The sequence below is a fragment of the Cyprinus carpio genome, chromosome A25 (assembly GCF_018340385.1).
Source record: "Cyprinus carpio isolate SPL01 chromosome A25, ASM1834038v1, whole genome shotgun sequence".
NCBI lineage: Eukaryota > Metazoa > Chordata > Actinopteri > Cypriniformes > Cyprinidae > Cyprinus > Cyprinus carpio.
In genome coordinates, this window is record NC_056596.1 from 20920064 (window position 1) to 21064242 (window position 144179).

Genomic DNA, 144179 nt, shown 5'->3' on the forward strand with positions numbered 1-144179 from the left:
ACAAAGTGCTGACAGGGCTCTTTATTATGACTAACCGAACAATGCTTCATTTGTTATTTTGTGCATTGTACATCATGGATGACAGGGATGTTTTTCATTATTTGGACTGCACATGTACATATTTGTGGTCTTTATCCTCATTTACAGTGACATATATACTTTTTTAATGATTGTCTGTGTTTTGGATTGGCTTTCCTTTGTCAGTGGTCAGACGATCAATAGATTACTTGGAATCCTATGAAGTGATTATGGCGGGCCACCCCCTGCAAACTAATGACATACTATCTATATTTAGGGGAAAGGGATGGGGGTTTTAGTCAAAGTAAATGTGTAACCTTTTGTTCAAATAATTTATTATTTATAACTTTTTACTATTAAGTTTATCAGGGTACACAACGTTTCAAATCACTCACTTAGATAAAATCTTTGCTGTGTACACTACGATTCAGTTCAACGTCTTGATTGACGAATCGTTCACGAGTTCTGTGCTGATTCTTATTTGTTTCCCGGGTTATTTATTTATTTTTTTTTGGTTATTCTAGGGTTCAAAAATCTCCACTGGGCCATCACCCTTTCAGAGCAAATCAATGCAATGGCATCAAATATATTCAGGAGGTCTGCGCTATTACAAAAGGTAAATATAAACTAAAATTACGGGTTTAAAATGTAAAAAATTGTTCCAGAAAAAGCAAAATCTGCTAAATACAGTTCTCTCTGTTTTGTCTGTCAGAAACTCAAAGACATGTTGTGAGCCTATCATCAGAATAGAGGATGTGGATGGAGCAACGGATTAGTGCTGCCGACTTGGTCAGAAGGAAATCGAAAGACTGCTTGGCAGGCAAGATGAGTCTGTGAAGGTCATTTGTAAAGTGCTCCTTTTTTATATTGTCTAGATCAGTACGGATTTTTTAGTCTGTGGGTTTTTGAGTTACTGGGGTTATTTTATTAGGGACTCTTTGGTTTTAACTTATAAAATGAATCAAAATAATGCTGTTTCGCTTTGTCTTCAGAGGGCTCGCTGACACAGCTGAAGACCGCTGACGTTATCATGATTATAATGCATCTTTTACAGGTAACAACAATGGAATTTGGTATTAAAACCTGTTTTGTAAACAATTATGCACTAAATGTCATGTTTTAAGTGAGTTAAATTTAAACAAATAGTTAATTGAAAATAATATTACATTACATATATTTGTATTAATAGATTAAATTCTGTAATGCATGAGTCTTTGTTTATACTAATTTTGCTGTCAGTTTGGACTTACTTTAATGCTTATTCGGTCAATACGTATGGACGAATGAGGGCGACATTGTCATTGAACGTTGGAGGCGAATTTCAATTGGAGGAGAATGAACATTTCAACCAGCTTTTCGGTGAACATTTAAATGAGTTACAGCCATAGTTCCAACTCATGTCTACACCAAAGGTATGATAGCAATATAAATCAGCAGATCTCCACGGGCTTGGATTGATTTAAACAGTATGTTTAATCAAGGCAAAAATACACTTGATAAATCAGATACAACTGCCAGACTCAACAACTCAAATTCCAGTCTTCATTAGTCAGATATATTATACTCTTCATGTGATGACGATTATTTGATTTATTGCTTAATAAATGAGGGTTGCATTGTCAAGGGTGTGAATTAAATAACATCTTAAAAAAATTAAAACAAAAAAATGCAACACCATGCACTTTCAAAAATATACTTTTAATCCCCATTTTGTGCAAATGCAACATTTAAAAATGTCAAAAATAATAATCAGGCTTCTTTATTTGGCAGATCCAAAACATTCTTAATGGAGTTGTACATGTCAGAAGCATGGAATGATATCTTCATCAATAACTTCCAGAAGGATCCCACGCTCAATTGGCAATATTTTGGCAGCTCATCTGGCTTCTTCAGACTCTATCCAGGTTTGTTTCAATTCTGTTTCACAAAAACATGTTTAGTATTGCTCAGTCCTACAACTTGAAAGACTCTAAAACTGGACTGTACAGTCTTAAATCTGCTTCCTTGATGTAAATGAGGTATTATTTTTGCTTGACTTTGTACTTTTCAGGAATTAAATGGACCCTGATGCTAATGGCGGAGTTTCTTTTGACCTGCAGAAACCGAAACTGGTGAGACAAAATAAAAAGTATCTGCCCTAAAACATAAAATGTTGTATCCAGTGCTTGGCAAATGTAGTGAGGTTGATTCATTCATATGAAATAAATTTTATGCCAGTTGAAACTTGGATTCAGCAAGGGTCTTTTCTGACCAGTGTGCAATGCAGGAATTATCTGTGTGGATGCCACACCGCAAATGTCTGCTTGTGTCTATGTTAGCACAGCCAGTTAGGCCCTGATCCCACCGAAAGACTTTAATCTCATTCTTAAGTGGTTAGCAGCTCAACGGCCAGGTTAGTAGGACTGACATAGGCTCCATATGTGACTGTTTATGCAGAAGCAAGTGATTGCAGTGAATCGGAATAAAAACACTGTCATTTTGAAACAAGACAGGATTAGATTTACATCACTGGTGTTACGTTTTTTACTTTTGTAGACCACCTAGCCTAAATAGGTGTCTGCAGAAAATGATACCGTATTGCCTTTTTGCCATATTTTCAATATACCCATACAATTGGATGTTTATGTGTTCACACTGAAATGGTCTTAAAATTGTGATTTTGAAAACAAAAATTTAGAAAAAGGATTTCAACTAAGCCATTTTACCAGAGGGATGTTATAAAGTTTAATGTCAAGACCAAAAAAAAAAAAAGTTTTCATATGTAAAAAATGTACTGCTTTAAACATGTACAAAATATATTTTTTAGTTAAAACATAAGATGTTTTTAGTTAACTTAAATTAAGATTCGGAGTGTTGACTAAAAAAATTAAAATCTAGTTAAAACTAATAAGACTAATAAGAAAATAGTTTTTTTTTCACTAAATGAACACAAGATTAAAATTATATGAAGATGTATTTAAAACAATTATTTAATTAATTATTTTGTTTTTATAATCTTTATTAATGATTATATATGTTATCAAAATTATTATTAAACCAGCAATATTTACCAACATATATTTTTACTGAAATATGGAGTGGTGTGACATGCCCATGTAAGAATCTATTAACTTGGTAGAGATTATTTACTTCTCTCACCAATGATTTAGAGTTTTGAATCAGTGAACTGATCCACTGACCCTGATTCAAACGTTACCCTCTCATCGCAAATATTAATTGTAACCGTGAATAGAAAAAAAAAACACTTAAGAATCACTGCACAGTCCACATTGTTGACAGGACAAAGTCTCACAAATATATTGTGACTGTTTGAGATAATGCCCAGTCCTAGACCTTAAATTGGTTACTTTTATAATTAATAAGCATTTTAGCATTGCCCCTCCATACCCTGATCTTAGAAGTGTCTGGGCCCTTCTAAGAAAATCCTCTCTCTCTGTTAGGTATAGCCAAGCTGCCACATCCTAAGGACATTGTCATTGTAGTTGATGTCAGCGGCTAGATGAAGGGTCTGAAAAGACCATGCCAAAACACACCATTAACACATCCTGGACACGCCTGGGGAAAGATGATCTTTGTCCTATGCTACTATTGCAGTAGAGCACATTTGTTTTCCATTTAGCATCACTTTAGTCTTTGTTCAGCATGGTTAAAATTATGTTTTTGCATGTCCTTTCCTAGTACACGGATTATGTCCGCTACGTGGAGCCATGTTTTAAGAAGGGGACGTTGGTACAGGCAGCACTTGGACAACGCGCGAGGTAATATCGCTTATCCACTTCACTTGAAGCCTGAGAAACTAAAGCCAATGACTCCAATCAGCACGGGCAGGATACCGGCTCTCTACCATTCCCTCATATGCACTCGCATATGCCTCGTACGTGCATGTATATGAGTGCGTGGGTTTTCTTTTCATGTTTCTTTTTTCATTTTTAAAATTTACATGAAGACTTTATTTATTATCTTTTTTATTTTTGTTTGTGTTTTTTACATGTCTCTAAATTATTCCATTATTATTTAGGTCTGCAAATTTATTTTTAATTGTTTACTGTTTTTATTCCCTGTGACTTGATTTATTTAATTGTATTTATTTATTTATTTAATTGATTATATAGGTTTAGTGGGTTTTTACCAATATATTGTAAAAACTTATGACGATTTCAAACTATTTTTCTGAAACACTTTTTCCATCTGCCTATGGATGGAAAAACAGGTAGTCCCAAACTCACCCATTTAAAACAATAAGAATTATAAAGAAAATAAATAAAAAGTATGAAAATATAACAAAATAAAAATTTAATATTATAACAAATTTAAAAATAGAATTAAAAAATAATCAATCAATAAATAAATAAATAATCACACTACTTCTTGAGCCAAGTTACAAAGTCGGACTGTTTTGATTGAACCCACAGAGCCACGACTTTTTTGTGAAAATCACACATGTGAATGTTATAGTTGGTTATACAGAGGAAAGATACATTAAAGATAATAATAAATAATAAAATATAATATAATATATATATATATATAATTCTATATATGATATATATCATATATATATATATATATATTATATATATATATATATATTATAAGGTGTGTGTGTGTGTGTGTAATAAAAACATTGTAAAATATTAAAACATATAACAAATTTAGAAATATAAAACTTTCATTTAAAAATTATCTTAAAATCATACACTTCTTGAGCCAATGTTGTAATGCCGACTGGTTTTGATGGAACCAGAGTTAAAAAAAATTGACTTTTTTGGAAAATCAACATTTGAAAGATTAACTTATGAGTTGGGTATAGTCTTAGTTTAGAGAAAAATATAAATGAACGAATTAAATTAATAATTAAATAGAAGAAAAAATAAATAACCACACACATTTATCATAGAGAGTATATATATTATATATATTTATTTTTTCTTATATTTAATTTATTATATATATAATAAATAAAATGAAAACACATCTAACAAATTTTGAAATACAATAAAGGTCATCTAAAAAATCACACACATTCTCCTAAGTAAATGTTCTGCGTCAGACTGATGAGCTGTGAAACTAGGCAAGGGCATTAGGCCCATCCACATTCTGCTGTTTGCTTTTTAGTCATTGTGATAGACTAGCGGCTGGGTGATTTGATCTAATGTGCAGCTTTTTTGCTTAGTTATTATCCGAGAGCAAGTAGGGACGTACCTCTAATCTCTGGAATACAGTCAGATACAAATTATAGAGCCATCAGAGAGTGAAGGCAGCACGTTCCATCTTTCATGTCACTCTCATAATACTGTTTTGTTAGTTAAATAAAATTTCAGACAGTTTTATACATGTAATAGGAGTAAGGCCAACATATTTACATTATTTAAATATCGTGAATGGATTCAAATGTATTTTGATTGAATTAATTACATGATATAGCTGATTAATTAATAAAATCAATCACAATTATGCATACATATATCAATGTTTGCTGAGAAAAAATTAAGATTTTTTTTTTACATAATCATTTAAATACCACCTTTCTGCCAACATTGTTTTCTTTATAATACAACTTTAACATAATCCAATAATGCAACTACTATGTACATCGTCTAAATGTCTACAACAAATATACGGATGACATAAAAACATATAGGACACTTGGACGAGGTCCTGCGCACTCACAGACTGGTACTTACTACGGGTGAGGGGGTCAGCAGAGCTTGTAATGATAATACAGGTCTAAGTCACTCAGCATCTGCTCACTGTGCTGACACAGATCCTCTAAGAAATACTCAGAAAGACAGCAGCACCATGACATCTCTGCCCCGCCTGCTCAGATGGTCAACTTGATCCAGAATTTTGTCCCATTTTTGTTCAGCGTGTAATTGCACTTAAAAAAAGCGTTACTTGAGAATGATGTCTTCGTAAGTATGAACCTATGTATTGTCACTGCTCAGATAATAAAAGACATGTAAAGTTTGTAAAGATTATGTATTGATATAGGGATTTCAAGCGGTAAAATTTGATACATTTAAGTAAATCACGTGAATAAACTATAATAATAAAGAAATCTTTTCAAATTTTTTTTGTTTATATTATTTTAGGAAAATCTCCTTTTTCTTCTCCTGTTTTATACCATGGATGGCCAGTGTTATTTTGACAGTGGATTAGAAATTTTTTTTATCCAATATTTATTTTTCAGCTTCATTTCAAATAATGACATTATTAAAGAGACATTTTTTGTGATTTTCCTTTGCTAGTGAAAGAAGTAAAAACGTCATTAAATTTTCTATTGTTTCGCGTCAGTCCCATCTCTCCTTTTCAGCATTTCAAGATGCTTATTGAAGAACTCCATGGGAAGGGAGAGGCTTAAAGTAAAAAAAAGCCATGGAAGGCGTAGTTCCCGTATCATCGCTGACGTCAGTATCATTGCACACAAATGTAACAAAACTATAAATACGGTGCCAAGCCTCTGCACGTCCTCCATCTTCCTCTCTCCCTATCCCATAGCAAATAGCAAGGGCAGCCTATGCAACCAAGCAATTATGGATGTGATCACAGACTGAGCCATGGGAAGCTTTTCCCAATCCGTGTGTGAGGAGTTCAACTGGCCCTGGACACAGAAGGTCACACACAATTCTGCTCGCCTCTACAGGGAACGGAGGGTGTAAACCATATGAATTACTATAAAAATTGCATACTGCTCTGATAAATTGGTGGAGGAACCTTCTTTGAAACTATCCTGTTCATTGAACTTTTTTCCTTCATAAAAAGATTAAGACAATGAGACTTGATTGAATGTGAATGTATGGATATATTTCCTTCCTCAGGAGCAATGATCGAAGTACAGTAACAAAAATGTAATGGTTTCAGGTTCGGGTTTTCACTTACCTTATTGGCAGAGATATGACCTTCTCAGAAAACGTCAAATGGATTGCCTGCAACAATAAGGGTATGCAGTCAGACAATAATAAACACTAAATCATTTACTCTCCCTCATGTGCTTCCTAACCCGTATTAATTCCTGATTCATTTTCTAAGGTGAAGACTTTCAGTGAGTAATGGCTTAAATTGTGCTCTGCGTCTCATGACATGGAATATAGTAAATAAAGTAATATGGACCACTTTTTTATATTGTGCGTTGTGTCGTTTTTGGAAGCTTGAAAGATACGTATTAGAGATTACCCCCCGTTTATAACAATAACCGGTAAAATATGCCGAAAAGCTTATACTCGTACTTTGATCCTATTACTAGGTTAGTATACTTCACCATCTCTACAATGGCTGGACGTACAGGCTGAATGTCATGGAGTATCTTCATGTTCTTTGAGTCGACGATGGTCATCAATCTATGACCATGACATAATCTGGACCGAGGCGTATATGGACAGTGTGGTGAGTGTATGACTTTTCAGAAGAATTGAAATGCAGATTCCACATTTCATAAATTTAATTTTCAACTGTGCTTGTCTCATTTCAATGTATTTTGATGTGATTTTGTTGTGCTGTTTACTCATATATATATTTCACTGTTACTGTACTAATGTGATTATTTTTCCATTCATAGCCGTGTATTTTTCTCATCAACAAAGCTTCCTAATACTAAGGATGGGGTAACGCTAGAAACAGTAAAACACACACCACACGGTACTGTAGCGTGTACAAATAGAAGACTTTAGATATTTAGCCTATTCTCAGAGTATAATGTAGTTGTTATCCTGGGTCTAGCATATAGGAACTTCTTGGTTTAGGGCTCCCCCTGCTGTTTATCATCATTTATCTCATTTGTGCTGGACATGATGTGATGACCTGGAGCTTTCACTAATAAAATCAATATGAAATGTAGCTTTCAACCCATTTTGCTGCCATAATTTGAGGGAATTCTGAAAAAATGTTGAGGACAAATTTATTTTATTCATCTGGAATTGTTTTGATCATGAAAAGTGGGCATGATGAGACCGGGAACGTGCATTGAGAAACGTAAAATAGGGTTCATTTTCATTTCATGTTGATTTTAACTGTGTTGCTTTTAGCGGTCTGAATTGTTCGGTCCATCAAAGTGTAAAAATGCAAAATTCCTCAAATCTCTCCCGTAGCTGTTCAAAAGCAAAGCTCACAGTCTTCTGCTCATGACGTCAGTGGCATGCCAGTGTTCAGTAAGAAGAACGAAAACACTTTTCCCCATGGCATTTCTGCTAGGAGTGGTGGGAACGACGTCCCCATGCTGGAGGTCATGAAACTTGCCCCCGCGATATAAGGTACAAAAAGAATACACTAATAGGGTTGCCAATGTCAGTTTGAAGCTTTACATCATTTTTCAGAATTTTTTCTTTATATCATAGACAAACTTTGTATTAATCTAAATTATATAAATATGGAATATATCCATGCATAGTTCGTGCCAAAATAAAAATTTGAATGTGTATGTGTGTGTGTATATATATATATATATTATATATATATATATGGTGGTGTGTGTGTGTGTGTGTTGTGTGTGTTTATGGCAATAAAATATTTTAGAATTTTATAATAAATGTATTTTTTAGTTTGCATTATTTTCATGACAATTAAATAGATTTACATTCCAAATTCTTATTAGTATTTATTATCTCTGCTTATGATTTTTAAAAAAAAATACTGCAATATATATTTTTTAATTAAATCAGCTTAAAGGAAAAGGCAAATGCTACCATGAACTATAATATTTTGAACAATTTAAATATATTAATATGATATTTGATATATATTCAAACATTATTACACATCACTTTAGCTTCTTTCTTAGTCAATTATTTATAAATAAAATAAATATTCCAATACAAAAATATTTCAAGACATTTTAATGAACATAGCTACAAATGCTGTGAAAATGTCAACAAAAATATGAAATGATGAATGCTAATGGTTTCATCTTTTAGCTTGGAGCACATGGGTATGCCTTCCTCATCACAAACAATGGATACATCCTGGCACATCCTGATTTAAGACCACTGGTGAGTCCATCTGAATTGTCTCAATCACTCAAGCATCTGCTCCTCTAGACAGATTTGAAATATAATGGACTGATATTGATTTGTCATCCCTCTTGCTGGTTTTTCTCGATTTTTGTAACAGTACAGTGATGGGAAGAAGTTGAAGCCCAAGCCCAACTACAACAGTGTGGATCTGTCAGAAGCTGAGTGGGAGGACACTGAGGACAGTGTGAGTTGTCCACATTCCTGTAAGCATCACCAGCACTGTTTTACGGCTCAGAAAAAATCATAATGATGTCCTGGCCCTGTCTGTGCAGTTGAGAACAGCCATGGTGAAGGGAGAAAACTGGCACTCTGAGTTTAGAGATGTGAGAGCAGCTGGTGGATAAAGGGGTGAGTGTGTTTGCAATCAGCCATATTTTATGTTATAACGTTAAATTTACTTGAACTACTCCTTTTGGGTGAATTGAACAAGCCCTGACAAGAATGTGTCCATTTAAGCACATTTCCCCTCATATTCTCATTACATGCAGAATTAATAAAATGTTTAATTTTTGCCTAATAGCAGACACACACTTCATTATTATGGTATATTTTTATCAGTAAATGTGACCTGGACATGGTTCTTGATAGGTTTTGTGAGATTCATTCTTTTAATAACACGTGTAACCTAAAGTGATAACAAATTAAGTTTTATGTAATTGTTATATTGGGCAAACAACCTATAATAAATCGGTCTTTGTGACTGCATATTTTATTTTATTCCCCAGAAAAGGCCATTGTTTCTCAAAAAATGAATATTTCTACACAACCATCAATGAAACTCCATTTATGATATACATGCTACTAACATTCTTAAAATATTCCCTTCATACTTACATGTTGAAATTAATTAAAAAGCACATTTTATTGTGAAGTATTTTACCCTTCAGTTGACCATCATATGATGTGCTTTCAGCTTTGGGATGGTGCTCACAAGAGGTCATGGACAGTACATGTTCTTTGGGAATGTTTCCGTGGAGGAGGGTGAGTTTTACGTATGATTAATAGCTCATGTGATATACAGGTGGTGAAAATGATACAGTACCCTTCAAAAGTCTGAGTACAAGATGATTTTAAAAAAAAGGAAATGAATGCTTTTATTCACCAAGGACTTATTCAGCTGTTTAAAAGAGACAGTAAAACATTTATAATGTTACACAAAAATTCTATTTTAAATAAATGCTGTTCTTTTGAAATTTCTATTCAATAAAGCATCAATCTATCAAGGTTTTCACAAAAATATGCAGAACAATTATTTTCAACATTAATAATAATAATAACAATAATGTTTTTGGAGCAGCATATTAGAATTATTTATGAAGGATCATGTGACACTGAAGACTGGAGTGATGAAAACAGATCTTTTAAGTTGTAATAATATTTCACAATTTTACTGCATTTTTGATCAAACAAATGCATTCTTAGTGAGCGTAAGAGACCTCTTTTAAAAACATCAAAAAATCTTACTGACCCCATATATGTAAAGCAGCATCTAAAAATGTATATAAAATTGATATCATTTTCTATTATTATAAATACCGATATTTTTTCACTTTTTGTTTAGATAACCATAGATCACAAATTTAGTCATTCATATTTTTATGATGGATTTTTTTTCTGTTTAAGACCAAAAGTCTGGGTCTGCGACCAGGGTAAAACAATGATATTTATTTATAAAAGGCATTTGAAAAGAAGCCAAAATGAATGCTTTTACGGAGATTTTAAAAAGTTTCCTTCATATACCAAAAAGAAAAATGGTTTAATAAACCTCAACCCCTGGGAAATAAAAGTGCCTGAAGCTGAAGGAACACCCATTAAGAAATTGTCAACACACACAGTGAAAAGAATGTATTGTTATTATAGAACGAGGTACCTCATAGCTACTGATCTTTTTCTCCTTTCTTTAGGTCTTCATGACCTTCAGCAGCCAGACCTCTCTATAGCAGATGAATGGTAAGTACTGTCGATTTGAGGTGAGAATATGAAAATCGAAAAAGCCTGACACTTTCTTCTGAACACAGTCAGGACAACAGGTTCTTTAAAGGGGTCATATGAGGCTGATTTCAAGTTTTCCTTTCTCTTTGGAGTGTTACAAGCTCTTGGTGCATAAAGAAGATCTGTGAAGTTGCAAAGACTAAAGTCTCAAATCCAAAGAGATATTCTTTATAAAAGTTAAGACTCGTCCACGCCCAGTATGTGGGAAGATTTGCATAACGCCGCACAAATGTTCACACAAAGAAAGAAGGCATAACCTATGATTCTCGCTGAGCTTTGTAAAAAAACGACAAGTTTTAGAAAGGTGGGGCATAGAGGAGATACAATAATGTACAGTATGTTCAAAATAATGTGTTTTTTGAACCTTAAACTGCAGAAAAATATTACATTACACCAAATACACAAAATAACATTCTTTTTAGCAAGATAATATGACCCCTTTAAAAACTTTCAAACTTAGTTCTACAATCTTGATAAGGGTTAGCTATTGTCTTTGGTTTACCCACTCAGGACGTATTGTGAGACAGATATTGACCCACACCACCGTAAGCTCACTCAGCTCCAGGCTGTGGTCCGATACCTGACTGGGAAAGAGCCGGACTTGGAGTGTAAGTGTGTAACTGTCTGTTTGACATTTTCTGTAGTATTTTCTATGTAGATGAAAAAACCTTTAAACAGGAAATTTTGCTCATTCTGATTTTAAAATTTGTATTATACTGTGGCTAATTTGCTGAATGTTTTCAACTAACAATAAGAGTGTACTTTCAACTCTGTTTAACACATTTTATCATCTTCAGTAACAGTAACCATATGCTATTCTTAAAGTAAAGGTTTTATTTTTGCATCAGGTGATGAGATACTTTCTTCAGCAAGTTCTTTTCGATTGCAGTGGTAACAGCACCACTGGAGGGGCCTACTGGACAGCACTTACGCTAACCGCCCCAGGGTAAGAGGCTTTATTTAATCTTTGTATGTTGTGCTTTTTTGTGTGTCTCTTTTTTATTTTGAAGAACTTTTTGGGAAAAAAAACAAGGAGTCAGTGTTTATAGTCATTCTTTTTTGCTTTTATCTCTGTATAGCGTAGATGAAGGCATGGAGTCGGCTTTCCTGGGAACCCGCTCTGGGCTCATGCGTGTGATCAGATATGCAGGAAGTGAGAAACGTGTTGGAAAGTGAGTGAACGATTTTAAAAAACAAACAGCATGTATAGAAATTGTATATTTTTTAATTATCATGTATTATCATTTGTACCACCTAAAATACATTTTTAAAGTGTTTTGAGATAAAGAGAAAAGATTTGATACCATTGTCAGATTTAATTTCTCATTTGAAATATGTTATTGAAACAATAAAAAAACGGAGAGATTTTGGTCTTTCCCCAAATTTCCTAATACTTTGACCTCACAGGAAGTTCTTGACCCCTGTGGACAAAGAGAACCTCTTCACAGTGGACCACTTTCCCATTTTGGTATCGCATGGCAGCTGAGAACAAACCTGGTCAATTCTTCTTCTATGTCCCGCACGATGATATAAACAAAGGTGCTTATGTGACAGTTCATCAGCTATAGTAAACTACTGTGACGGTTACTTAACATAAAAGAACATCAATTAATGGATGACCTCTGTCCAACAGGGAAGAACACTTTTGTGGCGGTAACATCTGTGACGGTTACTGAAGGGAAAAGAACAGCTATTGCTGGAGGTAAGATATCTGTCTGTCATTGTTTGCTCAAATCTGATTTTACATTCAACATATCATTTTGTGATCATTCAGCACATTATTAGTTATACAAAATGAAGTAGGTTCCAAAAGTTTGAGACCATATTAGAATTTTTTGGGCTGATATTAAATATTTAATTGTTCATGCTCATTTCCCCTATTTATACATTTATAATACCTTTGTCACCATCTAATGCTCACAGTTAGTCTTTTGTGTTTGAATAAGCTAATTAATAACACTGTTAAATATAATATAATCTTTTGCACATATGAAAATAAATATCCATTTTTCATTCTGTACATTATAAATGTCTTGTTGCATTTAAAATGATTGATTTTAGTTGTTAGTGTATTATTTTTCTTTTATTTTGACCAAATAATATAGAATTTTAATAACATGAAAATAATAATCCCTAATGTAGACATACGTTACTTAAATATTGAACATACATATATATTTAAAATATTATTCTGTTTTTCAATTTTAGAAAAGTGTACTATTTAATATGCTAATTAACAACTGATTGATTGCAACTACAAGAAACACAGAGCTGGTTTCTTAGGAGAATTTCATAGGAAAATATAGAAGTTTTACATGAAATCATATTCAGTATATTCTTAAACATACTTAACAGCTAACAGTTTATTATATTTGGCTTTTTGAGTCTTTTTGAACCAGTTTGTATGAGCCGTAATTGCTCCTAATCTATGTTGGGTCATTTGCTCTCCATCTCTTGCTCCCAAACATACATTTATAAATATATGTTCATCAATGATAAACTGTAGCTTCCAGTAGGTTCCTCATGTGCTTTAAACACACACTTCTGGAGGAAACGCCATCCACCTACACACTCTGTGGCTACTGCTCCCTTTCGGATAGTTGACATCAGATCCTCCTTTTCATCCTGCTCTGGTTCCTTAGCCACCATCAGCGGCTGTTGCTGCTGGCTGTTTCCCTCTGTCAACTGCTGCTGTTCGTGAGCCATCAGAATTGCGTAGATGCAGCCGTAGGTGGCTGCTATCACCATCATCACACACACCATGCCACACACCACCCCAGCTACCACCACTGTGGCAGTCGCTCGACGCACGCTCACCGGTAGACGCTGGCGCATGCAGCCGCTGGCGCATGCAGTCTCCGGCCGACCCGGCTGGTACCTGGTGGCCCTCAGCAGCAGACGGGCTCCTGGTCTCCAAGATAGAGGGGGGTAACAGTGTCTAAACATCTCCATAGGGATACTGCGAAGATCCTTACCATGCAAATTAGCAGGAAAGGAGCAGTTGACAGAATCTACATTGCCACCTATGGAATGATAAAAGAGAAAGACAAATGTTTTATGGAGATTGAGAATTAATTTAAAATATGAATTAAAAATGTAAAAAGTTAAATGTATGGTATATGTTAAATATGTATATAGAGTATATTTAAATTTATAGATTAATAGATTTATTAAATATATGAAAATTCTGACAAATAGGCAGATATAAGCCTATATTCCAATACCAATAAGCCTATAATTTTGTGTTTTGGCTGTTAACAGATAAATAGTCAGTAAATAATTTTGATAATATTTGGTCTTAAAAATTAAATAAAATAAATATGAATTTCTATAATATTCATTCATAATTTATTATTTTATGATTCATTTATATATACAAAAACATACACACACACACACACACATATATATATATATATATATATATATATATATATATATATATATATATACATATATATTTGCATATTATTTGGCATATTATATATTAATTTATGATGTATTTTATCTTAGTCAATGAACATGGATGGGTGGAGCAGCTAAAAAAACTACAAGTGAATTTAGACATCACAACATTATAATTATCACATCGCGGCATTATAATATATACTATGAAAAATGGGTATTCATTTTGGGTTTTGCTAAAGATTGCAGTTAACAGTGTCATTGAATTATTGGTGTTTTTGTGAGAGTTAAATGATGACAAAGGTAATCTAAATGTAAAAATAGACTAAATGAGCTTGCAAGATTCAGCATTAACATACTTCTGTCTTGTGATGTTTGTCACATTTATCCAATCATTTAGTTTGTTAAACTCTGTCCTTTTTTACAATCAAATGCAACTCGCATTCATCTCCACCTCCTTTCAATCAATAACCAATGCATAGAAACCACATCCCACCATACATTTTTTAAATAATTAATTTCACTCAGATTTACATCACAACAAGGATAAGATCTGTCACTACTTTTTTTACACTGTGACTTTAAATCTCTGAAATCTCTCTAAATCGGCATATAATCTATATAATGTTGATATATTGTACATCACTAACTCCCAGCAGTGATAAATAACTTCTCTCACCTGTATAAATAATCCATTCCAGCCAATGCTTGAGTGGAATTAAATTGCAGTTGCAATTCCATACTTTTCCCTCAAGCAAAAGGTGCTGTAGAGCAGTTGCTTGCTCAAGTGAAGTCTGCTGCAGAGTTCTCAGCCTGTTACCCATAAGCGAGAGCCACACTAGGTTCTGGAGCCCATCTAATAGGTGTGTGGGCACAGAGCTGAGACTGTTCAAGGAAAGATCTAGACGCCTAAGCTCAGTCAGGCCTTTGAACTGATCTGGATTCAGTTCCTTAAGCCTGTTGTCTCTTAGAGCCAGTTCTGTTAGGCTGCCGAGGTCAGAGAACAAGTTAACGGGGAGCCTCACAAGGAGGTTTTCAGAGAGATCCAGGACTTCCAGGTTATTCAAGTGGGAGAAAAGCTTGAAGGGAAAAGGCTGGAGATAAGGTTTCTGGAGAGGTCTAGATGAAGCAGTCTGCTGAGATTGGAAAAACACCCAGGGTTGATGCTGGAGAGAAGGTTTCTGGAGAGGTCTAGATGTAGCAGCCCATTAAAATTGGAAAAACAACAACTCCCAGGTTCCACAAATGGTGGAGTTGTTATTTGAGAGGTTGAGGTAGCTTGTGTCAAAAGGAAGCTGGTCCAGGATGGAGTCCAAGGAAGCCAGTTGGTTAAGGTCACTGCAGTCTGTGTGGTTGACATTGCAGGAACAGCCTGATGGACAACTTTTAGATGCTCCACAAAGGCTCAGAAGAGTCACTAAGAGACCTGAGGAAACTACAAGAAAATGGAGAGAGTTAGGAAACTGTGAGAGTTGAGAAGGTTGAGGATGCCGTAATAAGTTGAGGATCTTACTTATAATGTTTCAACCTGGTCTGCATTGTCCACCAAACCCTGTTTGTAAACAGTTTCTGAGCAAACGGGGCATCCACTGGTCTAGGCCAAATAAATGGCTTCCTTCTCCATCATGATGAATCCACCAGGAAATTGGTTAAATTCACCTGGAATTGCTGAGATAATGGTAACAAAGCAAGCAAACACTATTAGACGAATGAGTGAAGAATGAATGAAGAAAGACGACTCCTCTAAGATCCATGTTCTGCTGGTGCAGATTATGCTTGACATTACTATTAAGTTGACTGTAATTAAAATGAATTATTAAATTAAATGAATGCCCTGTGAAGGCTGAACATATATTACATCATGAGGTCTAAAAAAAAACAATGCAGACCTGAAATGGATTTGTGTCTTCAGAAGGCAAAGAAAGAGTGAAAGAGAGTACTTTGTATAAAAGCTGCCCAGAGGCCAATTGTTTGTTGTGAGAGAAAAAAGCCAAGTAAAAAACTAAAGGCGCTATGAGGAAAAGTATATTTCCAGCTACTCCACACTATACTCATATATGTTTTTGAGCATTTTATTAATTTAAATTATTAGGTTAAAAAGATAATTTGCTATGCATGTACTTGTGTGTATAAAATACACAATATATAATCTTTCTCCTTTTATTCTGTCACATTTGTTGCATTAAACTATCAAGGATTAAACTGTCCACACCATTAGATAATAAATCAGAGCTGAGAACACAACATCCGCTTTATCAGTGAAAAGAGGATCAAATTTTGCATGCTGGAATGTGCACTTTTGCATAATACGTAAAATTGAATTAAATCTGTAAAAAAAAAGAGATATTTTTATATCTGGTTATACATGTTTGTTCTATAGATCTAGAATAGAAATAAAAGCCTAAAGGAAATTTATCAAAAGCACCCCGATTTAAGAATTAAATGGTAATGAACTAAAAACTGTTGTAAAGAAAGCAAATATTCTGTCTAACGAAAGTCCTAAATATTGAATGAGCCCAAAATAACGACCATTGATTTTATTTAACCCTAATCAGTGAGATATGATTGCACTAAAAGCAAATCAGACCTGCACATACCTTCCAGTAGTCCTCATCTATGGTTCCTCATGATTACTCCTCTCAAGCTCTCAAGACAGAGTGAGCGAAACAACAAAAAATGAAAGAAAACAAGAGGAGCTGGCAGTTGTTCACAGCTTGAAAAGTCCAGAGGTGTATGAGTGCGGATCTCACATCAGTAAGTGGGACTAACATTAGAACAGTCTGTGCCTGCCTGCTCGGCCAGAGAGAGAGAGAGAGATGGATGGACTGAGGAGGGGGCAGAGGAGATAAAACATCAGCTGATACAGCTTAGAAAATGGTAGCTTCTTTTTCATGGCTCTTTGCTGTAGCTTATGATTTTGAACATATGAGGATTAATCGTGTGATATACAGCGTCAACAGATGTTGTCAAGCAAAACATTAATACAGGGTTGTTTTGCTCATGGAAAACCTGGAAATATCAGGGAATTTTAAAATGAAGATTTCCATAGCTTGAAAAATCTTGAAACTTTATAATAATAATAATAATAATAATAATAATAATAATTATTATTATTATTATTATTATTATTATTATTAATATATTATTCATGTAAATTGTTAACTAAATATTAATTTATCTTGTTATGATCTGCTCTAAAATATTGAATTGACTGGAAAACTGTTGAGAAAAGTATTTTAAAGATCCTGGCAATAATATTTTTTGTTTGTTTTTACCAAATATTGTAAATATTTATTAAGTTTTTTTATTCTATATATATTATATATATATATATATATATATATATATATATATATATCATATATCTATATATATATATATATATATAAACAAAAAAAACAAAGTGACGTGACATTCAGCCAAGTATGGTGACCCATACTCAGAATTCGTGCTCTGCATTTAAACCCATCCGAAGTGCACACACACAGAGAAGTGAACACACACACACACTGTGAACACACACCCGGAGCAGTGGGCAGCCATTTTTATGCTGCGGCGCCCGGGGAGCAGTTGGAGGTTCGATGCCTTGCTCAAGGGCACCTAAGTCATGGTATTGAAGGTGGAGAGAGAACTGTACATGCACTCCCCCCACCCACAATTCCTGCCGGCCCCCGAGACTTGAACTCACAACCCTTCGATTGGGAGTCCGACTCTCTAACCATTAGGCCACGACTTCCCCATATACATATATATATTTGTAATCCTCAGCAGAAATCTAGAAATAAGAATGCAACCTCTATAAAATGATCTGAAAATTTTCTGATTTTATTATTATTATTTTCTTCCATGTGCAGCTATTGGAATGCAGGCATCCGCTGGTCCTGCTGGAGAGAGTGTTCATGTCTATTGCCAAACAAGTGAGTTCGACCTTTAAAAAATATTCATATTAGATATTTGTATTATTAGTATGTATATATGTTAAATATTTCAATACATATAATTAATTAATTAAATATATATATATTATATTATATAATTAACAAATATATAATGTATAATTAACAAATACTAAATTATACATGTTAAAATGTTAATATGAAAAGTGAATACAGGTGTGAATCTGTCACTGTATGTAAAAAACAAAACAAACAAAAAAAAACAGATAATGTCCTGCAAGAAAATTTTTACATTTTCTGTTAAATGATGGACATTATCTTCAACCCAAAAACAATTCACAATGCTATGTGTTTAAAATACGCAAACAACTGTAAAAAATCTATTCGGAAAATTCCTTCATATTAACACAGCACACTGAGCCGTATTTCTTGAGTGTGTGTAGTGTAGAGGCAGACTGCAAATGGCAACAATCTAGTAATATTAAGTGTTGCGGTCCTGAAGGTCTTCGATTAATGGTGTGTATCTGTTCCTGTCCACCTCACACTGACGAATGAGCAAATAGTATTTGTCACTGGAGATTTCTAAGGGTATACATGTACATGCTCCACGTCTGCAGGCCTCCAAGCAATTCATCAAGATGCTTGCAACTTACCAAACACTTTATTCAATGCAATTTGCCACAATGACTTATGGTCCCTTCTGGGGTTTAACACAAACAAACACAAGGGCTCTTTTCTTGTTGTTTTTGCAATCTAGTGCAACACACACACAAACAACTATCTAAAACATTTAACCATTTTTCTAATTTTCTTCTTCTTCTTCCTCTATTTCCTGCTGTCAGCCAAACACCACAGATGTAAGTAATGCATTTTTATTTCTAAGGCACATTTGATTTATGTGGTACTACACTTTGGTGTCCCATTACTTTTTTTTTATTTACACACAACCCCCACAAATTTAAACATGCACCAAATATTAGAAACAGAGTTGCAAAAGACTCTTTTTAGGCCCCATTCATAGAAAGTGCCGTAATGTAATCTCTATACATTTAATTTAGCAATTTCACCACTGTAGTGTTTACTCAATATAATGCATTTGATAAAATGTTCTTGTCCATTTACTAAAGCCTTTGCGGTTGTCTTCTTACTCTTTGCAGTGCAGTGATGTGGACGGTATTTGTCCTCTCAGCTGTGATAGCATTGTGAGTGAAGCTAATTGACTCTTCTTTGTGTTTATCTTTATGTAATCCCGTGAATCGTTGTTCATTTTACACAAACCGATTAACTATAATGAATTTTTGATCCAGTTTCAACAAGGGGATTCAATTCTAATCCAACTGTTTTTTCACAGGATGTGAAACTGTTATCTTGTTGACAATAATGGCTTCATAATGGTCTCAAAGGAAAAAGGAGATGTGAGTACTTCATACACTTTGTTGAACACACATTGACCTTTTTGACAACATGCCTCAACAGCATTTTTGTCACAGAAGAGAAGCGCATAAAATGAAAAAGGGTGAGCTGTGTTAGGTGACCCTGTTTTAGCTGCATGTTTGTCCTTGCCCAGGAGGTTTGATGTGAAGGGCAGGTGACGAGATAAGCGGATATTCTCCCGTTAGGACTAGATAATATACCACAAGTTTGTCCTTGAAGCAAATAGATGGAGTCTCAAATAAGACAGTGATTGAGAGAATGAAAATGGACTTGGTAAAATTGGATAAGCTTGGAAAGGTCACCAAATCTTTTTTAATTTTAGCGCTTGGGCTTTTATTTATAGGAGAGTAGAGTGCATACAGGAAATAGGATCATCGTAATAGAGAAGAAGCACTTTATGCAAATGAATATGGTGCTTGCATACAATAATTTTTTTTTGCTGTGACAAAAATATCCTTTAAATTGACAATATTCATGCCGTTGACCAAAAGAAAGCTGCTTGATCTAAAAGTGAATTCTGTGTGAGTTGTGTACTATTACACTATTGACAATACACAGTGGACTATAAAAATGTTTTATTTCAATTGTTGTGATTATTATTTTCATCATGTATGAAAATGTAAATACTGTGTATTTCAGGCGTCTCCAACCCTGCTCCTGGAGAGCTACTGTCCTGCAGATTTCAGTTCCCAACCCTAATCAAACACACCTGAACCAGCTAATCAAGGTGTTTAGGGCTACTTGACAGACAGGTGTGTTGGAGCAGGGTTGGAACTGAAGTCTTCAGGATGGTAGCTCTCCAGGAGCAGGGTTGGAGATCCTGGTGTATTTTGTTACATATCCATTTCTTTATGATCACAATGGTTTCATACCATAACCGCAGCTGTTTTATAGCCAACACATGTACTGTAGCTATGTGAGCAGTAGCCAGGAGATTAAATGCTTATGGAGTCGAATCCCAGATTGCCGTGGGGCAGACAGGGCAGATTCAGGCATCTGTTTGCATCATCTGTCTATGAGTGCGCAGGTGGTGTGTGTGTTTATATGTGTGTTTATTCATCATGGGATTCAGACCATGATTTCATAGTGTGTCATACTGTATAGCTAAACTCTGTATAGAGTAATCCTTCACTGTATGATTTATTCTCCGTGACTCTGTTTTGTTTTTCACACAGGTTGGTAAATTCTTTGGGGAAATAGATGGATCTGTCATGGCCCAGTTACTAAAATCTGGGTTGTTTAAAAGGTAACTGGACTCCTCAGATACTGTTTTTTATTCATATAATAAATGAATAGAATAGAATAGAATAAATTTAATTATTTGGTGAATTATTACTTTAAAATTTGGTGGTACTTTGAAAATTTGAACATGAAGTAATGCTACTGTATATTGTTCTGCAGGGTGACGCTGTATGACTACCAGGCCATGTGTAAGAACGCCCATCATCACACTAGTGGAGCGCGACCACTGCTCAGCGTACGTACACAACTTAGCATCTATTAAAGAGAAACCTATCTTTTTAATGCATAATGCAGTCCTATATTGTGCTGACACCATTGACAATCTACCTCTGTTCATCTCACAGCCTTTTCTACGGTCTGCTGGCAATAATAAAATGGTTCTTTCTCACATTTTGTGATGTAAGTGCTGTTTGAGGTTGTGAAACCAGGGGGAACAGTAAAATATGTTATTCATTTAAAATGTAAATATGATTTGCCCCAGTAAAATGTATCCTTATTTTTGAAACTTACAGGTTTCTGTTGGAGAGTTCAACATCTGTGGACTTTGGCATAATGACTATGTAGTGGATGGTAAGTTATGAAAGTAACAGTAACAGTAAAACTGTTGAGACTGGACTGAACTGCACAATATAATAAAAAGAGGCCGTTGCAGTTTGTCATGATGTGCTTTTAGTTCACACACACTTTCAAACTTAAGAAATCCTCAAACAACCAAGCATGTAATCTTAATCTCCGTAATATTTGTGTATCATTTAATGTGTCATCACATGTAGTGTCTGCCTCGCTTCATTTTCTTTCTTCATTCTCCATTTCCATTGTTGTTCATTATTTTGCTGTGATTGTTTGTCATTGACATTGTTCAGCTAAAGCTGGGTTTCATGCAAGTAAGTATCCACATGTGTATTTGAACACGTCCTTCATCTCTAGTTTGTGCCTTTCTTTAGCCAGGATCCAACTAGAGCCTGAGATGGTCATTTGTAGCTAATGAAATGCCTTAGTCATCTGTAGTGCCTTTAGCATGGAAATAGGTTTTTATAGACACAATATTAGTCTAGTCTGAAAGTTTAGAAATTCCCTGATTTATTGCGGCAATGGGAAAGTAAGCATTTCAAATAGTGACATTCGATACATAGTGCTCATTATTAATCAGAGATTATTAAACAGTTGTGCTAATACACTGTATTGCTAACTGCTTTACTGACCTAGACATTTTAATGTATGAAAGGCCTCTAAAGTTTGTATAAACATATTAAGGCAGATCAATATATTCCGCATATATAACGAAATAGCCATTAATTGAATCCATTATCTATTGGTTTATAAAAGAAAACATCTTGTTTTCTCCAGCTCACAGACACAGAAGAAAGTGGAACTAATGCCGCCTTGGTAAAACACAGAGTATCCTGGCTTCATGTATGACACATCCATCAGAGAGACCAACAGAGATCATCAAATGTGGCCGTTGTCAGAAGTAAGTCCATCAGTCAGATTGTCCTCAGATTGGTGGGTTTGTGCCAGTAACAATTTGTCAGTTTCTCTCTCCCTTTCCTCTGTCATGTTTCAGGATGTTTGTCCTACAGCAGGTTCCTAACAGTAAACCTGGTCATGCTGGTTGGGTCCAGGCCGACTGCGACTGCTCCCCGACAGTACGCCCCCATTACACTCGCGCCCAGAGAGGTCAAATATATCCTTCCATGATGATGAGTTTTTTCTTTTGTTTTTGAAATGTGGTTTTAGTTAAGCTTTGTGGGAAACTGAGGTCTTCTTAACTCCTTTGAACATAACGCCACAGTTTTTAAGTGCAACAGGATGAAAATCTCAGAAGATTCGCAGACGACCGGAATCATGTCACGCATACCATCCTCATGTAAGCCACCACAATCATTCAGTGCATGAAACGACTCAGAAATATATATATATATATATATGTACAAATGACTGTTTTGTTGTATATTGTTCTTACAGGAAAAATGCCAAGGATTTGTGGTGGAGCATGTGGGATAGCCGTGTGTCGGACTCTCACACTCTACTTCATATGTTTGGGACACTTCATTGGCTCTCCGCTGATTAATAATATGTCCTTTTGCCATGACCGCTGTCCCTGACAGTGGGCCAAATGACCACAAAACAGTACACTTGTGAGGGTAAACTGTGGATCTTTAGCATCAGAATTCAACCAAAACAGGTTTTATACTACATGTTTTAAAGGGGATAGTTTTTTCCCCCAAATGTGAAAGTTCCTATACCAAATTTGGAATGACAAAGGTGGTGGAGTACATGATGACAGAATTCATTATTTTTGGTGAACTGTCCCTTTAATTTGCATCATACATTGTTGGGGGGAATTCGATTCTGCCCCTACCGGACTTAATATGGACACTGCACAGGTGATATTTTTTCTCAGTGGAGAGCTACAGTGATAAGATATATCATCTTAGATTGTTCCCCCTCGTTTGTGTGGGACTTGATGTTATACATCAGATTTGCTATTCTCTTAATTTTTTTATATGTTTAGGATTATGATGAATGTTTTAAAGCAATTAACATAGCAGTGGCAGCTAAACTGCTCTTTCTTTTCATGATGGTTACTACTTAATGTTTTTTCATTGAGCCACATTTTCCCTCCCGAAAATCCACTCTGTAATGAAAAACATTTCCCATATGTTGTGTAAGATGGATAGTTTAATAATTTTTAAACTTATATGTGTTTTAGTAGTTACCTGTATGCTTATTGATCCACGACCAAATAGTCTTTAAATATGGCCGTGACAGTGTGTTGACAAATGTTTTACAGGAGTACAGAAAATAGTGAATGATGATAAATTACTTGGTGTTTATGATTAAAAGTGCAGAAAGTGTGAACTAACTTTATTTGTACATTTTGTTGAAATTTTCATTATTTACACAAATGCCAACTTATAACTATGGATTACTAGGATTAATAGAATTAGAACTATAAGCCCAGTTGTTTTTATTTTAAAATCTTTATTATTTTTAATTTTCTATAAATTATATGTATTGTCGACTTTTGTTTAATATTATTATATAAATACATAGACTTATATTTTGTGTTATATTATCTAAATATATAGAATTTATTAAACTATTTGTGTGTGTGTGTGTAAATAGAACACTTTGAAAAAAAACACAAAGAAAACCACAATAAAGGCCAAAACAATTATTTACCCCTTTGAACACTGACTGTTTCTGACAAATAAATATGACAATAAGAGCCACTGATGTCCGATATATTCTGTCCCTATGAAGTAACATACACTTTTTAAATGGGCAACTGATTCCCTAACCAAACTTTTTTTGGTTTTTTAGAACCCTTTTTTAGCAATGTTTGCCAACACTGAAAAAATGAGCCAACGTTTAACTGCATTACTTTGCTGCTGGAAAAAATGGAAAATCCCGTACCTGAAATATCCTTTAGCACAAGTACAAAGTGACAGAACTGCTTCTTTGTTCCAAAGCGGGGAGGGGAATTGTGGTATCACAGGAAGCGGATTCCAGCCCCAAAACTGCACTCCATCACCTATCCTGAGAGAACAAAACGCAAAAGCATATTACAATTACAATTCATAATAGTAGGATAATGCCTAGTACATTAATGTGTTTGTGATTTGATTATTGTGGAGTATCTCTGACTTTGTCTACCTGTCTCGCCGCTGATCGGACGCCCCCATGGGCAAATGCAGTAGTTGAGCTCCAGGCGAGCGATGTCCCCTAGACCGGCAAACACAATAACCCGCTCCATAAGACCCAGCGGATCCATTCGGCCAGCTTGCTCAGGTGTGCCCCCCTGGTCCTTCCACCTATGGGGATGATTTTCAAATTTTAGCAAAACACTAATAAGTAAAAAGAAGGAGAACAATGACCCTTTGCAGCCGTTCTTATCTCACCATAGTTGAGGTTACACAGGTTTCCGGCATTGAGGAAGAAACAATGTGTCCTAAAAACGTTCTCCGAAGCTGCCTCTGCCTGGCCCCTGAATGGGAGAGCGGTGTACAGATGAAGCCCTCCAGCCCAATACACCTCCCCACCGAGGTAATCGCCTGTTCATCAAAGTGAGAGGGGAAAACAAACCTTAGTTTGTGAATATTGAGATATTGAGCTGTCACTTCCAGCGTCAGTGACCTTCCACTCTGAGGGCGATACTGTACATGCCTGAAGGAAGCCCCTCACACTGGTCCGGACGCCGGCCCCAAATAGAATCTATAAAACAGACATTTAAATACAAAAAACAACAGTACTCTTGAGTGTTTGGTGGTTTATTCTTACCAATGACAGAGGAAATTCACTAACCTGCCAGCGATAGAGGAGGGGTTTTGTCCTCCGAGGGCCAGGCAACATACCGCCCCACAGAGAGGGTAGAGAGCACCTACAAACACAAGGAAAATAAAATGCCAAATGGAACCCTTTTAGAAGAACATTTTGTTGCCGGTAACAAAATTATTTTTCAGAGTGCCGAAAGTGTGAACAAAATTCTGTAATTGAACTTATTTGTGTTTGTTTTTTAATAATTATAATATCGACTTTTGTTGTCAACAATTAGTTGCCAGGCAGGGAAACATTTTCTAATTTCATTTTGTTTGACGTTGAACGGATAAAAAAAACTAAAGAGAAGAAGCCCTCAAAGCGTTTTTGATAAAAACATCAACAAACTAATGTTATCATGGTACTCAAAAACTATGACTATTAAAAACTTTTTACTTTAACTGTAAAACAAATGTTACACTTAATTAAAAAAAATAATCGTACACATCACACACAAACTACATTAGAGATATTATAGATATATATATATATATATCTAATATATATAGACACATATATAAACATAATATTATATTATACAGTACAGGTCAAAGTTTTGGAAAACATTTACTATTTTAATGTTTTTGAAAGAAGCCTGCATTTATTTGATCAAAAATACAGAAAAAAAAAAAAATGTCTTTCTTTTTTTAAAATAAATCAATACTTTTTATTCAGCAAAGGAGTGTTTAAATTGTTAAAATTGATAGTAAAGAAAAAATATATTAACTAGAACCCCATATATTACTAGATTTTTTTTTTTTTTTTTTTAAATATAAATGCAGTTCTTTTTAACATTTTATTCATCAAATATATTAGACAGCAGGAAACTGTTTCCCAACACTCTAATAAATCAGCATATCAGAATGATGATTCTAAATGATGCATGTGATAGACTGGATGGTTACATGTGACACAGGAAGGCTGTAGTAATGATGCTGAAAAATCAGCTTTGCATCACAGGAATAAATTTATTTTTTTACAGTATATTCAAAATAGAAAACTATTATTTTAAGTTGTAAGAATATTTCCACTCTTACATTTTTTTTTACTGTATTTTTTGATCAATAAAGCAGGCTGATGAGCAGAATAAACTTCTTCAAACACATAAAAATAGTAATGTTTTCCGAAACTTTTGACCTGTCCTGTGGTACTATATATATATTATTATTATATATATAGATATTATATATATTGTATATAGATATATATATATATAATAATATCCATAAAAATATATATCCATACATATATATATATTATAATATATATATATAGAATATGTCTATATCCATTCATATATATATAAACATATATATCTATATATCTATTATCTATATATATTACGAATATATAATATTATATATATATAATATATTATATATTATAGTATCTCCATACATATATTTAAATGTAAAAATCCAAACAAAAATTTTATTTCCCAATACTACATAAGCATACATAGACACACAAATATATAGATACTATTAGTTTCATTAAGTTTGCCCATTTCTAATTTTGAGCTCTAATTCATGTTGGAGTACTACAACTACTTAAAATTTGAATAAATACTATAATAGTATATTAATGATACTAAAATAACATTGCAATAAAGAAACATAAGCAATAGTTTCCCCTACCACACAGCATCTCACCGAGTCCCCGAAAACAGAGTTTTGTGAGCTGAATTTCAAAGTCCTCCTTCAGGAAACTGACATCTCCTCCAGTGTAACCCTGCCAGTTCTAACAGACCACACAAAGTTTAAGTTAAAAATGACAGTATTGGATAAACTATTTCTTATAAGGAACAAACAAACTGATTCAAACAAACCCTGGTTGATCTTCAGTAAGGCACCCTTTTCTTGGAAGGCATGGTAGAATTGCGTGTTTTCCGATGACCATTGGTTGTGCCCTTGGTGGGGAAAACATCATAGATATTTAAAAACCTAAACGAGATCAATGAGTGTAATAACAATTTTCAGAGAAAAAACATACGGAAAGTGAGGACTTCAGGAATGGCCACTCTCCTCACTGACAGCGAAGGAGGACGTAACGGGCCAGACAACCCAGGCTTCCCCCTCCACACCCCCTCCACCCCCTTTCAAAGTTGTGATGTCGTCCTCCCAGATGGGGGACTGGTGATTACATTTCTTTAATCTTAACACATATACTAAAGCTTTTGACTTAAAATCTAATAAACCGTTATTTATTAAATAAAATCATATTTGTTTTGTTAAAGAGATAATAAAAGATACAAAATAATAAAGTAAAAATAAAACAAATTTTAATTAAACAAAATTGTAAAAATAAATAAATCCCTTACACTGAACTCTGTGGAGACCCCTCGATCTGTTTTCTCTGAGTGAGCCCATGGGAACTGCCCTGTGACTTTATACAAGTTAATGGAAGAAGCTGAAAGAATGAGTAAGTTGTCAACAGCAAAACCTAGGAAAATCACAAAGCTACCATTGAAACATAATTACTATAACATCTAGTAATCGGAGCTATACTGTAGTATTCAAAAATAGTCAGTCATTATTCCAGAAGGCTATATCGTAGTGTAGGACATATCGAATATTTCCAAATAGGCTTTAGTTGTCATAGCCGTGAATGATGATTTGCTAGTTTATTCTAGAATTTAACAGGAATTATAAAACTTTGTTTTGTTTTCCCAGATGAGATACATTTTAAATGTTTACAGTATCTAGTAAATTAAATTGTGTTTTTTAAGCCTTAATGAATATTATGTAAAGATTGTTTACTAATAAGAAATGTTCTTAACTTTAATGACTAACCTGGCCAACATGACATTTCAAACAAATCAAAATATCATTTTTAAATAGAAATCTTCATTACCAGGCCAAGAAACATACTTGCGCTCAAAGTGTCCAGGCTGGGGCTTGAAAGAAAGGACAGGCCCCATAAGAGGTTTCCTTAGTCCCATAAGAGAACTGGAAGGTCAGCTTCTCTGCACGGCCAAAAACATTGGGTAATTTCAGACCCAGCACCTGAAATAAGAGCCAGAACAACAGTTTTGTAAATAATTTTGGTTTCTTGTAGACACACAGCCAACAGTGACGATGCAGGAGTCAGTAGCTCACCATGCTTCCCTCGTTGTTCCAACCATGGTGTTGTAACTTCCTGTCATTCGCCTCAGCTCCTTCACCTCGAATGTCACATCTAGTCCATTTGGTAGCGCATCAGCACCTGTTTTGAGAGGAATTCAGACTTTGATGCATCACTTAGATTATTGGTTATTTACAATTGGTTGTTTGCATAATTCAGCAGTCATACCTTCAGCGGTGTCAATGACAACTTCCACATTTCTGAATATACCCAGACGCAAAAGTCTCTGTCTGGCCTCATGGGACTTCTTCATTACCTGTAACATAATTATTATTAAGGTGAATTATATAAATTAAGTAAAAATGAAAGCATGTAATATTATTTAATAGCGTAATTTTAGCAGCATCTATATAAAGTGATACTCACATCAATCAAGTTTTTGGCACGGAAAACATCTGCAATCTCGTATGTTAAAATGTCTTCCTTTGTTCTTCCGAGACCACCGATGTGCACATGCTGTACTACAACCTAAACAATTAAAATACATTAAAAAAAAATAACAATATGCCTGATACAAAACCACATTTCTGCATGTACAAGCAGTGGATAGATCAATCACATGAAATCCATCTCACATCTTTATTTTCCAGAACTTCTTTCTTGTTTCTTCATGCTCTGGTTCTCTCCCAGGTCCATGTCATCTGCTTGAAGCCCCAGTTCAGGCCCTTGCATAGGAAGGGGGATCCAGAACTCTGGGTCAACAGAATATGTACAAGAGAGTGAAGTGATCTATGAGATGATGTTATATTAAGTAGTAAGCATACTCAGAAAGAAACCTGATATCTAGTATAAATTATATCATCACTGTCAATATGTAAAACTACATCAGATACTATAGAAGTGTGCGAATACAAAAGCAGTGAGATAAGTATTGTATGACAGCTATAGTTTGTTCATGTCCAAAGCGACATGAGTTTGTGTTAAAGTGAGAGCGAGCGTTTATGTGTGGAGAGTTGATTTATTATCTTACTGACAGTTAATCTGGATTAATGTGTATTACTAAACGTCATCCTGAACTCGGCCTGTCATTCAAAGACTCTGTTCAGAGGTCATTACTTTAGCTTTTCCGACAACTTTGGAAAAATGCGCTTACCCTGGCATGCACGGTCCCCATGTTTAAAAGACTTTTTTACATTCAAATATCCGCAATATGATAATAAACACAGTTCACGTTAATACAGCACAATCCGCGGTCTGTCTCTGGCACACTAAAATGTCCCGGTGGCCGCCATGACACTTGGGTAACCACGCCCCCTCGGCAATGATGATTGGCGGAGGAGGACAGAACAACTTCGTCATGTTAGTCACTATTTTCCTTAAAAGATATGGTGGGGCAAAATTGCAGTTTTGACGTTCCACAGGAATCTGCATTCTTTATCATCAGGTACTGTTTGGTTTGCAAAAAATATTATATGAGTTTTATTCGCTTTTCAGTGTACAACCTGATTACTGGTTGGTTAAGCATTCCAGTAGGCGGAGCCAACTCTCCTGATTGACAGCCAGACCCATATCCATGGGAACAGCTAAGTGTCCTCGACTTGTGGTCAAGTTTTTAATTTGAACAACGACAGTTACGACAGACGAATGTAACACAGGAATGAGTTTCCGCTGTGGAGAGTTGGGTTAGTATTAATATAACTTTATTAATATAATTTCTGAATGAAAAAATACGTTCTGGTTCCTTAAAATCGTAATAAAAAGTTTCTAATGGTTTAAAATTAAGTCCAGTTTATATATATGAAGACTAACATTATAATATATTATAATAAATATAATAAATTATAAATAATTAAAAAAAAATGACAAAGGAAAACAAAACCAATACTGTATTTCAAAAAAAGCTGCTTACCAAAAAAATGTTGTATTTGTTAAATTCAGGTATCACCTTTTGCACAAATGCCTCAAATCTCAAGCCATTTAGATCTGAGGCCTGTGACAACAGGGGCTAATCACATCATCCCCAGAGCTAAGAGTGCGTCTCGGATTTCCACAGGAGATTTCTCAAAAGAGGAACACGATCAAGTCTGACTCTGGTATGGTCTATGCTGTTTACTTTCTTGGTAATGATAGAAAAGCATGTTGTTGAGGAGATTTTCGATTTTATTACTTCTTCTTTACAGCCTCCTCCGTTCAGTCAGTGCCAGATGAGAATCTTTCTTTGGTGGAGAACCTACTCTTGGAGAGAGTCAAGGACAAAAAAGAGGACTTGAAGGCTTCTTTTGAGGAAACCAAACTGTCAGTTCAGTTCAGTTCGAGGGGTTTAATTTAATTAAAATCTGTTTTCTATTTTGATTTACAGATAAAGAAGAATTATAGCCTTAATGAAAAAGCTATGCAGGTATTTGACATAACAGTCAGTGGGTTTTGTCTCTCACGAGGAGATCTCAGATCTGTCCTCAGTAATTTCCTCTTCCCCTTTGGATGATATATCGTCAGGGGAGTTACTGAAACAGGTATGAGATATTAACTGTCGTTTATGTACCTCTCTGAATGCAATTCTGAAATTCATCTAGTGATTTAGTCACAGATTTGGAGTGAGCAGCACAGAGCTGGTGCAGCAATGGAGAATATTTCTTGGATTGAAAAACTTGATGATAAAAAAGTTGTCAGTTGTGCACATCAAATCACAGCTATTCATAATAGTGGATAAACTGTTTCTGCAGAACAGAACAGGGTTTATCAGTAGAGAGTGATCTATGCAGAGCTTTGGAGAGCCTGAACTTCCATCTGACCGATGAGCAGTTCAGTGCTCTTGCTGATGTCCTGGATGAGGAACATACAGAAGCCATAAATTAACAACAATTCCTGGACTTCCTCCATCACCAAAGACCAATCGTGATATTTATACCTTTGCAGTACTGTAATATCCATGGTCACATTTTTCCTTAAAAAAAAAAAAAAAAGAAATATCACATGAAGTAAATAAAGTTTATTCTTAGGACCCTTAAGATTTTTTGCATTGTGGCATTATTTTCAGGACAATCAAGCTCATTTTACCCATTTCTCACATACTGCAATATACAAATTGTGATTAGTGAAATAAAAAATAAATAACTGAAATAAAAAAATGCGTTTTTGAACACTCCTAGTGGGATCATGTGATCTCAAAATGGCAGCTTCCATGAGGAGAAATGTTTAATGAGAAATTAAAACATACTTTTTACTTAACAGTTGTGTTGGCAGGCCTTTTGTTAGTTGGGTGATGATGTTAAAAGCATCATGACCAAAATGATTTAAAGCAGCTTCTTTTTTAAATACTACATGCCCATCACTCCAAATGAGTTTGAAAAACTCTGGGGCAGGTAAGCATATGAATTTCATTTACAGTATATTTCACCTTTAATGTGAAAAATGTTTGATATCTGCTGTATATAAAACTAAAAAAGAACTTATTTTACAGATATGATGAAGAGTGGAAGGGCTTTGTCACTCAGAGTTTTTAAGAACAACAGACCTGCTGTCTGCTCCCCGGGCGCTGCAGCATAAATGGCTGTCCACTGCTCTGGGTGTGTGTTCACTGCTGTGTGTGCACTTTGGATGGGTTAAATGCAGAGCACGAATTCTGAGTATGGGTCACTATACTTGGCTGTATGTCACATCACTTCACACTCACTTTTAAGGTATATATGTCAAAAAGGAGTAAAATTGACATAATAAAGTCTTGTTTTTCATGCTAAGTCCCTGACTGTTTTTAGGTTTGTTGAGTGCACTCCAGAGATGTGGACGTATCTGTGGATGTGGCAGATGACAATGAAAATCATTGTACAAATATGGAAGAAAGCTTTCTCAATAAGGTTTGAAAGATGTTACATATCTATCTTCAGTTGTACATGTACATGTTACATATGTATCTTCAGTTACATATGTACACAGAAATATCCAACTCTTCACCAACTCCCTTTACCTTCAAACCAAAAACTCACTGACCAGCACCAACTCTGTTCCTCCTCTTCTTATATACACGGTGTAATTATTTTTAATAAAAAAACCGAAAAAATTTTAGAAAAATAAAATAAAATACTAATATAGAAATGAATGTACAAGCAAAAAATAGCATTATTGTATTTTAATGAAAAAAAAAAAATCATGTTTACAGAAAGAGTAAAAATAGCACCAAGTAAGAGCATGTCGATAAATCCATAAATTATATCATGTTCAGGATTAGTTGTATTACCAGTCATACTGTATTGTATTTTACAGTACTGAAGGCGGAGAGATGTTTGTGAACAGTGATGCTGATGCTTCCTCATAAGGAACACATTTCAAGTGTACAGTCACCAGTAATTGTAACTTTTCTTGCAGTGGCATCATAAAAGCTCCTAAAACCATCATTGTAGCGTCCATGTAAAAAGGCAACATTTGTCACATTATGATAGTAAGAAAACATTACTTAAAAGTTATCCTTACAGATTTTGCAATCCGATTTGAAAAATTTGGGTAGTTACACTTAAAATATTACTTCACAAGCAAACATAATACGTCCCATCTAAAAATATGAATCAAATGAAAAAAATAGTGAATGCTCCTTATGAAAAAAATCAAGTATCAGTCCCTGATATCACAATGCAATAAACCAGTGCTCAGAACCTCGTACACTAAACTACTGAAAAAACGTCAATAACTCTAAACCATTAAAGTAAAAGATAAGTATATTCTCCAATTCCATAGAAATGCTAATTCCTAAAAAGTCTAATTGAAATTCAATGTAAAAACTGTTCTTTTCTTTATTAAAGAGGCTTTTGAGATTTCAAAGGCCCCCAAATTGAAAATCAGAGGTATAGTTTCTTTAAAAGCACAGCAGCCATTGGATTCTTCTTGTGCAAGTTGGGCCACCTGGTGTGATACTGCAATTCCTCAAATCGTTCCTGAAATTATAACGTAACAGACTGTCACAGCAACGCAAAGGAGAAAAAGAAACCAATGCCCCTGAAGACTCCTGGATTCGATTCTGAGAAGATAAGAGGCACAGCATCTCTGGAAGAGGACAGGAAACGACAGGCTTCATCTGAAGCCTTTGTCCTTCCTCATACACCCCAGCTTTGGGCTTGAGAGGAGCTGCCGATGTCTGGGATCTGATCGGCAAAAGACTGCATCATCCACTGACCGTCCTGAACCTGGCCAACTGCATTTGGATTCGTAGGCGCTTCCTCAGCTGTGTCAGCTGGAGATTTAAAAACAAAAATGATTTTAAACTTGACAATATGATCCAAAGACCGTTGACTTTCATTGCATGGACAAAAAAACACTGGAACATACTTCAAAATACCTTTTTTGTGTTTCACAGAAGAAAGATGGTACCAACCTGTTTTCTCAGATGAGGAGAAGTTACAATATCCATTGCTTTGGACTCCTTCAGGTGCTGGTTCTCCATAAACTCCTCCGAAAGCTGCCTCATAACCAGGATCATACTGCTCTTCCTTGATGGCCATTCTCTTAGCATCCTCTGTAAAACAGAAGGCAAATAAAATGTGGTCAAGTACAGTCCATAACTGTGTAATCACTTTGTTTAGAAAAGGAAGGCAATCATAAATGGTCTTCTTGTACCTTTGGCCATGCCGAGATCAAATGTGTATTTCACTTCTTCTATCTCCACTGGTTTGATCACACCCTTCAGCTGATCTCGGAGCTCTCTCAGCTTGATGTAAAAATGCACTTTGTCCTGAGCACGAGGAAACTGAGCACAGCGGGCACTGGAGGACGGCATCAGGTACAACGCCTACAGAAAACAGTAATATGCAGCGTATGACTCAAATATGACAGAGTTATGCTTTTTTCATGCAGTGAACCAAAATACGGTTTCTTACCGTCTCAGAGTCAGGAATCTTATGAGGCTGTAGGCCAAATTCAAGTGTTTTGGGCTTCTTTCCAAATATCTCCCTACAGAACATTTCATATATACCTGAAACAAACGTAATTGTTAAATACACGCCTTCATATGAGTTCGCATTCTGTATCCGTGTTCGAATACTTACATTTCCCGTTAAAAACTGCTATGAGAGGCTTGAATTTCATGATCTTTTCCACTAAGATTTTACCACCTTCTCGAAGCTCCTTGCTGCAGAACGTGACAGGCAAAACAGGTTAGAGAAAAATCACCGCTTCCAGTCATGAATGAAAGCAGAGTGACTATCTACTGCACCTAGAGAGATCTTTGCTTCCCGGTGTCGCTCTAGCTACCATGTTTGTAAAGCCGATGCCATATTTCTCAGGCAAACTCTGATCATCCATGTGATTTAGCAACTTCTCTGTGAATCCAGACAGGAACAGACACTTCCCTGAAAGATTGACAAGAACGATTATAGTTTAAAAATTGAAAGATTTTAAACAATTTATTTTTAAAATATTAATATATAACAGATTTTTTAAAATATATTATTCAATATAATTATTTACATGTTATTTTATATTAGAATATTTGAAAAATATATTATTAATCAGATATTATTATTATTAAATATATTATTCATTATAATAAAATTTTTAGTTTATATTAGAATATTTCTGTATTTACATTATTGTCATAGTAATATTAACTCTAAAAGAATAGAGGTCGACCAATGCATCCGTTTTGCCGATAATCGGCACCGATAATTGATTGCCGGAACTTATCGGCAAAAATCCATGCCGATAGTTTTCCCGGGTTGTGTCTGTCATTATACGAAAACCGACAACAAAACAGTGTGTAGACACAGCGCTGCACTGTTGCCTGGTGTGCGACAGCCATATTTTGTTATTTTAAAAAGATAATCATCAAGTGTTCTAGAATAGAAGCAATTAGAAGTTTGAAGAGCATACATACAATATCCATATGCATGTTATTTCAATGCTATGGCCTTTGTGTAGATATTTAAAGATGTCCATCTAGTTAGAGTGTGTTAATGTCAACATATACACATAATTTTTTTTTAATTTTGAAGTTGCTTCTGTTAACATTAGTTAATGAACTTTGAACTAACTTTAATGATTCATATATAATGGATATTTAATATTAATATTTTTATTCATTTACAAAGTATGATTCAGTACTTCAGATTTATTTATATATTTTTAATAATAAAGCCCTATTTTAGTTTTTGTTCAGTACTATCGGTTGATTAATCGGTATCAGCCAGTGAGGTCCAACCTAGCTATCGGTACTGGTATCACTATCGCTAATACATATATATTAATATTTATATATGAATTAGATTATATAAATATATATTACATATATTTCTGTAATCTCATCTTGGATGTGATTAATCATGATTAATCGATTTCATAGCCCTACAGTATATTTATACTGTATAAATGTTCTGTTGACATCAATAATATAGATAAAATATCCAATATAATGACAACAATAAAATGTTTTAATGAAGAATATCTTTTACAGTAAAACATAATAGTGATGTTAAAGTTAAAAATGAGTAGAACTGAATGCTACTTACAAAAATGGTTTCCTGGTCCAGGGAACCATCTTCCAATATAGGCCGCCATCAGCCCTGGATTAATTCCGATCTGAATCATAAAAATAAGATTTATATCAGTCATGCGAGTTCAATGCCAGCTTTGCTTTAACATTCTTGATCGCTAAAAGGCAACCTTAGGCAAAAATGGGAAAAACTTACAATGACATAGTCCAGATTGGGGGTAAGAATGTCAGGCAGTGTTTTCTTCATGACTTCCTCCTCTGACATGCCCTTAAAGCGATCGACTTTCCTCTTGACTTTCTTGAATGTTCCATCAATCTTCTCCTGTCCTTCAGCTGGTGGGGCCTCCTTATCCTCCTTAGCTTTCTTGGGTTTAGGTCCCGGTTTGGCTTTAGGTTCGCCTTTGGCTTTAGGCTCTTTGCTCGCTGGCCTTCCTCGCTTTCCTTTAGCAGGTGCAAACAGGAAAAAAACACTCTGACTCACCAAAAGCTACATAAGAGAACATATTCAGCCTGCTGAGCTTAATTCTAATGTTTGAAAACACAGTCCAGGATAACTACCTTTCTGTGCAGCTGCAGGCTCCAGTTGGGCCGCATCCTCTGGGTGTACATGCATCTGCTGCATGCTTTTATCTTCTCTGGGTCCCTCCATCATAAAGCCAGCATTGCCATTAGCCATGTGAGGATACTGAGCCTGCAGGGCCTGCAGATGCTGCTGAGCTGACTGAACCCTAGTTCAGAAATAAAACAGGGCCTGACTGAGTTGTCAGTCCAACTTAGACTTGTGTAGAAAAAGATCTTAAAAGCACACATTTAACAGGAAACAATGGTGTTTACAGGTAAAATAACTTATTTATGGTATAGTTTATATAATTATTCCTTCACTCAACAAGAACAACATTTAACAGTTAGATAATACAAAAAGATGAAAATGCATTTGCGATTATTTAGATTGCTTATTTACCTTTGCATAAATATAATGGGATAATATTATTAATGACGTATTAATTATAGTAAATTATTAAACTATAATATTTTATAATTATATTTTTTAATAAAAATTAAAATGTAAAACTAAATTAAAAATATAGTTTAATAATAACAACTAATTTGAACATCAGTTAACAGAGACTTAAGTCTTATTTTACAAGAAACAATTAAGTTTAAACGCACAAACCAAAGATGAAAATAAATTTGCAAACATTTCGATTTCAAACCTTTGCATAAATATAATGGCATAATAATAATAATAATACTAATAATAATAATAATGTATTAATTATAGTTAATAAACCATAACTGATTTATAAAATTATAATTATTACTATATTTTTTAATTAAAATAATAGTTTAATAACTAGAAAACATTTCTAAATGTCAGTTAACAGAAACTTAAGTTTTAGTACTCAACAAGAAACACTCAACATTTAACAGTTACCTAACATTTAAAACATTTAAATACATTTGCAACCATTTAGATTGCAAAGCTTATATAATACCATAATAATAATAATGATGTATTATTTAAATTTATTTATAAACTCTAATATATTTTACAATGACTATAAAACTTGTAATTCTTTTTAAATGTATACAATTAAAATGCACATTAAAAATATAGTTTAATAACTAGAAATGTAACTGACACATAATAACATTATCTACTTTACAATGGAGATCGTGTTATGTAAACAGGTACAACTTCCTAAAGTGATACTGAGTTAAACTATATCATTTGAGAAGTCAAGACATCAATGCAACCCAGATCTTATTTTTTTTCTGCAAAAAGAACATTAATAATTGCAGGAAAACATCAGTTTTCAAAACAAACAAGTGGCAAGACAGGGCAGATTATTCTTCATGGAAGCTGGCCAATAAACTTGTTATTGTTGTTTATATCGTGCATGGCGGTACAGCCTGGTTAATAGCATTCAAAAACAGACTTAAATGCTGAATGTTATTATAACAGCATAATAAAATACGTGGGATCGTAATTAATCTTGGCGGCAATTGACGACATATGGGCACACTCACCATTGTTGGAGGTATTCCGAGGGGGCATGAGGCAAAGATCCATAGAGCCTTTCATCCATCTCTACGGGATTTACTTAAATAAACCAATATTTGTGTTCATTTCAACAGCAATTTCAGTGGTATTCTCACAGGAGAATATTTATAACCAACCCTTTTACTTCAATTACACATAAATGCATTCCTAAATTTAGAGAATATCGAAACTTATCCCGCCTGGCTTAAGTGTAGAAACCAGATCAGAAAAGGTTCGGTGTGCTGGATTTTAAACACACATCTCACACTAAGCTACTATTTTGCCACAGTCAGTAGTTTAAACTGCGGCACTCAGCGAATAAATAAACTGAGTAATTACATATTAATTCAGCAGGACAAATGCAGGTAAAGGGTTAAGAATCTTTTTTTTTTCTTTTTTTTTTTTCATAAACAAAAAACAATATATGTTATAGTGTTAGCATGTTCGGCTAACCCTGGCCTAGCGTGCCAGTTCATTGAGTACAATGAATGATGGTCGCTAGCTAACTGTGCAGCGCGCTTCTATCGACATAAAATGCATTTCCATAGTGCTATTAATCAAATCAAGCTCGTATTTGTTAAATTAATACATACCGTTGTGATGTGATTAAACCGATAGTCCACTGAAATGTTGATTTTTCTCGTTTTAGGAACAAAACCGGTGAAAGCAACAAAGATGAGACCAACAGCGAAAAATCAATTTGACAGTGGAGCGTACCAAAGCACCAATACTAGGGGGTGTTGCGCACAGTATGTTTTTTTTCTTCCGTTAAATATAAAGAGAAAAACAATTAAATCATAATTTAGGTTTTACTTTAAGTACATCTAATTTAAAAACTAAAAACGTATTTCAGGCTATTAGTTTTATCTTAATTTCAGTATGGTGATGAAAAATGCACCCCTGTAAGTTAATAGTATGACCTTCGTCGCCGGTGACGTTTAAACTCTTCAAAGCGTGCTTTCTATTGGCTGCGCTTCAATAAATAAAAATGCCTGTTTCCCGTTTAGCAAATGTCAAAATAAAGCTCTTAAGTATGAAGTTTTGCTGTGGCCACTTGCACCTGGTATTTCTGTAAATTAACACAAAACATTCTTCTTTTTTGATTTCTCAACAACGGAGATTATCACGGCTTTTATTTCAGACATATCAGAAAGTTTTGAGTAGTTCCAAGGCTGCAAGTAAGTAAGTTCTTAGCCTTTACTCCAAAAAATCTCCTTGCTAAATATTTCATACCGTTCCATTAGTAATACACATACATACATACAAAAAATAAAATACAGCTTACAAAATGACATACATAGTACATAATTGTACAGCAAAAATGAAGCTGGATTATTATGATGTAACAAAACGGGTATAAATAAATAACACCAAACAGTTATATGCACACTGATTGCAAAATAACAAAACACAATTCTAAAAAGTCTAAAAACAGCATTCAAAATGAGGTAAATTGAGTGATCTGTGTTCAATAAGCACCATAAGGTGGGGCTGAGCATGCCATCTGCAATACTACTATAAATCCATGCACTAAGGACATGCACTGTGATAAACCTCGGCTCTGCCAGAGTCCAGCTGTGGTGTGCATTAGGAATTTGTTGCACTGAAATACTCATATAAAATGTGAATGTCAAATAATCCCCACAATCACAAAATAACTTCAGCAAATGTGAAACTATTTAAACAAAAACAGCATTTATTTGAAATAGAAATCTAACATTATACATGTCTTTACTGTCACTTTAAAATCAAATGAATGCATACTTCCTGAATAAAAGGATTCATTTATTTAAGAAGAATACATCTTACTAACCCCAAACCTTTGAACGGTAGTGTATGACTGAAGTTTCCTTAAAAGGATAAAAACAGAGGCACAAGATTTCTCAATCTGAAAGTCTCATGTTTCATGTTCAGTCAAGTTAACAAATCTTCTTTACACACACACACACACACTGAAATCACATACATGAAATAATCCGGGTAACAACTCAGAATCAATCACGCAAATTAAAACAATTTAAAAAAATTGAGTTGGTGCTTCTCAGTACAAACATTGTAGACAACAGTCTTTGTGTGATAACTACTTTTCTCAGGCTGTTCAGTTGTTGTTGCTACATCAGATGTCTGGAATCTGGTCTGCAAACAGCTGCATTGTCCACCAGTTGTCCGATACCTGGTCTAGAATTTTTTGAACATTATTATAAACACCTGACACATAAAACTGTAAACTGTTCATATTCTTTCTGTACACAATATTCATATACCCATATTTGTAGGAGGATGGACCCCAAATTGGTCCTGTGGTTCTGTTTGTGATCCATGGGCACAGGTCTCCTCATACCCAGGGTCTTGCTGCTCTTCTTTAATTGCCAATTGTTTGGCATCCTCTAGAATAAACAATGATAAAGTACATTGGTTAACAACATATATTTTCTAACAACACAAAAACTGTCTTTAATTGTGAATCTCTGCACCTCTGGCCAGAGTCAGATCAAATGTGTAGTTTGTCTCTTGGACCTCTTGAGTCCTCACCACTCCCTTCATTTGATCCCTGAGTTCTTTTAACTTGAGGAAGAAGTGCACTTTGTCCTGAGCTCGAGGATAGTAAGCACAGCGTGGGCTTGATGATGGCATCAGATAGCAAACCTGAACAACAGAAGCTCATATCTAATCAATATGCAACTATAAACAGAAGCGTTAAACTATCAACAAAGAAACTCGTACCGTCTCCGTTTCTGGCACTTTGTAAGGCTGCAATCCGAACTCTAAGTTCTTAGCCTTTACTCCAAAAATCTCCTTGCAAAATATTTCATATATACCTGAAATATCAAACGGGATTAACTTACATCATAAATAAGTGTTTAGACTTAAATCGATAGCAAATCAATGACTTACATTTTCCATTGAACACAGCGATTAAAGGTCTGTACTTCTGGAGCTTTTCCAAAAGCTGGTGGCCACCTTCACGGATCTCTTTGCTGCAAACCAACACTCACAATATTCAAATGTATTCACATCAAGCATCTTCTTGGAACTAAACATCAAATAAGGACATGAAGCGGATTTTTAAGGTGCGGTCACATTAGCGAAATGTTTGCAAATGTCCATTGTTTCAAACTTTCCAAAAAGGTCCACTATCAGTTGTGTATAAAAAAAAATGAAGCTTTGTTCACACAGAAAATCACTTTCAAACTAAGCAGCTTGAACCTGTTATGCCCTCGCACGAATGACTGAATTTCATCTGCAAAACTTGCTGCAAATATAACCCACACCTTTTACAGGGATAATGTTAATGTTAAGCTCTTACTTTGACAGGTCTTTACTCCCAGGTGTAGTCCTCTCCACCATATTTGTGAAACCAATGCCATACCGTTCAGGTAGTGTCTGATCGTGCAGGTGGTTGAGCTGTTCATCAGTCAGCCCCGAAAGAAATAAGCACTTCCCTATGAGACATTCAACAAACAATAAGACAAACAGAAATATAGAAATATTCTTCACAAAAAAGAAACCAGCTGATTAATACATACAAAAATGGTTTCCTGGATTTGGATAATGCCTTCCCTTATAGGCCGACAACAGTCCAGGATTGATACCGATCTGTAAAATTAACAATGAGTTTATACAAACAAACAGATGAAAATAAATATATACACATTTGCATAAAATGTCACACAATAAACATATATAATAAATATTAATGATATCATATTTTTTAATTTTACATTCATGTTTATTAATATATATAAATAAAAAAATACATCAAACTTGCTGACTATACAAAACAGAAGCTTACAATCAGCATGTCCAGATTGTGTGTGATGATGTCTGGTAGTTTTCTAGCCATGACTTCCTCCACTGACATCCCGTTGAACCGATCTAACATCCTCTTCGCTTTCTTGGCAGACTCTTCAGCTTCTGTCTTTTCCTTTCCTTCACCTTTTAGAGGCCTTCCCCTTTTCTTTCCTTTTGCTGGAGTCAGTGGAAGAGCTGCAAACCAGATGTTTAATAAGTTGCAGAAACGTCTCAGTTAGACGCAGTGTAAGGATGGAAAAGGATGTACCTGGTGGTTGGGCAGAGAGTTGCTGAGGCCTGTTGAGGTTGTTCCAGATATGGATCTTGATGCACTGCTAAATCAGTCATGATTTTGTCCTCCACAGGTCTCTCGGCATATTGGGCCGCATTAAGCATCTGTTGGTGCTGCGGCACCTGCTCTGCCTGGTACTGCTGAGCATTTGTTTGGGTACCTGAGAAAACAAAATTACAAAGACACTGCACTTACTTCAAAAGCTGTGGTAATAATCTGATCTCCTTGTCATCGTTCACACATTTAACATACACCTTCATATACTATTTTGACAGCATCTGCTGCAATCACAGCATCTCATTTATTTAAAACATTTGAGAAAGCAACTCTTTGGGGATCTTTTCGGGCTGGGCAAACTCACCAGTACTGAAGATAATCCATAGGGGCCGTCAGAGATGAATACTGCCTTTCTTCCATCTTAATAGGTGGTCTTACTTTAATAGATTAATATTAATGTTTATGTTACTGATATGCCAGCTGGTAAACCACACCTCCCTTTGTTTAATCTCTTCTTTTACATCTGTCCTGTTATGCTTATCTTAACTGAACGTCACAGGATAATATGACATACTAATTTTATCTAAAAAACATACACATTTCAAAAACTATTCAACACTATAGTATGCAGCTCATTACATTCTCTAAGAGCTGTTTGTGGACCACTGACCGAATAAAAGCCCACTCGATCACTCGTTTCGTCACATATTTCTCTGCATTAGGATTATGAATCTTACCTGCCATATATATTCTTCAGACCTTTTCTGACACATACCAGTATTTAGTGCAGAAAAGTATGAGCTAAATGATGCTACACACGACGAATGAAGCCGGTGTAGGTAAAAATGTCAACAAAGGTAATGCCTAAGTTCAAAATAAAAGTCCCTAATTTAATGCATGATGGAAGGATACAGTAACATAGTTTTTGGATTTAACGCTTTCCATTTGATCTATTTATTACAGACAACTAGTAAAAAAAACTAACACGTTAAAACATTAAAACGAGCTACCATTTGTGCCGAATCTGAATCCATCCTTCGATACTTTTAAATGATAGTTTTTCTAATGGCTGATTTCACATTGTTGGACTCAACCATTATTACAAAAGGAACGTCGGGTTTTTCTCTTCATACATTTATTTAAAACACATGTTATGGTGTGCATTACCAGATTTCAATTAAATTTTAATAACGTTTGAGTTTTATCGGTTTCATTTCTTTCGATTAATTGCTTAGTGAAATTAGGGCAAACCATTCATTGCTGTGGTCCCTATAATAAAAGTGATTTACAGAGTTCCAAAGCGAACATGTGAGACATAGAACCTTTAGTAACAATAACCTTTATTACTGCTGAATGTCGTGCAACAAAACCTGCAACGTTCTTTTGATTATAACATAACAAGGTTAGTATATGCCTCTCCAGATTTGATCCTGCTTGATGTGGGAATTATAATACTGTTTTTATGTCATTTACTGCTACGTTTAAGATAGCTAGCAGTGATAACAAAAAATATTAAACTGACTGATAAAATACTAATCTATGTCACATGAAATGCTTAAGTGTTTATTATTATTATTATTATTTTAGTTGCCTTTAAATAAGATTTGATTGACCTATATGAAACTGTGTATTTAAACTGGCTGTATTGATTTAAACATGAAATAATGATTTTTGCTATTGTTGTCATTTTTATATAATTGTATAAATAATCTAATAATATTTGTTGTTCTCATTTAAAATAGTCATTAAATGATTTAATTGTTGGTAACATTAGCCAACATTTCCTTTCTATTTAAATATTAACATAGCAGTTAGAAGGGCAATTATAACTTTTTTCTTTCTTTAGGTCAAAATGAATTTAATTTAATTGACAGAACATTTTTCAGCCAGCTGGGTTTTAAGGATGCCAGCAGGTGTATCGTGGCCAAGATATCTAAGGATGTTTGCAGCCAGTGTGTTGTCGATGTTTGCTGGAGCACAGTTTGTGCATCAGTATTACCGTCCTGATTTAGTAAGTTTCCAAATCAGATTTTGTGCTTTTTTTCCCATTTGTTTTTGTGTTTTGTGTTGGTGCAACCTACCTATTTATCTGTAAATGTGAATTGCAATTTTCAACCCATTTTATTTCTGCAGTTTTATTTTTTTAATTTATTGATAGATCCATTGAATTACATGCACCAATGAATTGTTCTTAATAAGTCCAGAAATGTGCATTTTGAAAGCAAATTGGGTACATTTACAGTCTTGTTGACTGTAAACATTAAATACAGTATAAAAAATTTTTTTTCTTACATTATAGACCATTCCAGACGTCCCACCAAAGCCTGGAGAACTGCAAACAGAACTTCTTGGCTTGAAAGAAGGACAGACAGACTCAGTGTCTCCGAAACAATGACCCGTTGATTAGTTTTTCTTAACTAATGTGCAAAGCCTAACTGATGATACAAAATGTATTTTATTCTGTGAATAAAGCTTTTTATACCAACATGTAATGTGTCTTCATTTGTCATCTAAAATACTTTGTAACTCATCACTCTGTAGCAGTTATTTATTTGTACATTTTCAGTTTTTGCTTATTATAGCTTTATCCAGAGTTCCTCTAACCAGATCTTTTATTACATAATTCAGGGGGAAAAACTAAATTAGATAATTATTAAAAGATATAACTGTTCTCTGGGGTTTTCATCTCTAAAATTTATTTTTAATAGTTGCTATTTTTGTTACTCGGGACTTTTGTTATGAAAATGCCTGTCAATGTGCAACCGGAAGTAAGCATGTGTATATTTGAACGCACTCCTCTGTCAAACAGAAGGCAGCTCTGGTGAAGGGAAATATGCCGACCTTGTCCTTGCCAGTTTCAAACCTGCTCAGAAATAAGGAGAGTTTTAAGAGACTGATCGCGCACTTTAAGTATTCGCACACTAGAAGCGGAATATGGACGGTCAACGCAAGCATGCCGTGGATCTCGAGCTCCCGGGGACCGAAATCTGCTCTCGTGTCCCGGAGACAGGTTCCTGTGGGACAGTTGACAGCAGGGAACATGAGCACCAGCTCCAGGGAGGACAAAACCAGCTGGCTCTGGTCTGTTTACAATGAAACCAAACAGCAAACGCAAGGTTAGTTTAGATTCATGTTACAGAAATTCCTCTCAAGACGCTGGTCATCTGTCAAAGGGCAAGAAGGCATTTGGATGTTGTATATTGACCATCCATGAATACTTTTTTCTATTTTTCTTCTCCTAGTATTAACCTACATTTTGCTGTATTATATTATATAGGCTGTACGATTTTAGTTATTTATAAAGTTATATGCTGGTTACTCTATTATTGGACATTATGCTGTAGTATGAATGTAATACATTTATGTACTTGAGAACCATTTCTTTTTTTTATAATACGTTTTTATTCACATCTAAGATTGTTTGTAATACATTTGTGTACCTGCATAATAATATAAAATTTTATAAAGAGAGAGCTGCTCGGACTATAAAATTAAGTCATTAGTACCAATGTTATTATTATATTAACATACTATACTAGTAACATAACATACTTGTATTTATCAGTAAATTTAAAATTATCTTTTTTTTATTTAAAAAATGTATTTTAAGTTTTAGCAATGTTATGTGATCTTAAGTCATTTTAGTAATGTTTTATGATTATCATTATATCTAAATGTCTATGTAGCTTGAATACATTTTTATTTCAGTTTCAGATTTTTAGAACGTTAAACGCCAAGGAAGCTTTTTAATTTTACATTTTCATCTAATATTTGTATTTTATTTTGTTTCGGCTTTTTTTCTATTTTTTTTTTTTTTATTAATTTAATTAATACAAATATTTTAAGTAGTAACCATGCAGGAATATTCGTTCACATACAAAGATTTACTTTTCATAATTAATGTCACACTATAGATTTATCAGTAATCATTTTAGTTCCTTTTTGAATTATTATATTTATTATAACTTAGCGAATATAATAAAAATATGAACTTAAAGGGTCAATTATTTATTAACACATAAATGTTTTTGCCCCACAGATTTAATTCCTGTCATATCAAACAACTTTGTGAACCCAGACACCATCTTTGCTAATAATCAGATGAGTCTGCAGGACATTGAGATCTATGGCTTTGACTATGATTACACACTGGCGTTCTACTCCAGGCACCTTCACACACTCATATTCAACATCGCCCGAGACATCCTCATCGATGAGCACAGGGTGAGTGACCCAAGACCTCATTTATGTATATAATAATATTGCTACATTTTGTAAGAATGATGAAATCCATCAAAAGTGGCACAGAAATTACACCCTTAAAAGCAGGATATTTTTAGTTTCAGCAACTGAATGTTTTCTGAATATTTGTCTCTTTCTGTCCACATAACAGTATCCAGAGGGACTGAGGAATATGATTATATGCCGAATTTTGTGATTCGTGGTCTGCACTATGATGTACAGAAGGTAGGAGTCCAGTCCTGATCTACTGTAGATGCATTGTTCATGGGTTTTTGCTAACCTGTCAATCTCTTCTGCTTACTAGGCCTTACTGATGAAGATTGATGCCTTTCATTATATCCAGCTGGGTACAGTGTACAGGTAGAGTGCAACAAACAATCTACAATAATGTTTTTACTATTTTATGCATTATTATTCATATCAGGATAGGTTCTCTTATTGTCATTTGAATGTTTCTATAGGGGTCTTAATCCTGTGCCAGAAAAGGAGGTCATTGCGATGTACGAGGGCTCCCATGTACCCCTCGAGATCATGAGTGACTTCTATGGCAAGGTCTGTAAGCTTGAAGCAAAAGCCCCCTTTCAACTCGATCGAGCAGCTTTCTGTTGGTCAGTGGAGTGAAATCACATGACCAACTTGAATGCATTACGAAATTTGCATTACGAAATCTTCTGCCTTAATGTGAAATTCACAATTGCATGCATTCCTATTGAAATGAAACTGCTGAACACCTTTTAAAACCGCTTTTTCATTCTGTCTGTATAGAGCTCTCAAGGTCACACCATGAAGCAGTTCATGGATATCTTCTCCCTGCCAGAAATGACGCTGCTGTCATGCGTTAATGACTACTTCATGAAGCACAACATCGACTATGAGCCTGTTCATCTTTATAAAGACGTCAAGGTACAGTTATTCCTCCAAGCGTGTTATGTATCAGAGCAGAACTTACCTTATGTTTCAAAAATCAAGATTTCCTTCCCCAATATCAGTTTCTATGGAAACCGAGTGCTGTTGTATTTAGGGTACCACAGATGTCAGAAAGCACAGGATCTCTTGAGCTCCCATTTTGGATAAATATGGCTCCTAAAGGTGCTATTTAAGTTCGTAGTGAGCAGCATGGAAAGGAACAGTCTAATTTTAGAGGAACTGTTTGGATGCGCCATCTGTGCTATGTGCCTGGAGAGAAGCATTGTTACAGATGGCCAAATTGCTTTTATTGGGTCTGAAGATCAGTGTAATTACTAAAAGACACACACCATTGCTCTTACATTTAGTCCTGCCCATAACGATGAATTAACAAGTCTCAAAGGATATGTGACTGAGCCCAGATGAAATGACAGAGAGTTTTCGCAGGAGGTGTCTGGTAGTGCGTCAGGGCTTTGTGTGTTGTTTTAGTGCAGAACTTTGATGTTACACTGGCTTTGATATTCTGCATCTGGTCTGTTTCTCTATTCCCAGGAGGCCATAGGAGATGTCCATGTCAGAGGGATTATGTATCGAGCGGTAGAGGCTGATATCGGTAATATTCAGAGTTCTTACATGGACCTGCATGCAGCAGACCTCATTAAAGCTTGAGAGATCTGAACAAATTTGAGCAAATCAAAGTTATACTCAAATCATAGTCATGGGAATTGTATAATAATGATAATAATATGTGTTGTAAAGTACTGTGTAAAATTTAATAATATATTAATATGCAGAAATTAAATATAAGTATAATAATAATAGTATACTGTAATACACAATATAAAGCATAATAATATATAGGAATTCAATAATCAAGTAAGATTATTTATATTTTAATTGCATTATATTGAATCTATTTTATTATTGAATCTATTTTATTATTTATAATCTATTTATATAATAATAAATTGTTTAATAATAATCATAATAATAATAAATGTTGTTATTATTATGATTAATAAATAATAATTATGAAATCAAACATACCTTTTAAAATGTAATAATATATTGATTCGCAGTAATAATAATAATAATAATAATAATAATTTATACTTATAATAATTGCATTTATGCTTAATCTATTTTATAATTCATAATAATTATGATTGTTATATTATAAATATAATAAATTGTATTAATAATAAATATGTACTGTAATATGTAGTATAAAATGTAATGTATTTATGTACATTAATGAAATATAATAATATTTATATTTAATCTATTTTATGATTAACAGCAACAATTATTATTATTATTCCTGTTATTTTTGTAGTATTTAATATGATGTATGTATGTATGTGTACCTCTCACTCCCCCTCTTTTGTAATTATCAGTTCAAATCACACCTTTCCTTTCTGCAGAGAAGTACATCTGTTACGGTGAACAGACGCATGCTGTTTTACGGAAGCTGTCTAAGAACGGGAAGAAGATGTTTTTGATTACAAACAGCCCTTTTGATTTTGTGTAAGTGCAAACAAGATATTAAATTGATAGTGAAAATAAAACATCAATGGACATAAAAAAAAATGCACACACCTTACTAAGAATTTATACAAATCCATTCTGACTAACTGCTCGTATGAAATGCTCTTTTCAAATAAAATGTCTTTATTGTAGAGATCGAGGCATGAACTACATAGTTGGTAAAGACTGGCGGGACCTGTTTGATGTTGTCATAGTGCAGGCTGACAAGCCAGGCTTTTTCAATGACAGGAGGAAGTAAGTTCCAAAAACCCAGAGAAAGCTGGCAGCGCTGAATCACTCCTAAATCAATGTCATTCTGACATAATTACAGCCTCCCTAACAGATTCCTTTATTTAAATCAATGCGAATGACCTTTGAGAAGGTATTTAAGCATGTCAACCTTTCTTGAATCCAGATAGTATGAGTATGTTGTGTGTTTTTCTGGTTTCTAAAGACCATTCAGACGAGTTACTGATAAAGGCGTGTTGCTATGGGACAGAATTCACCACCTTGAGAAAGGGCAGATCTATAAACAGGTAATATTTAATTCCCTGGTGTTCAGCTGCGAACTGTTTCTGTTCAGTAAAGAAGCAGGAATCTGATCGGTTCCACTTTCATCTGTTGCCAGGGAAACCTGTATGAGTTTTTTGCGGCTTACAGGCTGGAGGGGCTCAAAGGTTTTGTACTTTGGAGATCACCGTCTGCTATTTACAGCGATCTTGCCGTAAGGATCATATTCTGTTTGTTGTTTCTACATGTATACAAACATACTGCTTTTTGATTTGATAATAAGATACACTGATAAAATAATAAATTTTTAATCACATGTGTTATAAATTATTTTTCTTTTATTTCTAATCAAAAGTTTTTTCTACTTTATTTGTCGTTTTGGATTCTAGGATATGCAGGGTATTGGCAATAGTTCTGTAAACATGTCTCAACATGCCCTGTACTGATACCAAAGGCAATACTTTGACTTTTTTGACTATGCAAAGTGTGATGTAATGAAAGTGATGTCATGATGTATGTAGGACCTGACCCTGAAACACGGCTGGAGAACGGGGGCTATCATTCCTGAGCTGCGTAAAGAGATCAAAATCATGAATACTGAGGAGTACGTCCACACCATGACCTGGCTGCAGGCCCTGACCGCACTGCTGGAACAAATGCAGGTCAGACCACCGGGGGCGCTCTAAATCACATAACACCACCACAACCCAGTTTACTTTGCAATCTGATGTGCTTCAGAGTGAAACTTGAACAAAGACTATAGAATACCCAAGACATGTCACTCGTATAGTGTTGAATAGGGGAAAAATGCAATGCTCAATCGCAGGAAGCTCCGCCTTCTGAATGAAGGAGCCAATCACTAATCGGTAAAGTCAGCGTGTCACTGCAGCTGCCGTTAGAAGTCTGGGTTGCTATAGAAACAGTCAGCGTTTTGAGACATATACTCAGGGGCACTGTCTGAATAATAAGCTTTTTATAAACGCTATTTGTATAAAAGAAACAGCATTTATGGGGACACAGTTGTTGTCAGATTTCTTTGGTGATTTCAAATATGAAATTTAATCGTAAGCTTAGTGAACCGTTTTGGAGAACTTGACGTTTACCCATTCAAAGAGATACGAGTTGCACTTGGATGCCCGAGAGGCGTTTCAAAGATAGCCGCCGAGTCACATGACTTGTCTTAAAGGGACTTTGACATGAACCAATGATTTTGGACTAGTTTTGGGCTAGTTATGAAGCTGTATTTGTCTTTATGTTGCAGGTGCACCAGGACCCTGCGTCACAAACAGTCATTCAGCAGTGGATCAATGAAAGGGAGGAGATGAGGTAAGTATCCTTAATATTTTTCTATTAAGATTACTTATCTATATTTTTAATCTTTATATTTTTAGTCTACAAACAAACCAGTGTTATTTTAATATAATTGAGATACTATTCGTTTTTATTCATTTTTCTTTCAGTTTTAGCTTTAGTTATTTTAGTATGTCAAGTTTGGTATATCAAAAAAATAAAACAAGTTAATCAAATAAATTTAGATTTTTAAAAATAACTTATTTTATTTCAGTTCAAATTTAAAAAGTATTAAAATAATGGAAATATTTTTATATGGTATTAGTTTTAGTTAAACTACAATAATCCTGACAGACAAACATTCATTCATGGGTTCATTATAGAGGAACATGGCATTTAAAAATCATTCAAAAAAAAAATTATTCTAACCACTGTATACTGTAGACTATATTGATGGCATAGAGAAAATGTTATACTATAGATAAACTTAGGCTATTCCTGCATTTAATTTGTATTTTATGTCAAATGTTTCTTGAAATGGCCAAAAACTCGGATGTAATGGTAAATGAACTGTCCAACCAACCCTTAAACAAGAACAGCGAGTTCAGAATGTCACGATCTGCTTGTTTTAAATCAGCGGTGAGGGGAAAGTTTTGTGTTCTAGAGGTGTACGGTCGACCGGCTATAAATCAAAACACTGGTTTGTAGTTTTATTTTGGCTGATCTCTATTCCAGAATTGTACATAAACTGTGTTGCAATCTTTTCCCAAAATGTAATTTACGTGGAAGTTTTATGAAGTCTGTAAAGAGGAGAAAATACTGTACCAGGCAGATCAAGTCACTGTTCACGATGCTTGAAATATAGGAAGACAAATATGAAGGGGTTAATATGAATGTATCTCTGAGAGGAACTGCATGTCGTCAGAAACCGTTGCATAAGTGCCACCTACTGTCAGAGAATAAATTTGCATTTTCATTCAGTTTGTCTGCTGTTTTGTCTTATGTAGCATAATTTTACAAAACTAAAGTCAGACCATTCTGTTATTGCTTTAAATAGTGAAATTATACAATCTCAAATCAAAACCAGCTGCTGTCTGTTCGAAATTAATAAAAAATTAATTTCCTGTTATACTGAACTCGTATCGGTAACCCGTTACACCCCGATCCAAAAAGTGTAACTATATCCAATTCTTAAAAACAAATTGTTTTAACAGGTTACGGACCAAAGACATCTTCAACGCCCAGTTCGGAGGTCTTTTCCGCACATACCACAACCCGACCTACTTCTCGCGCCGTCTTTCCCGCTTCGCCGACATCTACATGGCATCCCTCAGCTGTCTGCTGAACTACGACCTCCAGCACACCTTCTACCCCAGACGCACACCCCTGCAGCACGAGTCTCCTATCTGGCCCGAGCAGACCAGCACCGGAGCCATGAACATCCCCTTCCAGAGTCACAGGACAACCACCGGATCCGAATAGAGAGACTGTACAAGACACATGCTGTAAAATGTACGTACCACAGAGCAGCTGCAGTTACATGTTCCATCACTTTAATCAGATCCGGCTCTAGTTTTAAAGACACATGTGGGTGAGTCACTTCATATAACTTGAATTGTAGATCTGTGCTGTGGTACATGCAAACTGTGGATACCTTCTTTTGATACCATGTAAAACACTCTACATCAGGGGTCGGCAACATACGGCACGCGTGCCAACAGTGGCACACAGAGGGATAATCACTGGCATGCGAGCGATAGGGAAAACTGCATACTGACGTACATTTTGAGGTAATAACTTCTCATAGTCACACAGCCTGATAGGAGCTATAAATACTATTAAAGTATGAGAATTAAGTCGCGTTGGCAGCGCTGACAACAAGTTTATGATCTTCTGATTTCATTTATTTATTTACTTTTACTTGGCAAGGGCACATTAAAGGTATACTCCACCCCAAAATGAAAATCAATCAAAGCAGCTCATAAAACCGATACCACACCCCAAAAAAAAAAATTGTCATTAATCACTACCCCTCATGTCGTTCCAAAACCCGTAAAAAGCTCCATTTGTCTTCAGAACACAATTTAAGATATTTTGGATGAAAACCAGGAGGCCTGTGATTGTCCCATAGCCTGCAATGTAAATAAAAGGTATGAAAGTCGTCGTCAGAATACTCCATCTGCCATCAGACGTGCAGTCTGGGTTATATGAAGCAACGGGAACACTTTTTGTAAGCGAAGAAAACTAAAATAATGACTTTATTCAGTAATTCCTTTGTCAACAGTCTCCTCTGTGTCTCTCCATATCACCGTATGCTGCATATGCTCTTCTGTATCATCCGCGCCACAAGGATGTGATGTATTATTCCAAATCAAAGCTAAATACACGTAGAAACAGCGCATCCTTGTGGCGTGGATTATTTACTGTATTATGATCAACCAGGTTGCCGAACAAAAATAATGACTTTATTCAACAATTCCTTTGTTAACAGTCTCCTCTGTGTCTCTCCATATGACCATATGCTGCATATGTTCTTCTGTATCATCTGTGCCACAGGGATGTGCTGTTTCTACGTGTATTTAGCTTTGATTTGGAAGAAAACAGCGCATCCTTGTGGCGCAGATGAGCATACGGTGATATGGAGAGACACAGAAGTCAAACACACACATACACATACAGTGGTGTTCAGTACGGTCACACTGTATATCTGTTATTCAAGAAACTTTTGAAAAGTTTAAAAAACAGGAAAAAATCCTCAGAAACTATCTGCACGAAAATCAAATAGGCCTATTGTTTTTGTAAAAAATACAGAATGCATTGGCACAGTGGATAACCAGAAAAATAAAAAATAGCACATCATGCCAAAAAGGTTGCCGACCCCTGCTCTACATGGACAAGAGAGTACTTAAGGAACTTTGTGGTGTTTTAATGTGCCTCGTAGTGTAAAGGAGATTTTATTTTTGTAGTTTGTAGTCTTTCTTTCATCATTGGCCTTCATAAAAACCTCCATTATGCTTATTGATAGACTAAGGGAGAGAAAGTGAATGTACATACAGAAGGGTTAAAAATCAAGTTGATTTTGAGCTAAACTTGGTTGCAGATATAGCTAATGAAGGACAACTTTTGTTTGAACCAAAAGGGTTCAAACAAAACTCAGGAAGGCAGATGGACACTATATTCATTTTGAAATTATCATAAAAACAGTTTCAGTGTTTAATGTTTTAAAAAGCCTTACATACTGTGTTTAGCAATATTTAATGATAATGTACAAGTGGCTTCAAAAGTTTGAGGCCGCTAGTGAAAAAGATATACACTTCCGTTCAGAAGTTTGGGGTCAGTCAGATTTTTTTTTTTTTTTTTGAAATAATAAAAAAAGTATTTTATTCAGCAAGGATGCCTTAAATTAATCAAAAGTAACAGTAAAGGCATTTATTATGACACAAAAGATTTCTATTCCATATAAATGCTGTTCATTTTACCTTTTTATTCATCAAAGAATCCTGCAATATGTGTCACCATTTCCAGAAAAATATAAGCATCACAATTGTTTTCAACACTGATAATAAGAAATAACTCATAAACAATAAAACAAAAAATAATAATAAATTATCAAGTAACACTTAACACTGAAGAAATGATTAACAACACAGGAATACATTACATTTTAACGAATAAATTACATTATAACAGTTCTTTTAAATATTTTAATAATTTAATTAATTTAGTATTTCACATTACTGTTTTACTGTATTTTTGATCAAATAAATGCAGCTTTGATGAGCATAATAGATTTATAGAAATCTAAAATAAATCTTACTAAACTCAGTCATTTAAATTGTTGTTTATAATTTTCTTTTTATTACAAATTATATACAATATAAAAATTAGAGTAAAACTGAAAATCCTGTTGTATGTTTTTATTGAATATTGATATTGTGTAACTGTTTCTAGGTTTAAATTTGATTTTGAATCTCAATTTTTTATTGTGGTTTCAGATTTTTGGTCCCTGTTGTATGTTTTTATTGAATATTGATATTGTGTAATTGTTTAGAAATCATTATTATGCTGAACATTATATATATTTGCTGTACAATGAGAGTTTGTGTGACTCTTAAAGTTAAGGAGCGTATTGTACTACCAGGTCAGCATTTCTGCTTACATGGTAAAAATATATTTTTGACTTTTTTTTTACGGTTTCAGTATACTGAACTTGGTATTGTATGAACGTTTGCATCATGTTTTGAAGGCACCAGTATTGGATGGATTTTGCTTTGTTGAAATTGAGAACACACTCTAGTTTATTTGTCTGCTAAGCTTTTTTTTTTTTTTTTTTTGACACTGAAGGAAGGACTTTTGTGACACTTTTTTGCCTTTGTCATTTATTTGACATTGTTCAAATGTCTTTAACTTATTTAAAGTGTATTTTATTTGGGATATTTATTATAAATTTACTCAAATTGATAATTGTTTTGTGATCTTTTTCATTGTTTTTTCAAAGTGTATTATCCATATATAATAACCTTAGAACAAAATCCCTGCATGCTGCTTTGATTAATAAGATTATTAATTAGCCGGCAAAGAGTAATTTGACAAAGGGCCTTTAACAATTGGATATGGTGACCAGATGCTTCAGATTACTGTCTGCTGGTATAAAGAAAAAAATCAGCTCTGAACAAAACACCCTGCCGTCCAGACTTCATCTTCCACCATGGAGTTCATGACTACAACAGATACGGCCATGACGGTGCAACCTACTATATTTCCACGTGTGGGCTACAGCATACTTTCATACCTTATGTTTATAAACACATTATTTTCTGTGTTTAATAACTTGTTGGTGATTGCTGTGATGCTTAAGAACCTGCATTTTCTCAATGCGATGAACGTCATCATTCTCAGTCTGGCTGTGTCAGATCTAATGATTGCCACCTGCGGCTCTGCCATCGTCACCATCACAAATTACCAAGGAGCTTTCTTTTTAGGGGATGCGTTCTGTGTTTTTCAAGGTTTTGCTGTGAACTATTTTGGTGAGTACAGAGCTAAATGGATTGTGGTTATTCTGTTAGGATGTGTCCCAAAATATGTTGATTCCCTTACGAAGGACCCCCATAATAAAGAAGATATTATGTGTGAATAATATTAAATATTATATTTAAATATTTATATATATATATATATATAAAAGAAGATATTATGTGTGAATAATATTAAATATTTAGATTTTATTTCATATATGACATTAAATATGTAACTTATAGTAAATAGAACTATAAATATTATTTTTTAATGAAATTAAAAATTTTAAATAATTAATATAACATTAAATAATTGGCTTTTATATTAAGGACGTTCTATTTTCATATGTAAAGACCCATTAAAAATGTATGGGAAAAATAAATAGTATTTGAACATTTAATAATAATATTTTTTATATTTTAGAAGCGTAATTAAAATATATTTATAATTATGTTAAATGTTTAATACTAAAAATATTACAGATTTATATTTATATATAACATTAAAAATGGCTTTTATATTAAGGCTATAATATTTTAATGTGGAAATCCCATTTAAAATGTGTGAGAATTTTTTTTTTTTTTAATATTAAATGATTAATTTTTTAAAAGTGTAATGTTAAAAAATAAAATGTTTACTACTAAAATACTACATATGTATAATATTAATATAAAGTTTAAATACATTTAAAAATTGGCTTTTACATTAAGGCTACTATATATACATATTATAAGGATATTATTTATATGACACACTATTTGTGACTTATAATCTTGAAACTCTTATAAACTGCTGTACAGCAAGGCAAAGCAATAAAATATATCTTTAAGACAAACAATAACGTCTTTCTTCCTAGGCCTGGTGTCTTTGTGCACTCTCACGTTACTTGCATACGAGCGGTACAACGTGGTCTGCAAACCCATGGCAGGCTTCAAGCTGAACGTCCGCAGGAGCTGCCAGGGTCTGCTGTTCGTCTGGCTCTATTGCCTCTTCTGGGCTGTTGCTCCACTGCTGGGCTGGAGCTCGTATGGGCCGGAGGGCGTCCAGACGTCCTGCTCATTAGGCTGGGAGGTGAGATCCTGGAACAACTACAGTTACCTCATCTTCTACACGCTCATGTGCTTCATACTGCCCACTGCTGTCATTGTGTACTGCTACAGCAACGTCCTCGTGTCCATGAGGAAGGTAGGCGACTCGTTCTTAGTGCTGAGAAATAATAAACACTTGTTTATTACATCAGTGCGAATGATGCCCCATACTTTTAGATCAACAAAAGCATTGAACTTCAAGGGGGGAAGAACTGCCTGGAGGACAATGAACACATGGTACGGATGGTCCTGGCCATGATCATCGCCTTCTTCATCTGCTGGTTGCCTTACACCGCCATCTCTGTGGTTGTAGTTGTGGATCCAGAGATCTACATCCCACCTCTGGTGGCCACCATGCCGATGTACTTCGCCAAAACCAGCCCAGTCTACAATCCCATCATCTACTTCCTTACTAACAAACGGGTCTGTTATAGTGTCTGAATCTTCTTTGACAGAGTGTATTTATTTTTGTTTACATTATGGTATATGGTACTCCCATTGTGTAATGAAATGCTCCAGTCATCCTCTGAAATATGTTTGTCCAGTTTCGAGAGTCGTCTCTGGAAATCCTGTCCTGTGGTCGATACGTCCCTCGTCACACTGGTGGTCTAATGATGTGCTCAACCCAGAGGAGCCAAAGCAGGATTAATCCAGTCTGATCTGGGGTCTGTCAGTAAGAATTGTGCATTACTGAATGTATTGCTTATATTAGTTCTATAAAAAAAATTGTGATCAAAAAGTTTTACGAAATCAATATTTTTCTTTCAAGTATGTGTTAAATTCATTGAAAATGACAGCATAAAGACATTTGTAATTCTTTTTCACACAAGTTATTCTTTTGAACTTTCTATTCATTAAAGTATCAAGGTTTCCACAAAAAATATTAAGCAGCACAACTGTTTTTAACACTGATAAAAAGAAATGTTTCTTGAGCACCAAATCGGCATATTAGAATGATTTCTGAAGGATCATGTGACACTGAACACTGGAGTAATGATGCCGAAAACTGAGCTTTGCATCACAGGAATAAGTTACATTTATTTGAAATTGTAATAATTTTTGAACACATAAATGCAGCCTTGGTGAACATGAGACTTCTTTAAAAAATTAAATATAATTATTGTTGGTTGGTTTTCAATCATTGGTTATCGGCCAATATTAAAGATTCTTAAAATTAATTAATTCTCATTTATAGTCAATAGTTCATCTTTAAAAACACTAATAACACTATTAATATGTAATCTTTAAAAAATATCAAAACGAATATCCATTTATCAGTCATTCTCAAAATGAATTTACCCATTTACATAATATCCATCACATGTTAAAAATCAAAATCAGAAACATTATACACATATGCCAAAATGATATTGATATTAAACTGAAGGCAGAACAGTAACCTGACGAAGTAAAAACTGGGCATCTTAATCCCAGATTAAGACATCTTGCAGGGAGAGTAAAACCTTTCCCAAATTAATCTCCTCAAAATAAGATTATGTGATCGCTATGACAAGACCATAATCAAATATCAGTTCTGACTATTCTATTATTCCAAATAAAGCCTTTTTAAAATTAGAAATCAGTTTTTACAATAAATAAACAAAAAGCTCAGTAGCAGAAATAAAGGGAAAATCATTCAAATCCCCCCTTGTGCTGTAATTGGCATTGTTCCAGTCTGGAGATGACAACAATACGAACTAGGAAATTGCCTAAAACAAAAAACGCATCCCCGGTGACCATGAGCCTGCAGGGTGTTAGCTGAAAAACGCAAACAAATGGAGAACCATGGTGATGACGAGGGTTAAAATAAAGAGGTTTATGTCTACAAGCTTTTAAAAAGCAGAAGACCAGATATGGATGGAAAGGATTGATCTGGCTGCTTCCCATCTCCATATCGGTCATATGCGTGATATTTGCGAAAGACTCGCAGGTGCAGAGGTTTGCGCATGGAGACATTAGATTCGTACGACACATTTGGCTTTTATATTTTGTCTCCCATCTGGTGCGTTTGTTTGACGGTCATCACTGGATTCTACGGACGCATTTTCCTTTTAGTAAGAGCGCACGGTCGGAAAATATTCGATAAGGGTTCGTTTCCACCACCGGATAAGAAGAAAGAGGATACAAATCACAAAAAAGAAGAAACAATTAAGACTAATATTAAAAATGATACAGAAAATCAACAAACAACCGATACTGCTGATTTAAAACCGACTAAAAAAAGAGTCGTGTGAAGAGAATTGCCGTCCAAAATCTGAGGAACTCCCCAGAACAGCTGTGACTGACACTTCAGATCTAAATAAACCAGAGACTGCGACTGAAATATCAAGAGAAACCAAAGTCACCTTTAAAGATGAACTTTCCAGTGAAGCACCACAGGTTCTCGAAGTTCTTGGGGAGCCAAAAGACCACCAACCTACTTCTGCAAAAAGTTATTCTTCATCAACTAATGAAGAAGATGGTGCTGTAGAGTCAGGCACCCACCAAGATGGAGAAATTTCCGTAAGATCAACCAGTGGAGAAGCTGGTGTGGAACCAAACGCCCAGCAAGATGTTGCTGCAGAAAGTTCTCAGTCTTCAGTAAAAGGAGAAGATGGTGAGCAAGAGTCGAATGACCAACGAGATAATATTTCAGGAACTCTTCTTCCATCAGCTTCTGAAGAAGATGGTACTGTTGAGGCAAGCACTTCACAAGATACTACTGAAGAAACTTCTCCAACATCAGGAAATGTAGAAGAAGGTGCTGAAGAGCAGAATGGTCCTCAAGAAACTGCTGTGGAAACTTCTCCAGCATCCACCGGAGAAGCCACAGCTGCTCCAGAGGAGGAGGAGGTGGCGGGTGCCGTCTGTATGATGCCATCTCTCGCACAAAGAGAACGAGGACACGCCAAGAAGGAGAGCAAACTGGCCAAACGCTCCGGATACATCATCTTCACCTTCCTCATCTTTTGGATCCCGCTGATTGTGACAATGGTTTTAAATCAGTTATTTTACCGACATGACAATCTAACAGTAAGTTTCAAACTAATATTTTACTAATTTGTATCACAATTGAACATACTCTTAAAAAAAAAAAAAAAAAAAAAAAAAAAAAAAAAAAAAAAACTGAGAAAAGGAGAAAATGCCCCATTCAACCAGATTAGAAATAACTCTTTGACAACTTAATATACAGCGATATCGACTTAATTGCACAGATACTATCTAAACTGAACTGAGCTGGATGATGACATCACTGAATTCAATGATGAACTGCCTTTAACTGAAAATGAGTGTTTACTATTGTCATTTTGCATTATTGACACACTATTTTCCTATTTAATACTGTAAAGTGCTTGTTAAAGCGCAACATTAATAAAGGTGACTTGACAACTATGTCACCATTCACACCGCAAATAAATAAAACAAATTAATCATATAATTTTTTTTTTTGGTTTAAAGTGTAAATGTCATTAATTTTGCAGCTTTATGCTTAAAACAAGAGAAATAAAATAAAATAAATTATAGAAGATATATTTTAATGTCTTTATGTCTTGCAAATAAACTAAAAGTTTAATTTTAGATTAGTAATCTCAATACTTAATACTGATAATTGATTACATAAAATAGTATTTTTATTTATTTGTTTAATAATTTATTAATTTATTTTTTTGCAGTGCATTGGTCATATAGGTCTAGCAAACAACAGCTAAAGTAACTGATGTCTTGGCATCTATGTTTAATGTGTTTCAGGAGGAGGTTTATCAGGAGCTGGAGATTTTAACAGTGTCTTGTGGTCTGCATAACATCCCTCACCAACCCGATCATCTACGCAGCGGTCAACCCTCAGTTCCGCAATGAATTTCACAATCTGAAAGCAAAATGGAAAGCGTTTTTTACAAATTCATAGAGTTTAGATACTTGTGGGGTCATCAGAGCTGAGATCCCACTATGCCAAATGCCACATCTGATCTGTTCATTGGTGTTGAGTTGTGTTGTCACATGCTGTTGGCCACAAACTGAATTAGACGATGCGGTCTAAAATCTTAAGAAATGCTAAGACTGTTAATAAGAATGAAACAGATAATATGAATGTTTGTAAACAGCTGCATTTCTGTAACTTTGAAATACTGTGTTTTCCATTAGATCACATTTTGTAAGACAATGTTCAGCCTTTACATTTGGGGGACAAATAAAATAAAATAAAGATTGAGTATTCTGGCTTCTTTGATTTAATTTCCAGGTTATGCAACAAAATATGATTATTAAATGATTAATACTCATGAAATGTGAAATACAGGATTTTTAATCAGGTAAAATCTGATACAGGGATGAAAAAGAAAATCATTTTTAGTCAATTTTTATATTTATTATTTTTTTAATTAATTGTATGTTTTGCCCACAGAGATTTAGAGATTTATCCCACATTTAATAAATAAATAAATAAATATGCATGTATTTATTTATTTAAAAAAATGTATAAAATACTTTGGTCTGTTAAAATATGTATCTCTCATATAGACTTTTTAGTCACAAAGTCATAGACATTCAGAAACACAAACAGGTCAGTATAAGAAACTGTTCACTTCAAATAACATCTTCAAATAATGGCATCTATATTAAGACTTCATTTGCATGATTTCAAATACATAAAGCTCAAGTATTGATGAACCTGTACTAACACATCAAGAAACACTTGAAAACTGGACTCTTTTTGCAAAATACTTATGTCTCATAATAAAATAACTTATCTATTAATTCTGTACAATCCAAAATACACTGTGCGTCTCGTTTTTTTTTTTGTAAAATAATAAATCCTTCTATTATCACAAGCGGTCTTTTGTACTTACACATGATTAAGTGCCAAATCAGGTCCTCTTCTTGTTGAACAGAATTGTTATTGATGTACCAAAGGATAAAATGTTATGAATAGTAATAGTCTATCTATTACTACCTATAACACAAAGTATGTCTAAGATTAATCTGAAACAGTAAACAATGTTTAATAATGTAAATCACACATTGAGTGCATTGAGCTGAAATGTCTTTTAGCAACCAGAAGGAGACGGAGCAAAATAGTACAGTGCCAGCAGGATGAGATACACCACGACCAGAGCAGTGCCTGTTCACACAAACACACACAAAAAACACAGTGTTTAACACTTCACTCAAATCTGATGAACCAAGAAAAAGCAATGAAGTAGAAAGGACTGCAGGATTGTGGTACTAATTATGAAAAAACAGATTACATAATCACAAAGGGCTTTTGTAATGTTGACTTTATGGCTGCAAGAAGTCCTGATAAAATAAATAGTAAATTTATACAGAAATAAATATACTAAAATTTTTGGGGTTGGTAAGTCAGTAAGGCTGAATTTATTTGATCAAAAATACAGTATAAGCAATGAAATATTATTATAATTTAAAGTAACTGTTGTCTATTTGAATATATTTAAAAATGTAATTTATTCCTGTGATGGTAAAGCTGAATATTCATTATCATTACTCCAGTCTTCAGTGTCCACATGATCCTTCAGAAATAATTTTCTAAATATTTAAACTACTGATCCCAAATGTCTGAATGGTATTTTAACTTTTGAGCAGGAGTCTGCAACTTTTTGTCATAAACTGCCAAAAAAGGAAAAGTTACTAACCCCTGGTTTAGATAATATTCAACTTTTACCTTGAAAGTAATCAGACTTTCCATCCATAAAAATATAATTCACAACGATGACACTAAAGATGCTGGCCCACAGGTGCAGGTCGCTGAAGATGAGTACAAAACCAACATCCTGTCACAGAAAGATTATAAGGAAACCATACTGATACAAGCTGTCACTGAGTATCTGTAGCATCAATGTCTGCATCAAAACAGCATTATCTAAAACCACTCACATAGAAGATGTTGAATAAAACCAGGATGGGGATCTGTATCATGCACACCTGTACTGCAATGCAGCTTCCAACCTCGAAACTGTAAAAAGACAAAACGTATGTATTTTTAGTAGAAAATACCTGATGAAATAAACCCAGGGTTGAATTAATGAGACAAAAAATCTTGTCCAATGCTATTTCCTGATGCCTGAAGTGTTACAGAACAAACCAACCTCAAACTGATTGTATTCTGAAGAGCAAACTGCACTCCATTGACAATTTCTGGGATTTCAGGGACCATGGCTAAAACAGTCACACCTATGAAATACTGAGATGAAGATTAGGATCAGATCATACGTACAGAAATACATTAGTATTGATCTGCATGATGCATTGCTGCATTATCAACCTGAGATATAGATGAGTGGCTTAGAATGGGCTGGATGTGTTCGGTGGTCAGGTCGGCACATGCAGACATCAACACCGTGGCAACGATGAGTATAAGCAAAGCTCTCCATCGGGACCAGTGCACTGACGCTCCGAGATGACCTGCGTGCACACACACACACACACACACACACACACACACACACACACACACACATCTATTATTCTTAAATGAATCTTATTATAATCACTACATCCTAACAGACACCTTTGAGCTGATATACATGGAAAAAAGCATGATTTTTGTGATGACCGTGTGTCTGTTCAAAGCTTCGTAATTAGTTAATTTAACAAACTCACCTGTTCCATCACCAACGTGAATGTCGTAGATGTGGGAATGTGTTTTAAGAGTAAAGATGAGACCGATGATATAAGATACGGGCAGTAGAATGGAAATGGTGTACACTAGAGGCCTTAAAAAAAACAAAAAAACACATCAACAGCCACAACAAAAATATATTAATAATATTTTATTAATACTAAACACATTAAAATGATGAATTATTATATTTACTATTTTTAGTAATAAGCCTCTAAAGACAGTCAAGAACTGTGAGTACTGCGTATACAAAATGAAAGTGTTCATACTATGAACTTACTCGATGTGACTGTGAAACAGGCTGTAGCTGTTTTCACTCTAGTGAACCAGAAAGAAAGGGTGACTATAGAACTGTGCATCAAATGGCTTGATGTTTCTCTTTCGTGCTTCATGATTTCATGATTGTAATCTCACCAGGTCGTAGTGGCAGTTTTTGCACGTGAAGGATCCGCTGCTGTTGGTCCCTGTAGAGTTGGTACAGTCCTCACACACTAGATTCCCATAGGCTTTGGAGAAGAGCGTAGGGGCAAACACTCCTACAGACACCACAGGGGAAAATTATGGAGATTTAAAACAGTCTCAAAATGTATTTGTGTACAAGATATGATTCACAAAATCAAAAATTGAAATTATAAATTTGCAAACAGCATTTCAAAAAACCTCAACACAAAATGCGAAATTCCAAACTGAATTTATAAAGCTTTTGTTTTTACTTGCAAATCATATTTTGTAAATATGAATTAGGTTATGATTTCGTGAATTGCTTTTTTTCAAATATATAAGCTTAGCTTACTCATTTGTGAATTGTGTTTTGTAAACATTAATTTTGAGACTATTTTAGTTCCGAACATTTGTGAACATTAATTAGCGTTATTGTTTATAAATTAGCTCATTTCTGAATTATATATTGTAAATCCATTAATTTTGAAGACTATTTTAGTTCCATAGAAAATAAATAATGATGATTAATCTGGTAATCTGTTTCATGAAATAATGTATTTAAAAAAAAATTTAAATTCACAATTTTTTTTTTGATGTGAAAACAAAATTTACTCTATTTAGCTTCCTACTAAAATGTTAATTTTCATAAATAAATAAATGAATATAATTGTGTAAATTATCTAATTTAATGTTAAATGAATGAATAAATTCATGTTTTTCTTTTTGCTTCCTTATATCCCACTTTAATATTTAGAGAATCATGTGAGTTTTTCCAACCAATGTTTGCCAACAAAACCTGCTTGAAAACTGCTAGTATCTCAGAAATTACACACTTCACCTTTAAAACTGATTCTATTCTATTCTATTCTATTCTATTCTATTCTATATAAAATCAGTTCCCACCCTATATTACTTCCTACATAATACTGAGTTTTATTCAAAACTATGTCACACTGTGGAAGTTAAATGTGTTTACAGTGTCATTTCACAATGTCTTTAATTACTACAGCAGGAGAGAAGCGCAATAACAAACACATTTTTGCCACCTCATAGCACATGACATCTTACCCCCTACTGATATGAAGAGCAGAGAGGAGCTGACACCCGCCGAGCGACTATTAAACCTCTGCTCACTGTGCCTGAGCCCTCCAATTATCATACAGATCCCCTGAGAGAGACACACACACAAATATAATGATCATGCATTGCACACTTTGCAGATTTAAAAATCCTCAGTTGGGTAACGGATCACATACTGGTATGAAGAGGATGCAGCCCAGCAGGGTTCCAGTAAGAGCTGCCTTCACTATCTCCTGCAGGCACTTATTCCCCTGGTGATGACCTCTGACCAACGCTGTGATGTAAAAGGTCAACTCTGTGATGGAGCCGAACGTAGCATTCACCACGGCCCCGACAGCAAAGTTACTCTGAGCGGAAATACTGAGAATAGAGATGATAATATTGTTGACGCCAAAGGCCTTTGTGAAGTTTAGGTGTTGTTCTGGTGTAACTGCTCACCTTGCAATGCCCATGCCGATGTAATATGAGAGTGGAATAATGGAGCTGACTGCTGTGGCAAATTTGACTTCAGAGCTGACAAACTCGTTTGATTTGTCCACGTAACCAATCACTAATGATACTATAACTAATAGTAAGAGATCTGTAGTAACTCCATGTAAGGAAAATGCCCCAAAAAACCACACATGAATTGTAATGACAGTAAACATGTCAAAAATTAATTTTCTTTTCTTTTTTTACATTGAAAAAAAAAAAAAGTATTCTTATCTGGACCTTACCAGTCCACTAGGAGGCCAGCCACAATATGTCTTAAAAATATTCAAAATAAGTTTATTAAAAAAGATTAAAATAATTTAACTTTGTTAAAATGCTAAAACCAACAATGTACACATTCAAAAATCTGGGGTTAGAATGCTTTAAGAAATTACTAAATAATTGCTTAATAAATAAATACTTTTATTCAGCAAGGATGCATAAAAATGATCAAAAATGACAGAAAAGACATTTATAAAGATTTTATTTCAAATGACTGCTGCTCTTTTGAACTTTCTAGTCCTGAAAAAACACTTTCTCGTGATTGCTAAAAAAAAGAATTAAGCAGAACAACTGTTTTCAACACTAATAATAATAAGAAATGTTTCTTTAGAAGCAGATTTCTGAAGGATCATGTGACACTGAAGACTGGAGTGATGATGCTGAAAATTCAGCTTTTTTTTTTTGCAGAATTAAATGACATTTTATAATAAACTACAATAAATGACAATTATTTTAATTTGTAATAATTTCACAGTTTAACTGTTGTTGCTGTATTTTTATCAAATATATGCATAAGAGACTTCTTTCAAAAACATTAAAAAATCTTACAGACCCCAAACTTTTGAATGCTGGTGTAAAAGTAGTATAAAACATAAACTGACAACATATTTCTGAATATCAGAACTATCAGAACTTTACAAGATTAAACTTCCATGTTTATAATTTGATGTTAAGGATACTGACAGCAAAAACATTGATCCCATCCACTGTGTATTTATAGTAGTAGAGGTTCACTGCATGGTAGCAGCACAAAATGACTCGGCTTTCATGCTCCTGAGTCTAAAATCAAAATTATTAAATGGTATGAATTTGCAAATATGATACATGGTCATAATTTGTATTAATTCACAGATTGCCTTTATAATCACAGCATGGAGCTCTCACCTCTGTGGCTTGGCTGATGTGAACGTGTTCGGGGGGTATGAGCAGAATAGTATGTAAGGTCTTAGTGCTCATCTTGGCCACAGGGATGGTGAAAACCAGCATCCAGGAGATCAGACACAATACAGAGTGTGTTATGGCCAGGAGAGGGTAGCCCACCAACAGCCATATATATGTGCTCACACGCCACTGAAATCAAATGATTTCATTGTGTGAGCACAAAAAAACATACAGAAAGAAGACAGAAATGCTAGCCATAGTGTACCAGGAGGTAATATTCTCAATTAAGGACAGTGCACCAATAAATCAAGGTAAAATTATGTAGCAATTTTTGAAAACATTTGTACTCAACCAAAGTAGTGAACTGCAAATAAGCTAAAAGGTGATTAAACCTTATAAAAGTAGACTAAATAATAATTATATACACAATTGTTCAAAAGTTTATATGTTACAGTAAATGTTTTCTAATTTATTTTAAAATGTAATTTATTCCTGTGATAGCAAAGCACCCATTACTCTTATTATTAGTGTCTCACTGTCACTATGATATTTCATATATATATATTCATGCTTCTCACCCAGTAGTGGTCATTCTGTGGCCTTTCTGTGGGCTCTTCTATGGTCTCCCCCACAGGTGTGGGCAGCAGGAGAGGAGAGGAAGGCTTTCCGTCCTCCTCTGCCTCCAGATTAGAATTATCCTGGAGAATCTTCACACTGTACGCTGCCACAGAGACACTGGCCTGAAAACAGCAACATTTCCAAACCACAGAATCCATGAACAGGCATGTGATGAAAGCAGTATTTGCCTGATTTACACAGAACAGGGAATTGAAAACCAACTCAAAACACATTGCGTGTGTAGAGCTGCCGCAAGACTGATTCAAAGATCAAGAGTAGTCAACCACAAAAAATTGCATTTGGATATGAAAAGAAACACAACCTTTTCGATCGATTTTCCAAATGGCCACAGAAAATAGCAGGACAACTTCCAGCAAAGTTTTGCTGAAATAAAAAAGCGGCATTTTTGAGATCCAGAGAGAGACACTAAAGTGTATCAGTACTTATTTAGATAAATTCTTACCATAGGGGATGCCAAAAACTGTGAGGAACATTAGGAGTCCAACTAACACATAAACCAGAGCGATCCACCAGCCAAACAGAAACACGTACAGAACATTGCCACAAGTGAACAATGAACCCACTGAAACCCGAGAATAAAAGACACTGATATTATTACAGTAAAGGGGAACAAATTGTGTGTAATATAATGCCACTTTTTTCAATTTATTGGATTTCCTTTATTTTTGTACAATAAAACATCATCAAATTAATGCAGTACAATATTATCTATATTTATTCCTAAATTAATTTTTTTTTGATAATAATAAATGCAATTACTAATTGTTAATAATTAATTAATAGTAAATCATTTTATGAACTATAATACTTCAATTTATGTTATTTCATAGTTTAATTGCTTTATTTTCCATATTTTCAAATAATAGTAATAATAAAAAATTAGTAGGTATGTACAGACATTTTCCAGGTACTATACATGTACTACAGAAGGAAATGAGAAGAGCTTGGTCTGACCTGAGTAGGGTTTAATAACGTTCAGCTCAGAGTAAAGCTCCTTCACAATGTTCGACCTGTCTTCAAAGGGACGCTCTGTCACATGACTCTTCCACTTCCTGAATCCAAACTTACGTGAAGAGAACAGATTGACATCAGCATCAAAAATACGCAAAATGAAACTGGACATATGTTCTCAGTGCACATTTACCTTATAATTATTCGCAAGTTTTTGGGCCTCAACTTCATTTTCAGCACTTATGGTGGTCTTGCGCGGGTTCTCATCCCGTATTTCATCAACAAAGCTGCATGCTGTAAAGAAGTTGGAAGGAAGGACAAAAAAGGGGTAGTAGCATCCTGTTAGGAAGCAAGTACAGAAACAAAAACTCCCTTGCTCTTTCGCAAAGTGTGTATGGGGTCTCACTTCTCTGTGGGTGTTTTGGTGTGCAGGAGCTGCTTGTTTGCAACAAACAGGAGTGAGCATCGCTGGCTTCTGAGTGAACGTGAGCTACACAAACCCCGTCACAGCATGAGCCAGGCTGATGAGCTCCGTCATGGTCCTCTGGAGAATCTGAGACGAAATCATAGCATGGTTTATTATTAAGGATTCACATCTATTTGGTTTTATTTAAATAATATTTTCAAAATGTATTCATTCAAATTCCGTAGAATCGACAGCATAAACCTGTTTATTGTGAAAAACATAGGCTAAATGTTAATTTAACTTTAAAAACAAAAAATGTTAATTGTACCTTAAACGTAAGAATGAACATGGTTCAACTATGGCTAAAATGTATAAGATTGGCTTTAAATTGAATGTAATTATGATAAATATCTAATCCTGGTTACTGTGTATTTAAAACATACACATTGGTTTATTGGTAGTGACATAAATCTCATTTTTATGTTTCATTTATGACTGACAAATACGCATCATGTTAAGTTAATTAGTTTATGTTAAAACTGTGTCATTCAAACAAAAGGAAATTTTATATGCAACTGCATACATCTCAAACATTAGCCCTTATCAATTTAAAATTAAAAAATTTTTTTTGAGTGAAATGTTTTCTTTAAAAAAATGTTTACGCTTTATTTCTTTGTAATAAATTTGTTTTATATTTTATGTAATGCAATTATATCAACACGTTTTTTTTTAAGTGTGACAAATATCAAATATAAAAAGTACAGTATTTTTAATAATAATTTAAATGCATTTTGGGTGTCAACATCAACACGTTTTAATCCAGATCTAGCCGAAATCTGCCGACAGGAAACACTTTTATAGTAATTAGGGAAGTGTGGACTGATGCGGTCTCAAGGTTTCAGAAGCATTTCACTACAGAAACCTGACTGGCTGCAAATGCATTAGAAGAAATCAGTTTTTGAGAAATTCTGATTCATTTATATCCAGGATAGATCACAAAACAAAACAAAAAATCCATTTATGTAAAATACAGTGGACAGTCAAGCATGATTCATGTCACGTGAATTAATGATCATGTTACATCCAGTGTTGCATATCAAAGGTCCTAAGTAATTGGAGCAAAGGTGTAACTGTCTGCTGTAATAAAACAACGCATTGCACTGTTGACAATACAAGTCAGTGGATTCTTATTAGTCCGTCAGTTTACACAAAATGGCCTTGTTTTGTATTATCGTTTACCTTGTTTGTCTGTGTCGAGTTTTCTCCTTCGCGTCTCTACATTCGTTGTCATTTCAGCACATTCTCTTCTGCGTCAGTCCACGCACAGTCTCGAATGACAGACAGTTCTTCGGTAATCAGCCTCATGTGATCCAAGCGCGCTGACGCCGAGCGGCCGTGTTGCCAGATCGCGCTAAAACAAATTATGACGAACCCAAAAAACGCCATTATCCCCCCACCAAAACAGGCACTACAGTTTCTCGAGATTTTCAGTATGCTCTTATACGATCCGAATCCGTCATACTTTCTTATGCTATGGTGTAAAATAAACGTAAAAAACGCAGCATTAATTCGCTTAGAATATGCGGACATGGCAACCCTGTGCGAATCGCTAAATCTAAAGGGAAATGTAGTTCTGTTACTCACTGTATAAACGCTTGAAGATGCAGAGTTTGTCTTCACGTGCACAAATTCAATAAACAAAGGTTATAAAAAAGTAAATATTTATTTTGAAGTACTTTCACGAAGCTGAAAGCATTCCGAAATTAAAGTAATAAACACTGTAGTATAATTGCCTTATAACATTAAACAATATTTATTAAATAATGCATCCCATGTCAACATCATCATTGAGCATCAGAAATGTCACAGTACAATCAATGCACACATTCTGGGTTTCCTGGGTCATTACTACATAAGCATAACCTGAATAACCTTTGTTTAATGGTAAACTTCACTTGCATTATGCAGCACTGAAGAAACACTTGTTTTCCCAAGGCATTAAGATTTCTAAACACATGTAGAGATGTTAAAATAGTCCTTTCCACCACTAGTCTGATTATCCAAAGCACTTAGCGTGGTCAGAAAAAAATGTCTGCATTCACTTGGCAAGAAAACTTTTGGCAGTAGAGATGTTCTCACGAGGTCTGTGGTGTTCACAAATGTCTATTATATTAAGAAATATCGCTCAAAACGCCAGAGACAGTCATTTATTGTCCATTTTCTAACATTTTGAGAAGATACCGATGTCCTACCAAATGGACCACCTGCTACCAGTAGATATCAACACTGCTCCACTAAGCAATTAAAGCTACACAGGTTAGTGCAGAGCCCTAACGTTTATGTAAATAAACATTCTACACATTGAAGAATGGGCATATTTGGTAAAAAATATTCTGTAAGAGGTTATGTGAGGAGTCTGGCCACCTGCATCTTCACCTCCTCATCTGGATGGGACAGCAGCAGGGGCAGCTTATGGTGCAGCTGAGAGGAGCTGTCTAGTAGAACACAGTACAGAGAGTCCTGCCGCCTCCTCAGAACTTCAGCCACCTGTGCAGAGGGTCTCCACGCATGCAGGTTCCCCACAAAGAACAATAGGCGGAGAAGAACAGATGTGCTTGTGCAGCCGTCAAACAACAAAATCAAAGAGGCTGGAGCCTGTGAACAGATTTACAAGTAAATGGAGGAGCTTGTGCCAATATATAAAAGCTCCTAAAACTAAGAGAAGAACTCAATTATGGCTGAATGATGAATCAAAATAAAGCTAGAATCATGATTTGTGATTTGTGTAAATATATGTGTTTTTCAGAGTAAAGCGCTTGCTGCAGTTTTCCACCAAAATAAAAGTTTAACGATAGTTTAACTTTGAAAATGAAGAAATTAAGACAGCCATAATTTGTAAGGGCTTCACAACTTTTGTACATCAGCTTGAATTTTTTTTTTTTTTTTTTTCAAAATACAAATGTATAAATTTCAATAGAAATACTTTATTTTGTTTAATACATTATTTAATAATAATTATAATCATAAAACAAAAATAATAATAATAAAAAACATACACATTTATACACAAGCACAGAAAACTTACCTACTACAACTAGAAAAAAAAGCAAACATATAAACAATTATCTATTTATAGTAAATCTATAATGACATAATTGTCCCTGAAACCAACTGCACTGGATCTCACTTACAAAAAAGTGAAAGCATTACAGCAGAAACCAAGCATACAGCAGCAGAAACCATAAAAGACATGCTTGTTCACCTGAGCTTGCACAATATCATCCATCAGATCTGGATTGGAGGAAAGATTTACTAGGACCTTCAGGACTTGGATCTGCAGGAAAAGATTAAATCTTCAATACATCTGACTGTGTAAACATATCATTCAATGTGTTACTCCAGAATCACCTGTAGGACGTCGTTGCTCACTATGAGTAGAGAGAGGAGGAGGGTGATGGAATTCTTCATCAGATGCTGGTGATTATCTGTGACTGACAGATTAGTGAGCAATCTGAGCGCTGCCAGCTGAAGGTCAGAGTTCACCGGTGACGTCTCAATCATCTGCATCACCGACGGGACATATATCTGACCAGCAACAACAGAAACATGTGTAACCATAATATCCACGGGAGAACACAAGAAAAACACACATTCAAAATGGTGCTATTTTAGTATTATTTATACATTTATTATAGTATTAATTAACATTTTAGCTTTTAATTAGCTTTTTTATATTTTCATTTTAGTCATTTTGTTAGGTGCTTATCATTTTTATTCATTTTATTTCTATACAGCTTTATTTTTATTTCAATTTTAGTTTTAGTAATTTTAGTACTTTAACTTATACTAATTGATTTCAGTTATTTGCCAAGACAACATTTCTATTTTTTTTTAATTTACGTTTTCCCATCTAATATTTACATTTTATTTTATTTTCAGTTTTATTTTAATTACTGAGAATAGTTTAAGTTAACAACACTGATCTGAAACCAGGGTATTACAACTAAAACCATTAAAAAATATATATTTTTGTTACCATAAAATAAAAAAAATCTAAATGAAATAAAATAAAAAATTCTAAAAACAAACTTAAACTTATTTTAAGCTAGTTCCAAAGGCAACATTTATTTTTCGTTTAGTACTAAAATAATAAACTCAACAACTCAACTATAATAAAAACAACATAAAAACTATATACAGTCTATAATATATATACACTCTACAATCTATAACAGTACATTGTGCCTCTCTAAAAAGTAAATAATGCAATACCTTCAGCTGCTCTTGATTGCAGATATTCATGCTTAAGTTGTTCAGAGCGTTAAGAGTCTGGACCCGAATCTCAGGTGAAGGGTCTGAGAGGAAGCTAGCTATGATGTGAAGACCTCCGAATTCACGCAGAAGATCCTAATGAGAAGAAAAGTGAAAAAAAAAAAAAATATTTTACATGATGCACAATCTTCATATGCTTGCTCTTCTGCAAATCAAAACATATTAAAGTCAGTCTAATACATAATGTCTAGAAGACAGAACATCAGATGACCTGGTTTACTGTGAAGGCAGCAGCGTTTCCTAACGTTACGAGAACGTTCCTCCTCTCTTCTGGGTTTGGGCTGCTCTGCAGAAGCGAGAGAAGCATGCTCAGATGCCGAGGCTCCAGGCTGCCAGCAGATTTTGAGTGAATATCATCTTATCAGAAGACAACACACACACACACACACACACACACACACACACACACACACACACACACACACACACAAAGAAAGGTCCCTGTAAGATTTATTGAGGGCTGACTGGATTGAAAAACAGCCCTTCAAACTTATAAAGCTTTCAGTGAGCTAGACTTTTTTTTTAAAATTCATAATACATCCTGAAAACCATTTCAATGTCACTTACTAGATTCAGTATCCGGATCCAGATTATCACTTTTACAGACAACTTTAAATCCAGACACTTTGGCCATCAGGCTCCCAGGCTGAACAATCAAATTTTTAGCAGACTTTTTTGTGTTTACATCTCCTGCGCGACTAAAGACTAGTTTATAAACGCCATACAAGGCTCCGGCTCCTGCTACGATCCCCAACAGAGCCTTTAAGCTGCCGAGCCGGGATACGACATTGTCATCTCCCATTCTCCGATAGGAGCAGAGTTCATCGATACATGTTAACAGTAACACATGGTGCTTGTCCGGCAGGATAAATGAGGACGCGAACAGTTCCTGATCATATTCGTCACAGACGGTTTCCTCTCTATGTTGCCACCTATTGCATCAGCGGACGACCAAAACGTTTCGCGGAGAGTTGCGTTCATGAACGATTTTGTTTTCCTCTTGGTCGCACTCTGCAGTCAACTTGGATGATTGTATGACTGTTGAACTTTTCTGCAAGAAAATAAATCTTTAAAAGACTTTTGTCTCATACCTTTATTGAAATATAAAAAATTGCAACAACGTAATAAAAAAAAATAAAAAATATAAAAATATTACACATCTAAAAAAAACACTTTTATAATATTTCTTCCAGCATCCTTAAGAACTAACCAAAGTCTGAGAAAAACGACCACGGCTATGTGTTTTCCTAACAGATAATGGAATAAAGGTTTTGTTTACCTTTTTATCACTTTATAAATTTTTGACTTGCAATGTATTTGCCATCTGACTCTTTTTGGAAAAGTTCACATGATTATCACATTCACGTGAGGATCTTTTTGTCTTGTGCAGATGTTTTGCCAACAGTGTCATCATCTGGAGCTTTTGGATGTGTGTTACTGTGTGTGTCTGCCCTCTTCTTCTTCTGCAGGACCATTGTCACAGTCAGAATGGCTGGATGCCCTAAAGTACTTCTTTAATTCAGTAATCTTGAAAGAATAATCATTTTTAATAAGACATATTGATTATAATGATATATAATGAATAAGATATAATGATTACAAGATCATTAATAAAATAAGAAGATTTGCAGTTGAAATTCAACGTTTCACTCAAATTGTTATGCTTTTAATCCATATGGCAAAATATTTTCAAATATATTTTTTAATATATATTTAAAAAATAATATAAATATAAAAAATACAAAATATATTTTCTACAATATAGTTAAGATTTAATATATTTTAAAAATATATTTAAAAGCATAAAAATTAAATATACATTTTAAACATAAACAAAAAAAATGTTTTTTTTTTAAAGCATTTAAAAATAGATTTCAGTCCAATACAATCTCTAGTAGGCTATATAAAGTTTAATAAAATCTAGTTTTGATCTCTAGTAGGCTATTCCATCCACATTTGCAGTTAGTCTAAATGTAGGCTTCTGTAAGATTTTAAATGTATTTTCTTGCACCTGAAATACATTTTTTAATATATTTTGCTATCTGAAGATTGAAACTAAACATATTTCCAATGACAACATATATTTAGCATATAGAAATAAAAAATATATTTGTAATAAAAAATGCATTAAAATAGAAATACAAATTTTCACTTGTAGTCTCAGATCTTTGGACTTACTACTATACGGTATTCATTCAACTGGGTAAACATCACATATTATCTGCCACTATACTTTGTTACTAAAAAATACTAAACATTAATTATTGTACAAAGTGAAATAATTTTTTATTAGTTTATTTAAATGTATTTATTAGTCTGGTATCATTAGTAGGGGTGATGACTGCACTCAGCCCAGTGATCCTGGTGTGTACACCCGTGTGTCACAGTATCAGCAATGGATCACCACCTCTGTTGGCCAAAACTTCCCAGGATTCGTCATCTTCAGCTCCCTAATGTCATTTTCTTCTTCCAGCCAAAATCTATAGCCTTAAACATGTACACACAAACTCACCCTATGGTATATTACAGACACATTACATACATTTGTACCTTTTTTTTCTCTGCAGGTTAAGGTATAGTCATATAAAAGACGCTTACCCATACTTCCAGGAACTGCAATCAATGCCAGTAACCAGTTCCACTGTAAAAGGCCTGCCACAGAACTTAATTCATATGATATGATCTGACCATAAGTCTGACCACAGTAGTTATAAGGTGTGATTAACAAGATGAACTGTGGACAAAAAGCAGTATTTTGTTAACAGTTTTCACTCATCTCCTCACTTTTTCTTCATTTTGCATATAATTAGCAAATATTAAGCACAGATCTTACACATACATGTGACTTTAAAAATTTTGTCACAAAAATAGTTTGAGCATGTACTATCGGTAAAAGTTAATAAATAAATAAAATCATTCAGCAAGGACACATTAAATGTATCAAGTGACAGTAACAATTAAAATGTTACAAAATATTTATATTTCTAATAAATTCTGTTCTTTTGAACAGGAAAAAAAATCACGGTTTCCACAAAAATATTAACTGTTTTCAATACTGATGATAACAAAAACTGTTTCTTGAGCAGCATTTTAAATGATTTCTGAAGGATTATGTGACACTGGAGACTGGAGAAATTACTTTGCATCACAGAAATCAATGACATTTTACAATTTTAAAAAGTTATTTTAAATTGTTAAAAGTTATTTTTACTTTAAAACCCCAAATATTTGAACAATAGTGTATGTATTCTATAATACGCTATAATATTGTATGTTGCAATGCGTGTAGAAGTTTTTCACAAAATAAGTGCTTTAAAATAGCATGTTTTATTTATTTCTTTTGTACAGTTGTTTCAATGGGTTCTATTTATCAACTCATCAGGTATACTGTAACATCTCTCAGGATCTGGCAGGATGTTATACCATTGCATTTAGTGTGAATACATGAGTACCATTACTTGTAAAAAGTAGAAAGTACCCATCAGGATCTTCTGAAGCAGAACTTGCCCACAGCGTAAGCCCTAAAAAGACATGCAATGTGTTTCAAACGTCATTTAGATGCATTCACCCACGCTTCAGTCAAGACTGTTGTATCTCACTATAGCTATATGTGAAGTGTCTTGTTGGACAGATATACACAAGATCCAGTTTAAATCTCCTGTATAAATCCAGCAGCAAGGTTCTGTCAGTTCTGTAGTTGGTCCCAGGTGCTTCTGTGCAGGTTTTAAACTCTGAGCTCCAAGTCTGAGGGTCTCAAACCAGCTCTGGTTTCTCAGGCTGACAGCACCTTTTTCTGCAGTGGCTTTGATCCATCGTTCTTCATGCGTGCCACCATTCAAATGAGCTAAAATGAGTACATACAATCTAATGAATGCATATAATATGTTAGATCATAACTGTATTTTAAATAGTCACATATTCATGTTTGTATTTTAGGATAAGATGTAGACTTGCAACTGAAAAAAAAAAATTACAGGCAGTTCAGGTAGTTAAGAGACATCCAGTGGGTCTGGCTTCTACTCACCCGTAACTGTTGTCTTCCCATCAGCTGAAGTACGTTCAGTCTCTTGACACGAGCTAACTATCTCTGAGCTCATGCTAACAGAGGTTCCACACAAGTGCACTGCTGCTTTCATAGTGGACGGCACACGCACACTCACAGCACCTGAATCAATGAAAAATAAAAGTGGTCCAAAACTAGTTTAAAACAAGGGTCAATCTGTTAGAAATGAACTCTGTATTCACTGGTTACATATGCTTCTGAAAAACCATTGTAGCATTTTTAATGGCTATAAAAAAGGTCATGTGAGGTAATCATTAAGTATAAAAAAAATTTAAAACACCTAATGATTAATTTCAAAATTACTTTACATTTTTTATTCTTATTTTAATAATAGAATTACATAATTTATTCAAAAATATGTATTATCTATTATTATTTAGGTACAATAGATTTTAAAGACTAAATATAACCAAATTTAAAAAATAAACAGATGGCTGCAGGAATAAAAAAGTAAGTAGTCAGGTAAATTTTAAATAGAGATGTTCATACTAGGCTCATCTTATTTATTAGTTTCTTTGATGTTATATTCTGTTTGTGATTCTGATTATCACCTTGCTGACTGTGAAGCTCTCCGCTTCCATCTTGGCCCACATATGCATCAATGTTTCCAGCAGTAGTAAACACCTTCAGGGCATCCACTTGAGCTGTCTATGAAGAAGGAAAGACATCTTTAGTGCACTAAATGAGTGACTAAAAACCTACTGTCAATTCAGACTGATAACTCACCAATGACAATGTTTCCTGTTTTACTTTGTACAAGAGCTTCACCTGTAAAACAACAACAATTATTCATGTCCTAACTGCATATCAGGTCTTGACAATAAGCCATTACCGTCCCGTCCCCTCACCGTGCACGTGGCCAATCTGGATGTTCCCGGAGGAAGTGGACACTGATGTGCATTCAGCATAAATGGCCTTCACTTTCAGATCCCCGTGTTCTGTGGAGAGATTCATGGTGGTTCCTTGAATTTTCTTAATATCGACATTCTGGAGAACAAAAACTGTGATTTTAATAACAATTCACAGTACAGTATAATGCAGTTATATAAATCATAAAAGTACTTACACTGTCCAAAGATGTGCTGATATCGACATTCCCATGTATGGTCTGAAAGTCCGGTGACCTTTCCTCCTGTGGACTGCACTTGAACCTCATGACCCTAAACAAAATCAAAATTTGACACATAATAATAATCCATATTCCATATTATCACAAACAAATAATCAGGGGTTTGCAATCTTTTACTAAACCACAGATCCCAAAAAATTAGTAGCAGTTAGGATGGGGAAAGTTTAAAAGGCATCTACATATTTTCATGTATAAAGACCCAGTTTATACTGTTACAAATTGTTATAAATATGTTAGTATGTTGTATTTAGAAAATATTTAGTTTCTATTACATCATTCACTACTGTAATATTTAGTAAAATACAGTATTTGTATGTTATTTTTAACATTTATTTTTATTTAAAAATCCTAGTACTCCCTTTCATCCCTAGTTTGCAAACCCCTGCATTAAATGATTAAAAAAAAAACGAATGTGTCACCTTGACAGACTCTAGGACACAGTGCCCTCTCTCTGTGTGTGAACGTGGCATCAGAGGTCACTCTCCATTTTCTGGATCTTCACATTGCCTTTGTCTTTAGTCTTGATGTGGAGATCTGCAGGAATGGACAGGGACTAAAAGGATGCACATGTATTTCTATGAATGTTAGTTATAAAATGGTACCACTTATTACATTACTTTTACTTACTGTAAATACAGTCTAGATAGTAAAAAGCTCTTCATTTAAAAAAGGTAAATATAAAAACATCAGTTATTAATAAAATAAACCAGCAATATATTAATAATATAATAAAAGTACATGATTTATTATGATCTTTAAAAGCTTGAATATATATACTTACCACATTTAACAGGTGCTGTCAATTCAACAGTGACATTGCAATCCACCTCATCTGCCGAAATCTGAAGTTCATTGCTTTGATCATCATAATGAACATGAAATCCGTCCACAGATTAAAGAGTTTGATTCGCATCTGTCACGTGCAAACTGACAAATGCCCGATCAGCCTCAGGGAAAGCATGTGGATCCAGTGATTTTATGGAATATATTACAGCCTAAATGACATTTGACCTTTGCCCGAAAGGGTTAAAATAATAATTTCCCATTGCTTTATAGGTGTTATTTCAAGTCTTTAGGAGTTGCAGGTTTCCGGAGCATCTGAAAAAGTTCGGGAGAGCCTGAGAGATCAAAGCTCTGGTGAAGAGTCTTGAACATCCCTGCACTGAACCCACCACGCACACCGTGACGTAACAGCTGTGTAACTACACAAGTAAACATCACTAAAGCCTCACTACGGATTAGAGCGAAACGTTAAACGCTACTTGCATTAATAAACACCGTGCAGAAATGTTTATATCAGGAGGGCACGAGTACAGCGCACAGCAATGACGGCAAACCGGAACAGGCTCAAGCGCGAGTGGAATTATGGGAAGTGAAGTCCATCAACTTGAAAATTAAAGTGTGACCGTCGCCTTTATGATCAAAGAAGGTTAAAATGACGATAAAAAGACTTAAGGTTAAAATGCCAACAACAGCAACAGCAAAAATACATTTGTTGCTTAATTTAAATGAATAGCAAACAACAAAAACAAAACCATATATGCCCCCTATAGGGTCATAATCAAATAATAAATCATGTACTTTTTACTATAGTCCCCTTTTAGTTTAATTTAGTGAGACAATAATATTACAGTGTTCCGTGCTGCAAACTTTCATGTCATTTTGAGCGAATGAATATTGTCAATAGGCTACACTAACTCTCTCTGTCTAAAAATGTAACTCTTATGGAACCTTTTTCACATTTTAAGATTGTTACATTATTGATTGTTTATTAAGCCGGTTTCTTATGGGAACTATTGTCTGGTCCCTAAAATTAGAAGCTATTTTCACATTTGTGGACATCTGTGTGTGGACAGAACGTGACCCAGCCTGCAGCACTAGAGATGAATGTACTGCTGTGTTGTAAGTAGCTCATAACTGTCTTGTCATGATGATTTCAAACTCTCAGTGCTGTCGTTTTGGAGCTGAGCAGACAGAACGTCATACTGGGGCGGAACTTTCCGTCGCTTTTCTAATAGCTGCGAGCGATAGGCTATTAATTCATGACACTACCTCACTGCTTGTATAACTAGTTTAATTCCCTTCAATGAAGGCCCAAGGGAACTTATTTTTTTACTGAAAGTGATTCATAATCCTGAAACAAAGGGCCACAGTCAAAAAGTGGTCACAAATTGCTCTCCTGGCCAGCTATTGCAGGGGCGGTCACACTGCACTTTTCGTTCCATTGACTTCCATTCATACGTATGCGAATGCGTCAGACCGGAAACGCAAGCTCATTCGAAAAATTTCCGCATTTCGCTGGCGTTCCAAAGTTCAAGTTTGGGAACTCTCTGACCTGCGAATTCGCATCACGTGAATACGGGGGATCAGTAGAATGTCAATACGTCACTGCGTGACCTCTCTGTACATAAATTCAAATTATTAGGAAGCGCTAATTTTAGCCATAGCGCAGCATCCTATTTTACATAAGTTACATCTTTAAAAGATTATTAAAAAAGTGTCAACTGTCGAGTGTCTGTCAATGGAAACAGGAACAGATGGTTACAATTTGAAATGAGGACACATTTTATAATTTTTTATTGCTTAGTGTTATGTATTATATAGAGAGAGAGAGAAGACAGACAGAGAGTAAACCTAATAAAACACTTTCCCCCCCGACGCCGTCGCAAAAGGCACAGTACAAGCACATTAATCCATGTTTGTGATAACTGAGGGGAGACCGTTCCTGCTCCCGCCCCATATTCGCAGCGGTGTCGCGAAAAATTTCGCACGTTCAAAGTCTAGTGTGACCGCCCCTTTACACGCGAATGCTAAAACTAAAACTCGTCCAGTAGGTGGCGCTCTAGTCATTTCATATAATGCGAGGTCACAGATTTACAATAAATAACAGTGTGTCATATCCTCCTCCACATTAGCTTATGAATGAGTGTTGAGTTATGAGGAGGGATTTAGTATATGTCCTCTAGTTAGCACAGCCAAGTTCAGAATCTAATAAAGCAAGCTATGCGAGGCTACACATGGTTTCTTGCATTGCAGGGCTACTTTTTGAACACATTTAATGCATGTTACTGTATCATCAACACTTTTGCAGACTATAAAAGTACTAGATAATAAAAAATAATAAAACATAATAATAAACACAATAATCCACTCCACTCACCTGCTCAAACCTCTTTCAGTGTTACCATTCTTTTCAAGAAAAGACCATAAAGGAGGAAATTAAAAAGCCTGTCTAGACGCCAGCGAGAACCAGCGGTTGAGGGTCGAGTCAAGAGCTTTGAGGATAATCAGAAGGTCATGGTCAAAGTTCACACAGAGCCGATGAAATGGAGACTTCAGAGGACAACATTTGCTAGATACAGCACAAAGAAGAAGTCTCTACTCATATATTACACACATAACAAAACTTTATTATCATGACTGGAACAACAGAATATGTCATTTGTACCATTTCTGAGTTTGATGTCCGTATAGAAATCTCAAGAAGACAGTCCGACAGGCTCACAGAAAAGAACGGTTTTCATAAACGGTGAAACCTAAACCGTAATATAAAACAAATCAAGATTCAGCCCGCTTATTGATCATTTGTAACAATAACACTAGAACTTTACTCACATAGGGATAAACTGAAATGTTGATTGACCTCATTTAACGGTATACCAAACGTCTAAATTGTACTGTGTTTATTGGCTATATATACACACATGTATAAACACAGCAAGTAAGACAATAATAAGATAGAGAGACAAATTATTTACATCATACAGTAGTCCCGTTATGGCAAGTCACATTCATAGTCATCTTCACTACACAGAAACATACATACAGGCCTACACTGAATCCTGTGTCTGCTGTTCACAAAGTCTCACACATTCTCTCTCTCTCTAGATTGTATATTTTGTTGTGGCGCATATGCAGAATTCCATATACAAGCCATGTGTATATATAAACATTTGATATTTAATGTATATAATTAATTTATATTTATATATACACATGATCTATCTATCTATCTATCCTATCTACTATATCTATCTATCTACAATCTATGTAATATATATAAATAATTACTTTTAATAAATATATATATTAAATATAAAAAGCATATATTTATATCGCTATTATAGGAATATATGCATGTGTACATTTTCACAACTGATTAAGTGCACAAAGAAAATATGTTTTTTCTTTGTGCACTTAATCAGTTGTGAAAATGTGAAAAAGCTGCGCAGATTCAAGGTGGGCCTTGTAGTATGTTTGCTTTGACACTAAACTTAAGCAGATTATATAAAAATATAGAAGAACTATGGAATAAATCTTGACAGTTAGATTGAAATGGCCAGGACAGAAAACAATCATCTGAACATAAGTTAACAAAACAGAATCATTCATATCGGTCTGAATCAGACGACAGGCTCACAACAAGAGCATTGACAGATTCAAAGTCCCTCAAAACATCATCAAACATCACGTGAGTCCAGTGTTCTCCTGATAACTCCATTATATGCTGCTCTCAGTTCATAGTATGAAGGCATGCACAACGTTTTATTACACTTTTCACAGAAAATAAATTGGTCAACATACGCTCAGGTTGCTTCAGAGAACACAAGTTGAGACATCCTGAAGTCGTTTGAAAGCATCTGCCAAAAGCATAAATGAATCAGATGGTCACGAGACTGCAAGAAGAATCAAAATGCAGCCCTACAGATGAAACGGTTAATGGGATGCCAAACCGTTTTCACCACATGGCAGTGGAGTCACAATCTCTGTCCCAGGAGATCAGGACCATCTCGTGCTCGACTGCAGAACCTTAACTCCACAGGTCACGGGCTCATCATAATCTATTTACAGCGATTAAGGGAGTGTTCGTGCCTTTTATGTCTTTCACAGTGTCCTTGGGCTGCTTTCCTCCTCCTTTAATGATGAAAGCCACCCCTGGTAGTCAGTCCAGTGACTTTCATGAACAGCAATGGTTTTTTTGTTGTTGTTCTCCTCTCCCTCCCTCTGTCTGGTGTCTTTGTCTCTCAGGTGCAGCAGTCAAGGTCGAGGTTACTCTGAGAGGAGATGAGAGAGGGGTAGGGCGTCATCTTATCGATGTTGACGTAGGTGGTGTTAAGGAGGATGTAGTGCTCGCCGCTGAAGCTGGAGAAGATGGTGGAGATGCGGGACACTAGCTCTGAGAAGGTGGGCCGGCGCTCGGGTTTGGGGTGCCAGCACTCGATCATCACATTATATCTACAAAAAATAGATAAAAACCTAAATTCATAAATTTTACTTTCTTAATAAAAGTCCTTGGTCTTATTGTGCGAGATTCATCTGCACACATTTATCCAAGCCAAAAAAGCTTTCAAAAGTCATTAATTAATGTTCATGGCACAAACAGAAGCAAAATACTTTAGCATGAAGGGTTCATTTATACAACTAGCAAACAACATTAATAATGTTATATCCCACTTTGCACACTCTAATCAAATCCTACTGGATAAAAATCAAGCCTGGCCCTGCATTAATTTAAACAGAGTATTGTTTTAATTTAAAAATTAGTTAAAATAGTTATTCTTGCATTGTTATATTTAACTAATATTTTTAAACACTGAATTAAATAGTTTTTAAAATGTCTTATTTGTCCACTTTATTTATTTATTTATTATTATTTTTTTAAGGTTTACATTTAGTTTTTTTTTTTAAATAAGAAATAAATGAAAATAAATACAACATTGTTCAAAAGTCTCAAGTCAGAAGATTTTTAAAATATTTTTTGAAAGTCGCTTAGGTTCACCAAGGCTGCATTTATTTGAACAAAAATAGAGTAAAAACATTAGTACTGTGAAATATTATTACAATTTAAAGTACCTGTTTTCTTCTTAAATATATTTTTAAAACATAATAAGTACTATTTAAAATTGACAGTTTTATTATATTTTGAAATGTAATTTTATTTCTGTGATGCAAATCTGAATTTTCATCAGCCATTTCAGTTCTTTAGTGTCACATGATCCTTCAGAAATCATGCTAATATGCTGAATTGCTGCATTAAAGAATAATTTCTTCTTGTTATTAAATGTTGAAAAACAGTTGTTCCCGCTTCATAGTTTTGTGGAAAATGTACTTTTTCAACATTAGTAGTGTAGTTTTAAATATTTCTATTTATTTGTCAATTTTTGATTCGTTTTGAGCTAAGAATCACAAGTGTCCTACTTCTCCGTTGTCCATCCCAGCTGCTGATGCTTTGCTTTGGCAGACAGCGTTTGCCTTGAAATTTTATAACCTTCGGTGCAAACTTTCATCTCATTTCAGAACAACATTCCATTGTTTGTCCTGCAATAGTCTGCTGAGCAGAGGCACGAAGACCTGGGAGGACTGGCTCTTTTTGTCATCCATAAGGGAAGGGAGTGATGACCCACATATCTCTATTCAGAGCCACGGCTGGATATTAGACGGCGGCGTGTGAAGAATGTTTGGAGGTTGACTCATATCATACAGGCAGGGTGGGGAGTCGATGTGTGCCGAGCTCAGGTAGTCATGCAGAGCTGAGCTGGCCAAGAGTTTTGATGAACTACTACTGCTTGACTGAATCTGCGGGTGGTTAACAATGGCTCTCTGTGTTACACTCGTGTTGACACACTCACCCTTCAGAGTGCTGTACGTTGGTTATAATGAAGGACCAAGTGTGTGTCAGTGGGTGTGTGTGTGTGCACGTACAGTGCATCTGGGCAGAACTCTGGCTGTAATAGTCTGCTCGTCCTTGCAAGAGGAAGACAGTGATGTCGAAGGAGTTCACATCGGAGTAAGGCGGGGCACCCCGGGTCATGAGTTCCCATAGCACACACGCCGAACGACCACTGTGTGAAGATCAAATTCAAAACAATGAGTAATGAGGACAGCAAGTGAACTTTGGGTGGCTCTGACACTGTCATTAGTTGGAGGCCAACAAAAAGGGGGAAAAAAGCACAGGAAAAGCTGAAATCATAAATCCATTTAAGGGAATAGTCAGGTCAGTATTTGGGAAATGTTGAGAAACTATTTTCCACATAAGTGGTTACGTGTAGTCATCTATTTCATTTGAAATTCAGGTAGGTTAGAAAACAGGACATGAGTCATGATTCACCTTGAGCTTGACATGTGTGTGCATGAATGAGTCAGTGTGATAGAGAAAAGTTCTGCGCAAATCTTGTCAAAGTGACCCAGGAGACCACAAGTTGATTTCAAGACTGGATAGCTTTTAAAATATTGCCATCAGAATAAAATACCATAGTAAAACTTCATTGTACTGCAGTAAGCTAAATACATAGTCAGCATTTTGGGGGATCATGGGTGCATGCACTGTGATTTGAGTTAGTGCATTTAATGCCCAAAATTGATATTTGATGTGGATTTGAACATTCAAGCATACTTTTGACACCCAAAAATGTTATGTTTGATCATATAAACTGCTTATAATGCCCAAAAATGTTCAATTTGGTCATTTAAACATCTCAATTTTGAAACATAATGTAATCTTCTAATTATAGGCTGTGAAAACTGATCCTTGTTCAAATTAACTACAATTTATGTTAAGGATGCCCATACAAAAACTGAGATTATTATTGAGTTACTTACCACATCAGATTTGGTGGTGAACTTGTGTGTTTGCAGACTTTCTAATGCCCCATCCATTTGACGGGCAGAGGGAGCTTTGACCCCGTGCTTGTTGTGCACGCTGTAGTATTCTTTATCATAGACGTCTCTGGCCAGGCCCAAAATCAGCCACCTTTACCGTGTAGCTCTCATCTAGCCTGAGAGGGATGTTATAAAACATATTAGGTTAAAAAGTCATTAATTTAAGAAACAAGCACCCTAATGCAAGTCACATGCCCCTAAAAACATTAAATTACATTACTACACAATGCTGTACATAGTACTGTGCGATACTTCAAAACACTGTTGGGTAATTTGTTGAAAAACTCACATGCAGTTTCTGGCTGCGAGGTCTCTGTGTACAAACTTCTTGCTGGCGAGATATTCCATTCCTTTAGCCACCTGCAGCCCGAAACCCATCAGGTCCTTACTGTGGGGTTCTGTGGGAATGAAAACAAGCTCTCCATTTAAAAAACAATAACAATAAAAAGCACTTCACCAGGAGGGCACTGTCATCTTTTTAGATTTCATTGTTATAATCTTTATTATGTTTTTAATATGAAGCTACAGTCTGACACTGAAGTTGTGCTGAAAGATATATTTTAGATGCTGCCACCACATACATGAGTTTCATCTCTGATGAAGTTACGCAGATCTCCGTGCTTCATGTACGGCCACACACGACGAGAGGCGAGCCCCTCGCTGGGCAGGCAGATTCCCAGCAGCAGAGAGAGCACATTGGGATGGCTGAAAATCTTTCATGATGATGCCCTCCTTCAGAAAACTGGGACACCTCCTATATATCGGTGATTCCTGCCACATAAGTGTACAAAAACAGTCTAACAAGTTCAAAGATTACCATCATGGTTTTTGGTATCACCCCCAGCCTAGATTTACACACATGCAAAATGACTCTTTTAAAATCTATCCTGCCGTTACATTTTGCTGCGTTAGCAATAAATCTGCCAAATTGTCAGTGAAACCATTCACCACGACTTATAAATTATCCTCAACACTATCAAGTGTTTTATCACACACGGCCTGATATTTCACCCGGGAGGTTTCAGAACAGAGACTTAATCCGCTGTGACATGACCGCATCATTGCTAGCAGAGCTCTGAGATTCTCTGTTGGTCCTCCACCTTAAACTTGTTGGTGGAGCTTTCACATTTTTGAGGAGATTAAACAGATGTTTAACCTTCACTAAGAGAAAGAGAGGTTTATGGGTACACAAAAAAGAAAAGGGCCTGTGTGTACATGTCTTACAGTAGACTGATCCTGAGCGATGAGGCATCCTATACTGCTGTCAGAGTAGCTTAGGATACTCAAAAAGACCTAAAAACTGTTTCTGGGAAACAGCCTTAAAGTAGTCAATCAATTCTTCATTTTATTTATTGATAACAATTTTATGATTCTTTGTTTGTGATTAATATATGAATGCACCAGGGTTATTGTAGTTAACTAAAACCACAAAAACAAATTAATGAAGTAAATGTTAAACAAAATAAAATTGCTTTTTTGAAAATGGAAAATAAATAAAAAATAAGAACTAATTTAAAATATTAATAAATGAAAAATTAAATGCACAACAAAAACACCCCTTTGTCAAAAAAGTTAAATATGATGTAAAACATGATACATTGAGAGTCTAGTTAAGCAACAGCAGTTCCTGTTGAAAACTGAGACAGAAAAACAAAGCTTGGGTCATAAATCTAAAAGCTCTCAGTGACCATGACGTGATTAGAGGCATCTCTAATGCGAGATGGCTGCATTCATCATCATCATCTCAATCACAAGGCCCTATTAAAACAGCCTCAACAGTCATACGTCATATCTCAGTAAAGAGATGTCAAACTGGGTTCAGAATGAATTCATAATCTATGGGTGGAATAATTATGCAGACTAGAGGGGATCCTAACTGTATTTTTAAATTTATTTTTGTCTGTAGGATTTAATAGTTTCAAATGATTTTTGACGTGGTTAGGGCCCATCAATACCACGTTATAGTGGGTTTTCCATGTATAAGGGGTGTTAGGCACAATAGAATGCCCAAACCCTCATGAATATAGTTTGAATACTGGCTCATCCAGTCAGAGATTTTAGAGCTTCAGCTCTTCGGTGCGTGCACACTGTACCACCTTAACACTCATGTTGTAAAACTCACGGTTTAAGGACTTGACGGCGCAGTGCTGCTTCTGGCCATCTGGTTCAAGCAGGGTTTCCATGGAACACGCAGCCAAAGTGCCCTGGTGCACACAAAGACAGGAAAAGATAGAAGAGATTATTTGCACATCAATCTATCACTGTGCTTTATGCATCAGCAGGTGCACATCACATCAAGTCCAAAAGCAAGAACAATAGAGTGTGAATATATGTGGTTGGACTTGATCTGTTGCTCTCAAACTTTCTCCTCTCTGAGTCTACTATTCTCACACAACATTATTTTTTTTTCACAAAAAGTGACATATGAAGTTCATCTAAGTTCAGTTGAGTACCATTCCCACTACATTTCCTTTTTTTATTTTTACATTTTATTTTTTTGCAACTTTTTATTGATAAAAGGGCAAGAGAGGACATGTAATATGCAGAATAGGATCTGGAAATGTTGCATGCTGATTCATACGTTACCATTCAAATGTTTATTAAATTGATCAAAGAAATTTATAATAGACTTGCTGTTTTTACTTTCCATTCATCAAAGAACCCTAAAAAAAGTATCAAAGAATTATGTTCAACATTAATAATAAATGATTTTTGATCAGCAGTTCAGCATACTACAACGATTTCTGAAGTGTAAAATGTAGTATTTTATTTACAATATTGCTGTATACAATTTTGATCAAATAAATGAAGCCTTAGTAAGCATAAGAGACTTCTTCCAACGATTTGCACAGCAAAGTTGAATAACTAGTGCTTTATTCAAATCTCTAACCCTAAGTATGAGCTATAATAATAGTGAGAATGTGCAAAACACAACACATAAATGAATAATTGTGAGAAAACTGTGAAATATGAACTCAAACAGGGTGTCTGGAGTGCAGCATGGTGTTATAACTGAAAGATTAAACCAATATTACAAGTGTCTGGGCAGGGTATTCTCTCTAAATGAGGGCATGGCGAATAGAGGGCAAGAGAGAGTCGGGGTGTTGTAATAATAGAGCGTGGAGTGCTGTAATCTCTCTCCAGCTCTGCTATCACGTCTTCCCAGATGCAAGCAGAGTCGGATTACCGGCACGGAGACCCTGAGACGGCGCAACAATGAGCCTGGAATTTAACACGGGAACAAATCACCACACATGCCACCCGAGCACCCCAACATACTCACACACATGCACAGACTCTTCCTCTCACTCTATGAATCGCTTTGTGTAACATGCACAAACACAGGCATACACACACATATATAGGGTTTGGTTTTCCCACAGGGGTGATGGGTTTTAGGAGTATTGTGCAGGGGTTTGGGGAGTTAACGTTCAAATGTCCAACCTGCCGTCACCTGAGCCCCACAGTGAATCTGATACACACATTCACACCCCCACTTCTGTAGTACAATGAGAAGATGGGCAATTTAACGTTCAAATGTCCAACCTGCCGGGCTGATTGTCACCGTTTAACCTGTTAACTTTAACCACGTCTGAAACCGATTCCTTCTGCTAAATCACTCATTTGAGATATTGGATTTCTTGTAATGTAGCTTTTTGGCAAATCTTCATTGCCAAATATGTTTGCAAGATACAGTAACAGTGCAAAGAGACTAGATTTTTTTGGGTCGATTACAAATAAGAGTGTCCAAGATAAAGGGAAAAACTAGAAGAAGAAAGACGGGGCCAAACTCGCAAGGAGGATGGAAGGAAAAAGGAACAGTTATTTAGACATTATTTAGAGACAGGCGTTCTTTCTTTGATATAATTTCTTGTTTTAAGGTATCTATTTCTGCATGTTTCGTACCTCATGATAAAACTGCTTCACTGCTTTCTTCCCCTAAGAAATAATAATAATAATAAAGAATTATGCCAAACTACTCAATAATAAATAAAAAAAAAAAAAATAAATTTTAAATACCTAAGCATGAGCAATGGTAATAGTGGTGCTTACCAAGATACCCTTAAATCTTTATTTTGCTAAAAGTACACCACCGTTCAACAGTTTGAGTTGAAGCGTTGAATGTTTTTTTTTTCTCTTTTCTTTTTTTTTTGTTGGAGAGAAATAAATGAATATTTTTATTTAACATCAATTATTATAAGAAATGTTTTTTGAGCAGCAAAATTCATCACATTAGAATCATGTGACATTGAAGACTGGAGTAATGACTGATAAGAAAATCAGCTTTGCCGTCACAGGAATAAATAACACTTTAAAATACTGTGTGATATTACTGCAATTTAAAATAATTTCCATTGTGAGCATAAGGGACAAAATTCTTCATGACTTGAGCAGTAGCGCGTAGCGCTTTTCATCAAACATTCATGACCATCATTTTAAAACACAGATATTTTGTGTTCTCTCACCTCTCCCAATGATCTCATTCACATGTAAGAGCAGGTCTTCCCGGGCGATGACCACATGCTGCACTTCCTTCAGCAGCTCAGGCTGGAGGCTGCTCAGATCTATGGGTGCATTAGAAGGCAACAGTGGAGATGCCAGGTCCCCTTCCATCGGCCCAAGCATAGGGGACAGATCCACATGGGCATGGGGGCGTAGAGATGAGGGCCGGCAGGACTCAGCCTGGTGACAGAGGCAAGTTTTGGTCTGCAAAGCAATGGGGTAGAGAGGTCAAAAGTCAATGACTTGTTCTCTGAGGCCTGGGGGTCACCTGACAAAGCAGGGAAAGTCTGGGAGGCAGATTCATTACACCAACTACAAAGAGCTGAGGAAATTCTAAACCGGCTGGCTCTACAGATGAGAGGGGGATTTTTTTCGTCTTTTCAGAAATGTCTTCAGATAGAGAGAGCGGAGGGTAAGGTCAGAAAGCGTATGTGTTTGGAAAAATGGAAAAAAAGTTGCCTGTCAGCAATGATCTAAGACCAGTCTTCCCAATCCAGAGCCATAAAGAGAAAAACATTAAAGCTGGTCTGAGATCAGCAGAGAAGGCAAACCTCCCCCAGGGTGTGTTTTGAGCGAGAGGCAGCGAAGCGTGAGAACATACCCTCAAGCAAAGTGGTTCTATAGTCCACCGACTCGTGAGAGACCATTTCATTAGTCGGGCTGACACTCCTCGCGTTTGCCAACATGTCCAAGTGCGGAATGTGAGCCCGGCCGTCATACCAAACCATAGCCTTAGCTAAATCTACAACCAGAGAGAGACAGAGGGTGAAGAGAGAGACCAAAGGACAGGTGAGAGAAAAAAAAGGGACAGATCGCTCCACCATGGACTTCAGCAGTGTCAACTCCCACAAACAACCCAGAAACAGCTCTCTTTCTTTATCTTATGCTCTCATTCCATTCAAATTCATTTCAAATAACCATCACCAAGTCTCTGGTAATGAGAGCAGCTGGAATCCCTACAGACCTCTGAACATAAAGCAAGCTATGCTATTACTGCAAAAAAATCTTTTTCCTAATCTGTATTTTTTAGTTCTAACAAGTTCTAACAAGATGTTTTAAGCATAAGCCTCACTAGTTTTTGTTAGATTTATGCACAAAATTTTCAAGCAAATTTATCTACTTTTATTTTTCATGTTTAGAATTTCTTTCTGGAAAACAAGACAAAAATACGTGTTTTTTTTTTTTTTGTTTTTTTTTAGTTTTTAGTTTTTTTGAAGGGCAGACATCTAAAACTGATTTAAATCAAAGTTTTCCAGTATGGAATTTTTTTATGTAAATTCTCTTCTCATACAAATGATGTAAAACGTGTGCAAAGGGTCACAATTTTAACTTGAAAAGATGACTGCTGTTAGCCTATATCAAACACTCATACATTCAAGGCTGCTGCCATGAATATGAAAAATGCAAAGACACATACCATCAGTATGCTTCTTCCTTTTGATCCAAAAAAAAGACTGCGAGCAGGAGCAGTAGAAGGATGGACACACACACTACTCCTGTGATCAGTATCCTGTAGTCCTGGTCTTGAGCCAACAGCACACGACCTAGGATCACAGATGATGTGGCCTGCTTCCACTACAATGGATACACAAAAGACTTAATGTTATTTCCAATAAAAATCAGTGACCAGATAGATATCAGCATCCAATTTTGCTATTATATAATATTTTTACATTTTATTTTATATAATTATTTTGGGAGGATATTAAAACATATCATAAAGATATACAGTATATATAAAATAAATAAAACATTTTATTTAAAAAATTACCTCAAATTATTTTCAGTAAATACCAGTGACCATATAGTATCAAATTTTGTAATTATATAGATTTCTTAACATAATTATTTTGGCAGGATTGTAAGCATAACATAAAGATAAATATTTTAAATAATGCATAAATTATACCTCTTTTAGTCGATTTTTTTTAGCATCTGTCTGATTAATTGGCAAAAGTTTTAGCCGAATATTAGAAGAAAATATTATCACAGATAAAGAACAAGCACACATATTCAAAACTACAACCAGGGAATCTCCATGCCATCACATCTGCGGCACATTTGCTTCAGATTTCATACGCGGCGAAGTGTTGTACATTTGAACCTCCAACATCACAACAACCATTTAAAACATCCTCAGGGAGCGTTTACGCTCAGAGGGAGGGCTTCACTGGTCATAAAGCAGCATGGCAAAATAAAACACACACATCCACTGCAGGCAGGAGGGGAAATTGGATCAGAGATAGAGCCTCTCTTATGTAGCGCAGTATTATTGAGTTTGGGGCAGAGATGAGTTTTACCCGCACCGTATTGTGATGGGTCAGATTAGAGCATCGTGTCAACACAACTCACCCCGTCCATCTCTCCCCGACAGATAAGCACTTTTTGCTGCGGAGGCCCAACATTTCCTTAATCTTTGCACCGATCATATCAGACTGTCTGGGGGCCAGAATGGGGGGCAGAAGAAATGTTTTTTTTTTTTTTTTTTATGTTCTTGTTGAGCTAATAGTGACCAGAAAGGAAATACTAGGAAGGCATCTTATCAGGTGGAAGAGTCTGATATAAAAAAAATTACAATACATGAACCCCTTTGAGGAAATTAAACTACAGAATCCTCATTTCCAAGAGAGATAGTGCCTTCATGAGCTAATCTGGAAGGCAACCCAGAGGCCTTTGCTAAGATCAGAAATAGCTTATGTTTGGTACTTTGAGAGGCTGCTGGAACAAGCAGGGCAGAGCTGGCTGGCTGACGAGTGGCTCTTATGGAGGCCGGTCTGGACTGGAGTGGTCTGCAGTGGAAGAGAGAGAATGAAAGAGCACGAGTTCTTGCGTACCTCCACCTCCAGCTCTTTGGCAGCAGACTGGAGCTCCATGGGTACGATGCATTCGAGCGTGTTGCCCACCAAAGTGACGCTCTCACAGGTCCGGTTCGAGACTCTCAGCACCTCGCCATTTTTCACCGCCTCCTGATTCACAGGGGGGACCTTCAGGAGGAAATAAGAGAAACAGAAAGGTTAGATGAAAGAAAAAAAATCTTGGCTGTGTTTAAATTGGCCCATGGCTGAGTGTGTATATGGGGCGTATAGATTGTGCAGTGTCTACCCCTCTAAAACCAGCCAGCTCTGGTGTACCGAGCAGAGCAGAAGGCAATAAAGACAGTGATCGCATTCCTCACATGACAGCCTGGGCTTTACAGATTGGACACACTCCACTCCTGCACCTGTTATCATACAGCACCGGCCAGCCTGAGATCCGATGCGAACAGACGCACATACACTTACACTTAAGACCCAGCTCCCTGAGGAGATCATAGCCATTCACAAAAAGCAAATGATCACTGCTTAAAAATGTGGGGTTTGTTTGGAGATAATCAGCAACCACACAGAATTGTGATATATAAAGTGGGCATGACACATTAAGGCACATGTTTAAAAAGCAGCAGTGATAGTCTCCAGAAAAATACATCTTATTGCACATTAGTCAGACCATAAGTAAACCTGAAATGTGAAAGTCATAGCATCAACTTTTATAACTTATAAAAGATATAAAAAAATATAATTATATAGATATATATATATATATATATACATATATATATATTATATTATATATATATATATAGATTATATATAATATATATATATATATATATAATTTCTAATTTTTAAATAATAATAAAAAAACACCATTACTTAAAAAAAATGAACACATAAAGAGCAATCTCTCTGCTGGCACCAGTAACATTCACAATCTCTAACATTTTGATATACCCCTTGAGCATCAGCAGTGCTGCCAAGTGCAATTTTATTTCCCTAAAGAAGGCCTCAAGTATCAAGCTGCAAAATCTAAACAAACAGACTGCATGGGAATGAAAATACATGATCTGAGTGATAGGACAGTTTAATGACAATTAAGCTAAACTGAGCCTGCTGTTGTGCCTATTATTGAATATAGTGGCTTTAAATGAGACTGAGCTGTACACAACGCTTAGTGTGTCTGTGTGTGTGTATCTGGGTCCCGAGAGGGGTAAGGAATGATGTTTGATGCTGAGGTCTCGCATGGGAAGAAAAAGTAGAATCTCACGCGACCCCCTCTCACCCCTCCCCGTTCACAACAGCTGCGTTTGACTATTGAGTGGCGGTTTCAGGGAAAAAAAGTCTACACTTATATTTCATTGTTAAAAAATGACGTTTTTTTTCTCTCACCAGCCTACCCTCACCAGTGTAAAGGATCTCACCATCAATGTGTCAGAGGCTATAACCTTTAGGGGACGAGAACAATGTGAAAGATGGAGGTGCACGATGGAAAACAAACTAAACTTCCTGTTTTGTTTTAGTATCGTTTCCTTCCAAATCAGTGAGCAATGGGGTTCACTCTGCGTATGCATGTTTGTCTGAGATCAAGTACTTCCCTGTGGAGCATCAGTCTCACCTTAATCTCCAGAATGCTCTTGTTGCCTCTTGGTGTAACTGTAGGCTTCTGAAACTACCATCCTCGAACATTGGGGGCTCTTACACCTACAGTAGGTCATACTGATCGGTTGGCACAGAAAAAGACAAAACAAATCTAACACAAAAGTCCTTTTTGTGGCAACTGGAGCAAAAGCTGAACAATTGAGGCCTTTCAGGGAGGGTTTTTGTAGCCAAAACGTGATACAAAGGATATTTCGCTTTTTCCTTCATTCATGACTTGAAATGTATGTCAGGTCTATATGCAGCAGAAAAAATTTACAAACATCAAAATATTAGCCATCTCTCTCATTACAAAAATGTGCCAAGTTAGTGCTGAGTGCATGTGTTACGATTGACGTTTTGTGTGGCCCCAAGTAACAAAGCATTAACACGTCAGCAGTGTCGTTATCTTTTTGTTTGTTTTGGGAGCAAAATGCATGCTTCAATATGTAAGATGTCACACGACACAAGGCCTTTAGTGTTTAAACCAGGGACTAAATCGTAAAATATCCAAGGAACGAGGTTACAGGAATGTGATTACATGACTGAGCATACCTTAAGTTCAGATTTCAGAGGCTTTCTAGAAAACATCCAGCAAATTTTGAACATTTACATTACAGTAACATTTATGCATTTGGCAAATGCTAATATGTTGTATATTCTGTGTTTCAGAGAATGGATCTCTGTCAGTATGCAATCGTGCATAATTCTGATATTTCCATACATTTTTATAAAGAATTTATGAAAATGGCAGCTTTTGAATACCTTAAAGTCTTTAATTGAAATGTGAAGCGATAAAAATTGCATCATACAAAATCACGCACTATTACATACACTACTATACAAAAGTATGGAGTTGGTAAGATTTTGTAGGTTTTTGAAAGAAGTCTCTTTTACTCAATGCATTTATTTGATCAAAATCCAATAAAAACAGTAATACTTTGCAATATTTTACAATTTAAAATATAGCTCTTTTTTATTTAAATATATTTTAAAATGTAATTTATTCTTGTGTTGGCAAAGTTGAATTTTCAGTATCATTACTCCAGTCTTCAGTGTCACATGATCCTTCAGAAATCATTCTAATATGCTGATTTGCTGCTCACTAAACATTTCTTACAATTATGAATGCTGAAAACAGTTGTGCAGCTTACTATTTTTGTTGAAAAGGTAAATAAAAAAATTAAATCTTTTGTAACATTATAAATGACTTTACTGTCGCTTTTGATTAATTTAATGTGCACCTGCTGAAAAAAAGTATTAATTTCTGAAAAATATTAAATCATATAGACCCCAAACCTTTAAATGGTGTATATAACCTTTTCAAACCAGATGTGAGATCAATCATCTTGCATAGCATACATCAGAATCTTTAAGGCCAGTGGACAAGGAACCTTTGTGAGATTGAAGACCTGACTCAATGCAATTATGCATGAGTTACTACTCGAAGACTTCACATGCCAGCTGTGCCTTCAGCCCTGCCAGGTCTTGCCACACACCATTTTCATTCCACATTATAACACCACAACTACCCATTTGACAGCATGCCTGTCATTTACACACCACCGCTGTTTAATTAGCTGTCCTCAAGTGAACGTTCCACTTCATAAAGCATAACCCTAGTGCAAGAGACAGATACTCAAATTGCTCAATGCCATTATTTATGAACATAAGGCATCTGAGTCGCTCTGCTCCAAGTCTTCTATCCAGCAAACACGGGTCTCCCTCTGCACACTTGGCAGGTTAACAACGTTCTAGAGTCTAAAAACAAAGTCATTCTGACTTCACATAAGTGTTGTTTCAGAGTTAAAGGCCGAGTACAGTTTAGGTCACAGTAAATATTTTCAATCTCATAAAAGCCATTGATATTTGAATAAATGCCATGATCTGGGAGCTCGCATAAAATCTGATTCTCTGAAACAAATTTAGAGAAAATGCATGAAGATAAATAACTTTTTAACCAAAAACTGATTGCTATTACTCACTGTTCACTATTTATGGCAATATTTTCCCTTTTTCGCTCATGCACTGTGTTGCGCAATATCCCAGATGGAAAACAAAAATACAGCTCCTAAGAATCATCACTGTGGAGAGCAAACTATGAAAAAGTCCATGCAAATGAACACACATCTTGTATATTTGACTAGCACAACGTCTAATTGTTTAGAATGGATCAAGTATCTCAAACGGCTTAAGGGGGGGTTGGATAACAGCTGCTAAAGAAAGCAGCCAAAGGATGATGGGAGACACTGAAAACGCTTCAAATCGGTGTTTGGGGAACAGATATTCTCACTGGGAGATAAAGTTATGTTTTTTTTTGCAGGATTTGAATGGTAAACTCTTTTATAGGTGTTTTAGCTCTGATATAACTGTCTTTGGTGGTTCCTTTCAATGTGAACTTAAAGATAAGAAAGGAAAAGGAACTTTTAGGACATTGGATATTATGAGGCAAAATGGAGTAAGGTGTAAGGTGGAATAAGAACAAACTGAGATGAGAAAACCAGATTTTGGTTTGCATTGGGAGGGATCTGGCATGAAAATGACCCCCTCTGAATCCCAAAAACAGGTGTTGATCTTGCTAGAAACCCCGGTGTGGTGTCTGGAGCATGTTAGAGTCCTGTTAACACCCCTCACTTCCCATAGGCATGTCTAGGACAAAGTAAAACTTGAACATGACCTTTGGTTAGAAACATCTAGAAATCTTGGCCAAGAAGATGCCATAGCCATAAACAAATAAAACCCCTCTCAGGTTGGCTCCTTATTGTGGACATTGCCAATCGCCAACGACAAGCTGCAGCCTGTAAAAATGCTTTTCATGTTGGTGGGAAAGGCGAGATTGGCTGATCCCCAGATTTAGCTGAGATCTCAGATGTAGATATTCAAGAACGCTCTTGAGATTTCATTCATTTTTCCCGAGCCACCACAATTTGCCTTGGTTCTTAATGCTCCTTCATTTGGCCTGCAGAGCTGGATTGCAAAAAGAACTGAAATGAAACTGAAGGAAGGATTCACAGTGCTCTCGAGAAATTGAGATCAGTGTCCGCTTTTCTTTCGTTTCAGGTCTGTCAGCAGCTAGACGGTGAATGCAACCCACAAGAAACCTGAGCTACTGACCGCGTTTCTGTTTCGGCCATCGTTGATCGAACTTCAGCGTAACAGATGACAGCTCAACTAGGATTACACAGCTGTAGTCAGTGTTACTGAGAAAAAAGCTGACAGAAGATAGGAAGTATTCCTCCACGGTGCTCCCCAATAAAAGTGAGAGGGAAAAAACAATAAACCTCTTATGCTTTACAAATTAGGACAAAAATATTGCCCCAACCCCCACTGTTTATAAAGTAGAATTTACAGGCTGACAGCTGCAGGACCATCTTAAATCATTTGAAAGGATAGAATGCTTTTCATGCAGTCTCTGCTCATTTTGTGTTCTGGATGCCTTATTAAGAACAAAAGGCAGAAATATTTCTCTTTCAAAAGCTCAAAATCATTGACAAACTCAATGTGCATTGTTTAAAATGGCACTACCTACTTGGTATTAAAGGTATAGTTCACTTTCAGTTGCTGATCCTCCTCACTGACTTTCACAGTATGGAAAAAAAAATCAATGGGACCCAGCAACTGAAGGTGAACTATCCCCTTTAAGTAAAGTATCTTTGATTTGAGATAAATCAATCAGTGAGATATTTACTGTATGTACTCTGATGTGTTTGAGGAAGGAAACTGTGAGAGTGACTGGAAAAATGAAGAGACACAATCAAAATTAAGATGTGTGTAAGCACGAACCGTTTTTGGACTATGACGGGACTTGTATGCTTAAGATTAGATAGCATTGTTCGCATGCACTGTACCACTGCATGACCACACTCCACCCCCACAGAAATCAGATAAGGGGAACTGTGTGTAAATGAGTATGTGTCTGGTCCCATTGAGAGAGGAGCAGTTCAAGTCAACCACAGCTCTCAGGAGATTAGGTGTGGAAGTGTTTCCAAATGGATGAAGAAACTTGGATAGGCGAAAAATGAGATACATTACAATTTAAAAACTCTAGAAATGAAAGTGTTGCCAAATAGATGAAGAAACTTAGGTGAAAATTGAGATGCATATAAAAAACAAACTAATAAAAATTGCAATTAATTTAGACTATTACATTTTTTTCAAGTGAATGAAGAAACTCGGATAGATGAAAAACAACACACATTATATAAAATAAATGACATTTAAAATCTCTACAAATTACAGGAAAAAATGTTGAAGAGTTGGAAATATATATATTACATACATATAGAGAAACATTGTGTGTGATTTTTCCATTTCCTCTTCACAACTGCAATTGTGAAAACATTGCTTCCTTTATTTCTCATATCTGCTTTTGTGTTTTATTGGGTGAATGATAATAGCATGCCTGTGACATGGTAGGGGAGGTATTTGATGTGTCGACACTCTGTGTAGGCCATCTAGACTCACCACTTGGAAGAGTTTGCCCTCTGTGGCGGCAGTGAGAACCATCTGAGGTTGAAGGGCTGAATGGAGGTAGAAACCATTCACTGTCACTGTGCTTCCTCCACTGTGGACACACATGCAAAAAGCAGAAAAGCTTGCTGTTAATCCATCCAAAATTGTTCACTCTTCCATTTTAACCCCCTACAATGTACTGTAGCTAAATGTCTGCTGCAGGACTGACCTGATAAAGAAATGCTTGGGCTGGATGCTAGCAATATGTGGGTTCTTGTTGTAGGTGTAGCTGACAGGAGCTTCACGAATCACTCCATCAATGTGCAGCTGTACCTTGTGTTGGGATGGTGATGGCTGAGGTGGTGTCCGACATGTCAACATCGTGGTCTGAAATACTGCAGAAAAGCACACAGAAAAATCACACACATAGAAAAATGTTTTTAAATAGATATATATGCGTGACAGTGGTGAAATGGCTCGTGAACAAATCTCTCTTTTTTACTTCCCATTAATTAGAAAAATGGCTATGAGGCTTAAAACATTTTCTGACATTTTAGTAGATTTGTAAAGAAAAACAAATTGCATGTATTTTATTTAAAACTCTACAAATTAAATGTATGTGTTTTTTAAATGAATGAAATAAACTTGTACAGATGAAAAAAATTAATACATTACATTTAATTAATATATATATTTTAAATTAATTCATTGTAAAACTACTACAAATTAGAGAAGAAAAATATATATAAAATTTTTTAATTAATTTCAAAACTCTACAAATGAAAGAAAAACAGTTGAAGTGGACGGAGAAACTTGGACAGATGAAAACTGAGACAACACATATATAGACACAAATGTAAATGAAATTCATTTAAAAGCAAAGAAAATTGAAGAGTTTTAAAATTAAATAATTTGGAAGAAACTCTTAATAGATTTGTAGACATGCAAACCTCTGCACCACACAGGTAGCGTTGCCCATGGTAACCAGTTGCATATTTCCACTATCCAGGAATGAACCCATGATAGTGAGCATCGTTCCGCCAGACTTAGGTCCAAACTCTGGGAAGATCTCGGTGATAACTGGGTTCTAAAACAGATAAAATTTTGTGTTAGTGAAGTAAAACAGTACTACACGTTAAATCTTTGCCAGTAGTTACATGCATCACATTTGAATGGATTATTTTTTGCATCATGCTATGTAGCCCCAACCAGAGTTGAGATCTCATTGGCCCAAAATCCTGCTAGAAAGTCCACATATCTATATAGTACATATTACACAAAACATGCTATTTAGTTGATATTTTGTGACTTTATGGCAGAATTTCGCTTACAGTACAGATAGAAAATGCACTTGGTGGCTAGTTAGGACACTGTGGAACTCTAACCCAACTCCAAATAATTGGGAAAAAAGAATATAATAACATCCTTGGGTCCTTGTGCTCAATGAAAACCGCAATATTTGAAGAAAGTCAAAAATACATTACTTGATGTGTGTTGAAACACTTATACTGTGATTTGTGAGGATTCTTACCACAAATGAGAAACCGTCTTTCTGGGCCTGTTCCTTGCCACTGTGCACCCTGACCACAGAGTCAGCGCTGGATGCGTTCACATGATCTAGTCTGCAGACCAACCTGACATACAACACAAAGATATAAACATCTCCCGCCACAAAAACAGCAAACAAGACGTGGTTGTAAATCAGTGGAGTAAGCAGGCTATTAGTCTACGCTAATTTAATGATAACAGTACTACTCGGCAGAAACTACACAGGAGCTATTCTCCAAGGGAATTTCTCCATTCCTCTCACAATAGGAGGGCTGTAGGGTGGTATGTCCGGGGGCACAAAAGCTCATGGTTTTGGGGTCTTAATGGTATGAAAGTTTGACATGGAAGGCGAGATGCACAATAGTGCACTTTTGCAGACCAATCTAATGTTCTGTAGGGTTGCAACTCGAGCACTATGTTGAGAATGTGACCTAGCGTGTTTCTGAAGTTGTATTTACATGGAGTGCAAGAGGATTTGCTTACATTCGAGTAGAAGGTTTATCTATTTCTATATCAACTTACCGATTATTGCTACTGTCTTTCCTTTCCAATTTACACTTTGTTCCAGCAACCACCACATCAATGAGCTTGGTATCAAAGAGATCTTTCTTACTGAAACCAAAGTTTTTGCCCACAGATTGTCACGTTGGTGTGGCCTCCGAGTGGAGCAGAGGAAGGAGAAATCTAGAAAAAGAAAGAAGAAGCTGTGAGGTCAAACTGTGGCAGTATTTTTCTTGTCTAAACCTCCTGCTGTGTTTCTTTATGCCAAGAATTTTCTCTGCTCATGAGGTTGGTAACCACCGACAATAATTTGTTTTGGTCGTATGGACACTCTGAAGGCATGGGGGTCTTCCAGTAAATGGTGACAGAGACCAAAAAACTGAGAACAAGCAAACCTTCCTGTTCCTTTGTGCTTTAGTCTCTCGATTTAAAAGTGCCCTTTTAAGTTGAGCCACCAGCTGAGTACCTTAAAGGTGAAATGTGTCATTTTCTCAGTGGTAAAATACTTCACAATTGCCAGCTTAAAATGCTCATAACAACTGTAAGTAAGCTGTTTGTAGGTTAATAAAAATAATGATAAAACAAAAGAACTATAAATTTATATCTTCATATAAATATGTATTTATTTACTTAAGTAAATAATACATGTATTTGTTTAATGAAAGTAAACAAACGAATAAAGTAAATAAGTACATGTATTTATTACTTGTAAAGTAAATTAAAAGTTAATAATTTTATTAAATAAGCAAATTTGTTTACGTTAAGTAAATACATAATAATAAATAAGTAAAAATAATGTTATGGTTTTTTATTAAAAATAAATAAATAAATAAGTAAATAAGTGAAAATAGTTATAAAATTAAATAATATAATTGTTATTATTTATTCATAATATGTGTTTAAAAATGTGGTTTGAAAAAGTGACGTGACATACAGCCAAGTATGGTGACCCATACTCAGAATTCATGCTCTGCATTTAACCCATCCAAAGTGCACAGACACACAGCAGTGAACACACAAACACTGTGAACACACACCCAGCAGTGGGCACCCATTTATGCTGCGGCGCCCAGGGGGAGCAGTTTGGGGGGTTTGGTGCCTTGTTCAAGGGCACCTCAGTTTTGATATTGCTGGCCTGGGGCCTCGAACCCACAACCTTAGGGTTTAGGAGTCAAAACTCTCTAACCACTAGGCCATGACTTCCATGTGTTTTCTGAGTGTCCTGATTTCTGAGATGTTAGTTCTTTATTGATAAGCAGATGGTGTTGCTTCGAACACATAGAGGACAAGGCCTCATTTAGGCTCAGAGTTAATAATTTACGTGTTCAGAGCAACCACTTATCATAAACAAAGAGATCTTACACAAATACAAATATAGTTCTGGCTGCTCTGCAGCAATGCATGGATTTAGAGAAGTCACAGAAGGGCAAACGAATCCTTTCTGATATTTAGAATCAATTTATGTCTTTAAAAGAAACCAAGAGGTCCTTGAAATCCTTGCTTATCCCTGAAAATACAGCAAAATAAGCAAAATCAATGAAGGTCAGAGTTTCGTATGTGCTCTCTGTACTTAGAAAGCACTTATTCTATTAGCTATGTGCTATTAGCTGCTTTAAAACCATGGTAATGTTGTTTGTGATGGGCTGGGGTAGTTACCGTGGTTATGAGGAGGGGGCAGGAGTCCTGGATCCAATGGGAGGGGGAGCACTGAGGAGCTCTCGTGCAGCGATTGCTGGTCTTGCACCATCCGCAGCCCATGAAGGCAGGAGCCAAAAGACAGGAGCTACAAGTCCACAACTGTTCACATCCAGGGCCTATCAGAGGAACCTTAGAGACCTGAGGAACATGATATTACATTTTAAAATTACATTTATTCATTTAGCAGATGATTTTTATGCAAAGCAACATGTTGACAACATTTTTCAGAGAGGAGGTGACTTACTGAGGTCTCTTTGTTTCTGTATTGCAGTCATACCCTGTTTACTATATCAGTTAGCCTTAAATCACCAGTGTGTTTTGCCATCTATTCACTGTAATGTAAATGATTTTCCTGAAAATGTTTGACCCCTTTCCCCCAAGACACTTTTAAGAATGGGCCGTGGTCAACTCACTTGTTTCCGTTTCCTGTTACCAACAATAAGGAGCCGTCATGACGCTGTGGAGACAGTAGGGCCCATCTCGGAGGACACAGGGAAAGTGTCCAAGCGGAAATCCACATGCGGCTCCGTCTTGCCAAAGCGGGAAACCACCACCTGTGGAGGATGCCAGCAAAAATGGTTGGGCTTCTCACATCAAAAGCCTAAACGGTAAAATGCAGGACCTTAATAGAGGATGTGCATGGTTACAAAAAGACTTCAACAGCATGTTTAATCGTTTACTGGAATAAGCCTGCATTCCACATTGGTGAGAACTAAATGCTGCTATTGAATGATTTTCAAACCTTGTGGTTCTGGTGTAAAGCTATTTATAGAGAACACAATTTGGATCAGGTCAACAGTAGGTCACATGACAATTGGTCTAATTTTTCATAAAGTTTTTTTTTTTTTTTTCCATAAAAAGGAGTCCTATTTAAGAACCATTAAGATATTATGCAGTATAAACCTTATTTTCATGACAAAAAAATTATATTTTTACCTATGAATCCAGTATGCAAAAATTAAATAAAATATAAAATTAAAATAAAATATATATAAAATATATAAAAATGGATAATAAAAACGGGGGAAATATGACCTGCATAACTGATTCATCACCAACATAATGCTGCCACCACTTACAGACCCTGAGCTTGACCATTAAGATATTTGTCAGTGTGACCCTTATTTTCATAACAGTTAAGGGTATTTTTGCTCCCAAAAGACAGTAATAGAAATCTTCTCATATTTTTTTATTTTTTTAAATAAAATAAAATAACTTTGATGATTTTGGGGTGAAATACCCACTTCCAAAAATGTGAGATTATACAAGATCATATTCCTGAAAAACAAACATTCTGCCATGAGCTGGAGTTTATACAAACCCATTTTTTTCTTCTAGGTTATAAAACATTAAATTACAGATCATGTCTGGAACTTTCCTTGGGAAAGAGGAAGCATCAAAGGAGGGTGCAATTCAGAGGCAGTCCTTTGTAAGGGGACAGCCTCTGCTTTGCTATGGATACTGTAATAACCAGTGTCCTCTGCCTTTCAGGGGTAAAAGTTGACAGATTTGAACAGCAATGACTGCGGTTGACGTCAGGGAGTGGAACAGACAAAAGCGTAGGCCCGCAGGCAAGTGCAGACGTAAAGATCTCTGTCTTTCTGGCATGTTGAGAGGTGTCAGAACAGTAGCTCCATCCACACACCTGGAATAACATTTATCATGGTTACATTGCCATTACAGGCCTCTAAGACAGCCTGCATCTGAATAGTGCTTGTGCTCCATTAGCGATCATTGGATCACATCATTTAATAGCCCTGGGCTTTGAGCGTGGGGCATCTGGTGGTTGAGAGTATGCCATTACTGTGGTTATAGTGATTTTAGGATGGTGTGCATGACATATCTCCATCTCACTCAATATAGTGCACTAATGTGACTCCTTCTGTGTGTCTGTTTTAAAAGCCCAATCTTTAGTAACATATCAGATCGGACTGTAAAAAGTGACAATGTTCAGTTGTTACCTTAAGGAGCTATTTCTTTCAGGAGTTATTTCTTTTTTATCTTTCACTGAAGCAATACAATGTAGTCAGAGCAATTAACAACAATGTTTTATTACATGAATAAAAGCAGTTGATTTAGGTGCTGCCATATATAGCATTTTTATTTTTTTTGCATTACCTGACAATTTAGTCCATGCAAGCTCTGCAAGTACAGATTTACAGGAACACAAGTTTTCAAAACCTCCTACAGTGTGGAAGGGAAATTCCTCTTGTCACATATATATTTTACAGACATTAAAACATAGTCTGCTATATATATATAATACTTACTTTAATTTTATATTGTAATAGCAATTTCTGTTATATAAAATAAAACAATGTATTATAAAAATAGTAAATTATATTTCTTTTCAAATTTAAATATAATTATTCTGTGTTTTTGTGCTGCACAAATACAATGTGCTACATTCATGATTCCAAAGCAAGAACCCAGAGCTAAAACTTGGCAAGTTTCACGTGGCCCAGAAAGTTTCCAATAACATTAAGCCATGAAAGGATTCTGAGTCCCAGAAGCGAACAAGCTAAGCCAGGCTTAATTAAGCTGGGCATGGCAGAAAATGGCTACAAATGGACCTGTAATTGAAGGAGGAATGTTCGCACTCTGGGGGAAAATACACACTGCGAAGCCTAATAACTGTGTGAATTACAGCTCATTGTGTATGTAAGGGAAGTCCTGCTCACAAACACAAGGCAAGGTGTTTGAGTTTTTTCTCACCAAGAGTGTGGCCAGAGTGGGAGCACTTCCTCATACAGAATAAGGACCACTGGGACTGCTACTGCCCTGTGCCCACCGCTCCCCTTCACCCCCACCCTTCCCAACCCTTTTAAAAAAGCTTGTGGGGATCTTGAAACTCTCATTCACACAATCACCCACTACTCACCTCGCATTCCATATTTTACTCAACTTCATAAGTCTTTCTCACAATCTTTTTTTGCATTCTCATTGTCAAGGCCTCTTAAACACTCACCCACTCCCTTTGTCTTTGAAAAAACTCTCACTCAGATGGGACAGCTGGGCTAGCACTCACCCCTTACCAGGCCTCAAAAATCCAGACAAAAGAGGTGAGAAAAGTTGAGAGGAAAAAAAAATGTAAAAAAGGAAGAGAGAAAGAGAGGGAACGACAGCTGCAGCCGTTCCAAGAAAATGCCATGCGAGGACGTGTCATCGAAGCCCAGTGCTTACTTTTAACGTACCATTCGGTTTCTCTGCCACGCTTTCGTGCAGCTGTCACCCTTTCTCTTGCCACTCATTTCTCAAACAATCTTCCTGTGGTTATTTGCAAAATAGTTCTCGTTTTTGGTGCTCAGGCAGTACAGATTTTAACATTTGGGTCGGTGCCACTCCTGCACAATGAACATGTTGAGAACACATCGATAGGCAAAGTTTCACACCTTGTGTGCTTTTAGATTGGAGAGCTGGTACAGTGCTACTCAGAGGTCAAAGGTGACTCAAATGCAAACAGGAAAAGACTACATTTCCCAACCTGCCACTGGCACCTGCATTTTCCTTCATTCGGAGCTGTTTTCACTAGTCACATACTTACATCCTGTCTATTTACATGCACAATAAAACAGGGAAATAGTGTTGGCAACAACAGGACTTGACAAAAAAATATATTTGGTTTTAATTTTTAGATTCTGCAAACGCGTCACCTTTTCTTTTCCCAGAATGAGGTCAGCCACACTTCTTCCAGCACTACGACACATGCTGACTCATACGTTCAATCTAAACGCTGACTTGCTAATTCAGACATTATGTAAGTTTAGCTTTAACAGTAAATAAATCAAATAAATTTCAAAAAGAAGCAAAACTAACATGGCTCACCATGGATGACCACGCCCTCAGCTGTGCCTAGGCTGACCACAGTGTGGTTTTGGATGGGTACCACAGCTATGGAAGTGAGAAGAACGTTCCGGAAGCGTCCGTGGAAGTAGTCCCGACGCGGGTTGGTGCTGGTAACCTCCAGCCGGTAGCCCCTTTCATGTTTTGCCACAACTGAAGGAATCTCCTGCAAAGCTCTGGTAACAAAAACAGAAATACACCGACAAGTCAGACAAGTGGTATTCTACCAGGCAACAAGCAGAAGCTCTCGATAGCCTATTCGAGTGGATGAATTCAGCAGCATTGCCATTTTTCCCAGAGGACTGGCCTCAAGTTCACCGTGCCAAATGCAATTTATGGGTTAGATACTTGTGCAAAAGAGTGACTTAGGCCTCACACAGTAAAGCTCCATCTAAGCTCGGCATCTACTGTTTCATCCTGGCCAATGCAGTTGCGTGTTTTCCCCCCATGGTGCTTGGATCATCCTTGTTGCATTCTGAAGGCTGTGCTCACAGATGGCAGGAATTTCATGGGGAAAACTGTGAGGAACATTGGGCTTGCTGTTGCTCTGTTAGAGCTCCGATTGTGGCCAGCTTTGTTTGGCTGGGATCTCCACAAACTGTGGAGTTTTAGAAGTTTCAGAGAGGCTGTATGGTCCCTGGGATATTAAAGGGGCCATATTTCATGACACTTCTGTAGCATTTAATTCTTCCCCCCCCCTCTAAAGTACACTTATAATGCCGAAAAACATTCAGAATTACATTTTACATGACTCTCTTTTTGTTACTGTACATTAAAGGCTGTTTTGTAAATATGTGCTGTATTGTATAATGATCTCTGTTATGATTAGTTGTACCTGCATAGTTCGCACTGTCATTCATCTGGGCAGTCCAAGTTAATTAAACCAAACAGGCACTGAGGGAAGGAGCTTTGTGTTGTGCATATTAGATAATCTGTCAACTTATTATTTCAAAAGAAAAAGCCTTTTTCCCCCTGACACGCCACTTTAAGAAAACTATACTTACATTTTGACTATATTAAAGGGATATCTCAACTTTTAAGATAAACCTGACATCATTTTATTCATCTTTATACATCATTTCAAACCTGTATTGTGTTCTTCTGTAGAAGAAGAAAGGAGAAAATTTTAAAAAACAATCTTGTCCGATTTTCTCAATATAATCAAAGTGAAAAGGGATGTCAAGCTGAAAAAATGATAATTTAAGTAGCTACCAAGCTTTTGCGTGAGAGACAGACCACATTTTAAGTCATTACTCCCTGATAGTTTTAGAGTAGATTTTTTTTAATGTTTTTGAAAGAAGACTCTTATGATCTCCAAGACTGGCGTTTATTTAAATTACAATAGAGTAAAAAAATAGTAATCTTTTGAAAAATTAATTTTTGTGAAAAATGTATTTTAATTTAAATAATTTAATTTTATTCCTGTGATGGGAAAAGTTGAATTTTCAATAAGCCCGTTACTCCAGTCTTCATTGTCACATGATCCTTTAGAAATCATTCTAATATGCTGCTCAAGAAACATTCCTCACAAAATGAGGGTCTTTGAAAATAGGGGACAAGACAAATGGAATACGTTCATGATAGATAGACAGCTTAACAGTCCTTTCATTTTCAATATATTGAAAATATCAACCTAAAAAAAATTAAATGAAAAAAAAAAAACCTTGAAGTGTCATGCGCCATGCGTAAATAATTATAAGATTAAAAGGGCCAATTAAAGGAATAGTTCACCCAAAGGGCATATTTTATTATCATTCACCTTCATGTAGTTCCAAACCTGTAGGCTATGAATATCTTTATTCTATGGAACATAAAAGAGGATATTTAAAAAAAAATGTCCACAATGGTTACCAAAACAGTTCTGTTACTAGCATTTTTCAAAACATATTTTTTGTGTTCTGCAGAAGAAATAAAAAAAAAAAAGTCATACAGATTTGGAATGACATGAGAGTGAGTAAATAATGACAAAATGATATTTTTTTAGGTGAACTATTCCCTCTAATTATCATAGTTTTATCCAAGTAGAGTTAGAGAGTAACCTGAAAAGGAACAGGGCACCTGAGGGCCACACAGTGGGTCAAGCTCAAAAGGTCACAGACCTTAGTATGAAAGTTAAGAAGTCATTAATAATTAATAAAACCAGACCCTGGCACCACAGGCCATGACTAAAATGTTGGAGTACAGAGCACAGTGGCGGTTTAATGATTAACACCATGCTCTCACTCAAACTCTTCTCAGATGGTGTTTTATTACCACTCTATGGTGAAGGGCACCCTGACAAAAACACTAAAAAACACACCCATGAAAATCAGCAGAAAAAGGACACTTCCATTCTGTGCCTGAAAAGTTCCCACTCTCTTTCTACCCCTTTCCACTGGCGATGTGAATATACACATGAGTCAAGTGGCATGACTGTGGTTGCAGCTTCATTTTGAGGGCATGTCTTAAAGGGCTGCTTTGAAGATGCGGAGAACAACACAGGTAGACGATAAAAGTCAGGCCAAATGAGCGCACTGGGCCCTGCTCTCATTACAGGGCTGAGCGGGATGGCTCAAAGGCACAGAATCAGTATACAGGTGAAAAAGCCAGCGAAAACGAGGGGGATTACAGGCCATCTTATCCCAACCCCTGGAGGCAGAGGAGGACTTCTGCTTATTGAGGGAGCGTCAAAACAAGAGACAGTGAGACACATGTAGCATGAAGCGGCCAGGGAAATCATCCAAAGTGCGTACAAGCCTGCCTTTGATGTGTCTTCAGCAGGGCAACATTTGCTTTGCCGGCTTATATAAGCCCACTGTGATCCATCATATCGGCCGAGCTGCCACGTATTTCAATAGGACTTGCATAAGGATGTGTAAAAGAAAGCACCGTGGTTTGGAATTGATTCGGGGGCTCTCTGAAGCCTGACCTATCAGCAGCTGAGCTCACCCCTGAGAGTCTGTTTTAGAAGAAGAGAAAAAAGGTTTGTGGGGTTATTTTCATAGCACATAAACTTCACATTTTGCCATGTTTTTGAAAAGGTAGACATTCCACCACTTAGCTCATGGTATTGCAAGGATCAAGGGTAGAAATTGAAAAAACTAGACAGTGTTTTGACAAGTTTCGGTTGCTTTAATCCTGAGGCTCCTTCAACCACAGAGTGTCTTGAAGGGGTGGTCGAAGCTTTGCTCTCATCATTTCTCGCTTCACTTATTAAAAGGAATATTTAGGGTTCAACACACAGTTACACTCAATCAACCACATTTGTGTGCATAATGTTTATAGAGTGATGCAAGGGTGATGTATTTTTGTAGGCTAACTCTGAAGTTAGCATTACCCTATTTCCCTCGAAAAAAAAAATTTAATAGGGCTTTTCCATTGGGTTTTGGATTAATGGAAAAAATATACTCTGTGAACAACAAAAGTTTAGGATCCTCACATGCTTTGTTCACAAGGACAATCTTCAAAAATTAACACAACTTATGAATTTTGAAGCCTAAATACAATTGACACAAGTAAAAACCTAAAATTAGGCTATAAACAAACTATACCATGATCGCATGACTTCAATGTCACCACCACTAAGCTACCGATAACCCTTTCAATCTTTATTTGAAATCTATGTTGTAGAAGAAAACGTGAAAATATCTTGAGCTTGTGATAACCACAGACTTTATATCATACATTTAACCCCCCCAAAAATACATTGAAATAGAAATTGAAATAGTACCATTAATTACTTTAATATTTATGCGTAGGCCCCATTCAATTCCATTGTAAACTTTAAAGAAAAGCAGGAAAAAATTCGAAATCATTTTTGAAAACATTATGCCACAAGTGCTGTCAATTGAGGTCAACCTGAATTGAACCCGGAATATTACTTCATAGTTGAGTATTTTGAGTATTATTTCAAAGAATGCTGAAAAATATCACACAAAAAATATCCTGTAAGAATGGCAGGCAGGCCAGTGCGTAGCTCCTCTTTGACACATTAAGCAGCTCTCATTGTGTGCAGCACAATGCTGAAGCGATAGGGTTACTGTGCCCCACCTTTGGTGCTTTATAGCTTTGTGGCCTTTGGCGTCACCTCCAAAAGGCTTGATATGAGTAAAAGGAGATCTGAAAGACCAAATGTCCCCCTTCACAGACCTTCTGTTAACCCTATGGCCCCAGTACAGTTGCAACCACTTACAGCGTACATGAAGTATTCTGGAACATCACTGCTCCATGCTGCCACCCATCAGCTGCTTCTTGACGAAAATAATGTGACCTTTGACCTCACAAAGTTTTCACTAATGTTATGTATATGTTTATATGCATGTGGGTAAGATAGTGGTGTGCCCCACCTGTGCATTTAAACGGCACGTTGCAAAGCAACCCGATTCTTGTGTTTATGCACCTTTCTTGGATTACTGGGTCGTGAAGGTCAGTAGTCTGGGGAGAATTAGAGAAGCTGACAATAATGTGGGATTAGAGGCTGGCGGTCACCATGCAGTCCTGGTGCCTGGCTGCTGGTGTGTTAATACCTGTGGACTTCTGTGACGAACACTTGAAGAGGCTATTGTTGGGCTGCACAATATATGAAAATAAAATTGATACTGCGATATGGCCTAATGTGATAATCATATTGTGAAGGCTGAGATTTAATCATTTTCTCAGTTTAATCAGTTCATTGTAAACTGTCAAAGTCACACCTTACTTTTTAACAGCTTTTGTCTGTGAATTTGCCTGTTGTTATCATACTAACTGAAGACTCTGTTGACTCCTATTGAAGTCTTTTTCTTGTTTTCAGTTTTTTTTCTCATGTTGCTTTGCCTCACATTCCTCTTTTTGGTGTTATCTTGTCTTGTTACTCAGTTTTCACATCTCTCACTCTTTACCTCTCGACTTGCTCTCTCAATCCAGCAGTCAAGTGATCTGTCAGCAGGGGACTTTGTTCCTCACTCAGGTTTCCAACTGGGAAACAATACACGGCCCAGAACAATGGCTTGTATGTTTGCTAAAAAATGTATCAGTTTATTCAACTGCTCATAGTTAAATCTCATCTAGTGTACTTGAACTTGTTGCTGCATGTTACAATACAATCCGCAGTGGTGAGTGGCATGATTAATATGCCTGGACCAAACTAGTGAGAAAATATATTTTGGCACAGGTCATTAATCAAACTGAAACCATGATTAAAATGCAATTAATCAAAGAGATTTGGTAAAACAACAGGGACATCATACTTGATTATTTTTCATTGTACTTTGCAGTTAATGAGCCATGAAGCACAGATTGGGTCAACGCTACACAATTTACACTAGCAAAAATAGCAAACAAGCTAAACATAAGTGAGAGAGAGCTGTCATTGTATTGACATACAGTACCTGAAACATATTATGGGAGTACTTTATGAACCATGCTCATCCATTCAATTAGACATAACAGCAAACGGGGATAATTTAGTGTGGAGTCCATTCCAGAGGCCGGGAGGTCTGTCATTATTTACTTGTGCAGCATGGATCTATTCAAAGCATTAGCAGAAACGCCCATTCATTATAGTAGTCAAGATGAGCACGCTCAAAACATCGCTCTCTGCCACAGTCCACATGCATGCTGGAATAAAAACCTCCACCCTTATGCAAGGAGCATGGATTTGATAAAAGGGTAAAGAGCACGGCTTTAAAAAAACCATGAAGCGTTGATAACCCTTTTAAAAGATCAAATCAGCCCTTATGGAAGAAAAAGAGAGGCAGAGCATTCAAATGCCTGGTTTGCAGTTGGCCAGAATAATCAATTCCAATCTTGACTGTAAAGGCTTGGCAGGGCCTGCTTTTCTGGGATGATCTTACGCTTTTCACATGTCAGAGGGAGCAAAACGTGCCTATGACTGGACAGATCAGACACAAGAGTTGAGTTTTATTTTGGGGGCTGTTTAAAGAGTTTCGCAGATTCTCTGTTCCTAATTTCAGCTAATTTATTTCAAAGCATGACATTCTTCAGAGAACTTTGCTCCAAAGAATGCCCTTAAACTCAAAAAAGCTGAGAATGAACATGTGTTAAGGCCATCTTGACACATTTACTATGCTAAACGCTGTTAGAACAATAGGAAGAAACTATTTGATGATAATCTATTGTTTTAAGAGGAAAATTGTCTTGGAAGACATTAACACATTAAATGGCTTCCTATCAGGAGTTGGCATGAGCCGTATTTTCCTGTTGCTGACACTAAGAAGCAGATATGATGAAATCCTTATGTCAACGTAGGCTTTTGCAAAAACACATACGCTACACGTTCTGAGCAAAGATCAAGGACTTTACTAAAAAAATGCACTCTTTTTGCCAGAAAAACACAACTAACATGATAAGAGCATGAGCATGCAGCAAATTCTGTCCTTAATAGTCATGTTTCTCAGCACTATGATTCAAAGCATGCAGGTGGCATCCTTTTCATGACACACAAGTTCAGTGCCAGTCAGCCATTATACGAAGTGTGTAAAACCACGCAACAAATGGAAAACAAACAGTTGATCTTGGCGGCAATATGTAAAGCATAACCACATGGTAGAACAATGCATCATTGTGCTATCTTTTGGTAAACCACTGGAAGCTGGCATGCGTTTTTATTGCTTTTTTTGTGCAGGGATTATGGCCACGCTAATGCATTAAATAAACACATCTGTTTGTTTTTAAGTCTTTAGGAGCAGAAAGGGGTGCTGACCCACCTGGTCACAGGCAGGGGAGATGGATTGGGGTGAATATAATAGTGAGAGGTGATAACTCTTTGTTCTAAACCTGTTTTGCTACATGGCCTTGGAATATTACATAAGTAATATTCCTTTAAAAGTTTCCTTTAACCACAGTCTCTTATGACATGCTCAGCGCATGCATCATATGTCCTTTCTACACTAGGAGAACAGAATGATTTTCATGTAATTTAGTTCCGTTAATGATTCATGAACATGAATTCTGCTGTTGGTTCTGTTTATTGTCTCAAAAACATACAGCACAACCAACATATTCTGATTTCCGAATACACAACTCTTATGAAACGGTTCTTTATAGTAATCAAAAAATACAGCACAGCCACTATTAGTCCAATTCCCAAATGAATCACTCTTATAAGCGGTGAATCAAAAACAGAGAGAAAGGTTTTTGTAGTCTGATTCCTGAATGAATCAAAGCACACAACAAGACCTGAATGAATGACTCTTCTGAATTGATTCTTTTTAGTAATTTTAATTAATTAATTAATTTATTTATTTTGTGAATTAAAAACATACAGAAGGATTCATTAAATCTAGTTCCTTAATGGCTCTCTAAAAAGAACCTGCTCATAAGAATTAAAAACATACCATGGGACCAGCTAATTCTTATTCCCAAATGAATGAGGTGGATCTTTTCTAAAATCAAAATACTTTTGAGTATGAATCAGTCAGAGCAGTTACATACTCATTCTGAATCTTTAACTATTACTAAATGATGGTTCATATGATAACGTGCAGTAAAAGCTAATATTAAATTATTGGATCTGTTGTAATCACTGGAGTTTTTTTATATTATAACAGGAATCATTATCTGAATCTAAAAAAAGATCATGAAATTCCTTGCTGACTCAACTGCTACAAACTCTGCATGACTGACACCTGAAGACCACTCCAATTAGCTGACCAACACACTGGGCGTCATGCCCTACAAAACTCACAAGTCAGGTATCAGGTAAAAAGCTTGCTCTCTTTTCACACGATCACACAGGCTGTGTCTACTGAGGAATAAGCTTGAGAATATCTGACTGACATGCTGAATGAGGTGGAAGGGCAGCCCCAGATAAGCTCTTATATTGTGGTGCATTGTTGAATTCTCAGCAGGAGATAAAGTAGAATAGTTCCTGGCCAATCCAATCCGTTCCATTACTTAAGCACACATTCATTCAAGCCTGCATCCCATGGAACCATTGTGTCTGCTTTAGCACCAGGGCAGTACAGCGTAATGGCTCTTTTGACCTAGTGGGGGAGGTTGAATCCTAGCAAACCCCGAAAAGTTTATTTGTGGTCCCCGCTGTGTAAGCCAAAACAATTAGTAGAGGTCTTTGAACTGCACCAAACAATTAGTCTGGATCAGTCAACTCGAGTCGTTTAGCGGTGCAGGCTGATTGAATTTCCAACCTGAGCGGGCTCATTAAATGCTTCAGCGGGTTATTTGATTTACACCTGGTCAGGATTGTCTTTAACCTTACATGGAGGTTTAAGAATTAAGCTCTTTGATGAAACCTTGTGCTCACGGACCCGGAGAGCTGGAAATTACTGGGGGAGAGTAAAAAAAGAGGAAGTAAAGGTATGGTGGATGCCAGAGATGGATTAGCATGCCTCTGGGCCAGTGACTCATCAGGCCTCACCAAAGCAATCTCTCCCCTTCACCTGACACTTACACATGTTTCTGAATTATGCCCAGAGAGCACTGACAAGATTTTCAAACCTGAGGGCTGTGTTTAATACGGGCCATCAAAAAAAATAACAAAAAAAAAAATACATAAATAAACCTGGAGTAAACAGTAGAGTATGAGCCAATCGATCGTATGTTTTGTTTGTATGTGAAGTTCCTCCTGAAGACAGATTGTAAGCGCGGGTGTTTATCAGTTTGTGTGCTTAACTGCTTTATGGGACTATTTAGGACACACAGGTGCATTAGAGCAGGAAAACAGTAGCTTCTGGGAAGAGAAAACAAGTTTTTTTAAAATATCAAATATAACAATTAAAAAAGAAATCAACTGTTTTCTATTGTTTCATTTACACACATATACATTTATACACACACACACACACACATATATTTTTAATTGTTATATTTTACTTCCATATTATATTTAAATTATATATTTTTAATATACTTAAAACATTTTTAACATTTTTATACATACATTCTATAACATTTTATTAATATTATTAAATTAATATGAATTGTATTATTCAGCAATCTCTAATCTAATAATATTAAGTAGACTTTTTAGCCTGAGAAAAGTCAGCACAGTAAAAGGACATAAACGTCAGATGCATCCCCACAGGCACTCTCATCCCCCAGATGCACATGAGATGAACAGTTCACACCTGGATGCCAGCTGTCCAGTCTCCTCTAGCTAACATTATGGTCCAAAGTCACGCAGGTTTTCCCGCCAGTGTCAAGGCTGCCAACATGAGCTTGACATTTTTGAGAAACCACAGCTGCACATCTCCATCTGCCCCCTTGTCAGAGCTGTTGGTCTGTGATGTGTACATGCATGGCCTTGTGTTTGTATGCTTTTTGCCAGAAATGATTCAAGGTGACTTAATTCCTTCAGTATAAAACCTCAACTCACCCATATAAAATACATTTCTTATACATTTGTACCTACACACAAGAAAGCACCATGCAGGTAGCTTATCGCAGCTTCTCTCAGACAGGATACAACCAAGTATTCTGTGTCTTTGAGCAATATTTTGCACCTCCCAGAGTGGGAGACCGTGGCCGATAAATGATTTTGCGCAAACACATCTTGGCATAACAGGCCCCGCGGCACGTACACTTTTCATATGTGCTAAGTACAGTGCATTAGCATGTCACCCTGTCCTTACATGAACCAAAACACACGATAATGCAAAAGATTGAGCAAGGTACAAAGAGCTAAAAGTATCCGATTTACATTGATATTTGCTTATTTATAGTCAAAAAAATGTGGGCGCTTTGCCTTACATTTTAAGACTTGGCTATCTCAAAACATGTTCATTTAACCACAGTGGCGGTAATAATTAAAATGGATGTCGATCAAAACTCCCTCTTCAGGAATTATGACTACAGGCAGCAATCATCAAGCTTCAGATTAAATTTTAAAGTAATCAGCATTTGCCAGTTGTTCCCCTGATCAATTGTAATCTAATGATAATTTTGACCTTAAATGTGGCTGTTTGTTATTGCCGGTCTTCAGTGCACCCCTCCCCTCTGCTCTTTCAAGACAGGGGGAGCTGGGTTTGTTGGGGGTGGTTCCAACTCGGATAGATCCCTTATTCAAACAATCAGGACTATATTTCTGTCTGTTTTATTAACAAATATTGCTGAGCTCGAGCAGACTGGCCAATCGATAATTTAAAGAGCTTGGGTGAAGTCTGAAAGCTGTGGTGTCTTTTTTCCCCTCTCGAAGGGTAATGAGTCTATTACGGACTTTGGCGATTTATCTGATATGATATCAAATAACTTTGGCTCCACATTAACAAATAAAACAGGAAAGCAAGGCAAAACTTCAAAGGTCAAAACTAAAGCACAGTGTCAGATGCCCAATGACCCAATGGTTCCACATAAAGCCAGGAGATGTTAGAGTCCCGTTTTGTGGAGTCAGTTGTCTAAGAGCAAAAACAAGATATTGGGATCAATTTATCATGGCTTTTTACAATGTAATTGTTTTAATGACACTGCGTCATTGCCCCTTTATGGGCTAAGAGAGACTCTGTATAATAGGGCTGGTTTTTGACACAAATTCACAATTCGATTGGATAGCCTTCACAAGCTTGCGGTTTCGATTAGATTCTGATTTCGATTCGATTATATTCAATAATGATTATTGGGGATATATATCAGGGACATGTGCAAATTTTTCCCAAGAAAAAAGAAAAAAAACTAATGCTGTAAAATAAAGAGTCAAAAATATGGAAGTTTTTTGAAATTTGCTGATTTGTATACAACAAACACTTAAAATATACTCAATAAAGTTGTTTTAATATTAAAGTTATAATACTAACTTTAACTTTAAATTACATAATTATATTTCTACTCCAATAAATTTTTTGAAATATAAACATTTAAATGGTGGTTGTCAAAAAAACTTGATGGATTTATTCAAACATAAATTAAACAGTAAAAATGATAATAAATAAGTTATAAGGTGCACATTTAGCAAAATGCTCCTCTCTATAGTAAATTTTTCTAGCTGACAAATGAGCTCATGTTTTTTCTGAGGTAAATGTGGACATTACTTTGACACAATTGTTAACAAAATATTGTTGTCTTCCCCGCATTTGAAACACTGATTGTGCGATTACATGAGACAGGTTTATGGATTTTGGTAATAGTACTCTTTCTTTTAAACATACCTTCGGATGTGCATTCATGTTTATTTTTCGTGCTGTAACTGCTATTAAAGCTGCCCGCTTCTAACCGAGGTGCTACAGTGATCTGTCACTCCACATTAAACAGCGCCAAAATGGCATTTAATATTTGAATATTGTAATAAAATGAAAAGGACAGAATTTGATATCTGAGACTTTGTTTCATATCAAAAATAAAGTAACAAATCACAAAGCTTACTGCAATTTAGTGGATGGGAGGCACACAGCAATGTTCCATTCATTATCGGACAGGCTAATCAATGCTTGGGATTTATGAAACAAAATTTTTTCTTAAAAATGAGAATCGATTAAAATAGAGAAATCAATATTTTTTTTACCCAGGCCACCTGCATAACATATTGCTCTTGGTATCATAATTCTCAACAATGGCACCCATGATTTGCTGTCTGTCATCACACACACACACACACACACACACACAAACAAACAAATGCACATGCACAACATTCACACACTTATGGATAAAAAACTGTATTGAAAACAGGCACTTTCAAAAGATGTTCAGAGACCTTTCAAACATTTCTTCAAGACGCCTAGGGAAATATCTTCCAACCGACTTGGTTACTTTAATAGTCATTTAAGATATTATTAATGAAAACTGACAGAAAACACAGCTGACTTTGAGTATATGTTTGGATCAAGGATCCACAGAATGAAAATTTAAAATGTCTTGAGTGCTTCAGTCTGCAGATCTTCTTCTGTAATAAATGACTGAGTGCACTTTGTGAGTTTGGCCAGATAAAGTTCAGGGCACCGAAACAACTACACCAGACTGGAGATCTGTGTGACTCTGAGACGAGGCCAGCCACTCCGGTCTGGCCCTTTTGAACTGCTAAAGCAAACAGTAACAAAGACTGTTAGAGACAGTTGAAGAACACCTGCTGAGTAGTGATCTGGACTTCCCCACTATATTGGACTCTGATAAGACACCACGCAAGCAAATAGAACAGCGCAAAGAATTGGCAGCTTGAGTAAAACTTGTCAAACAAGCCTGATTCACAAGGACCTCAAGCAAATCTAGGTTTCCTATCAAAGAAAATTATCTGCTATCTGCTATCAGCTATCTGCACATCTACACATCAAATACGATTACCAAATACACTGATTGCAAATATAAGCTGATTGTTATGCAATAAAAGTTTGAGTGAACAAGAAAAACAAGCAATGGAGGGACATGATATGGAGCTGCCAGGATCTGATATAAATATACATTTTCAGATTAAAATTTTCTTTTGAATCTATGACACTGAGTTTATGACTGAAGTGCTCAAGAGTTTATTGATTTTTTTTTTACACACACTGACACACTTTAGTTTAAAATATACTTAATTTCACAGAGCAGAGAGTTCTGAGCTGTGTTGATTTTTTATATTTGTTAAATAAGTAGCATAGTTGAACTGCTGTTAATTTTTTAAAATAAATGTACCAAATAAATGTTGCTTTTCACAAGGTACCTTTTCTGTAAGACTACAGAATCAGCTAAGTGAACTCCTTTCATATGCAAGCAAAAGGAGCATTTAAACTGAAATATACCAAAATGAATCAGAATCAAATTTAATCAAATCAGACTCAAATGAATATTTTTCAGTTAATTAAGTGCATCATTTCAGGTATCTGAAGTGTACTTCTTTATGAAATTTTCAGTGTGCACACACTGATTCCTCTATTTTTATATATATATATAGATATATATAAAAGCATAGAATGTTGCATAACTACACACTTAGCTTATCTTTGAGTTTGTTCCAACAGCTTTGGAACCATTCTTTCCATTCACCTACTGTGTGCCATGCTGTCCAGCTTTAGTAGTTTTCTCGAACAAATCTGGACATCTATGTATACTCTGTCTTTTACATATTTCAAACCATGTGTCTTACTATTCAGATCTGAGCCATGTACAACTATGCTGTGCAATGAACTCTGGGAAGTAATAGCCCTGCATTATCGATGGATGGGCCCTAAGGGAGTCGTCAGCAGTTAAATTTGTGTCATTTATTGATTGCCATGATTTACTGATTGATCCAACGAATGGTGATGGATGAGTAAAAAAGATGAGGAGGGTCAGTGATTTATGATGGCCAGAGGATAGAGACAAGCAATTAGGTGACAAGAAGTCAAATTTTGATTGGCAACATTTTGAAAGGGTCAGCAAATCATCCTGTTAGCTAAAACTGACTGGAGAAACATGCATGATTTGGATGAAACCTCTTACCGGGTGGATTTTCTCGCTTGAGATTTTTCTCCTCTGACCCTGGAAAGTGACTGAGCTTCCTTGTGTATCCCTTCTGCATGAAATCCCTGAAGAAGTTATTGAGATGTCTGTGATGGAGATAATCACAGGCAAACGGCAGAGCTGGCTGGCATAGGTATCTCCGGTGAGTCAGGTTTGCTGCGGGCAAAGGCAGCAAACAGTACGTCCTCTCCTTCTTTCAAGCCCATCTCCTGCTGAAAGTCATAGCCGACTTTGGCCACATGCGCAGCCTGGAGAACATTGAAAACCACCTGAGCCGAGCGCTTCTTTCTTTCTCGCTCAGAGAAAACCCTCATGCACTCCAAAGAAGGCATTTCAACGTAGCGCAAGATCTCAGGATCTGAAGAGCACCCATGCGTACGATCCTCGTGTGGAAGGAATTTGAGCTGCCACCTTCTCTCGTTGGACAGTGAGAAAATACACGTATGGGCCGCTCTGGAAAGAGTAGACGTAGCGCAGCGGGTACTTCCCACGCAGCCCTGGGGCCAAGTCCATGTAGGATTGTTCAGAAAAGAACTCAAAGCCGTCTTGAGTCTCTCGCATCTTCCTAACAGAGATTGGTGTGGTGGAGACGCGGCCCGGTCGAGTTCAAGTGGCTCAGAGTTTGCAACGAAGAACCTCACAATCTCCGCTGCTCATCACGTTAAGAATCTGAGTGCCCGAAGGTCCTGCAGGCAGTCTGGGCAACCGTGGCTGCTGTCTTTGTTCTTCTTTGGAATACATTCAAGTAATTTCCGCATCCAGGGTCCATCCTCTAACAGGTATCGACGGGCAGACGCCCGTTCCCAACTGAACCACAGCTAAAGAGCTCAAGATCATAGAAAGTCTCCACCACAGGGCCATATGGGTGTTTGTTCTGGTTGAGGGGTTTGTTTTTTTGCAACCACTGCATGGATCTGGTGCACTGCAGTCTTGACCCTCATGAACCGGTCTGGTATTATATTCATGTATCTTCTTGATGTCTTTCGACAAGACATAAAGCTTGTTGACAGCACCCTACATACACAGTTCCATTGAATTCCAACAACTTCTGTATGGGAGTGTCAGACACAAAGTGAGAGAGGTCATAGGTCACAGAGAGGTCGGTTTGAGCTTTCTATTGGTTCCTCACATTACTAGTGACTATTAACCCCCACCACAGCGTCTGAAGGATGATGAGGATGGAAGTGGCTTCAGAATAGTGAATTCTCATCTTTGTTCTTCTGGCAGCGTAAAATTACAACATTTTATTTAGCATATTAACCATGTAAACCCTGAAATATGAAAAAAAAGGTCAGATTTTTTTTCTTTTTCAAATGGAACAGTTTTTTGAATCTTTAGAAAATATTAAAAAAAAATTTGCATAAGTGCTTTATGTTTCGTATCATATTTCATACACCATGCTTTTATGGCTCATATAGTGAGCTCATACTTGGGGAGAAAAATTTTTTTATTCAGATGCCCAAAAGACTGAGCAAAAATAGGCAATTTAATGCAGCTGCTATTTATATGAAACAAAAAGTGAGATTCCTGAAAGAAATTCTGATAAATTCCTTGTACTGTAAAAATCATTTAGCTTGTAATATAATTGAAATGTAATCTTGAGTTGAAATATCACTAACAAAATAAATGTTTTTTCTTACATTACATTATGAAACTCATTAAAGTTTTTACAGCAAAAAGACACATGTGCCATGCCCTGAATTGGACATTTTTCAAACTACTTGTATGCAACAAGGTTTGATTATCAGGCATATTCTAAAAAGACTTCTGTAGTACCCATTAGTGCACAAAACAGAAAGACAACAAACCTTTATGAACCAAGACAAAAAGACAAAATACTGAGAACAAATGACACTTGTAAATCACAGCCACACGCACTGCAACAACAATGATATCACTATTTTTTCTTGCATGTGTAGAAGCCTCAATAATTCACCACTCACTATGCATGACAAAGCCATGGATAAAAGAAAGAGGGCAACTCTAAACGGTCCTCGTGCCTCTGACTTAGACAGCACTTTTGTGGCGGTGTACGCGAATCATCAAAGAGTCAGCCTACACTGAGTGCACTGCGGTGACAAGTCTAACTTTAGACAAACGTTTCTCGAGGGAGTAGTTGATAAACTCAATTAAGCCTGGTAGGCTGCGGAAGCCGGAGAAGTGATTTTATTGTTGGTGTACTTAAACAACTACTCCTCTAGGAAGGTCGCTTTTAAGGTTGAGAGGGAGAGAGCTGCAGAGCGAGAGAATATGGGGATTCACCCTTAGCACTACTATTATCTAAAGCAATTTCAGTGCGCTGAGCAGCACTATAGGTCACTGCAAACTCTGAGTATAACATAAGAGAGAGACTGAAGAACTGTTGCACTTGCTGTCATTCTAGAAAGATTCAGTCAATATATTTAGCTGTTTACCTACATACAGCATCTCCTCTTTAAAACACCTGATAAACAGACTTTCACATTGTCTTTCATTTTCATTACATGCAAAACACTTCAGTAAAGTACAGCAACTTGGCACACTAAGGGTCCTCTCTCAATGTCCTTAAAAGCTTTTTTGTTGGATGTCCCTTGAAAGGCAGGAACATACCACGGAAAATAGGGCTGGGCGATATATCTAACGATATGATCATGCACATCTAGTCAGTAAATCTGGTTCCGTGATTACCGCTAAATCACCATCACCTGCTTTCAAATGGAGAGGCATTTAATATACCGAGCCGTAGTTCACTGACAGGGGTACGCAATATCGCGTTGATTATCGAAGGCGATTCATCTCCGATAATGAACGCGATATTGCGTAGCTTGTAAGTGATCTACGGCTCTGTCTAGTAAATGCCGCTCCATTTGAAAGCAGGTGATGGCGATTTTTTAGCGGTAATCAAGGAACCAGATTATGTACTGACTAGATGCTCAATGATCATATCGTTTAGATATATCGCCCAGCCCTAACGGAAAATGTTTATTAATTAATACACTGAGATTCATATAATACATTTCCATGTTGTTTTTTATATTTAAAAATAAATGCATTTAATTTACAGTTTTATACCTTTGCATCTCCTATGAAAAAATATTAAAATGTAAAATATATTAAATTTACCTAAAGATAAAGATGGTGAGATTTAAGTTTTCTCTAAGTCTCTGCAGACCTATTTATCCAGTATTTTTCTCAGAAATCAGGGCACTCCACTGTGTCAAATCTGTCAAATGAATGCATCCCCAGAAAATAAATAATAATTAAAAAAAAAAAAAGTTCTAAGGTGTTTAGAGATAAACGGGCCATACATTTCCAAACATTACGTTACTAAAGTGAACAAAAACTAAACAAAAGCTTTTCTTACCCTGAGTTTCATGGAAACCTACAGACTACAGATTTACAATGACTCATACTGTCAAACAGCTAAAAAACGCACAGTTTCATCACAAGTCTAATGAAAAACACTTCAACTAAAATGTTTTAGCCAAAATAAAAATAAAAAATTGATGTATAAACAGTTAACTGTGTTTACAGTTGAATAGTAGTTCACAACAACTCACTTTTGGTGACATAATTTCCCAAAGAATAACCTTCAGTACCAAGTGTTCAGAAATAGTGCTCAGAAATAAAAAAAAACGCTCACTCACCTGTAAAATAAAGACACATGTCGGAGACAGAAAGGGGAAATAATCACATCTTTTTAACAGTCCGTTCTGCAAGAGACGCGCGCGCTGTTTCTGGCGGATGCCTGCAGTCTCGAGATGCGGCGGTGAGCTTCTGCACGCTTTCTGCTAAAAGTTGCTCTCCTCCTCTCTCCTCTCTCTAGCTCTTCTCTCTCTCCTCGCTCCATCTCTCTCTCTCTCTCCTCTCCCGCCCTCCCTCCTCCTCGCTCTCTCCTCTCTTCTCTCTTTCCGTCATCTCTCCTCCCCGCATCTTCCCTCCTCCCATGTCTCCTTTCATTTTCTCTTCTACCCATTTTCCATTCTCTCGGATCTCCCCGCTGGCCATTCCACCGCTTACTCTCGCTCATTCTCTTCCTCTATCTCCCCGCTCCCTCCCTCGCAGAAGGAAACATAAGTTGTGGCAGTTGCCGAGTCACTGGCGGTGGGAGTTAACGGAGTTCGATTGATTGGCTGCTGATATTTTACATTATTTAGTATTGGGCGAAGTTCAAGTAACCATCAACACAGCCCAAACGTGGTAGTGGTTTGTAAACAAATTTAGGTTTTCTTTTTAATATCTATTAAATGTTCGTTCCTTCTCTCCTTTTGGATCCTAAATTTAGCCTCCGCCTGGTATATATCCTTTAAAAGCGAAAAAATATAATAAAATACATAATCATCAAATAAAATGGCCTGATTTCAATTTGTATTATTGTGCACGTGGTTTTACCCAAGTCGGTAAAATTTGTGTTGAAAATGTAGGCTAAGTTAAAATGCAAAAACCTGTTACCTCTCTGTTTTAGTTGACCATCTGTTAGATATTTTTAAATAAACATATATAATTTAAATGCAGAAGATGAAATAGATACAACAAATATACTTTTTAAATTTCAAAATCAAATTGTAAAAATATGATATTTGGTGACAGTCTGAACATTCATTTGCTGATGTAACATGCAAATATCAAAATGAGGAAAAACAACCACACACTAATTTTATAGAGGAAGGAGGCGAAAGAATAGAAAAAAATGGTTTAACTTAATAGACTAAATAAATGGTCTTTATTTCATTAAGTTACCAAACAATGCATTTGATGTCAGTATGAATGACAATGAAGCTGCACTTGTATGGTTGTAATTTTGAGTTATCGTGTCATAACTCACCTTAATGACCAAATGGTTATTGTAGTACATTATTGCATGGTGTAGCATTACCAAAAAATCATAGCATCGCCGTCTATCAATGACTAGTGAGCTCAAAACATTCCATATTAAATGCACGGCTCAATACTCGCATTCAGAGGCTGTATGAAGTGGTATATCAGCACCCATCGGACTGCCTGTCAGTATGTACCATATATTAGACATCCATCTATCCGCTTTATTGTAGCGTGAAGGTTAATTCCGATGGAAGAGTGTACTGGGGCACCTTACACGCCTCTCGGTAATCACTAAACCCGGAAAGTGTGAAATTCTGAGCCTATGACTTCTCTTTCAGCTATGCAGGATCTTCATCCACCACCATGCCATGGTATATGTTACTGTTCTTTTTTTTTAAAAGGCCCCGTCGCGCGTGGACGCAGTTTGACAAATATTTTGCCGGGTATTGTCTTTTTGAAGGCAGGAAGTTATCATGATCTCATGAAAAAAAAAAACATAGTTTTGAAATGATTGGCCAACGTGTCAGATTTTGGTAATGCATAATGTGTTTTTATTTGTCACCCACAGAGTTCATATAATCCAACCAGAACAAGCTATTTAAGGTGTCCTAACTCCACCTAGTTGGTGACCTAGTCCGGTTCTGGGTTTTCCGGATTTATGAGCTCATCAATAAAACGTGTGATCTGGTGTCTGACACATAGTGGGACGTGGAGGGGAGGACACCACAGAATAATGTACAAACACTGAGCCCTATATATTTTTACTACCCACTCTAACTGCGTCTCAGCTTTTTTTGTTTATGACCTTTAAGGTCAATAAAATCCAGGTTAAGTGCTCAACTAGGTCAGTCTGCTATACTGTAAAAACCTCCTTGATGACTGATCACTTAAACACCAATGCGCTGGTTCAGTTGGACAAAAGGGCTCGTTAACTGCTTTGCACATTCAGCAAGCTTGTAATTTAACTATCCTCTTGACTCGCATATAAGGTGAGGAATGACTGGCTGGACCTGTTTTTTTTCCAGGGTTGATGATTTGTATTTGCATTGCAGTTTATAAATTTCTCAATGCGTTGTAAAGAAATACACATATGACGTTTCAGAAAAAATAAAATGCGGTTTTAACAATTCACACCTTTAGGATCTGAATCAAATGTTATTTAAATCAGAAAAGAAAAAAGACACAGTATCTCTTGCAGGGAACGGCAACTGGGACTTATATTCCTTCTACCCTGGGCAGTTCTCAAAACTATAGTATATGTGAAAATTGGATTTGACCAGCGTCTTATTTCCAGGAAAGTTTTAAAAAGGGGGTAAACACAGCAGCTGCACTTTTAAAATCTTTACTTTTAGAGATACATTCAAACACCAGTTTTTACAGCACTCAAGCTGATTAGTTCACCCAGCTGGCCATTGTTTTCCTCTGCGGTCATATTTAATTCATTCCATAATCATCAATAATATTGATTTTAAAGACCTGGTCTGTGATAGACAACACAAAAACAGGCTTTGTGATTATTTAAATCAATAATCTTGTTTTTTATGTTTAGTTTGTTGAATGCAATGAAGCTTCAGGTCACTTAAGCTAATACATACAGTACACTTTAGATTATTTAAAAAAATATTGTAGTATATATATATATATAGATATAGTATATATAATATATTAGATATATTAATAACATAAAACATTGCAATTTAGTACATTTTAAAAAGAGAAACTTTAAATGTAATATCCAATAACATTTAAGTCATTGTCAGTCAAAACATCAAGTGTACTTCTTTAAAGCATAACAAAAGATTATTAAAACATAATGATTTACAGTGTACTTTAAAGTAAAACTTTTATAGCAAGGTGCACTTTTTTAGAAATGTACATAAGTGTTAGAAACAGTCATGAATGTATACTCTTTAATTACACTTAAGAGTGTAAAGAGTTAATATGTGCAATTTTGTTTTATTTTTTTTTTTTATATACTTTTAAGATTTTAAGTAAACATTCAGTACAATTGAGTGTACTTTGGTTCACAAGCATAGTTTTTTCAAAACATAATATTTTTTTTAGAAGGTGGTTATTGATATTGTTTTAAACCTTATGCATTTGATTATCTTCTTGTTGTAATAATCCTCTTGTATATTGTTATTGTTTTATAAACCTTGCTTGTGTAGCACTTTGGTAAGCATTTGCCTTTTTAAATGTATAAAATAAACTAAACAAGAGGATAGAGAAAATGTAGATTTTTCCCTCATTCACTCAGCATAGTTGGTCATCTTTCCTTATCCCAGGAGGTCACTAAAATCTCTCCTTTGTCCACTCAGTAGACCATTGTCCTGAAAACCTTTGCCAAACAAACCAATTCCAGCTCCAGATTCAATAAAAACAGTTATCTCCAAAAGACAACACGGACAAATACATTTATTTCCTTTAAAACAATTGAAATTTGAACAAAAATTGAAGGCATTTCCCTGATTAAAATTTTCCATGCAGCTGAATATACAGTGAGACAGGAGGTACGCTGTTTTTTTTACTGTGTTTGTTTCTACGGTGACGATGATTCAACCGTGTGCTGCCAGTGGAAATGAACACCTGGTGGTGGTGGTGGATGGCTGCTCAGAAAGTTACTACCATCTGTTCTGTGTCATTTCTATTCAGACAGCTGGGATTTGATCGAACTTGACTGGGTTTGTGCTTTCATTGTAAGAGTTGAGATATCTGTCTGCAGCAAATAATGAAGATCTGACTCAGTGCAAAGTTTTGTGCATATTCATAGCAGAAGATATTCTGACGATAACAACACCTGAAAGAAACAGATGTTGTGATGCCCATAGGGCTATAGAGGAAAATGAACAGTCTCTTAAAATTATAAATCTTCTGTGTTGCTCACTAACATTAAAATTTTAATGGGTGTAATAGTTATATCAATGTACATAGCATCCTGTATCAAATGCCATATTAAATAGATGTAATTAAACATTGAATCAATTTAATGACTCCCTGATTCAAATGGATACAATGAATAACTGAAAAGACATAATGCTTGCTATTGTCTTTATTTACCAAGAGGATGTCCTCTAACAGAATAGTTTTGCATGGTGACAGTAATGCTTTTTTTAACATCTCAATATTTACTGGACAAATAGGCCGCCTTCATTTGTCTTGCACACAGGGCCCTATGATACAATATTTGTTTAAGCTACATATAAATTTCAAATATAAATTCATCATTGATGGGCCACAATTCATACAAGAAAAGAGTTGCCTATAAATAAAATTCACAGGATTTATTGCCGATAAAGGACCTTTTTGGTTTTTTTTTTAAATGATGTTGTTAATGGCGAAATGATTCACAAATCATAAGGACTCTTGAATCAAACCAATTTAAAGGGTGCTGTATGTAAGATTTGACTTACTAAGCATAAAAAGAATACCATAATTATGTTTGCGATATTTAAGAAACATGCTAAGTTCACATACTTGTTTATCTGAAAAACAGTGGTACATGTCAGGTATTCTCCTTGACAATGTGCGTTCAGGGCCGAAATGTCAGGTTATTGTTTTGGTTTGTCGAAACGACCACTGACAGTTTACCCAAATTGTATTTCGACCACCCCGGGTTGCCAGTTGGCAGAAAAACCCAGGGGAAGGGGATTTTCATTTCGTTCATCGTCAGGTGTGCTCGTCCTGTACATTGTTGTCGTTCAACCTGGGGCAACCTACGTGTGTGCTGGTCAAGTCTGAAGGAGATGGGGTGGGGGCACTCTCCCCCGGGTGTTGAAAAAACAAGATGAAAAAAAAAAAAAAAAACCGTCTCCAAATTTTGAAATTTGAGTACTGCCAATACCTAGTTCAACACACTCGGTGGTCAAGTCCAAATACAGCATCTGTTGACACGTTTGTTTCCGGTCATGGTCCGATGATCGGTGCCAAAAGATGTCGATTCAAAGAGTAGCTGCAGAGTGGTGTTCTCCCAAAAAAAAGCTAAACAAAAGTACTCAAAAAAAAAAAAAAAGGTTCGTTCTCCCCCAAAACTTCTGGGTTAGTTCTTACAGCTTACTTTTATCTCTTATTATTAATATATTATTATTTATTCTATTATATTATTAGTCTTATTTTTTTACTCAATTTTCATATATTAGGACTACATACTGTATCTATGAACAAACTCCCTAATTTTAAAAAAGATCCGATTCAAGGGTACGATTTGGGAATCACTTCTCACGATCCACCGGGTGATTCGGGGCATTCATGTGTGTTTCCAAGTTTGCCACGCCCGCCAGCACAGGGGTGCCGCAAGATAATCCTTGAAGCATTTTAAAGGATTGTGAATATGGGCAATTGTGTCTATCAAATGTAGGCTTCTCTCTGGCCCAAGGAGGCACCTAATCACAATATCTCTGTGTGAAAATGAAAGGAAATATTTTCAGATGATGCTGTTAACGTCTTTATTGTGGCTTATGAAGAAAGACATAGGCCGAGTTAATATATGTTAACATATAAAGAACCTTAAAAAAAACTTGCAATAAAAAGAAATATACAAACAAGCACAAATTTTATTATAATCTAGTTGGCCAAGGAAGCATTTCTCATTTCCATAGTTAACTATATATATAAAGTATATTAATAAATATATAGTAAATATCTATTATATATTAAATATATATATAAAACAAGGTTCAAAAATGACAAAAAATAAAAACATAAAAAAAAATAAATAAAAAAAAAAAATGACTAATATAGTAAAAACGATAATATTATCTAATAATTATGCTCGGCATACAGTCCAAGTGTCTCACTATAGAGAGCAGTAGATTTAATTTCTCATCCACTTTATTTCAGTATGTAAACCATTAGTTTATTCTAGCTTGCTCTCTAAATACTGCAAATGTAATATGCTGTGGGTTCATAGGAACTGTGCCTGTTTGTTACACAACATAACGAAGAAAGTCTTAAAATGACCACACAAGAGGTTTTAAAGCAAGTCCCAAAGGGCTTTAAACAAAGCGTCCTACAAACAAAATCGAAAGTCATTTAATCAAATGCTTTTTTATACGAGGAAAGCAAAGGCGGTGTATCTCTATTCGATATTGCAGCAGGGTTACAAATTAAATTGTTGAAAAAACAGACAAAATGAAATCAACTTGATTTATATTACATTTTCTTTAATTGTGCACAGCATTATGTGATTTTACAGTAAAAGCAAGGAAAAAGAATTTCAGTTTTCATATAAAAAATATGAAATAAAATACTATCTCATCTACAGAGAGCAGCCAGACTGAGTGTAAGAGAAAATGCTTACAATAGATACTAAAGACAGCCAGGGTAGACAAAGAGGTGACTGAATCCGACCGAGGGTAGGACAAAAGGTCCGAAGAGAAGTGAGCTTAATGTCAGTACAAAATCTATATACCCCACGTAAGCAGCAGCCTTGATGCTGGAAAATGTTAGTTTGCTTGCCAGTATTGCCGGGTGTTAGTGTGGTGGTTGTGTGTGTGTTTGGGTCGGTGCGATCAGTGAAATAATATATAAACAGAAAAGCAGGACAGGTTTGTGTACGGGACAAAACAATAAACTCTAAATTATGGTAACTTGCTTTACAGAAAACAACATCTAAAAACGCAAAAAACAAAGTTCTTAATCTTCAAAGACTGCAAATCAAGTATAAGTACTAAGTTGTAGGTTAAGGCTTGGTAATGTGCTAAAAAGTTCAGTCCTCACCAACCTGCGGAAGATCTCGCGAGGTGGTGTCCTATAGTGCTAGCTTCATGGGCAGTTGGTAACGACATTCTCTGGCCACTCAAAAAGCTGCTGCCCATGATGGCTGGTTATGAAGCGTTATGTGTAGAGCTAGGAACAGTCTCTTTGTTAGTATATGCTGAGTGGCAAGGGTTCGCGGAGGCACCTTTCTTTTGCCCGGTGGGCAAAGCCAAATATTTAGTGGCAACTAGCCGTTGATGGCTTCTTAATCAGCAGGGCCATGCCTACTTTAAAAAAAAATAAAAAACATGCCCCCTGAGGTCGCTTCCCAAAACAACAAAAAAACTTTTTGGATTCCTATAACCCCAGTGATGACACCTAAAAGGTAATATTAACCAAAAGATGAGGTGATTGAACAATTGCAAAAACTATTGAATCTACTATATAATGTTACACAACAATTGAAACTATTTTGGGGTGCCGACTAAGTGGACATGTGGCAGTGAATGAAAAGGGACAAAAAAAATAAACTAACAACACAAAAAAACCCAGGAAGTTCCCAGCCTTGTCCCAGCAGTGGCAAATTCTTAAAGGTCTACGTTCACGCCAAAAATGGAGAACTTCGTTAGTCATTGTTTACTCAACTCACCTGCATATTCATTTGTACTAGAAATTATCGCAAACCACATCTTACGGTTCAAGGTGCAGTCACTTTTACTGTTCAAGCATAAAATGTCCGCTGCTGAGAATCAGCAGTTAGATTCAATATGAATACATATGCGAGTTTGGTTGTGGTGGGGAATTTTGAAAAAAGATTTTTCTCCCCTAACAGAGAGGTTCACAACAAAATTCACAGTTTGGGTCATGTACAGCGCAGATTACGTCACAGACAATTGGATGTCACAGAGAAAACTGCTTGGGTTTGAACATCGCAACACTACTGACAATATACATATGTGGCATGCTTTTGGACACAAAGTTTACAACCATTAATGTTGATCGCGTCAAACATTTTGGTTGGTTCACTAATGTGACAGCAATCGTATAAAAATGTAATTTTTTATGTAGTTTTATATATCAATTGACATTTTTTACTTTAAAGCTATGCTATTATCTATTTATAATAATTGAATATTATATATCTATATATATATATATATATATATATATATAATATATAACAATAATATATGAAATACAATTATAATATATATAATATATATATATATACTATATAATATATATATATATAATTTAGAAGAAGTAATATACCCAGTATGGATAATTAATGTATAGTGTATCACTTCACGGCTCCAAAAAGAAACGAAAGAAAGAAGAATGAAAAAAAAAGAATCATTTTTTAGAGTACCATTACAATGTGGTCAATATTGACTCACCCACCTCTGTATAATTCAGAATCACCATGACTTATGCGTTTAGATCTTAGGAGAAGAAAAAAGCGCAACAAGTCAACATGGTATCACTTTTATGGTGGCGTGTGGGGTGAGGAACATGGAACGACCAGAGGGTAAGTAAATAACAGAATTTTCACTTTGTTGAGGCATTAACTGCTACTTTTAAAAAGTCTGTCTGAAACAGTATGCCTATCGTTGTTATAAAATGCTAACAAACTTACAAAATAATGAGCATTTTTAAAACACGTCCCCCATACACCCCAAGGAACACCAAAGCTGAGAGGAGACAAAGTTTCATGGACAGATAACACGAGACAGAGAGAGAGAGTATTATCGAAGGGCCATACAAATACGTTGCAATAGCCCTCCATCTCTGTTCATTTTTTTTGCTCTCTTTTTTTTTTTAGGGGGGTTACATTTGTGTGTTATCTGTCCTGCCATTGGACATTGTTTTTCACATTTCCCCTTCCAAACCAACAACCCACCCCACCCATCCCTCTGGCTCTTGGCTTCTTCCTGTCTTACACCACCCATTGGTGGAGGTGACTCCGGACACTGCTGAAGGCACTTTCCATGGCCTTCGAAGCAGCGGGCGCAGGAAGGTGTGCCACACAGATGGAGTAGACTCGAATGACACAATGGATCTCGATTAGGTTAGCTCTTCACGCAATAGCTACCACACGCACAGATGTGCACCAGGGAAGGATTGAGGATGGCGGAAGAAGATTGGCCCATACAGGGGACCGAGCGGCGATGCCACCCAGGGCTGTCAGCAGCCTGTAGCAACCGTACTTGGTTACTGTTGAAGGTGGTGAAGCTCGCTTTCCCCACACGCCGTCGAAGCTGTAAGTACCAGACGAGGCTGCAGCGAATCAACGTTCCTTCAAATTCCACCTGGATAATGAAAGGGGGATTTCAGAATTTTATCATTTGTAACAGAAATTAAATACATTTCGTATCTTCTAAGTAAAACAATTTAAAACATAATTTCATTTTGCACAACTGTTGGTTCCAATTAACCCATTAAATGACTTTTTTTCTAAGACCTTTATATGCAGTTTACTATGATCAATACTTTTTTCAGAAGGGAAAGTAAGTGAACACGCTCAAGCGCCTACACCTGTCTATTGTAGTTCGGCCTCTCTGGTGGATTTATCCATGATATTCTGTATGTAGTTTAAAAATAGACCTTAACTAATATTTAAAATGCAATCTGGACTCTGTGTTGCAAGTATGGATGTTTTTGCTAGGAAAATCATTTGCTTATTTAAAATATAACTTTCAAATTATTATTGTATATTTCAAAAATATGATATGTAGTTATGGACATATTATGAAAATAATGATGGATTAATATATATAGTATATTATATGAATACAGGCAGGCTATTGTGGTGCACGAGTAATGCATGTAAAAAAATTAGTTCTAATGCGCAAAAATTACTGTTAATAATTGCTAATCATAAGATAAGGAATAAATTTTATAATAAATTAATATTATAAAGAATTGATATAGACTATAAATGTACTTGCATCATTTATATTATTACATTATTGGTATATTGATTATGAATAATATTATCAAAATCTAATCTATCTATCTATTACGACTCTCACTTCTATCTATCTATCTAGTCTAGTCCTATAATACATACAATGTGTATATAATATAAAGTAAATAAATAAATAAAAAAATAAGATGAAAGTATTGTTTTATTTCGCAGTAATTACATTTAATGCAACTGCATACAATTTGTTTATGCCCATCCACAAGTTAAAATGAAATAATTCACCATAATAAACAATATTTAAATATTTAAACGACTAGAACATTTAACGATATATCAAACAAAATTATACACATTTTATCTATAACTTGTTTGAATTTGCTCCATCCATCCACATCTCTCCAGCCCACTTGTCCTGTGAGTGGGTCATGTGGATGCTGAAGCCCAATGAGATTTTCAGTAAGTTATTATACCATATATTTATATCTTTCATTATACTGTAAGTGTGTTGTGATCACATAAATTATCATGTAATTAAATATGTATTTCTGCAGGGGTCTTTATCCAGAATCAAGTGGACTGACATTAAGGAAAACGCAGCCAATGACTCTTCCTCCTACCCCTGTCAGGCCAACCATCTGCCACTAGGTCCTCATGGTGGACCAGACAGCATCTACTTACATTGATCCAGCAGCATACTGCTCTGACTTGGAACTCAGATGGTGGGTACCACGTGTAGTTCATGCCACAAGTCACCTTGCTCTAAACCTTTCCCATATCAGTATCAACACAAGGACTGGATCAGTATAGTGCATGAACCACCACACACTAAACATTTGAGAAAAGACACAATGTAATATAATAAAAACCTATTTAATAACAAGCCTTGCAGCAGCTTGTTTAGATCCTGATTCACAGCTCAGAGCTTGGCCTGAAACGTTCTACTTGACACCATCCTGTGGACTCATAACCAGTACCCCTCGTACACTTGAGTTTTGTACATGCAGATTTGATTTCAGCAGTTCGTTCCTTGTGCTACCTTTGATCGACTTGATTTATGACAGGGTTAAAAAGCCACATCAAACACACTCATGTCCTTCACCAGTCACATGTCAAAGTCAAAGAATTAAGTAATATTTAACAAAAATACCTGTTTGGGAGACAATGGGGCTAGGCTACCAAAATCTAGCTGAATACTTTTCATATCGAAAGACAGACCATGGCTGGCTATGTTTTCAGGGTGATCTTTCAACTAATAGTCTCCTTCTCTAAGAAGCTCACAGTGCATACTACACGATTTTTATACTTAGTTTTAAAGCAGCATATAGTCCTTGTTGCTTCACTAGGAAAAAAACACAAGGTTTCAAACCAAGCACAATCTATGTAATAAAGCTGGTTCACCAATTAAGGCATTGCCTGGTTAAGTTAGGTTAAGAAGCCTATATAGGCCACACCAAACATAGTCAATGGACAAAAAAGGTAGTGTCTTTAAGAGTAAATTCTACAAGTTTCTATGAATAAGAGTTAAAAATGAAAATTACTACTTGTCCAAGGGTTTGAAAACCCATCAATGGGTCCAAGTTGGCAAAGAAGCGACAACATTAGTACAGTCTATATAAGCCTATCCTCCTGTTCATTTCCTACAGGATTTATGCCCAATTGGCCAGACACATAGTTTCCACATTATCATTGAATATAACAAACGATGAACTTTCAGCCAAGTTTTCAAAGAATAAACAGTTCTTAGGAGCTGACGTGCATCAGTGTTGCTCTGCATGAACACCCTCACTGTACTCGACAGAAGTATCAACTTTGGGGCATTTTTTCAAAACATCAGGGCTTAAAACCTCTGTGATTACTAGATGAACCCAGGTCACCCACACACATAGTTAATAAAATCCACCAGTAGCAGGCAACTGTGAACAGGTTTATGGATGAGTACAAGTGGAACTTCGAAAACACGAAACCAATAATCAATTAGGTAATAAATACACTGTTTAAATAAAAAAATATCACACTTTTGTAAAAAACGATGACAAGATATCATAAGTATAATTTAAAATTGTTTATTAAACTGGTTCTAACAAGGCCCAATTAAAACAACACAATCAATACATTATAAAAACAGAGCAATGTACAATGTTATAAAGATACCCCGTTTTCACACAGAACAATCAATTGTCACAATGTAAAAATGAAAACAAATTATATGGGAAAAAAAATTGAAAAAAAACTTAATCGAACAATCTATTTTTTTGAAATAAAATTATATGTAAAACAACTGCCAACGTATTTCGTAAACCAATACAAGAACATATATTATATAAACTCGGAACCAATGAATAAATATATAAAATGTAACGTAGTTATAAATAACGTATCAACCAACTAACTAGTAATATTTTAAAAGATAACAAAGGTTTACTGAATATGTTAAAAACATGTGGGAAGGCTAATATTGTTAAAAAGATACACCATTTGTTATATAAAATAAAAACTAATAAAACAAAAAATTAAGCAAATTACAATAGCCAAATTAAATAATTTCCGCTAAACTGACCAAAAAACACATTTTAAATAGTGTATTGTAACATCACCGGTTACAACAATACAGCAATTTTTTTTAACAATAAAAAAAGAAAAGTGAAAAAAACATGTAAAAATGATGAAATCAATACTTTACCAAAATACAAAAAATATTGAACAAAAAATTATATGAACCAAACATAATAAGTATACCTTATCTTTATTAAACATTAATATATGAATATAAAGCACTTTTACAAACTTGCTAACCATTCCGACCTATTTTTAACAACTGAATATAGATATAATGTTTAAAAATACAAGCTTATAGTGATTAATGTAATACAAATCAACATACACTTGTAATTTTAACTATAGAGAGTACTATGTTATCCGTCTGTTTTAAATAATCTCCATACTCGTATGACTTACAACTGTGTATTATAGTTGCTACTTGGCCAGGCCCATTTTTTTTTTTTTTTTTCAGACACACATAATGCATTGTAGTGTAGATCCCAAATACGCGTTTTTCAAATGAAAAAAAAGCAAATTATAGACTATCAATTGTTATTTTTTCATCAATCCCTGACCACCATGGCACCCGTCTGGATGCATTTGTCACTTAATGCAAATTGCATATGCATTTTGTAGTGACTACAAAAAAACCCCACTCAAAGCTTAATACGGCTACCATGTATTACACTCAGCCTTCAAGTTTCCTCTTATGTGGTCGAGCACAAAAACTGATAGTATTTCTGTATTTAAAACAAAAAACAAACAGACCATAATACAAAGTATAACGCCACTCGTTAGGGAATGTCTACATGTGCTCTGGCCACACTCCCATGTGGAATCCTTGCTCCAGTGTGCTATTCAAAATGAATGCACTTTTTATGAGTGGAAAATTAGTCTTTGCCTAAGGTGAAAGCTACGCATGTGTTTCTGCTACACAAGGATCTGCTGATTTTGTGGATGTCTGTGGGAGTGCATTTGGACCACGAAGGCATCATGGTCTGGAGGAACGCCCCGTGTGGTGTTGTCGTGGTGTGTCGTGTGTTGTCTGTGTGCTTGTGAATTGTGAAATGGAGATGGGATATTCTATATGCTATACGCTTTCTTTTTTTACGACAAGACACACTGTGAAGCGCGCTACAACTCCCTTCTAAGGCTCAACAAAATACCAAGACGTTGTGCATCAACTGCGTTTGACGTGACATACAATCCCATAATTCTTCGCAAACATCAGACGAGCTATTACTAAGCCACTAAAGAAACCGTGCTTTCAGTGTTCTCTGGATTAATGTGTCAGTTCAAATCCTAAGAAAAGATTCAACTGTATGTTATGGTCCTCCTCTGCGACAGGCTGAATCAGTAGGATTCATAGTGTCATGTGAGGGTGGGAGGGAGGAAAGGACAACGACAACGAAAACAGAAGAAAATACCGTGAGACTGTGGAAAAAAATGTGGCAGGAGATCGGCCTGCAGGGGACATAATTTTTCGGATAGCTGAGTCTATTATTTCTCTATCATCGAGACTGACCTGCTTGACTTTTCTTCTTGAAAGCGTTTCTATGCTGAAGCACACGCCCCACTCGCCAGAACCTTTTTCTTTTTTTTTTCCGTGAATCATGTTTTTTAGGTGTTGTGTATTGCAGCCTTTGCTCACAAAAACTAGGGAGAACTGTGTTAAATTTTCATCTACTTAAAATAACGCCCTTACTTTGACCAGATCCTCACGGCTTTTTGGATTGTATCCCAACGCCCCATGGCCCTTCAAATTGATTGAGCAACCGTGCTAGGACTTACGACTGACTTGCTGTAGGATTTCACAAACTCGTGCCACGACTAGTCCCAGCAGTTTCACATGGCGAAGACCCAGCTGCTCCAGTGCACTACATTGCTTCCACCCTGCTGAGCGGGAACAGTCTCAGGGGCGTGTAATGTGTGTTAGTCTGTGGGATATATACAGCGTTTGCCCCTTGGGTTCTTCATGCAGACTCCAGCGTCTTGCCGACCAGTCCTTGTATTTCAGTGCTTACCCTTATGGGTTCTGCTTCATAACCGCAGTCAGTTTGGCCCCGCAACTGCGGTTTCAGCATGATGTCAACGCGTCGAAAGAGCCCCCGCCCCCTCCCCTCCAAACCCGACAAGCTGTAGAAAAACCACGGCTACTTCCAAACACCCCAGACGCAGTTGCGGACCCACCAGCGCGCATCACATTGTACAATTGCACAATGCTAGAGACGCGATTTGGTATGGTACACATGGAGATCCAAGTAGTTATTCAGCTTCTTGTTATAGTGCTTTGGCAATGTAAAATGAGAAGAGTCTACAAGGACTTGTAATCAGCCAACGATTGTATCAGTTTTCAAAGACACTGCTGCTTGCAATTAATGTGTTCCATCGCCAACGGGACAGAACTGAGCTCACCAGTGTACTCCACTCACTGAGGGTTTGAACGCCAAACGGTTCTGTTGATGGGTAATGCACATATTTTTATCAACTGTAATTGTTTCTCTGAACATGTTTCTTATATTATTATAACATACATAACATTTATAATTAAGAATATGTCTAGTAATAATCAATACTAATAGTTAAATAAATTAACATATTGTCATGCAACCATATATGTTAATAGTGAGAAAATATAATACATACTCAAACATACTAAAACAAAAGTTCAGATTACATTATCCCTTTCCGTACATTTAGATACACATAGATATCCCTTCGAAAGTATTATTTTATTATTACAGTGGACTTGCCAATAAAGAAAAAGTTGTCATAGAGCAAAAAAAGTTTAACTGTACCTGACCACAACTAGTCTTTAAAATGCTTTGGGTCCCGGTTTGACCAGGTCAATCTCCTTGTGTGGACATCCTGAAGGGTCTTTTCGTTGATGCTGTCGTTATCCCATTTCTTTATTATTTGGTTTATAAATGTTCCCATGTGTTTCTGATGAACGGTGAGTGAGCGTAATCCTGCGGTTCCAAAGAAAACAGACAACGAATTCATGGAGCGTGGGAGGGGAGACGTGGGGCGCAACTCGGCACTGCCCTGCCATGGGATGGTTTTAAGCGGATAGAAAAAAAGCACCACACCCCTCTGGAACACAGCAGAGCCACCCGCCGCACGGGGGCGCAATTTTACAATGTGCTCTGCTCTTAATCCGCGGCAGGAAAAAAAATTATATATATATATATATATATATATAGTATATATATATTATATATATATATATACCTGTTAGGGCTTGTTTTAAAAATATATTAGTTTATTCTGAACTAAAAAATAAATAAATGTTCTTAAGATTTAATTGCATTGCGTTTCGACAACATGCGTTACGAACCGGACGTTATTTTGGGAGTTAGTTAACAGTTCATACTGTAGCAAATATTATAATTCTTTAAAGCTGAGTTTGCGAAAGTGTGCATTAAGTGAAAAATGAAGGGAGAAGTGCGGCTTGCTGTACAAATACGAGCCAGAAAAAGATAAGACCCATAAGCAAACAAGCGCGATAAAAAGGAAAGTATAGTTTAACTTAATTCAACAACATCGCCTTCATGTGGTGAATAAACCACTAAACGTGTTTGAGTAATACGCAGCCAACTTAGCTAAAGGTTTGTTGCATAAGTTACATCAAGAAATCCAGGAATTGACATTTCTGAGGTGTCATTCTTACCTCTTCAGGTGCTCCGTCCTTGTATACGCTAGTCATGCTGTCCCGTGCCTGAAGGTGCGCTCAGATGAGTGTGGTGGAAACAAGACAATCAGCAGAGAGGAAGCAGATGTGGGAGGCGTGGGGATATTGCTTACAGTGGGGAGGTCCTTTCCGCCTTACAACAGTCTTCTTTTCTGCATACTAACGTCCAATAAAGTTTTTATCTACTGAGTCGTGTTTATCTCTCCTGGACTCTCATGGCATGAAGTGGGAGCTCCTCTCAGTTACTGAGGACAAGCTGTGTGTGTGTGTGTGTGTTCAATGGATAAGACTGAAACCCTCCATTAGCCTGGCCCACTCACAGAGCTACGCAGTAGTAGTGGTTAGAATAGTTGACGTGATTTTTCCCAAATGGGAGGCATATTTGAGCACTGTAACAACGTTTCTCCTGAACGAATCCCATGCACACTACCAGAACGTTTTTTCATTAGCAGCTCTGTGCCAAGGTACCGTACTGGGTACAGCATTAACATTACAAAGGCATCAAAATGAGGGACGGTTGTAAGTTGACCTAACTGCTAAATGTTAAACAAATCAAACTTACTATAAGTTACCTCAACCATGCCACCCTACTAATCATACAGCGCTATGAGGGCATCGTGCGAAGGTTGTAAAATCGCAGTGATTAGCCTACCTGAACACTTATTGGCTGCTTTTCCAGCCATCGTTATTTAAATTCGTAAAAGAGAGAGTTTCGGTAAGGAAATGCAATACATGACGTGAGGTGGTCTAAACCTGAAATTGTGGACTAAGGTTGGTTTGGCATACCGCCAATGTACCGCAAGGCAAGACCTTGCACTTTATTGTTGGAATGTATTTAAAAAGCAAAAATACGCTGTGCAGTTTAAAAGGTTACTTCCATCCCAAAAATGAAAATTTTGTCATTAACCACTTATTTCCCCCTGTCCGTGTCGCAAACCCATAAAAGCTGCGTTCGCTCTTCGGAAACACAATTTGTAAGATATTTTGGATGAAAACCAGAGGGCTTTGAGACTGCCAATACTAACAGTGGCACGGTCCAGTAAAGTATGAAAAGCAATCTGCTCATCACAGTGATTCAACCGTAACTTTATGAGAGCGACAAGAAAGACTTTTTTGTAAACTGTGAATAAAACAAAAATAACGGACTTATATTCAATAATTCCTCTCCTTTGTTAAGAATCTCAAAATATCTTAAATTGTGTTCCAAAGACGAACAAAGCTTTGTAACGAGGGTTTGGGAACGACATGGGGGTACGTGATTAATGACCAAAGTTTCCTTTTGTTATGGAGTGTCCCTTTAAATGTTCTTGTTTTTTCTTATATTTGTTCCAACTTTACTAGCAGTTACTTTACTTATTGATTATGTTTTCGTGTGCCATTTACGGTGCTAACCAATCTTTCTGAATTCTTTAGGTCAGATTTTTGGCAAAGTGCGGGATTTGACAGGCAATGCAAAATATGCAAAAAAAAACAGAACGACAGTGGTAGCCGTCCAAAGGTCACTGTATAGGCCTAGCTCATGGTAAAAAAAGCAAGAATTTTATAGGTATTCTTTTAAACATTTTTTATCTACACTATAATAGAAATTTCGTATTGATTTTATATGCTTTTTCATCAGTGTTGTATTATATAAAAATAATAAGAATATAAAAGTATTTATTCTGGTATTATAATATTAAATTTATAGTAGACAATTATTGTCAATTTATTGACAAAATCCATTTATTTGTACTTCATTAGTAAACTAACTATTCGAACAAAGTCAAAATGCTTAATGAAACTGTTTAATACAATCCAGCGGTTCAAGAACTCAATTAGACAATTTGCATCTCATATTTCTCCAGAAACATACACTTTTTTGTGTTTGTGTGGGTACACAAACTGGGGGAGATCCTTTAGGCATACCTGCATTCCGCATTGAACATTCCCCGGCCGAAGGATTTGTTTTTTCTCATTGCAACAATATCTATCAATCTGTGTCGAGGTTAACATTCCATGTACCACATATTGATTCTCCATGGTCGCTCGTGCAAAGAAAACAATCCATCCTTTAACTTCCAAAAATACTTTTATTTGCTGACCTGAGACCATTAGTTCTGTCTTTTCCATAAGCGGTGGCTGTGTTCGCCATGTTTTGTTACATGGAAAAAAAACTCAGTCAACAGTGGTGAGGACCGGCACCTTGAGCCGCTAATGTTCCATTGCACATTCAATATTCCATTCACAGTCCACGGAGTCCACTAACAAAGTCACAATCAATGGAAACAGAGCATGTCAAACTACTCGCTATTTGCTCGCTTTTTTTTTATCATATATGAAAAGAAGTTCATTAATACAGAAGAAAATGTGCATTATATTTGTGTAAGAAAAGGCTCTTTAAACTAGGAAGTGTCACTAAAAAACGCAGAAATAGTTTTGTACACTAAAATCCCATCAAAGACATTTAATTTAACTCTTCTGGATAAATCATTTTCCAACATAATAAATATTACCCATCAGAAATATCGCACAACACTACAGGCCTATTTGAAAGTACTGCAATCATTTTTTTCCTTACAAGCTCATCTTGTGCTTATTTGCAATGATATATATCATATAGTAGCAGCATGTCCTTTTTTCCTAAAAGGTCATCCTTAATTTAACATTTGCTGAACATTTACCCTCACTCCTCAGGCAAATTCGAAGATGTATATGATTTTCGTTCTTCTGGAACAAATTTTGATGCATTAAGCGGTCTAAACTAGCTCACAAATGACTCTTCTGCCGTGAATGTATTGCCATCAGAAGGAGAGTCCAACCCGCTTATAAAAACATCACAATAATCCACAAAACTTCAGATCCCTTGCAATTAACATCTCTGTAAAGCAAAAAGCTTGTTTATTTTTACTGAAACAATTCCATTATTTGTCTTGCACTGAATAAAGGTTTCTTCCAAATCTGTTCCGATGAGAAACAGAACTCATCTTCTACATGCTTAATGGCCTGAGGGTGATTTCATTTTCAGCAAATTACTCATTGTTGTGGGTGAACTATTCGTTTAAGGCGAACATCTTAATCATTACCTTATAATCTTTGAAAGGCCTTGCATTATATATAATATCAAAGGTTAATTAGACTTACCAGAACAGTAGTGCAAGAGCATGTCATCACTGACTACGCCCAGTACAAGGCTGACAATCAGTGGTGAAAACAACAGCAATGAATACTTGTGCCAATTGTGCACGGAAATTGAATGAAAAGCTCTTTCCCCTCTCTTCGGTGCTTCAGAGATCCAGGATCAATGATCCTTCAGCTACATAATCCTCCAAAAGGCCAAAGGCCCAAAAGAAACAGGTCAAAGAAATTCTGCAACACTTCTATGCTGAGGTTAGAGTTGGTCAGTTTTGCACAGAGTCCCTTGACATGTGAGGGATGACAAGCACCGTCCTTTTCTGAAGAACAACGGCCCTATTAAAGTATGTCCAGCAGACTGGTCAAGATCACGTGTGATGGAGGGCAGTGTCATCATGCATCCCTGGATTCACTGTCCTCACCACCCTGTGGAGGGAAAACAAGCTTCATGATCTGGTGTGCTGATATATGATAAATTACACAACAATCAGATCAAAGTTATTTTGTTCCGCTCCTCTTTTTTCTTAGGGGTTAAAATATATGCCTGGCATGTGTGGCGAAGCATTAACCTTCATGGTTCCAAGAATCATTAACCTAGTTGATCTCTTAACATTCACCATATATGCAAATCCCTCAGTCAGCTGGACTCGTCCATATACAATGAATAGATCTTAGATTAATACATAACGTTTTCTAAGGAATCTACCACGCACACGTATAAAGGTCTAACAGGTTTATTTTTAATAACCTTAATCAGTTTATAAAAGTTAATTTGTAAAATCGTTTCTCTGTTTAGAATGTTCCCCTACTATATACCTAAACAGAATTTGTCATTTTTCTATAGGAACTGTGATTGGAGGGATTGCAAAAACTCAATGGTTGTGTTTGGGTTGCTAAGGCTTATGCCTAGGTGGTTGGCTGAATGATATGCGGTTTTTAAAAGCACTTTTCCCCTGGGTGATCTAGAAGATTGCAATGCAGTTTGCTTACAGTTCTGCTTATGGTTTTTTTAGCACTATGTTTTTAAACTCTATCTAGGTGGTTTGCTAAGTGTTACTACTATGCAGTTTGCTACCATTCTGTGTTGTGATAACCCGTCTTTGTGTTTGTTGTTGATGGCTAAGTCTGTGTGGATTTTAAGCACTTGTCGTGGTGGTCAAAAGGGTTGCTAGGGCATTGCTATGTATTTTCTAAGGTGCTGTGTGGTGTTTCAAGCTCTATTCTTAGCAATCGATGTGGTTTGTTCGGCGGGGTTTGCTAGTGCAGACGGTCGGCTAAAGTTTTTCAGTGTTTGTTAATCACGAGTTCTCGGTGTTTTTCCTAGGGCACTGTAATATAAAATTGCCTAAGAGCTCTTTGTGATTTGTAACACTTGTGCGTGCAGATCTTGGGTTCGTGTTCCCAACAGCAACTTATGGTTGCTAATTTCCGTTCATTGAACTAACAACCATAGTTAGCTAACAATGCTCTGTGAAACGCACCCCTGGATGCTTGTTAGGAAGGCGGTGTAGTGCATGTGCATAGGTTCTGAGTTCTGTGCGGTTTTTAGAGCTAAATGCTTGATTTTCTTAG

At 36.0% G+C, this 144179-nt stretch overlaps 6 protein-coding genes and 7 pseudogenes across 9 annotated transcripts; 5 read left to right on the forward strand and 8 right to left on the reverse strand.

Annotated features, from left to right (window-relative positions):
- The first annotated feature begins 1804 nt into the window (after window positions 1-1804).
- LOC122135706 lies at window positions 1805-23097 on the forward strand (annotated as a pseudogene).
- Window positions 23098-24488: 1391 nt separating this feature from the next.
- On the reverse strand, window positions 24489-29670 carry LOC122135707 (annotated as a pseudogene).
- Window positions 29671-33351: 3681 nt separating this feature from the next.
- Window positions 33352-38634, reverse strand: LOC109112013 (G/T mismatch-specific thymine DNA glycosylase-like). Of its 2 annotated transcripts, XM_019125033.2 has the most exons (11): window positions 38487-38634; window positions 37881-37953; window positions 36408-36577; window positions 36046-36302; window positions 35866-35935; window positions 34575-34710; window positions 34408-34490; window positions 34240-34334; window positions 33980-34151; window positions 33738-33878; window positions 33352-33596 (listed from the first exon to the last, which is right to left on the reverse strand). In XM_019125033.2, exons 2-11 carry the CDS (start codon window positions 37937-37939, stop codon window positions 33460-33462), a joined length of 1320 nt encoding a protein of 439 aa, XP_018980578.2. In that variant the 5' UTR covers window positions 37940-37953; window positions 38487-38634; the 3' UTR covers window positions 33352-33459. The 2 variants fall into 2 exon arrangements, with proteins under 2 accessions (XP_018980578.2, XP_042571798.1); XM_042715864.1 differs by lacking the exon at window positions 37881-37953 and having other exon boundaries at window positions 38487-38633.
- A 628-nt stretch (window positions 38635-39262) lies between these two features.
- LOC109112014 lies at window positions 39263-42868 on the reverse strand (annotated as a pseudogene).
- Window positions 42869-43244: 376 nt separating this feature from the next.
- LOC122135734 (protein brawnin-like) lies at window positions 43245-44476 on the forward strand. 2 transcript variants are annotated; one of them, XM_042715962.1, is made up of 3 exons: window positions 43245-43376; window positions 43849-43985; window positions 44274-44476. In XM_042715962.1, the coding sequence occupies exons 2-3, from the start codon at window positions 43878-43880 to the stop codon at window positions 44367-44369; spliced, it is 204 nt and encodes a 67-aa protein (XP_042571896.1). In that variant the 5' UTR covers window positions 43245-43376; window positions 43849-43877; the 3' UTR covers window positions 44370-44476. The 2 variants fall into 2 exon arrangements, with proteins under 2 accessions (XP_042571896.1, XP_042571895.1); XM_042715961.1 differs by having other exon boundaries at window positions 43255-43376; window positions 43861-43985.
- Window positions 44477-44725: 249 nt separating this feature from the next.
- nt5dc3 (5'-nucleotidase domain containing 3) lies at window positions 44726-52331 on the forward strand. The gene is given in 17 exon segments (XM_042715865.1): window positions 44726-45090; window positions 46014-46198; window positions 46368-46383; window positions 46386-46441; window positions 46521-46576; window positions 46678-46768; window positions 46982-47119; window positions 47675-47735; window positions 48547-48649; window positions 48803-48904; window positions 49104-49185; window positions 49278-49292; window positions 49294-49347; window positions 49350-49373; window positions 49681-49821; window positions 50421-50485; window positions 51664-52331. Coding segments are annotated over 17 exon segments (1740 nt in total). The 5' UTR covers window positions 44726-44807; the 3' UTR covers window positions 51932-52331.
- A 2068-nt stretch (window positions 52332-54399) lies between these two features.
- parietopsin lies at window positions 54400-57456 on the forward strand. The gene is made up of 4 exons (XM_019125036.2): window positions 54400-55476; window positions 56322-56650; window positions 56731-56976; window positions 57099-57456. The coding sequence occupies exons 1-4, from the start codon at window positions 55158-55160 to the stop codon at window positions 57210-57212; spliced, it is 1008 nt and encodes a 335-aa protein (XP_018980581.1). The 5' UTR covers window positions 54400-55157; the 3' UTR covers window positions 57213-57456.
- A 144-nt stretch (window positions 57457-57600) lies between these two features.
- LOC109112421 lies at window positions 57601-60742 on the forward strand (annotated as a pseudogene).
- Window positions 60743-61334: 592 nt separating this feature from the next.
- Window positions 61335-69705, reverse strand: cax2 (cation/H+ exchanger protein 2). Of its 2 annotated transcripts, XM_042715867.1 has the most exons (20): window positions 69561-69705; window positions 68322-68468; window positions 68109-68209; window positions 67919-68027; window positions 67407-67526; window positions 67266-67327; window positions 66904-67065; window positions 66329-66514; window positions 66124-66223; window positions 65129-65270; window positions 64867-65050; window positions 64679-64778; window positions 63584-63705; window positions 63450-63487; window positions 63151-63263; window positions 62813-62952; window positions 62637-62731; window positions 62425-62503; window positions 62213-62321; window positions 61335-61651 (listed from the first exon to the last, which is right to left on the reverse strand). In XM_042715867.1, the coding sequence occupies exons 1-20, from the start codon at window positions 69610-69612 to the stop codon at window positions 61578-61580; spliced, it is 2235 nt and encodes a 744-aa protein (XP_042571801.1). In that variant the 5' UTR covers window positions 69613-69705; the 3' UTR covers window positions 61335-61577. The 2 variants fall into 2 exon arrangements, 1 of the variants encoding a protein (XP_042571801.1); XR_006153644.1 differs by lacking the exons at window positions 61335-61651; window positions 62213-62321 and having other exon boundaries at window positions 62448-62503; window positions 62637-62721.
- A 514-nt stretch (window positions 69706-70219) lies between these two features.
- Window positions 70220-73598, reverse strand: LOC109065155 (armadillo repeat-containing protein 10-like). The gene is made up of 6 exons (XM_042715868.1): window positions 73221-73598; window positions 72865-73010; window positions 72594-72728; window positions 71730-71906; window positions 71584-71655; window positions 70220-70976 (listed from the first exon to the last, which is right to left on the reverse strand). The coding sequence occupies exons 1-6, from the start codon at window positions 73453-73455 to the stop codon at window positions 70725-70727; spliced, it is 1017 nt and encodes a 338-aa protein (XP_042571802.1). The 5' UTR covers window positions 73456-73598; the 3' UTR covers window positions 70220-70724.
- A 2364-nt stretch (window positions 73599-75962) lies between these two features.
- LOC122135708 lies at window positions 75963-82634 on the reverse strand (annotated as a pseudogene).
- A 45-nt stretch (window positions 82635-82679) lies between these two features.
- LOC122135655 lies at window positions 82680-123617 on the reverse strand (annotated as a pseudogene).
- Window positions 123618-132418: 8801 nt separating this feature from the next.
- LOC122135709 lies at window positions 132419-139511 on the reverse strand (annotated as a pseudogene).
- Window positions 139512-144179: the final 4668 nt, after the last annotated feature.

Coding starts and splice junctions, on each gene's coding strand:
- LOC109112013 (XM_019125033.2), bottom strand. CDS start 37,939: ATGGATGAAAGGCTCTATGGATCTTTGCCTCATGCCCCCTCGGAATAC. Junction 35,936..36,045: donor CCAATCTGGACTATGTCATT/GTAAGTTTTTCC, acceptor TTTATGATTCAG/ATCGGAATTAATCCAGGGCT. Junction 33,879..33,979: donor TGATCTCGGCATGGCCAAAG/GTACAAGAAGAC, acceptor TCTGTTTTACAG/AGGATGCTAAGAGAATGGCC.
- parietopsin (XM_019125036.2), top strand. CDS start 55,158: ATGGAGTTCATGACTACAACAGATACGGCCATGACGGTGCAACCTACT. Junction 55,477..56,321: donor TTTTGCTGTGAACTATTTTG/GTGAGTACAGAG, acceptor CTTTCTTCCTAG/GCCTGGTGTCTTTGTGCACT. Junction 56,977..57,098: donor ACTTCCTTACTAACAAACGG/GTCTGTTATAGT, acceptor ATGTTTGTCCAG/TTTCGAGAGTCGTCTCTGGA.
- LOC109065155 (XM_042715868.1), bottom strand. CDS start 73,455: ATGGGAGATGACAATGTCGTATCCCGGCTCGGCAGCTTAAAGGCTCTG. Junction 71,907..72,593: donor GCAATCAAGAGCAGCTGAAG/GTATTGCATTAT, acceptor GTTGCTGGTCAG/ATATATGTCCCGTCGGTGAT. Junction 71,656..71,729: donor TGAGCAACGACGTCCTACAG/GTGATTCTGGAG, acceptor CTTTTCCTGCAG/ATCCAAGTCCTGAAGGTCCT.
- cax2 (XM_042715867.1), bottom strand. CDS start 69,612: ATGACAACGAATGTAGAGACGCGAAGGAGAAAACTCGACACAGACAAA. Junction 62,953..63,150: donor TCACGTTGGTGATGGAACAG/GTGAGTTTGTTA, acceptor GTGTGCACGCAG/GTCATCTCGGAGCGTCAGTG. Junction 62,504..62,636: donor CAGAATACAATCAGTTTGAG/GTTGGTTTGTTC, acceptor GTCTTTTTACAG/TTTCGAGGTTGGAAGCTGCA.
- LOC122135734 (XM_042715962.1), top strand. CDS start 43,878: ATGCCAGCAGGTGTATCGTGGCCAAGATATCTAAGGATGTTTGCAGCC. Junction 43,986..44,273: donor AGTATTACCGTCCTGATTTA/GTAAGTTTCCAA, acceptor CTTACATTATAG/ACCATTCCAGACGTCCCACC.